Source organism: Musa acuminata, chromosome BXJ2-9 (assembly GCF_036884655.1).
Source record: "Musa acuminata AAA Group cultivar baxijiao chromosome BXJ2-9, Cavendish_Baxijiao_AAA, whole genome shotgun sequence".
Lineage (NCBI taxonomy): Eukaryota > Viridiplantae > Streptophyta > Magnoliopsida > Zingiberales > Musaceae > Musa > Musa acuminata.
In genome coordinates, this window is record NC_088346.1 from 10,759,702 (window position 1) to 10,901,146 (window position 141,445).

At 37.4% G+C, this 141,445-nt stretch overlaps 15 protein-coding genes across 26 annotated transcripts in view; 6 read left to right on the top strand and 9 right to left on the bottom strand.

Moving 5' to 3' along the window:
* Positions 1–1,116: 1,116 nt before the first annotated feature.
* LOC103998024 (homeobox-leucine zipper protein HOX11) lies at positions 1,117–3,222 on the bottom strand. The gene is made up of 4 exons (XM_009419388.3): positions 2,859–3,222; positions 2,173–2,486; positions 1,936–2,015; positions 1,117–1,682 (listed from the first exon to the last, which is right to left on the bottom strand). Exons 1-4 carry the CDS (start codon positions 3,169–3,171, stop codon positions 1,334–1,336), a joined length of 1,056 nt encoding a protein of 351 aa, XP_009417663.1. The 5' UTR covers positions 3,172–3,222; the 3' UTR covers positions 1,117–1,333.
* Positions 3,223–14,797: 11,575 nt separating this feature from the next.
* Positions 14,798–16,685, top strand: LOC135583722 (uncharacterized). 2 transcript variants are annotated; one of them, XM_065125650.1, is made up of 3 exons: positions 14,798–15,210; positions 15,360–15,442; positions 15,784–16,685. In XM_065125650.1, the coding sequence occupies exons 1-3, from the start codon at positions 14,827–14,829 to the stop codon at positions 16,523–16,525; spliced, it is 1,209 nt and encodes a 402-aa protein (XP_064981722.1). In that variant the 5' UTR covers positions 14,798–14,826; the 3' UTR covers positions 16,526–16,685. The 2 variants fall into 2 exon arrangements, with proteins under 2 accessions (XP_064981722.1, XP_064981723.1); XM_065125651.1 differs by having other exon boundaries at positions 14,800–15,210; positions 15,787–16,685.
* A 3,731-nt stretch (positions 16,686–20,416) lies between these two features.
* Positions 20,417–28,118, top strand: LOC135623103 (D-cysteine desulfhydrase 1, mitochondrial-like). The gene is made up of 10 exons (XM_065125653.1): positions 20,417–20,720; positions 20,811–20,876; positions 20,953–21,147; positions 21,233–21,343; positions 22,834–22,925; positions 23,980–24,072; positions 25,013–25,070; positions 25,162–25,275; positions 26,037–26,134; positions 27,594–28,118. The coding sequence occupies exons 1-10, from the start codon at positions 20,442–20,444 to the stop codon at positions 27,796–27,798; spliced, it is 1,311 nt and encodes a 436-aa protein (XP_064981725.1). The 5' UTR covers positions 20,417–20,441; the 3' UTR covers positions 27,799–28,118.
* Positions 28,119–29,706: 1,588 nt separating this feature from the next.
* Positions 29,707–31,234, top strand: LOC135621997 (transcription factor MYB54-like). Its single transcript, XM_065123621.1, has 3 exons — positions 29,707–29,900; positions 29,985–30,224; positions 31,068–31,234. The coding sequence occupies exons 1-3, from the start codon at positions 29,786–29,788 to the stop codon at positions 31,232–31,234; spliced, it is 522 nt and encodes a 173-aa protein (XP_064979693.1). The 5' UTR covers positions 29,707–29,785.
* A 9,455-nt stretch (positions 31,235–40,689) lies between these two features.
* LOC135621998 (protein XRI1-like) lies at positions 40,690–41,926 on the top strand. Its single transcript, XM_065123622.1, has 5 exons — positions 40,690–40,838; positions 40,921–41,069; positions 41,148–41,229; positions 41,377–41,553; positions 41,640–41,926. The coding sequence occupies exons 1-5, from the start codon at positions 40,727–40,729 to the stop codon at positions 41,924–41,926; spliced, it is 807 nt and encodes a 268-aa protein (XP_064979694.1). The 5' UTR covers positions 40,690–40,726.
* Positions 41,927–44,668: 2,742 nt separating this feature from the next.
* Positions 44,669–50,726, bottom strand: LOC103998028 (non-functional NADPH-dependent codeinone reductase 2). Its single transcript, XM_009419392.3, has 4 exons — positions 50,361–50,726; positions 49,983–50,226; positions 49,721–49,900; positions 44,669–44,972 (listed from the first exon to the last, which is right to left on the bottom strand). Exons 1-4 carry the CDS (start codon positions 50,675–50,677, stop codon positions 44,742–44,744), a joined length of 972 nt encoding a protein of 323 aa, XP_009417667.2. The 5' UTR covers positions 50,678–50,726; the 3' UTR covers positions 44,669–44,741.
* A 166-nt stretch (positions 50,727–50,892) lies between these two features.
* LOC135623104 (non-functional NADPH-dependent codeinone reductase 2-like) lies at positions 50,893–54,168 on the bottom strand. Its single transcript, XM_065125654.1, has 4 exons — positions 53,709–54,168; positions 51,544–51,787; positions 51,280–51,459; positions 50,893–51,195 (listed from the first exon to the last, which is right to left on the bottom strand). Exons 1-4 carry the CDS (start codon positions 54,047–54,049, stop codon positions 50,962–50,964), a joined length of 999 nt encoding a protein of 332 aa, XP_064981726.1. The 5' UTR covers positions 54,050–54,168; the 3' UTR covers positions 50,893–50,961.
* Positions 54,169–56,650: 2,482 nt separating this feature from the next.
* Positions 56,651–58,755, bottom strand: LOC135623105 (protein Barley B recombinant-like). 3 transcript variants are annotated; one of them, XM_065125657.1, is made up of 2 exons: positions 58,204–58,755; positions 56,651–57,871 (listed from the first exon to the last, which is right to left on the bottom strand). In XM_065125657.1, the coding sequence occupies exon 2, from the start codon at positions 57,770–57,772 to the stop codon at positions 56,921–56,923; it is 852 nt and encodes a 283-aa protein (XP_064981729.1). In that variant the 5' UTR covers positions 57,773–57,871; positions 58,204–58,755; the 3' UTR covers positions 56,651–56,920. The 3 variants fall into 3 exon arrangements, with proteins under 3 accessions (XP_064981729.1, XP_064981728.1, XP_064981727.1); XM_065125656.1 differs by having other exon boundaries at positions 56,651–57,874; XM_065125655.1 differs by having other exon boundaries at positions 56,651–57,985; positions 58,204–58,752.
* Positions 58,756–61,632: 2,877 nt separating this feature from the next.
* LOC135623359 (uncharacterized) lies at positions 61,633–64,152 on the top strand. Of its 4 annotated transcripts, XR_010491353.1 has the most exons (4): positions 61,633–61,782; positions 61,943–62,152; positions 63,569–63,638; positions 63,744–64,152. XR_010491353.1 is itself a non-coding variant. In XM_065126232.1 (3 exons), the coding sequence occupies exons 1-3, from the start codon at positions 61,708–61,710 to the stop codon at positions 63,757–63,759; spliced, it is 306 nt and encodes a 101-aa protein (XP_064982304.1). In that variant the 5' UTR covers positions 61,633–61,707; the 3' UTR covers positions 63,760–64,152. The 4 variants fall into 4 exon arrangements, 3 of the variants coding, with proteins under 3 accessions (XP_064982304.1, XP_064982303.1, XP_064982305.1); XM_065126232.1 differs by lacking the exon at positions 63,569–63,638 and having other exon boundaries at positions 61,943–62,157; XM_065126231.1 differs by lacking the exon at positions 63,569–63,638.
* Positions 64,153–65,251: 1,099 nt separating this feature from the next.
* LOC135583737 (uncharacterized) lies at positions 65,252–69,731 on the bottom strand. 3 transcript variants are annotated; one of them, XM_065125659.1, is made up of 8 exons: positions 69,519–69,731; positions 67,783–67,885; positions 67,267–67,346; positions 66,865–67,194; positions 66,521–66,597; positions 66,360–66,402; positions 66,209–66,277; positions 65,252–65,510 (listed from the first exon to the last, which is right to left on the bottom strand). In XM_065125659.1, exons 1-8 carry the CDS (start codon positions 69,570–69,572, stop codon positions 65,487–65,489), a joined length of 780 nt encoding a protein of 259 aa, XP_064981731.1. In that variant the 5' UTR covers positions 69,573–69,731; the 3' UTR covers positions 65,252–65,486. The 3 variants fall into 3 exon arrangements, 2 of the variants coding, with proteins under 2 accessions (XP_064981731.1, XP_064981730.1); XM_065125658.1 differs by having other exon boundaries at positions 66,184–66,277; XR_010491270.1 differs by lacking the exon at positions 65,252–65,510 and having other exon boundaries at positions 66,249–66,277; positions 66,521–66,695.
* Positions 69,732–72,297: 2,566 nt separating this feature from the next.
* Positions 72,298–76,924, bottom strand: LOC103998160 (type IV inositol polyphosphate 5-phosphatase 9-like). Its single transcript, XM_065123623.1, has 9 exons — positions 76,775–76,924; positions 74,143–74,277; positions 73,972–74,066; positions 73,782–73,889; positions 73,363–73,687; positions 73,070–73,254; positions 72,871–72,979; positions 72,621–72,772; positions 72,298–72,527 (listed from the first exon to the last, which is right to left on the bottom strand). Exons 1-9 carry the CDS (start codon positions 76,922–76,924, stop codon positions 72,398–72,400), a joined length of 1,389 nt encoding a protein of 462 aa, XP_064979695.1. The 3' UTR covers positions 72,298–72,397.
* Positions 76,925–81,134: 4,210 nt separating this feature from the next.
* LOC135621999 (inactive poly [ADP-ribose] polymerase RCD1-like) lies at positions 81,135–83,280 on the bottom strand. The gene is made up of 6 exons (XM_065123624.1): positions 82,403–83,280; positions 82,076–82,317; positions 81,921–82,003; positions 81,701–81,835; positions 81,513–81,608; positions 81,135–81,206 (listed from the first exon to the last, which is right to left on the bottom strand). The coding sequence occupies exons 1-6, from the start codon at positions 83,278–83,280 to the stop codon at positions 81,135–81,137; spliced, it is 1,506 nt and encodes a 501-aa protein (XP_064979696.1).
* An 18,876-nt stretch (positions 83,281–102,156) lies between these two features.
* LOC135623107 (probable xyloglucan endotransglucosylase/hydrolase protein 28) lies at positions 102,157–105,606 on the bottom strand. The gene is made up of 4 exons (XM_065125661.1): positions 104,387–105,606; positions 104,193–104,293; positions 103,408–103,616; positions 102,157–102,828 (listed from the first exon to the last, which is right to left on the bottom strand). The coding sequence occupies exons 1-4, from the start codon at positions 104,598–104,600 to the stop codon at positions 102,327–102,329; spliced, it is 1,026 nt and encodes a 341-aa protein (XP_064981733.1). The 5' UTR covers positions 104,601–105,606; the 3' UTR covers positions 102,157–102,326.
* Positions 105,607–107,531: 1,925 nt separating this feature from the next.
* LOC135583747 (potassium channel KOR1-like) lies at positions 107,532–119,087 on the bottom strand. Its single transcript, XM_065125660.1, has 13 exons — positions 118,656–119,087; positions 117,237–117,461; positions 117,072–117,135; positions 115,667–116,006; positions 114,243–114,538; positions 113,861–113,941; positions 111,244–111,342; positions 110,665–110,886; positions 110,357–110,545; positions 109,526–109,601; positions 109,140–109,434; positions 108,460–108,581; positions 107,532–107,979 (listed from the first exon to the last, which is right to left on the bottom strand). The coding sequence occupies exons 1-13, from the start codon at positions 118,919–118,921 to the stop codon at positions 107,717–107,719; spliced, it is 2,538 nt and encodes an 845-aa protein (XP_064981732.1). The 5' UTR covers positions 118,922–119,087; the 3' UTR covers positions 107,532–107,716.
* A 5,157-nt stretch (positions 119,088–124,244) lies between these two features.
* Positions 124,245–141,445, top strand: part of LOC103998035 (tRNA threonylcarbamoyladenosine dehydratase 2) — a 19,935-nt gene continuing 2,734 nt past the window's right edge. For all 4 annotated transcript variants that reach the window (XR_010491271.1, XR_010491272.1, XM_065125663.1 and 1 more), the window contains exons 1-9: positions 124,245–124,404; positions 124,555–124,619; positions 126,132–126,237; positions 130,002–130,149; positions 132,612–132,824; positions 134,975–135,109; positions 138,003–138,137; positions 138,444–138,659; positions 139,250–139,371. Coding sequence is in view for 2 of the 4 variants with exons in the window: in XM_065125663.1 (XP_064981735.1) it covers positions 124,313–124,404; positions 124,555–124,619; positions 126,132–126,237; positions 130,002–130,149; positions 132,612–132,824; positions 134,975–135,109; positions 138,003–138,137; positions 138,444–138,659; positions 139,250–139,371 (1,232 nt within the window). In the remaining 2 variants the exon portion in view is untranslated. The remainder of the gene's footprint in view (positions 124,405–124,554; positions 124,620–126,131; positions 126,238–130,001; positions 130,150–132,611; positions 132,825–134,974; positions 135,110–138,002; positions 138,138–138,443; positions 138,660–139,249; positions 139,372–141,445) is intronic.

The window sequence follows — 141,445 nt, forward strand, 5'->3', positions numbered from 1 at the left end:
TTAATTTTATAATTCAAATAAATATGTTCTAAATTTTTATATACAAGACAGCCAAAGTACGTTCTACAATTCAAATAAATATATTCTAAATATTGTATATATATCCTAATTTTAATAGATTATTTATTTATTTTTAAATTTTAATATTAAATTTATTTATATAATAATATAATTATAATGTTATGCTTGCAATATCATCAGATATGCAGAAATATTATATTTCACCACCATGAGAAAGAAAAGTAGCTGCAAAAAGTTTAGGTAGGATTCAACTAGGAAAAGAGATGAGGTGCGACCACCCACTCATCGTCCATCATGGTCGCCCCTTCGAAGGTCAAAAGGCCTTTCGGAAATGGCTTCTTTCTCGTTTTCCCTGTTCCCAATCATTGCCTCTTGCGTGAGGGGAATGGCACTGCCTTCTGCGAGAGAGGCACCACACCCTTCACTGCGCACGCTTCTCTTTTGTCCATGTCTTCTCTTTAATCAATACATAACATCACACACATCTCATTGCTCCTCGTCTTCTTCTTCATCCTTTTCTTGCCTAACCATGTCTCAATCGGCTGCCCATTGTGGTCGGCATTATTCTATACATGACTCAATGATTGGCACCAACACCGTCTCACTGTCAAGCATGCATGCTGCAATAAAAATGTCGCCACTGGATACACTCGACAATAAACATGTAAACCAAGATTATGTTCAGAGCTTGGTGATAAAGGAAGGACACCTACCACCACCTGAAACCAGCAGATCTGCCTCCCCTTCTCATATCTTTATTCATCCATGTCATGTTCTATACTTCCTGTGTGTTATGAGTACTAGTATACAGTGCTCCTTGATTTAGCATGATGAGTACTAGTATAAATTAAGCCATGGAAGCTCTGTATAAGTGTAAGAAACACAGGCAAATTTGATCTATTCAAAGCGTACCAGCTAGAAGTTAAGTGAGAGGAACTGGAAGCTGGAGGACTTGTCCTTACCGTGCAGGTTTACTTCATGAGATATTAACTTGGTTTGTATGCACTGTGTTGTTTTTACTGCAGTGGTCTGTATCTGTACCATCTGCATTGTCCCAAATCCGCGACGGAGCAAAGAAAACAGGAGACATCACAGTTATCAGAGGAAACAGGTAGCTCTATTAAACTACATCTGTGTCTGATTGGAAGTAGCAGAGTCTGTGGACACTAAGAACAGTCTTCTCCCTCTAAAAAATTGAATAAGAGAAGCCATCGAAACCCCTCCAAGCTCAGGAAAACGAAATTAAAATGACAAAAACACCCTTCAAAACAGGGATATTTACATCGATGGCCAGCCGCAGCTGACGGCGGACTCAGGAAACCGGCGACGGCTGGCGAGGCGCCGCAGGAGGGGCCTGTGAGCCCGGGGAAAAGGAGCGAGGCTTCGAGAAGAGGGCAGCGAAGGAGTTGGGCCGGTGGTCTGCTGCGGCAGGGGCAGTGTCAGTGGCGGCGGCGGAGTTGGAGTTGGTGGTGGTGGCGACGCGCTCGCAGGAAGGGCACATGGACAGGGTGGTGGCCGGGAGGTGCATGTAGAAAGGGTGGGAGGTCTTGAGGGCCCTCAGCTCCGCCACCTCCTTTTGGAGGCGGCGGTTTTCCTCCGTCAGCGTCTGGCAGCAACGCTTCAGGTACTCGCAGTCCACTTCTGTCTGCTTCAGCTTCGTCCTGCCAACAGTTGGAGCTGTAAGGATGAGCTTTCGGAGATGGCAAAAGGAATGAGGCATGGATAGCCATCACAAGGACGGGATTGCTTATTTGGTTCATGTGTATGGCGGAAGAGGAGTTTTGGATACCACAAGCTTAAGATTTGTCTGCCAAAAGCAGAGTCTTGAGCCAACATCTCAAGCATATGCGAAGACAGAACTCGATTCTGATGGGGAAACAAATGAATCGAGGAATGTGAGAAGGAAAAGAATACCTGGCTCTTCTGTTCTGAAACCAGACTTCCACTTGTCGAGGCCGCAGGTTGAGCTGCTTGGCCAGAGCGAGCTTCTGCTTCTGTAATGGAGAATCAAATATACGTGTAAAATGGGAGAACATTGCATCGTAAGTTTCAATTTTTATGCTAGATTTCGACGTTTTGAGGGATTTAACGAAGCTTGAAGTTGGAATTTGGGACAATAAAATTAGTATTTATGGGTGCGACATCTCTCACCGGGTTGAGGGTGTTGTGCTCCTTGAAGCTCTCCTCCAGAAAGGCGGACTGCTCCTTGGAGAGGCGGAGCTTCTTCCTGGCCAGCCCATTCTCCTCTTCGTCGCTCACCCTGGACGACGCCTTCTCCAGCGCCGCCGCTCCTCCTCCGCTTTCTTCCATTTCAACGCTGCATCGCAGGGCGGAGAAGCCCATCTGGAAGGACGAGACCGTGCTGTTCGGAGACGACGCCGCCGCTGCCGCCGTCCCTTCCTCCGCCTCCTCCGTGGATGGCGCCCGGTTCACATCGAACCCCCTCATCGAAGCATCCGAAGTTTCTACAAAAAATACAAATAGAAATTCAAACATAGAGCGAAATCCAACACATTTCCCTGGTATAAAAGCTCTATAAATTGGTTAAAGATGAGTTTTTTACGGCCTACTTTTATCCAGAACAACATATTTTCCTGAAGGGATACGCTTCACCTCCCTCGGAACAAAAACCAGTGGATAAGAATCTTGGACGGGTAAAGCTAATGAGAAACGGGGACAAAAAAGATTTCGCTGTTTTTATTCTTAGATTCAGTGTCTGAAATCTATATAAAGAACACAAGACTCCATTAAATACAGGTACATCGATCTCATCTCGGCTAAAAATATCGGGGGAAGAAGAGCAAACAGAAACCCCTACTTTATCACAGAGCCCTTACTGATTTCAGTCGCCCATGGGAACCGGAGCTGAGGAGAAGTCTGCGGGGGAACGGGCAGGAGAGGAAGAAGGTTAAGCTGCAGCGGTGGCTCAGAAGAACCTCTTTCCTCCCCCTCGTCTTTCCCCTCCTCTTCAGCCGCCGCCACCTCTTCCACCCTTCCATCCTCGTCCTGTTCCTCTTCGCCGCCACCAACCCTCAACCCCATCCCAAGCATCAGGCCCAACCCTCTGCCCCCCTTTGTCGTGACCGCCTTCTCCGCCGACCAGAACGGCCTCCCCGCCGGCGCCTCCCCCAACCTCAGTCCCAGCTCCATCTCACTCCACCACCGCTGCTCAACACTCACGAGGACGAAAAGAAGCAAGGGAGGAATGAGCAAAGGCTTTTCAGTTGAGTGGTTTTATAGATGCAGGGGGGCAGCGGCACCAGAAGCAGAAGCCCAACCTGGTTTGACCAGCATCGCTCCAGGGTTGACAAAACACACGTGACGCACATAAAGGAACGATGGCCCCATACAAATGCGGCAACATGAAAGAGAAAAAATGAAAACAAAAACAGATGCAGAAAACAATAATTACGTTAATCATCATTGGGCTCCATGTTTCTTTCCCTTTAGTATGTACAACCCACGATTGTATCAGAAAGCCAAATCCACATTTGCCACTGCTAATATATATACTTTTTCTCTTGCCTCTGACTGTTGCAGGGTAAGTCCACTGCTACATGGCTTCTATATATTAAACGACATTAATATATTAGACGTGAGATGAGATGGCTTCAGCAGGTTTTCGATGTTATTTTTAGCTGGCAATTTGGCTATTCGTTGTTTTACTTGTGCGCGATGATAGGCTATGATTGCCGCTGCTATTTGCCGTGGGTGATGGGGATGATGGCTGTTCCTGGCCAATGATGTTTCTGTTGCATGGCTTGCATGTAAGAAATGCCTTCCGGGGCTGGTTATAATCATTGGCTTCTGTACATAAATCTAATAAACAATTTTGGTCACAGTCATTTGGAGGATGTCAACATATAGTAAGTTTGAAGACTCATTTATCGTTTTCATGGAGAAGATAACATGGTTTGTCATACTAAAGGTTGTACACCTATGATGAGTCGATCTGCAACAACAACATGAATTGGCATGCACTAGCATGCATGACTCGTGGAATCGTGTCGACATCAAAACGACCCTATTTTATTATTGTTATTATTCAAGCAAATAATTACTCCACGTCACTTGTCATGGTACGAATCGCGTCGCACTTTAAATAATTAAAGAAAGTAAAAAAGAATATGTACACTACAAGGACTGACGTGGATCAATCGATTCCTAATTGTTAGCCGAACCGACCACGCAAGTGGTCCACGCACTACCGCAACCGCGTTTCACCGCATTGGTAGCTTACTGCAAGCAAAGCCAGTGTGACACCAGAGACCTCTCATGGCAACCTCGCTCGGCCATTATATGCTACACTCGCACCAGTTCGTGACGAGGTCACGTGCCATGCGACAGCACCATAAATGGGCGCCACCCATTTATGGAGCACCCGACGCGCCGTGTGCTGCATTTAATCCACCCTTCGATCATCCACCTGATCCCATCCTATCCCTACATTTATCGCCGGCTCGAGTAGGTACGCACATCGGTCGCCGTCGCCCCAGTCGAAAGGAACCACTCAATTATTGCCGCACCGAATTACACCAAATGAATTAGAGGTTTATTGCGGTCCGGTCGAGCGTCCGCATGAGTGAGTCACGTGGTTTGACCAGGCGGCCACCGACTGCAGCGGGTTAGGCGGAGATCACATCCGCCACGCTTCGATATCATTGCCATAATTGAAGACGTGCAACGGATCAAGACGACGCGGGTTCGTAAACGGGGACTTGACTTGGAGTCCCGTTACGAACGTAGCAGGAAACCGTTGCCTTCTGGTATCCGCCGGTGGCGTTATGAGGCGAGGAGCGGTCCCATCAGAGGTCTTTACTCGCCAAATCTTTGGGTGCGATCCTCACAGTAGCTTAAAGCTGTGATGGGATGGGAAACGATGGACACGGCGATCTCTATGAGCCATGCACGCCTACAGGCCGTCGGATGGAGATCACACGGTGATGTTGCGACGGCCTTTACTCGTTTTAAATGCCGGGGGAAAGGGGAAGTCAAGTCTCCAGGGAATTGAAGTGTTGTGGGTAATAATTAAGTGGTAGAGGAGAAGAGGTGTTTATCTGGCAAAATCCGAGGTACTCACGCGCGTTGTACTTGATGCGAAAATATCATTTTATTATATTAGACATCTCCAGGGGCAAAATCCAAGCTTGATTGATGTCCTCGTCATTAACTATTCAAGCTGTTTCTTGGTATTGGATCTTTCCGAGAATTAACCAGTTCTCTACGTGACGGTCTTCAGAAAATAAAAGAAAAACAAAAAGAGGTGGAGGGGGAGTGGGAGTGGGGGAAAAGAAACTGGTGTCAGTGGAGGCCTCATAAAGTTGGATTAGTGTGACAATATCTGAGGAGATTTCTCAGATCGTTTTTGCTGTCTCCACAGCAATAGCCCGTATCTCTGCGACGTCGGTTCCGTATCTCCACCACATTATTGCTGCACGTCAAACCGCTGTCTTCTGTGCGGAAGCTACGACGAAGACCAACGAATGCTGCGCCATATTGAATGGCGCGTTGCCATGTGAGCTCGCCCGTACATGTCGCCCGACAGTGCGTGTTATGGACACGTGGCCCGAAGATGTTGGACGACTGGCGTGTGCGGAGTGTAGGCCCGAGGAGGGTATCACCGTCTGACCCCGGGGAGCGCCTGCGGCGAGGAGGGCATAGCTGTCTGCCTCGGGGAGACAGCCACCGGGCCGCAATCATTGGTACGGTCCGACGCCTCTTGGCCCCACCCCCACCTCCGCACATCTCCTCCGTCCGCTCGATGGACCCCGCCGTGCCGCAATAATTGCACCCTGATTGATCCGCCCCGCCGGTCCCTGTTCCCGTCCTCTCACCTCGCCGTGACAGGACCGCGTGCCGGGGGGCGGTGGGGAACCGACGACCGATATGATCCCGATTCCCACCGGGCCCCACCCGCGGCAGGCCTTCATCGTACACTGGAGACGTCACCGTCGGCCAGCGGGCCCCAGGCAAATATTGATCCCGTTGCTTCCGCCCCACGACACGCGCGTGACTGTCATGTGCGGCCCCGGTCAAAAGATGACTTCCCCCGCGTCAGTGGCGTGCTTGGACGTGGGTTCCACGCCTCCCCGTTCCCTCGAAGTCTCGATCTCCGCCGTACATTCCCTGATGAACGGTTACGATTAACGAAGATCTCTCCGGCGTCCGATCCTCCGCTGATGACGTGCTTACTGGACACGTACCTGATACAGGAGTGCTCGTAACATGGAAACTGATCAGGAACAGTGGTAAGGTTTCCACGGTGTATTCGATGTCAGATGAAGCTGCCGTCTGGTCAAATCCGCCTCCCATATATGAGAGGAAGCAGAAGCAGCGTCAGTAGACCGGCGGGCTAAAGTCTAATTTGCAATGATTACGATCTCCTCCAAAAGTCTCCCCTGTCCCCACGAGTTTACCAAAGTGCCCTCCTGAGTAAACGGAGGGTCGAGATTGGAGAAGAGGATGAGATGAACGGTGGAGCAGAATCACTGGGCATTCGGTGATGGCTTGGGGAGTACTCCTTCTCAGACACACTTGTGATCTCTCGCCCTCGTCTGTCTCTCGTGTGGTCAATCATGGCACATGCTCCGAGCAATCATGCCCATTGCTGAGCTCAGGCAGCACTGCCACAGACATGACCCTTCTCTTCCTCTCTCTCTCTCTCTCTCTCTACTTATCTTCCCCTCTCTCCTACACTGTCAGACTCCATCATGATCATCCCCTTCTGTCGACGCGCGCGCTCTCTCTCTCTCTCTCTCTCTCTCTCTGCAGTGGGTGTTGATAGGCGACAGCTATGTTGGTATAGAGCAAGCAGCATTGATGGCTGGCCATCAAGTCTCGAGACCGCGATCAAGGTCACCGATGTATCTCATGATTCTGATGGGTAACATGAGACGAATTGGATCGATTGTAGCTAATCGTTCTACCTTTCGTTGCATTTCAAATCTCTTGAATGCGTAGAAATTTGTAACCAGACTGGTAACTGTGTCGCTACGTATACCAATAAAGTTTTTATGAATGTATTTTCAATTTATATTAATTAATATAGAATAAATTATTGACCACATCTTATTAATAATATACATTTAATTTATTAGAAAAAGTAAGTTGAACTACAAATTTAATTGTCAAATTTTCGAAGTAAGGTGAACTATCAAAGACGCAAAAGGAAATCCGAGGTGGAAATGTCGTGATGTGTTGGTGCCTTGTCATCACAGTAAACACAAAATAAGAAGTAACACAGCGGAATAAGAGACAAATGAGATATGGAATGGTGATGTTGAGGAGTGCCTGTGGGTGTTCACATCGAAATTTTATCCTGGGAGATTTTATTCGCTCAAGTATTTTTTTTTAAATAAGCTTATAAGATTTATTTTAAGTACATCCTCTTTGTCTTTATCTCTCATTCTCTTTCTCATCTTCTTAATATTAGAAGGTTGAAGTTAAAAATATTAAATTTAATTCTTAAATATGTATATTTTTATTTATATTAAAATTAATTAATATATATATTATATATTATGTAATAATATAAAAAATAACAAAAAATAAAATGAGGAATATTGTATCTGTCCGAGAGTAATAAAAATTGTCCCTCATTTTTAGTCATATGGTTGATACCAATAGTTTGCTCTAGCAATTTTGAATAGTTTAATTATCGTCGATTTCTAATTTTAATATAGTATAGTTTCAAAAGGCTTAAATTCAATATATATAATTATGTGGGGTTGATCGGAGAATGTAGCATCTGGGAACTACTGCTACTACTACTACACAACACCATCAAAAGGCTTAAAAAATGTGCTTTGAAAATGTTATTCGTCAATGAGTGTACACCTCTTTTTCTTCTTCTCTGTGGGCAACAACACACATCAAGATCAATGTGGAAAGTATCATTGCCGCATCCACACACACACACACAGCAGGAGAGCATGTTGAGGAGGCAAAAGAAGACAGCGGCAGAGCAGGTTGGCAGTGTCATGCCATGCCATGCCCTCCACACCACCAGCACCCAAATCATGCCCTTTTCCATGCAGCAATCATGCCTCGAATGATGCCACTCACCATGAGTTGGGGGAGGAGGACAACTCCCTGCACCAACAAAGTTTCTCACATACTACGACTACATAACTTTGAGGAGGGACAGCCTCCCCTGTGTAAGCTACATGATGCTTGGGGTAGGGCATGCATCTTGCGATCATGTGGATCCCATAAAAGAAAAAGGAATGGGGTCCCCGTGGATTGGTGGGACCCAACCCAACCCACCTCACCTCACCCCTTCTTTATCTGTTCTCTTATTTTTCTCATTTTATTTCCCACTCATTTCCCTTCTGTCATGAAGTCAATGCAACAGTAAGTATGTAATTGGAAATAAAGGTCTCTTAGATGATTTTTATTAATTAAATTAATTAGCAATTTCAAACTATCTTAAATTCGTTAAGCAAATCAAATTGAAAGAATAATGTTTATCGGAATGGATGACTCCATCTATGGGCCATTTCGGTGAATCAATGGACTCTGCAACTCGATTATCTGATATTTTTCACGCTAATGATCGAATTCGATTTTTGATGTTTTTCAATTCGATTGTAGATTTAATAACCATTCTCGCCCATCCGGTGATGCCGAGCACAAAATGGATGACACATCACGTACGTTTCGCTTAGTCTGTGTCAAGGTCACCATCATTTACCTCTCACTAAGAGAGGACGGCATGATTAGGGTTGCTCGTTGGGAGACAAAGATGATTTGATTTGGTCATAGTCCTCCAACCACAACAAATCATGATCACATCTCAAACTAGGCTTCAATGTTAAATTGGCACATCCACGATCCATGTATCACCGACACGATGATAACAACTTATTGGAACAATTGGAAGAATATGAATCGCATGCTCCATACATAATGATAGGTTGCATTATAGCTAGTCTTAGTCATAAAGATCTCACCAATAATAACAATAATAATAACATATAAAATGGATTAACATTCTTTGACTATTATGAAAAGGATTGTTCAAGCTAAACTCGAAAATCAAATAAAAAATGAACGAAGACTATAAATGATTTTATTTCGAGAGTACTTTATTTTGATTCGGTTAATTAGTTTAGATCAAATTAAATTAATTTTAATTTAAAAACGGATAGCCTCGTCAATTTTATTATCTTAAGCTTTTAATCAATTTAAATCGATTAATCACGTTGGCCCAAAGGCCCAATTTAGCTCAATTTTATAAATGTTATCTTTTCAACCTAATTGGATCAAGATTTTGGTTCAATTCAATCAAATGTAACTGATTTAAATTATTTAAATTTATAAATCGAATAATCAATCCAAATTAATCGATTTTTAATTAGGTCTGAATTGATTTTGGTTAAGATCATCTTATCTTAATTAAATTGAATCGATTCTTTTCGAACCAATTTGAACACCTTAATTACAAAGATTAGACCAATTTATGTATCCTATGTACATTACTGAAAAGACAGACACAAATCATGCCTACTTCTGTAGGAGTTGGGCGAATAATCCTAATGTGTACTCCATTAATTTCCATAAACTTCACGAATGATTGGGTCCGATGTCCTTATTGGTTGGGCTGCACAGGTACGTAAAATGGCCCAAGTGGGTGAGGCCCGAAATCGAGCCTTTCTCTTCGACACGTGAGTTGCAGGTGATTCGACGTTGAATTGAGTTGATATATAAAAATAAGAAATATGGAAGGAGAACAATAGAAAAATAAAACAAAGATTAGTTTCTTTTTTATTTCCCAAATCGTGCATTTAGTGATTTTTGTGACATACATGAAGAAGAAAATGCTACATCTAATGAATATGATTGTATTTGGGGAAGAGTTTGCCGGATGAACTTTATTTTTTTTGGTTTGCTGGGACGCGAACTAATCATTTTTAATTTTGCTTAGTAAAGCTTAGTTTTCTTCTTTAGCAGAAAAAGAAAATTGAAGTTTCTTTTTCCATCATTATCTTTCATTTCTTTCGATTTCATATTCGTTTCTTATCTGATTGTTTTCAAGCTTTCTTATATATGAAAATTTTTCAATCATATAATATCAAACTATTGAATGGGGTGTTATCATAATATCAACTAAGTTTATTGTTGATATAGTTAAACTGAATAGAATTTGATCAATCATTTTTTTATCATTAAGGTGAAGAACTGAATTGATAATCATGTTAATCTTATATTTATTGAGAATAAAAAAAATCAAGACTTTATAAGCGCTTATATCGGTCTTTATTTTTTTTGAACTCGTTCTAAAATAATAAAATCTTATTGAATTACATAAAACGAATAATTCCTCGTAAACCCTATCATAAATGATAACTTATCACAATCTCACAAAATAAATTGACTAATTTTTATTTAAAATATATCCCAAATCATCTTTAAAAAGAAATCCTAACTAGGTGGTGAAGACAACATTCGTTCTGAAGACTTCAATATCAATAGTAAGGTATTTTTGGTTCAATATGATTTAATCTTCGTCACGAAATAAACAAACAAATAAAATCTCAAGACCTTAATACTGTTATATATATCACAACAGTTTGACGCGGGAGATCAGATGGATGGTTAAAATCATGAAGATACATTTTTTTTGGATTTTCTTTAGGACGGGGTATAAATCATCTGCCCATCTGCTTGAAATGTGGGCGAAAGCAAAAGAAGAGATGTAATAAACCTTCCCTCTTCTTCAGTCTTATATGCTAAATTTAATATATATTATTAGAAAAAATTATCGTTGATATCTGAGTCGATCCGATGTGATCCAAACTTGAAGGCATAAGAATATCGAAAGTAGTGATCGAATTAACTCCGAGACGGAAGTGTTGAGCTCCCAAAGCACCATCTGTATTAAGGCTGATGACGAGAGAAAGTTTCTTAATTCGATCTCTCCGTCTTTTAAGTTAGTTATCAATGTTTTTGTGGGTATGAGTTTTTTTTAGAAAGATAACCCCTAGCATAGTATTAAGGATTATTTTTTATACATAGAGAGGACAATTTGTAACTGCTCCAATATTCCCCTTTTGACATTTTGTCCGGTGGATGACAAGAGGGAGATAGTTCCGAATGATATGTCTTAAACTTTTGTTCATACGAGCAAATTGACGAGGGTGACTTGGACATTTCTTCTTCCACGATAATTTTCACATTATGCTTATTTGTCAAATGATAATTAATCGTTAATATATCTTCTATTATGTATTATCTTCTTTTGATTCTTAAAAATCTAATAATATTTTTTTAATACTCTTCGAATCATTGTCTCTGTACAAAATTTTCACCAACTCTATCATTTTCGATTGATGGAGACTATTATGATGGAATATGTGGGCGTTATGTTGTCACTGATTGTTCTTGCAACATAAACTTGTTGCAATCAGGATGATAGAAATTCTTAGTATTATATGTGACATTATCCTTGCCATGACTGCCATTTCAAGGAAGCCATAAGTGAGCAAAAGAGCCAAATCTTGGAGCAAAATATCGTGGCATGTCGACTCTTCAAGTTTCCAATATCAAGAAAATAGTTTTAAGTGCTCGAAGAATTTTCTTTCATCGGATACTTTTTTTTTTAAAGGATTTATGTGAAATGGTATAAAAAAAAAGATATGAGATTAAGTTCCATTTAAATAAAAAAATATTCATCTAGACTCCACATCCGACGACACGATCATCTAATAAAAATGAATCTTCATCAATAATCCAACCACACGAATATTAGTTTATTATAAAATTTTAAAAAATATTTCACATATGCAACATAATATTTTTCTTTGTTAAGCTCATAAAAAAAAGTTTATTAGGCCATTGTAATCGAGATTAGTTGCTGCTTACTTAAAAATTTTGCTTTCTATATTAAAACTAATTTGAAGTTCGGAGGAATATCATCGAATCTCATGTAATCTTCGTATAGGTCGACTATCTTACTAATGCTTGAGCCTCTCGTTCAACCACATCAAACTTCCTATATGTGTGAACCGGATTAAAGCATTGACCTACGCAAATTTTATGTTTTTAGGACCTTGGCTTTGGCTTTGGCTTTGGCTTTTATTCTTTTGCTCCGTTCAGCCTAGCTTTAGAAGTTAGGGGAGCATACCAGCCTAGTCTAAGGTGAGCCGACGAGCTTTCTCTCTCTTTTGCCTACTCTGCCTACCAATACCAACTTCTCCCTTGCTCTATCCTATGTCACTTAAGCTGTGGCTACAGATTACACCGGAGCCGGATCAACTTCTTTCTTTATGTGGTGTATCTTTGCCTCCTCCTCCACCACCGACGCGATGTGGGCCAACTCGTGCCTCCACGGATGATGTGGGTAAAAGGAGACTCGTTACGGTGTGCTTAAAAGCGGATCCAATTTGGTGTACTTAATCTTACATTTCACAATTCGTGATCGTTCGTTGACTCCGTCGATGGTTGGGACTAATATCTTATCCCCACCATAGAAGTGGATTAAAAGAGATAAAAAATGTTAATCTAATTTGCTTCACATATATCATTTATGTTGTGTTTCAGGACTTGAAGAGCTTCTCGATGGAACGCGAAATAGTTGCCGTAACTATTGGTTTCGTCAGTTTATGTTCCTTCGAACATATTGCTTGTGTTAGTTCGTGTTCCATTTTCAATCGAAAGTGGCAACGACATCTATTGCTAGTCTCTACTGCTGCTGCTGTGTATTCGATGTCAAAAAAATGTTAGATTATGTGGCACTTTTATAATTGAATAAGATATATAATATAATAACTAATTAAGTTTCGTTCAGATATTTTAGCCAATAAATGGGAGGAACTCTCTGCTCTCACATATAAAAAGGACAGGATGTTGAGGGATTTCAGTTTCTCCCAAAATCCATCACTCACAGTGGGGTCTTGTGAAAGGATAGAAAGAGAGGAGAAATGATCTATTCCTTACACTCCTTGCTGTAGCAATCTTGGATTAAAGACGGTGCTTAGCAGATCAAACGAGATCTTTGAAGAGATGGCATCAAAAGGTATGTATCGTAATAATTTAGATCTATACACTTTGATTTCAATCCTAGTATATAAGTTATTTTCACATTTCAGATATAGCATAATTATAGACTTTATGCTTACAGAAAAGGCAGATATGGAACATATTTGTAAGTTGCACAAGGAAACAATATCTGCAGGACGAAATGAGATAGCAGATGCCGTTTGTCAGTGTTTCCATTCCATTAACGAGACTGAAACCGACAAAGTCGAGGTATCATCTTTAGCAAGAATTAAGTAGTTGGATAGTCGTTGATGGGTACATAATATTGTTGTAAACACTCGAGGTTATATTTTTCTAGAAAGAGACTAACAAAAGTAGTATAAAATTTGTTTGTATGATAATAAGATTTGTATTCACACTATTTTTAAGTTTATATCGTAATAAGGTATTAAAAAGTCGAGAAATTAGGATCGTAACCATAAAAAAAGAAAAGATTTGTCATGAATATATCTGATTTGATCAATTGCTAAAGTCACAAAATTTGTTCACCTAGAATTAATTCTATAAGAATACACCTAAGGATCTTTTTATAATGTGATGGACATCGATCGTTCAATGAAGGCTATAGTAAATATTAGGAATGATTACTGTATCATTAAAACAATGAATGGACTATGAAATATGTGTCATATTCAGATGATTATAAAATGACGATTTGATTTATTGAGTCAATATTCATATCAACACTATATCAACACTATGTAGCTTGTGGGGTGAGTCAAAATCCTTGTCGCTACAAACAATGTAGTAAATGGTGTAACAACATGAGCATAATGATCTAGCACTGACCGATAAGAGGTCTAACTAGTGTAATGGACGAGTATAATGGCTCAACATTAGTGAAAGATTATTATGATAATTTCTTATATTTATGTTACCATATTACTATATTAATATTGTTCATACACTCAACACATATAGAACAATTTAAATCTGACTTGTTTGATTAGGTTGCTGATTTAAATATCGAAAAGATATTTTTAAAAATACTCCGAATACAGTGGGGTTTAGATGTCTAACTCAATAAGTTCTACCTTGACTTAGACTTGAAAAAGGATTAAACAGGATTCGAATAGCCAAAATCTGATCAAACACAAGCTATAACATGTGTTACCATTGATAGGCATCTCAAAGATGTGGTCCGGTTGCATAATATTTTCTTTGGGAGTTAATTTTCTAATGATCTTACTAATGACACAAGAAACAATAAATGTTGATGAACTCCTTCATGTTCATAAGCTATTACTTGTGATGCTTCTCCTGAGTGAATAGTGGCAACGCGTATGGATATTAAGTCACGCGATCGACGGGATACTCGAGTCACAACTGAAGACACGAGTGAAGACACACATCACATATGGAGGAGAAGACATCCCGTCCCTCCACCTCAACACGATCGACGAACAGCCTTTAAATGAGACGTCTTCGTGTGGACGTGCAAACCGTACGCCCACGAGGGTCCCAGCTCTATCTCCGTCGGCCAAATTTCCCCTCTCCCCTGCAGTTCTTGCGCCGTACATACATCACCGCCGCCAGCCGGTTTCGCCGGTGGAAGATCCCCCACCCCCACCCCCGACCGCACGTGCCGCACGTTGAAGGGCGCACTTTGTTGTTTATTGCTGTGGTTATCTACTAATAAAAACTCTTCCACGCATCTAATCCAAGGAATAAATATGTTGACAGCTAAAAGGGACAGCACTCGGCCATTGGTGAAGGAAAAGGAATAGCCCCTCTTTAATATACATATATCGCCGCTTGAGAGGAGGAATGGGGGGTTTGCACTGTCCAAAATCCACTCCACCCTTCCCTTCTCTCTCTCTCTCTCCTCAGCCACCCATCTCTTTTCCTCTCCCAATCCCATCCACCATGAGGATCCGGAAGAGGCCAAATCCCTTCCCTCCTCCTCCTCTGTTTCCAGATCCATCAGTCCACTTCCATCCAGCAGATGGGGAAGATGGAAGGAAGGACAGTAACGGAGGAGATCGTGGGAGAGGTAGAGAGAGGTTGCACTCTGATGCGGATCTGGAAATAGACAACCTCGACAGGAGGCCTCCTCAGGTTCCTCCTACTTGTGAGCCCCGTCGCATGTCAAACGGAAGCAGCAGGAAAGCCACTGTTTCTGCGCATCGGACCAACCTTGGTCGTGTGCAGGTACTTGTTCACCTTCACAACCTTCCTCTTTCCCTACTCTTAAGTTTGTTCCTCGCTGCTGCTGGTGCTGCTTTTCTTAGATCCCCTTGTGTGTCCTGTGGCCCTGATGGGTGCAATGTGATGGATGCTTTGTTTGGGATTTGTTGCAGGGGTTGAGAAAGAAAGCCAAGGAGGAGGATGGGATGGTGGATACCAGCAACAGATGGGATGCCGAGGTCAATAGTAACTCGAGGTCGGTAAATATTTGCCCCCACAAAATGGAGGTTAAGCGCATCCCAAGTATTTTTGCTTCTACCATGCATGCCAGGTTGACCCATTATGACAACCCGACCACCATCTTCATCTAATCATGCACCCATCCACGCACCAACACTGTCTCTCTCACACTCACACACACAACATCTCCACCTCTTTCGGTTTTCAATGTGGTAGTATTCCGCTACTGACAAACTAGTGGTATCTCATTGCACAAGCATGAAGAGTTATTCAGAATGGCCTAATGGTGTGATGATGTCGGGGAAAGGAGGTGTTGTGATGCGCGATGTCTTTAATCTTTTTTCTGTGGATCACTAGCAGCTCAAGTGCACCGGTGTCGGCAGCGGAACAGGTTGGAGACACGGCATTCTTGGCGAAGAAAAAGAGAGGAGGAAATGACTATGGGTGTGGGAATGGAGGATCAGAAGATACGCTAGAGGAGAAAGAGAAGAAGCCCAAGGGGAGGGGGAGGGCGAAGATGCGCAACTCCTCAGTAGACAACAGTGCTTGCAGTAGAGTTAATGGGAGTGATCATGCGAGACGCGAAAGTGAGGTCAAGGAGGAGGAAGACGAACCGATGAACGGTAATGTGGCAAATGGGAAGAAGAGGAGGAGCCCCGCAGTGCTGATGGAGGGGTCGCGGTGCAGCCGGGTGAACGGGAGGGGGTGGCGGTGCTGCCAGCAGACGCTCGTCGGCTACTCTCTTTGCGAGCACCATCTGGGGAAGGGAAGGCTGAGGAGCATGACCAGCGTGCGAGGCCAATTGGGCACCAGCACTGCTAGGTCCAAGAGAAGCTCCGGGGGAACCACAACGATCCCGGAGGAGGAGGAGGAGGAGAAGGAGAAACTATGGCCGCAGCAATATAATGCCGGTGAGATCAAAATGGAAGAAGATAACGAGAAGGCATCAACTCTGAAGAGAAAGAAGATCGGCATGGTTAAGGCTCGAACGATCAGCAGCTTGCTCGACGAAACCAATCGTCCGATGCCATCTTTACTGTCTCAGCCTCCACAAGTTGCATTCATGCAGACGCTCGATGGTCGCGAGGCAATGGTGTGAGATCAAACAGGCATAAGCAAAGGAAGAAAGAAGCACTGATGCTTGGACGACTAATCTGCTGCAATTTTTTTGTTGTATTCTCTCGCTTCCTTTCCAACTTCTGGAAACAGACTTTGAACTTCGTCTCCACCAGGAACATCGTCGCATGTTTTGTGAAATACATCTTTTATCTGATTGCAAGTTCTAACACATGGGTTTATTAGGTCATGGCTGTTGATGGGTGCAACTCCTGGCAACTGGGCTGTCGCAGTGACATAGTACGATCTACATAGGGACAGCGTGGAATTATGAGAAGGCATAAGACCAAGGCATCTTTGGTAGCTGTAGGAGGGTTGTCTTGACGCAGAAACAAGTGGGCAGTTCCTCCGGTCTTTATTTCCACCGGGGGCAGCAGGTGTTTGATTTTTCTTTGTCAAGACACTAATTAACTTTGTGGGGGGAAGGATAGCGTGTGAGCCACAGCAACGCACACAGTGGCTATCTGTACTAAGCTCACTCTGCGGGCCTTATGTGCATTTCATTTAGTGGGTATTTGTGATGGACATCGCTCGTAGTCTGCGACCCCACACAGGGATCAATCTGTCCTTTTCGTTTTGGGGGTGGGGGGTGAGGTCTGTGTGTGTGTGTCTGGGAGCTGTGATTATTTCGAGGATTAAACTCCACCCACTCGTTCAGAGTTCAATTTTGTGTGGTGGAGTGCTCCTGTGGGCCCGGAGACCTAACCGATGCCCGCCTGTGCCCCTCTCGACCGGGCATCGCAGTCATAATTGGATGTTACCGGAGTCGAACGGGAAAGTGATCCGGTCAAACCTTCATTCACCGCTCGAACTGATGGGTCAACAAAATCGTATGCTTAATTGAAAATATTCTAAAATATATTAAACACTTTAAAATTATATAGTAAAAATATAAAAATATTTTAAATCAATTTTAAATAATATTTTAAAATATATTAGATAATTTAAAATTATATAGTAAAAAGAGGATGACTTTTCTTGAAAATATTCACATTTTGAGTATTTTTCAGTCAGTATCCTCATTTTATTTTGTTCTCGAATAGTATCTCTAATTTATAAAATACTCAGATTGTAACGTGAAATTTATTTCTCCTATTACAGTATTTGGCCATCACAATAAAAAAAAACTATAAAGCCTACTTTAAAACACTGTAAATGAGTCAAATAAAATCAAAATATACTAGAAATCATTTGATATATTTAAACAGGCATTTAAAATAGTTTAGGAATGACATCACCTAACTAAAAATAAAAAATTAGTTTGTTATAGTACTTTGGTCACCATGATAAATACACTATAAGACATACTCAAAGATAATGTAAACAATTTAAATGAACTCATAATCTCAATCAAATCGATTATAATTCTAAAAATATAGTACTATAATGATTTACAAACAATGATAACAAAAAAGACCTCAATAAATTAATATAAATACTATTAAAAATACTATAAATGAGTCCAATGAATACATTATAATTATTTAAAACCAGTAAAAATAGGCAAAAAAATGTTGATAGAAATTTTTTTTAGGGTTATTTTAGGTATTTTTTGAATTAGGAATACCTTTTGAAAAAAAAAACAAAAGAGGGATACATTTTGAAAAATAATAAAAAATATGAATATTTTCTAAGAAAAATATCCTAGTAAAAATTTAAAATATTAAAATTAATTAAAAAAAAATATAAATGATAATATCAATCAACATTATAAACATAAACATTAGTTATGATTATGCTAAACCAGATCGATTTTAATTTATTTCTCCATCAACCCTAATTTTATGATCGACATAAATATCCTATTAAATAAATAATAATTAAGATTTAAGTAAAGAATATTTAAATAATCTTTCATTATATTACAAAGCTAGATCAATTTTATATAAACTGAATTCAGATATATTTTAAGTTGGTTTTGTTAGGATTGGGCAGTAAGAGGGTGAATTAGTGCTAAAACAATTTTAATCAATTTTAAATTTCAATCGATAAATCCATATTAAAAACTTAATAGCAAATCAAGATAAGAGAAGAAGTACAAATCGATTTATAGTGGTTCGGTCATCCCGACTTATGTTCACTGATGCCTTTTTTTTGTCGAGGCTATCGATTTTCACTACCAATCTTCTTTCCAATGAGTGAAGATCAACTACCATTGTTACAACTCTTCTTCTTTTAATAGGCTTAGGAGAGAATCTTCATGGTCGTTCTTTTACAAGAGACATTACCTCCTACAACTTATAGTCACATCTAAACTCAAGGAGGAAGAGACTCAAACAATATTCAAAGAGAGTTTATAATATTTTTGTGTTCAAGAATTAGTGCTCCATAAAGCAAGCATGAGTAAAGTATTTATAGACTTTAAAAGGTTTCAAGAATAAAATAAAAAATTCAAATATCTAAATTTTGGGGTCCTAGCAATACTACTATCGGCACTCGGAGGTACCACCACGTGACATTACCGTAGAAACCATCGAAAAAGCATAAACAACGCTTTTCAACTAACTCAACTGGTACTATCACATGGGCTTGATGGTACCACGGTTTAAGCTTGCTTTAGATTACTAATTTAGCCTTTTACTAGGCCTAGTTTGACGTTGGTTCAAGCCCTATGGGTTACTTAACAAGTTGGCATAATTTCAATCTAATACCAACTCAATTTGACTTAAAAAGACTTTGACTTTACAAATTCAATCATATATCCGATATAATTATGAAGCTTTCAGATGTTATCTAGGCATATCGTTCGATCTTTCAGCACTTCATCCAAACCTTCGGTATACCGTCCTTTCCTTCAACATGTCACCCAATCTATCGGCATGTCGACTTCCCCATGACATCCTCTCTTTTGATGTAATATCTGATCCTTTCAACATGATACCCAAACTTATAGTATAGAGCCTAATCTTCGGCACGTTGATCAATCCTTGGGCCAACGTCCAATTTTTGACATGATTTTTTTCTGACCCAATGTCTGATTCTCCTACTTCGATAATTCGTCCTTTGATGATTCGAGTTTGATGATTCGAGTGCATGATCAAAGTATTTTTTATATTATTATCTAAAAAAAAACATACGAATCTCTCGTTCCCTCCGATGTCCACAGATGTATTACCGATTATTAAGATGGAAGATTGGAGTGGCCGACACAATTTAGCAGTCAATTTAATCCACATCACTCTGCTCGGCCCTCTTCTTATCCTACTTAGTTGTGACCTAATATCTAAATAACGTGTTGAAAGTTGAATCGAAAACTTAATTAGGTTCATGGAAAGATGAAAATTATCTCCATAATGCTATTTGCAGTCAAACGAAATTGTTTAACTTTGTTACTTTGGATTTGAAGTTTGCACGACAAAGATCCATTAAGAAACACACAATCAGAACATTTAGGTTATCTTAAAAATTAAGGCATGTACTAGTAAAATTAATCAACATAATGATCATGAAAATTTTGGAGATTTGCTATTAAAATTCTATAATCCAAATGTTCAATACTAATTGAGTCATGGCAATGAACGAAGGAGATTGCGCCTAAAAATCTGCCATTTTGGTTATTAATCCCATCTCTTCCATTGATTGTTCACCTCTAAGCAACATTCTCTTCCGTTAAACAACTAGAGATCATGGAAACTCGGTAATCAAGTGAGCCAAAAGTGAGTTTAAATATCTAATTGAGGTTAACTTTAAATCAACGTAACACAATATCCCATCAAAATCCTACCAAATGTCATCCCTACTAACTATGACTTCGAGTTCCGTGATGAACCGTAAGGCAAATCCCGGTTGACCATTGTATCGGTCCGCTATATGCCTATTATACCGGTTTAGAGTCTCTGAAGGATTGGTAGAAAAATCCCGATATAAAACGGCGCCGTCAGCCACGAGCGAGAGAGGAAATGAGCTCAGCCATCCTCCTGCGGCCGGCAACCTGTGCGTCGGCTACCACCACAACCGCCGCCACCATCGTCTCAGCCAAAACCACCTTCTCAGGACTCCTTGCCGCCCCAGGGTTCCACCGCAACAGGACGTGCGCCACCATCTGCTGCTCGATGGACGGGGGCGGCGCGATGCCCGCGGCCCACATCGGCGGGTTCCTCTCCAAGAAGCGATACGATCCCCCTTTGTGGGCATCCCACCTCCGCCCAGTTCCCTCTCACGCCTTCTCCCTCGGCCATGTACACCAATTCATCCTTCTATGTCTCCATAATCGCATTCTTCCTTTTACTGAGATGGGATTTCGACCGATATTGTCTGGTTATTTGTAGCTTCCAACTCCCATTCACAGATGGAATCTCCCTAACTTGCCGGAGGACACCGAATTATGGATAAAGGTTGGAATTTTGGTTTCAATTGACCTGCCGGATGCCATTTGCTCGGTAGAACTGACAGAAAGTCGGGACCTTGCAGCGCGACGACCTTTCGGGGATGCAGTTGAGCGGGAACAAGGTAAGGAAGTTGGAATTTTTGATGGCCGATGCTGTTGCGAGCGGTGCCGACTGTGTTATTACGGTGGGAGGGATCCAGAGCAACCACTGTCGCGCTACTGCTGTTGCCGCGAGATATTTGAATCTGGATTGCTATCTGATTTTGCGCACTTCCAAGGTGAAGCTGTTTGAGCATTCAGTCTTCTTTTCTTCAAGTTCAAGCAGGGGTACGGGGAGCTGAGTATTCAATTGAGTTTCTGTAGGTTCTAGCGGACAGGGACCCTGGTTTGATCGGCAATCTCCTTGTCGAGCGACTAGTTGGTGCTCATATCGACCTCGTGTCGAAAGAAGAATATGCAAAGATTGGAAGTGTGGTTAGTCCTTTTCTGATGTATTCTGATCATCGATGAACAATTTTAATAACTGAAATGACAATTGCATTATTATTCTTCAAAGATAAGAAAAATAGCACTCATTCTCAATGAAATGGATGGTTACCTATCCTGAGTTGTTTTCAGAAGCTATTATGAGTGGGTAACTTGGTCACTGTACTTGATGTTCTTATTGCAGAGTATTTGTGGTGACATCATCTGATAACCAATATAGCTTTCTATTGATATGATTTAATAGTTCCTTTTATTATCAAATCGATGTGGCATAATTCTTATTTCTGGAAGAATTTTGGCCAGTGTATAGGCTCTAAACCCTACTAAAGAAGGTTGATTGCCTGTGAGATATCCGGAAGCCCATTGTGGCACGCAAGTAGATCTTTTAGTTTCTTTTTATATAAATAATTTATTAAGGGTGAGCCTTGGTGCCTTGTGCTTTTATGACCTGGATGATCCGGTATAGAGTCGTGGACATAACCTGTCTATTCATATGGGTAGGGCTGGTACATATACTTTCCTCTGATCCTGCATTAACAGTAGAAATGAACCTGTAATTTTTACTATATCTTGTCCTCATGTCCTGTAATTTTTACTATATCTTTATGGACATTAACCTATGACTCATTTTATTTTTTGAATTTCACGATATGTGAACGTTTTATATTATTTGAAGCTTGCTATGTAAAGATAGAAAACTCAATTGTATCATTGATCAGAATTGAGTATCAATGTATTGATTAGTCTTGGTGATTATATATATATGAAGTACTTTTTAACAGGTGTACTGCCTATCATAGAAACCCCATCACATTAAGTTTGTCAAATTTGTCAGATTTTAGTGATTCTACCATCATAAGCCTTTCACCTTAAGATTGGTTGCTAGATGAAAAAAAAGAAAAAAAACAGATTGGTTGCTAGATACCAACACTGTAGTGAATACTCCACGTGCATTTAGAGCAGTGCCCAATAACCGAAACTTGTTTCCATTTTTTTTAAGTCTGCTAATCATGAAAACATCAACTAACTCTTGTTCCTTGTGAGCTTCGAAATAGTTTTGTCAGTATATAAACTCTCACGATATGTCTACTTACTCCAATGGTGACTCTTTTCCAAAATAACTATATCAACTTGCTTTATATTGAAGACTGCTCTTTTCTCAACTAGATCTCTGTAATGGTCACTTTGTTCTGAAATAATTATGTCGTTGAAGACTGCTCAGTTCTCTTCTAGATCTTTTTGATCCTTTTAACTGTGTTTTATGCAATATTTTTTGCTCACACAGGATATCATTTCACATTTCTAAGATCTTATAGCATAAATGACAAATTTATCATGGGGATATTATTGTTGAGATTTTCTACTACTTTTGTACTTATATTGCAGTCTTTTTATCAAAATCTTCCATTCGATTCTATTGATTTATTAATGTCTGATTTCTGATGTTATCACCCTAATACAATGTTGATTTCCCCTAGACTCTTGCTGACTTGCTAAAGAAGAAACTAATGGACCAAGGGAGAAAGCCATATGTTATTCCTGTTGGTGGATCAAACTCTCTTGGGACTTGGTGAGTTATGTCAATCATACATGTCGTGCAACTAGATGCCAACATGGAATGAACAGATGTAGCATATCAACCTTTTGATGGCTTCTTTTTATCATGATAATTATGATATATCAATCTTATGTAGCATAATGTAAGACATTTACATCATTCATGCAAGTATTTCGATGTCACAGTGGCAACCAAGGTTCTAAACACCAGGCATAGCACCTGGTGCTGCTTGGTATTTGCCGGTTGGACAGAGGACTGGCATGTGGAGCATACGATTTCCAGGCCAATTCAAAATGTGGGTGCTTTTAATTTTTTTTAAGTTTCTGAATCTGTATAGTTGAAAACGGCTGTTATTGACAGCTTTTCCTCTTGTTCCTTCTCTCAGCCTCAACCTCCAACATCACTGCTTTGACATCCACCTCCTCTTATCAGCACCATCGCCTCCTCTTTCTCCTTGCATTGCTGCTACTGCTGCTGCCACCTCCTGCAGTTCATATACGACACCACTTCCTTCTCCTACTTCTATTCCCTCTCTCCCTCGTTCTCTTTGATCTGAGTGTTGCCAACCCATATCGGGTATTGGAGCAAAACTTGTTCGGTCCGTTTTCTTTTGTCCCTTGATAAAGTCAGATCAACCTCAATCCAATCCTCTACAATGCTGTCATCCATGCCCTGATATTACCATACTGCACAGGAGGACAACACATTATACCCTCAATCTAAATATTATAGTGAACATCGGTGCAAGAATTATTGATTGATTTATATCATTGAGTCGTATTTACAGCAAAGCCTATTTTCTGCTGACATAAATATGAATGTAATTGATTCAGGTTCGTTCTTTTTCCTTAATCATCAATAGTAGTTTTATATGTTGTATACCTCAGCTGTTCTCTGTATATGAATTATTCAAGGTAAGTTAATTGCGATGCATTTTTTTGGAAATTTACCTAGTACGTATTCCATGTCTTTCTGATGTGTTCTAAGCACCATGCCGTATGATGAACTCAAACTATTGCTTGATTTCTTTTAAGAAGTGATCCCTAAGATTTTGCTGATCTTTTAGGGGATATATTGAAGCAATAAGGGAGGTTGAACAGCAAATTCATAACAGCTGTAGTGAATTCCAATTTGACGACATTGTTGTTGCATGTGGAAGGTTAAACAACACTCTCTTTTAATAGCTTACCAGTGAATTGTGCTCTTTTGCAAGGTTGTTCATATTGCTGATGTTCTGTTCATAACATACATGATTAGTGACTTGAGCTCTTTTCCAGTGGTATCCTTGTATCCACCTGACATTATATCCATAATATACGTGCCCACAAAAGCTAGTTTACAAAAATAGATGATGTATGCCAACATGAATCATGGAATGATATATATATCTGACCTTCTGTCACTTATGTTTCATGTAATTTTTATGTCAAATTTTGTCCTTAGCTATAATATATTTCCCAAACTTGAGTTTTGCCTTACTGGAAAGATATAGTAGAAACCCTCTCCTACACATTCTTGAATGATTCTGGAAGAGAGATGAGAGAGATTTAAGAGGGATTTAGAAGGGAATGAGAGTGAGAGAGGCTGTAAGAGAGGCATCATGAAAGGGAAAGGGAGAGGAGAGACTGGTTTAAAGGTGCCAAAGAGGCCCCAGCTTTAGCTGGGCTCATCATTGGGTGGGCTTATTGCCTAGCACAAGCCTGGTGACATGTGTACCAGTTGATAAGCCTAGTTTACAAGGATCATCAGGTGGTAACTCCTGTAGGGCTTGGCTAGCATTTCGACGGTCAGTCGGACCAGTAAATACCACCCATACTGTACTGGCCTGACCAATATTGCAATCCTTGGTTCAGAATTAGTTTCTTTTTATTCATCATCTGGTTGTCTAGAATCACATATTTAAATTGTGTGCTATTATGTTGTGGTCTGTAAATCACAATTCTATCTTATTTCCTCTTCAAAATTCAATTTTAACTTTATTAGTTTTCTCATCCATTTCGCTTCATGGATCGTATCCCTGAAATTCTTTTTTTTTAAATATATAATACATGTGTTCATTAAGCCTATGTTCATCCAGAAATTATCTTTCCAACTTGTAGTGGTGGAACAATTGCTGGCCTTTCTCTGGGATCTAGACTGAGTAGTTTGAAGGCAAAGGTATGTCACATTATCTTAATCTTAGTGGCTCATTGTTTTGATAGTGGTTCAATGTCTCTTTTGTTGCTGACGAACTTTGTTTCGGTACTAGGTTCACGCATTTTCTGTTTGTGATGATCCTACTTACTTTTACAACTTCGTTCAAGGCCTGATTGATGGACTAGAAGCCGGTTTTGATTCACATGATATAATCGATATTCAGGATGTGAGTTGAGAATTCCATATTTTCAAAATTTTCTTGTTTATGTGGTGTTGTGTTTATTGGATTTTTTTTATTTAAAAAAGACATCAATACTATAAAGTATATTTGCATATTCTGGACAGCTTGAGGCAAAAATGATTGTGGCAAGCACGAGTCTTTAGATGCTAGTTCAGTAGAGCTGCAATTATCATCCTTCATCGCTATATAGGTGCTGTAAGTCATACAATGCATCCAATTCCCAAAAGTATAATCAACTATTACCATAAAATTGTTGAATATGAGTCATATAATGCATCTAACCCCCAGAAGAATAATCAATTATCATCATTCATCACTTTATAGATGTTACTACCTCTCTTTGAATTTGTTGTAAAATTTTCTAAATGATTTAAAAATGTTCTTCATTTATCTGAAGTTCTCCAAATTTATCTTTTTCTTTTTGTTTATGATATTGGATGTGGAAAAGGCACAAGGTGATTGATGAAATGGTTGAACTATGACCATTAAAGTCTTGAGATCAGGCCAGGAGAGGAGACAGTTACAAATCTATTTATATTCATGTTATATGGTTGTTACTGTCATCTTTACTGACCGGGGTGATAAAATCATTTGTGCTTGACGTTATGGAATTATATCCTATAAGTAAAACAATTTCATCGTCTTATACACCTAGCTGGTGTAGTTGTTAACTATTTCTTCTTTTGGTTCATTTAAGTTCGACAGTGTTCTATATTCTAAAGCTAGTTTCTTCATTTTCATCCCAGGCCAAGGGCTTAGGATATGCCATGAACACAGCAGAAGAGCTTCAATTTGTTAAAGATGTTGCAGCAGCAACAGGAGTTGTTCTTGACCCAGTCTACAGGTGCTTTTGAGATCTTTTCTCATATCTTTTGGGCAAGTTGCATCCTCTCTTACAACTTATTGCTTCGTTGAAACATAGTTGAAGATGTTCCAAAATTTATGGAAGCCATATAAGTTTATTGAGTAAATCATTGTTGTGAGTTTCAATGCAACTAGGTTGGCATTCCATTGTTTTGTCAAACTTAATAACTGTTTAGTTACTAACCACATGACAATTGATGCTTAATGTACTATATAACTGTTGAATGTTTAATTACAAACATGATAACTGTTTAATTACTAACCATATGACAATTCCACATAACTGTTTAATATACTATGTTCCCAAACTCGAAACTCATCTTAAAATTTAGAATTATCATTCCACATTACATTCTTCACCAAAGCAAAGATGCTTTTACCGTTTGCTTCCAGTGGCAAGCTTGTAAGGGAGAACAAGTATCACTTCTATTTGCATTGGCATTGGCACTACTTGTTCATATAAAGTTAAATTGGCTACAGAGATAAATTTACATCTTGGTTTCATCTAATAATATCTGAGCATTTTGGTTAGAGTTGTACATGAGAAAACTTGTATCTGTCCTTGTACAGCAGAGCTTTGGCCTATAATTGATCTATTAAAAATCTGTCCATGTTAATTTATGTAATAGCCTGATAAAAACATGTATTCGGATGTGACAAAGAAAGTGGACAGTATTTTTTCTACACAATATCTGTTCGCAAACTATGTGCAACTACTTATTGATGTAAAGTTACAAAGGCTAGACACGGCAATTTACATCATGGTCACTTGTGTGCACTGTTTGTGTTTTAATTAGAAACTTGACATTGGAAAAGCTTAATTCTACTTTTCGTGACAATATATCTTCTTTCACCTAAACTAAATGTCATATGTCCAAGCTGACACTTTCACTACAATTCACAATCTAGTGCAAAAAAAAAGGGACATATTTTTCTATTTTTAATTCTCAGAGAGGCATGTTATGATAAATCTACATTAACTATGTTGGGTTTATTTGGAGAGAGTGATGAATGGTCATTCCATAAATGTATTACTGTTAACCAAAGACTGGGATACAAAGCACTCTTTTGGTTATTTCATGTGTATAATGTTCCTTTAGTCAAGATGATGTCCACACCATGATCCAGGGTTTTAATTGTGGAATCAGGTTAATGCAATATTTCATCGACAACAAAATATGATCATCTCTGTGAAGAAGCAGAAATCATCTGGCTTCTTTTCTCAGTTGCCCTGTCCATGACCCAATGATCATGAACCTTGATATGATGATTACCTCTTTTGCATAATGTGATACATTAATCTAGAGTGACAAAGTGAATCTTATAAACTCCGAATATACCAAAGTATTGCACAAGTGTATCTGACATGAGAATTGTTATTGCCAAGCAACATGATTCTACATATCTAACTTCTTTGTATCTTGTATTATTTTTTTCAGTGGAAAAGCTGCCTATGGTATGTTAAGAGATATGACTGCGAACCCAACAAAGTGGAAAAAACGGAAGGTTCTCTTCATACACACGGGTGGGCTTTTGGGTTTGTACGACAAGGTTGAGCAAATGACATCTCTGGTAGGTAACTGGCAGAAGCTGGAAATCGAAGAATCCATTCCTCGCAAGGACGGAACAGGGAAGATGTTCTAAGGTGACCGGGACACATTGATTCTGCAGAAGGAATGCAGATAACCCAGTGGAGCAGAATCAATGGGGGTTTCTTGTCATTGAACTTGAACTCAGCACTGTTACTTAGACCACTGCCTCTCCATGTAGACAGCCGGAGATACTGTGGCTGCTTCCTCGATCACTACATGTTTACAGATATAATAAATTGCTAAGCAAACACATACATTAGTAGCTCAATCATTCAGGTCCAATGTAGTGGTCATTTGATGGCACAGTAACTAGTGTTCATGTTATATATATTATCTGAATAATACTGGAATCAAGATGAAGTTGAACCTTTATTGAAGTATTTATTGGTCAATCTAGCATCACTGCCACCATATGCATCAAGCTCAACTATGATACCTTATTATTTGTTAAGCTATCATAGTTAATAGAACTGACCAGTTTGCCAACTTCAAAGGATGAGAACTTATCTAACTCCCAGTAAGGAAGTTAGGCCAACTGTTAAAACATATCAAACCCAGATGTCAGAAACATATATATTTTAGTAGACTAATTTAGTCTGCAATCTACCAAAGCAATACCTACCTTGAACTACTGACCCTCATTTCATGGCTTCTCCTCAAGCAGAAATCGTACGACTTTGTTGACCATATTACAATATAAAATAAGTTAATGAATATTTCAGTGCATCAAACTTTCACTGATCCGACATCCCAACCTATATACAATACTCGGACGCATGAAGCAGATAAGACAATATGTCGATAAATTAATTTATCGAAAATATGCTGTTACTTGTTCCTTGCTGGCTTTGCATTAAATAGTTTTCCTCAATTCTTTTGTGTTCTCATGAAGGTGGTTTATATTCTAAAGAACAAAAGTTCGATCATGCACGAGTCATACCAACCCAGTGCATGGCATGGCATCTTCTTGATTCCAACAGCAGAAAAATATATTTAAGTATATCCATATATAATTAAGCTTTCAGGTTGTTACAATACTGTAGACTTGAGAGGAGATTAGTTGGCTTACATCCATTAATGAATTCTGACCACCTTTCCTGCCTCTTCTTAGTGGCTTCTTCAGGAATGAGAAGACCATATTCTACTAATATTTGGTTAGGGAAAACGATAAGAAGGACACGTTCACAAATACCGCTACCGTACGTTAATGCATTTTTCATACGCCAGTATATAAAAAAGCCTGAATCAAACAAGCATATATTAAAGCTTTTCACACCCACCAATTTAGTTTGGTCAGGTTCTCACAATCCACCAATTTCCTGGAAGAATAAAATATACTCTCCACGTAATAAGGTTAATTATCACGTAAATGTTTATTGTGTTTGAAGTCGGTTGTTATCCACGGAAGGATTAATGCTAGATTTGGCCAGTACCTTAGAGGTCGCAGATATCTTAATCTATTCGAGAAGAATATTAGGCTTTCGTGACAAGGTTAGCTAGTTTCTGATGCTGGTTGGCGAGGGAGGTTGAGACTTTGGGGAACGATCGAGTTCCTGTGTTGGGAAGAGGGTTTCCATTTGAGGAACTGTCATGTCATGGTTTGTATAGATTCACCTGGAATACGTCTCCAACTGCAATATCTATGCATGTTATTATAGTTTGATTTGCTAAGAATCATATGGTTTTGTGTACTTTCTTTCTCGGTCGTTGGTGATGAAATGTGATGGTTGCATTGGCTCTGAAGTAAACGTTTTAGGTTAGGGAGGAGAGGTGTTGGCGGAGGAGGAACGGAATTCACCAACCCAAGCAACCTCTCTCTCTCTCTCTCCATTGCATTATACTTTGTAATACAGTGCTGACTGTGCGCAGGTCTCTCTAACTAGAATTTTCTCTTCCTAACTCAGTATATATCTCCTGATGGAAGTTTTCTCTTGAGAAACATAAAGTCTCAGAGAGAAGAGAAGTCATCAATATCCTACCACGTACAGCCTCTTGTTCTCCTTCCATCTTAGTTTCTACAGTGATAGTATTGCCAAAATATGAACACCAAGTGTCACTGGATGCCTGCAGAAGATGAGACTCTCAAGGCATTGGTGACCAAATATGGCCCTCACAACTGGAACGCCATCGCTGAAAAGCTCCAAGGAAGATCAGGTGCGCTGATTTCACAGGAAATATCGATCACCAGTTCTATGAAAGTCTTCGTCTAAGAATGTTTTGGTCAACTGTTTCAATCAGGAAAGAGTTGTCGGTTGAGATGGTTCAATCAGCTGGATCCAAGAATCAACAGGAAGCCTTTCACAAAGGACGAGGACCAACTGCTGCTTGCGGCTCATGAGATCTATGGAAACAGATGGGCGATCATTGCGCGCCTGTTCCCAGGGCGCACCGATAACGCTGTTAAGAATCACTGGCATGTGATCATGGTCCGACGGCACAAACAGCGGTCTCAGCTTCCTCGTAAGCGTGGTGATCAGAGTACCTTCGTCGAGGAAGAAGAGTCGAAAAGTTCCAAGAAGAGGAAGCTCGAACCAAGAAACACGCTTCTCATGGTAGAGGAGTACCATCGACGATCTGACACAGTTCATCAACAAGGCTTTTACCCTAACACGCAAGAAGGTAACAAAATTAAGAGTACTTTTCAGTACTGTTAAGTTAGTTTTTCATTATCAGAGTTGGATGTCCAATCGAGACATTCTTCTTTGTATCTCTCAATTCAATCTCGATCGATAGTTTGTTTATCCGACTCTTAGAGTTCTGAATCTTAAAAAACTATGTTGGAGTGTTTCCGACGAATGCTTCTCTAATGCTCAAGTTAATATGGGGTTTGGAGGATTAGACGAAGGTCGACAGCAATACTCAAATATCTCTAAGGAACATATATGCCGACTCCTTTTACATTGGGCTTTTAGGATGGTTACTTCCATTAACGACGTGGGTTATGGGAGCAATTATATATTTCTTTACAGCTTATGATGCATTTTGAGAGCTCTTTTATAGTGAGTTTTTAGGATTATTACTTCCATGATCGACATCAATTATAGAGGGTGATTACATATTTCTTTGGGGCTTGATCATGATTGTGCCATGTCGAATTCAACTAGGTCACACAATGTCAAGATATCTTTGACATGATACTAAGACATTGATCGTGTGTCAATCGTGTGGCAGTAAGGTATTGGACATATGTCGATCTAGTGTTAGATGTATGATGTTGATTACGTGGTAGTGCATGTCATATCTTTATTCCACATCAATTATAAATTAAATATTTTTTTCCAAGTTAAAACATTTTTAACTTGATCATGCATGTGGATGCAGGTAAAGATAATTCATTGAAGTTCTATGATTTTCTACAAGTGAACAGTGACTCTGATAGCACTCCAGAGGACGTGAGAAGAGAGGGAGAAGAACGATACGAGGATAAGGAGGAAGAGAATAAGAGCCATGCCAGGTTCATTGATTTCTTGGAAGTTGGAAGCTTCTAATTATGTTGGTTGTAAGGAAAAGTATTAACACTCTTAGAATCTCTGTTTATGTGCTGCTCACAAACTCTAACATTTACAGCTTCAAAGAGATGTGAAATAATCTTAGAAACATCTCATTTCCATCTCTTTGAATGGTAGCATTCCTCAAGTAAATGCTATGGCTTAGTGGCAAATGTAACAAGTTCCTTTCCTCAATTATAGTAAATGGTATTGGATCATTTAGTCTAATTAAAGGCATTAATCGAGTATTGAACATATTTCAGAATGCCAAATGGCTAATATTTTTTTATAACATTTACTACTATTTTATGCTGAGACTGAGAATTCCTTAAAGCAATGACCTTTGGTTTTTTCAATATCACAATTTCTTAATTTCTTCGCAAAGATACCGGTAAAACTATGCCATTATAATTTAAATTGACATATCTTGTAACTTACATATTTTGGCCCCAAGATACGTCAAATCAGAATCCATACTGAGGCACTGGTCGGTACGTCACGCCTCGAGAACCCCAAGACACGCCAAGTCAGAATCCATACTAAGGCACTGCTCGGCATGTCACACCTCGGAACCCCAAGACATGTCAAGTCAGAATCCGTACTAAGACACTGCTCGGCACATCCACCACGTTAACCCGCGTATGACCGACCCACGTACAGTAGTATAAAGACCTATGGCTGGCATCTTGCTCGTCGGAGGGACCTCGTCGGGTGATCCCGACGAGGGCCATTTTTGCAGGAAAACACTACCACCTCACGAAGGTGAGTTGCCAACCACCTGAGAATCGCCATCTAGTGCACAAAGGAGAGCAATCAATCGGTCCGAATCCTGACCAACGCCAACCAGCACTTCTTCCCGAGGACAAATACGATGCCCGGATCGGCACACTAAAGAATACTAATCAACACCCCGTCGTGAGGGCCCAATCGACCTTGGCATCCAACTCAACCGACAGAAGCTCCCGACATTGTCCCGTGGACCTAACCGTGCTGACTCATCAGCGGTAATTTTGTTCACCAACATCTTTATATCATAAGAACTAAGTAATCCGACCATTTACCTCTATAAATCTCAGATTAATTAAATTAATTGTTTCTTTTACACGTTTTCATATCTTCCATGTTTTTAGGGAAGGTACGTAATTATATTAAGAATTGGCTTGCTAATTTTGCTATAAAGCCTAAATCTTTTTATATTTTGAGAAATAATATTTCTATGGAACTTGATATTTTAATTCAGTGGTATGGGGATGATTGTACTTGATATTTATTAGTAAAGTGGTTTTTTTAAAATTTATTTAATAGATGGTATATGTAACTATCATCCTCGATAGTCTTAGAGCATATCGATACATAAGAAAGAATATTAGGAATATCTATTATTTGATAAAAATTATCATAAAATGACACAACCTAAAGGTAAATGGATATCATATGCCCTTAGACTCCTGCCACTTGGTTCATAAGGAAACTGTCTAAAATGATCAATGTAACATCGATCATTAACTATGTTTTGTAGAGGGAGTGACATAATAATTGCGGAAGCATGAGATAATAAATAATACAGGAGGGGGTGACGGAGGAATTGGTGATTGAGGTATATTCGACTTTATACTTAAAAAATAATAATTAGTTATATATAATTTTATAATGATTAATATAAATTATTAAGTTATGATATATATTATCTGCAATAGTCATATGCTATCTCACCTTCAAGTCAAAGAGATCTATGTAATGACACCATTCTATTTATATATAAAATTAAATATTATAAACGTGAAACATTATATTCAAAGCTAGAGGGAGAACATTTTGCAACATAAACTATTAGACAATAACTAGAACAAATGATTAATATAAAATTACATGTAAATCTCCCTTAAGGATCATTTTATCAACAAATCATATCAATAATTAATTTCAATCATTAAAGTACTTTTCAAACGTATGTACGTACGTGAATGTATATGCAAGTTATTGTCATCCCAAGATTGGCAAGAGGTTTTGGTACTATATAAAATAATAAAAAAAGGCTTTTTAGGAATTTGTTAAGATTTCTTATAGATGATTCTTTTTGTAACATTTAGTTAAAGCTTATCTTTATGCTTTGTGTTAGGAATAAGTCGGCACTAAGAGGGGGAATGAATTAGTGCAGCGGTAAATTATGTCGATTTTATAAAATTCTATTTCGATTAAATTCGTTTCCGACGAAAAATCATTTCGTAAAGATAATAACTTTGAAAGTGTACGTAACATAGTAGTAGATATAAAGAGCAAATAAGGAGATTTGTAGTTAAAGTAAATTGCTTAAAAAAATACAAACCAGATTTTAGAGTGGTTCGGTCATCGTGACCTACATCCACTTCGTCGATTCCTCTTCCGTCGAGGCCATCGGCATCCACTATCGATCTTCCTTTAATAAGCGAAGATCAACCTCCTTCTTACACCCCCTCTTCTCCTTTTACCCGGTTTAGGAGACAACCCTTACAAGCACTCACTCCTCTCTTATAGAATTCTAAACTTAGAGTGGAGGAGGGAATTTCTCAAGAGATTGCAGCAGCATTTTCTCACTTTTAAATTCTATGTGCTTGTGTGTGTTAACCAGGGATGAGAGGAGTACTTATAGGCTTCAAGTTGATTCAAACTTGGAGCCTAAAAAGGTCTCATCTCAGGTTTCTTGGGTACCGACGGTACCACTATCGTTCCTAGGTGGTACTACCACCGCAGGATCTAGTACTGGGTGGAACCACCGTCGAACAGGGGCGGTACCACCACTGGCAGCATTGCTACCGGTGGTACCACCGCCCAAGAATCCTGGGGTGCTATTCCCCAAGCGGTGCCATCGTTGGCCAAGGTTTCAACACCCTGGTTGGGCCTTGAATTCGGTCCAAACTAGTCCAACTTCGGGCCCAATTGGCTCCTAACAAAGTTGATGGGATTACTTCTCAATTCTAACTTTAATTATGTGCTAACTATGATTCCTAAGACATATTCTAAGCAAGATAAGTTTGATTTCTTCCGGCAAGCTTCCGACGATCTTTCCGATGAACTTCCGACAATCTCTTGACAATATTCCGGTGGACTCCCAACAAGCTCTTGGACTTCACGATGATCTTCTCGGTTGGTTCCGGCAGAACTTCCGATGAACGTCCGGACTTCCGACGAACTCTCGAACTCCCAACGAAATCGATTTCTTGACTCTTGGACTTTATTTTGTTTTATGTCTTACTATCGTAGTTAATCCTACACACACAAAAATATATTTCGATCTATACAATTATTACTAAGCATGAATTATATTGTCCGACATGTCATTGGTCCATCGATGCTTCGTCCGATTCTTCGGCGCATCATCCTCTCTTGTGACCTATTGTCCAATCGGCTAGTTGACCTCCGCAACTCTAATATTCTTGGCATAATATTCGCTCTTCTTGGCTCGATGCCCGAATTCATGGCCCGAAGCCTTTTATCGATACGTCGACTGATCCTCCAGCCCGATGTCTAATCTTCTAACATATTTTCCTCCGGCCCAACATGATTCTTTCTGCTTTAATTGTCTCTCGCTGATCGAAGCATTCTACGTCACTCAAAACGCCAAAACACTTATTAATTGGTTTCATCATCAAAATCCGAGATTCAACACGTTGTATAATGTAAAATACTTGTTTCAATACTATTCAAATTTCATCACGTCGTGGAGTATTTTTTACTTGATTCAGCAAAATATTGCATCATGCTATATCTATAAATCAACATCATTGAATTGAATAATATGATCGGTGTGTTACTATTAATAATTTGACCGGTGTGTTACTAGTAAAATGATTGAAACAATTAATGATATGATGCAAAATAGGAGCATAGTCATCTCAAATAACCCTATACAGTAATGATTGAAGAGGTTACCGAAGAGAATAGATAGTTATCGCAGAGGAATGGAAGGTAATGCTAGAGAAGAGTACAGGAGATGATATTACCGCTCGATGATGCTGACGACTCGATGCTCAGTGATGTCATTGTTGCGTTCAACACACTAGATAGGAGAGGATCGACTCGGTTCGATATGATGTGGTCAATAAAGAGGAGAGGAGTACTAATCGTCATCATCTTCACTAGGGTTACACTCAGTCAGTATAACCCTCATGTAACCCTTCTTATTATTTACCTCAAAATTGATTTGACCCGAAACCCGACTTGATGTGCTTCGTAAGATTTGATTTGAATGGATGAGACTTGGAGTGATATCCTAATTGAATTGAGTGAACTCTTGGATTAGTCTGATTTGAATTAGGCTGCTTGATTTAATAAAAAAGGGTTGACCTAAGTTTAAGGATATTTTTGATATTTTAAAAAAAATCTCTAGTAAAAATCAAATATAGAGGTATTGTTGAGTTAAAACCCTACTATTAGGGGCTTTTTTGAGTAAATACCCAAAAAATAAGATTATATTTTGTGAGAACTTATTTTTGAAAAAAAAATCAAACCACTTTTTTCTTAAGATTGATAGATTTTTTTGAAGATTGACGACTCTTATAAACATGATATATGTTAGGAGTAGGTAAATCGCTAATTAAGTGATCGGGTGATATGACTTCTCATAATCTTGATGCATTTGTATTGTTACATCATTAAAAATATCCTGAATTGTATTTCATTTTTGTATGACCTAATTCTCAATTTGTTTTTGTTTTGTTTGAAAGCACCTTCTATTTTTAGAATTACTTGACCACATCTTTTTTCCTCGATACCTATAATACCTTAGTCACTTAATCTCTTTAACTTTTTCATTTCATATGGATTAGTCCAGGAGAATTACAATGCTTTTACACGAAGTTCTAGTGTTTTTAATAATACCAAAAGAATACTATAATGTACTATAAAAATATTTTGCTATGGTATTTTTGTACTACGTTATAGTGTAGTGTAAAAACACTCCGAACATAGTGTTTTCTTGATATTGTTGAAAATACTATAATACGGTATAAAAATATAACTGGACCAGTTATTCCTATGAATTGGTCTATAGGAAAATAAATATAAGAAAAGATAGAGAAAAGAGATAACTTGCTCATTGTCAAATCATAAATATGAGATAAAAAGTGGAAATTTAGAAATGGAGGGAACTTCTCGACAAAAGCTCAAAGAGAGGGATTTTTTTTTCTTTCTAATAATTAGTTTCTTTATTTGGTTAATCGGAATAAGTTTTATAATTTTCTAAGATAGGATTGATGGTAATATAATTTTTGAAAAAATAAACACAAAGGTAATATAATATGATGATTGATTGATTGATGATTGCTATCTATTTTTATATATATTCTTTTTAGGAATATTTTTTAGGTTAATTCCGAGCACGTCTTAAACTAGATTTCTGAATTATATTCATATTATACGATAGAGACATAGATAAGAGATTATTTGTTGAATATTTCACCAACAAAGACCATTATAAATCAAACTCCTTTTGAGGCTTGGTGTGATAAGAAACCAAGTGTTAGACATTTAAGAATTTTTTGTTGTATTGTTTATGCATTGGTGAATTCACAAAATCATCACAAGCTTGTTGAAAAATCTAAAAATACATCTTAATTGGTTATTCCTTATAATTGAAAGTATATCGATTATATAATCCTATTAGAGGCAAAGTTATTATTAACTGTTATGTTTGATGAAAGGATAAGTTAAAATTGGAAGATCAATAAAGATGAGACACAAATACAAATTTTAGTAGAACTAGACATTCCGCGTAATCAAATGAACAGATCCTCCTGCTCCAACAGGTATTACACAATAATTTAAAGGCTTAAGCTTTTATACATGCAGCAAGCATTATTTCACACTCAATCATTTGGTCTAATTATGTGTTTTCGGGTTCGAATCAACACACTACGATGCCTTCCTTCGTGATGATATACCATTCATATTTAGGGTACGAGGTTGAAATAGAGATTGAGAGGTAGACTAATAAAATCTTTCAATTAATTATCTCTTTCCTCTCCATAAATTGTTAAATGGATGAGAATACGATGACCCATAAAATGATGATATGTTTTCTTATGCTTCTCCGTATGGATCTTTATTGTTGCAGAAAGGTGGGTTGGATTGTGTTATATTATGGGGTGAAAAGGAACGGTATTGCATGGCCAGACATATATAAGTACGTATAAAACATTTGTCTTGCAGCATCATGCTTTGACAAGAGAAGCACTATTAAAAACTCTTGCAGATTTCTGTGATGCTCAAGAAATATAATTATACTTCTTTTCTTTTGTGATGATAACGTCTCTCAATAGAATTTTTCTTTGCAGTGAAAACAAGAAAAAGTAGAGAAAGAGAGAGCCGAGTGGAGGGGAGGAACCACAACTCGCTTTGTTTGTCCTGTAAGCGGAAGCGGAGGAATAGGATAAAGGCACCGGTCTGTCGGCCTCGTTGCTCGTGCCGGGCACGAAACGCTTTACCCACGTGATCTCGCCGTACAAACCCCACTATGGTGGTGATCGGACGATTGCCGAAGGCAAAGAAGTGCCTCCCACCACCTACGCCAACGCCAACGCCACCGCTACCGTCACCGTCTCGTGGGGCGACCGCTGGTCCCACGCCCACGCTTCTTCGCCGGACAGTGGCAGGGCACGCGGGTACGCTGGGAGCCTGGTCACGTCCGTTCGGTGTGCCCACCACGTCAAATCCGACGGTCAGATCATACCGGTGCGCTCCTCGAGATTCGCGCAGTACATGGAGGACAAAAGCGAAGGATGGCTCCGAGGACCACCGGAGACCGGCGATCTCCTTTTGGTGGCCATCCCTCGTGGTCTGCTTCGGGTGTACTTGATGGGGACCGTCGCAGCCGTCTGATGGCGACGGGGCGCCTCGGATTTCCGACGCCTTTTGCTTTCTGGCTTCGCGAAACAGGCAGCCCGACAAGGATCTTCCCATTGGACGGACCGGATCATCTGACAGCCAAAGGGGCCCGCACGGGACCTTGGCTCGCCGCCCGGTCGGCGACCGATTCACGTCTGTGCCCGTTCGGTGATTGGACGCAACTAGTGGCCCCCATGAACCGCATGCATGCCTCAAGGTTAAGGCGTAGCGTAGGAAAAAGCGAGCGTGGGTCCTTTCTGGTTTCGGCCCTCCTGTTATGTCCTGTCACCCGCACCACGCATGCACGCCACCACTAGATAGATGCAATGCGGATGTCATGCATATATCAGCCCGACGACGTCTGTGGGACCCGGCTTATGTGGCGGGCTACGATTGGTTGGACCGTCGATGGCAAGAAAAAAGCGTCGATAGATGTAAAAAAAAAATATTTTGATATTCTGAATCTGCACAATTGTAGTAAATATTTTACTCTTTAGCTCGAGAATGTGAAAATTGAGTTGGTCGAGCTGTAACAATTTCCATAGAGCTGAGCAGAGCTGTAGTAGCTAACCTAACCTAACCTAACCTAGTGATCTTTGGGTTAAGCTAAGCTGAGAGATGATGGTATTTGCCAAGCTGACTTGGTGATATGATGACTGAGCTGACTAAGTTACATCAATGTCCGTTGGACTGGCATTTTGCATGAAATTTTGTTTTATTGTGATAGTTTTAATTGGTGGTAGCGTTGTTTATTAGAATAATGATTAATAATTGGAATGATTCAAGTTAAATCAAGTCGTTTTTCTAAACTTCATTATATTTTGACTAAAAATATCCACCTATTTGTAACCTAATTTATTCACGTCCACATTTATGTGTCGAGGCAAGAATATCGATAATAAATATAGCACTGATCATATTCTTAGAAGAATAATCTCCGAATTCTATATTTTTCATGTATATTTATCATATCTTTCAAAAAAATAATCTTCAAATATCTAGATTTTTGTTATTTGATTGTGTGTCGATCATGTTTCATTTTTGTCTCAATTTGATATTGGGATGTGTCAAACTTATTTGACAAAAATATCTTTAATTCTTAAGTTAGTGTTAGGTTATGATAAATCGATTGAAAGCGTTAAAATGAATTGAGTTAGGGAACATAGTAAAGTGACAGTTTATGATAGGGTTTTGTGATTATTGTGCTTGAGGACGTTATTTAATACTAGGGACAGTTACACACGTTCCTCCTCTTCGATACCAAGCATGATTGTATCATATTGAATTTGTAAAAGTATAATGAAGTCGTGAATACGATTAAGATTACACCATGTAAGTCATGTGGTGTTGAAATTTCAAGCATGATGTTGTGATGTCTATCACAAGATGTTAGTCACATAGCATCGAGGTATTAATCACTTGATGATAAGGTATCGATAATTTTATATATATTATTATTATTTCCATGTCGCTTAGCTCCTATTATGCCTCAACAAATGCAATGAAGTCGAGGCATGATAAGAGTTCACCATCAACACCGAAAAGAATAGTTCAACAATGTTATCATCAAAGAGAGAGAATATTCATGTTATTATCAAATGAAACGCTTGTTACATTATCATTGAAATGAACATTTTGAATTGTTTTAGTCGTATTATCAATATGAATGGAATACTTTGGACTATTTCTGTGTTATCATCGACATTTTATATGGTATGTATGTGATTTTTACATCGTATTATTTTTATACCAAGCAAACGTCTTTGTTGCAATGCTAAACTTAAACTGAAAGAAAGCCTACAGGTGAGTTGAGTTACAGAGATCTTAATGCTGAACTCACACATCTTGTAAAAAAAGCCAGACTTACAAAAGTAAGTAAGCTGGCCGATCAGATCAACAATTTTTCTCAAAATGTTATGATCCACTTTAAAATGTCAATGTGCATGCACTACTCATACTAACTTCTTTGCATCTCACTGGATGATTTATCGTTGTAAATTTTTTTCGTTTCTTCGTAATCTAATTTGTACTACAAAAATATGTTGGAAGTATACGCGACGAATATCGAGAATAATTATATGATTCATCCATTTATAATCGTGTCATATGATTAAGTATCGAGTCGACATCCTCATCACCACCACATCACCAACCTCTTGGAGCGTGTCATTAATTACCTACGTATCATGTTCTCATATCTATCATTAGAGTAACATTGATTGATTTCTTATGATGAGAGATTAATCAAACATACCTACTCATCGACACTCATGGCCTGCTTGCATGCATGTCGTAGACTGGTTTGAAAGATCAATGGAGTTTGGCATTGGGATCCGAAACGCATGATATAAAACCAGCAACAGCTTGATCCACAACATGATATAAACATTAGGAAGAAAGAAAGAAAGAAACCCACAACTTTTCTTTTTGGTTGGCCGCTTTAAATAATAATCTTCGACTTTTCTCACCTTCCCTCTTACATTGACTCAGTGCTTCTACTCATCCAAGTTGACAGTCCGCTTTTGCAAAAGCGTCTTCTTCTTTATAAGAAGACCACACCCCCCTCCTTGGAGACAGCAGTTGGGGCTGAAACTGTGAAGGCGATCGAGCAGCTGCAGCGGCTATCGGACAATGATGTCCTTGGACAACTCTTTTCTATTCCCCTACCAACCCTCGTTGGATTGGGATCCACACACCTTCCAACTTGGAGACCTCCATCAACAACAACACTTCATGCCTTTGGGTAGGTGGAAACTTCCTATACTTTCTTCTTTGGTCTGTTTGAGCATTGACTCTCCCACGTCTTTGGGTGATGGAATTAGCAGCTACGGAGTCTCCGGTATCATCGCAGGCCTCGACCGGTTACTTGCAAGACGCAGTGGCGGAGTGGGGCGACCAGTGCAAGCGGAGACGCGTGACTTCGTCCCCAGCGGATGACTCGACGACGACACAAGAGCTCCAAGATCTTCTCCATGTAATACTTGAATTATGGTGTTTAGTAATGCAGTGTGCTCTGCTCTCTGCTCGCTTTGCTTATCTCCTTCTCTTGTAGGAGTTTTGGAGTTCCAACTGTAATGGAGATCCCTTGCATGATTTGAACTACTGCATGCTACAAGATGATGTTGTCATCCCAGGTAGTAAAAGTTCATGAATCTTTCACCCAGCCTCTGTTTTTAAGCTGCACTCTGCTCCTCCAACTTCACATTATCTTAGCAATCATCAAATATTAGCTGAAGACAATAAGCACAGCTTCTTAATTAACATGGGCAACATTCACACAGATGAGACACCGAACATGATTCTGAAGACCAAAGCACAAGTATCAGCATTACAACTCCCACAAGAGCCACTCTCCTCTTCCTCCTCCCATCAAGAGTCACATGGAAAGGATCTCCGTCAGTCGAGCGACGCAAAACCTTCTCTTCCTACCGCTAAAGTAACAGCGCCCGATTCGAAAGGTTGGTGTGTCATCACGCGCGACCATGAACATGCACTCTGTTTCTTCTTTTCCGGAGACAAGTTCTGACTCTTGTGCTCGTGTTAGAGCGTGAGAGGAGGCAATGTAGGAAGAGCAAAGCCAAGACGAGCGTGGCGTACCCCTTTGCGGTGGTGAAGCCCGGAGGAGCAGAGGGCCACGTAACGCTCGACGACATTAACGCAAGGCTTCTCAGGCGTCCGAGGCGGCCTGTCCGCCACCCGGTGGGGGAGTACGCTTATGGTCCCTGTGTGTCGCCGGACGGCCTTGGCCTTTCCGGCAAAGCAGTCGCCAGCCTCACACGGATCCAAACACGAGGGAGGGGCACGATAACAATCATAAGAACGAAAGGATGAGGTGCTTGTCGCCGCTGCATGCTCTATCATTGTAATTGTATATGTGACGGTTAACTGTTCTTGGAAAGACTGTAGCTCCTCTTTTCCAGTGCAAGGCTATTGTATCAGCTCACTGTATGCTTTTGGCTCTCCTCTACTGTTTCGTATGAGATGAACAGAAGTAGATAAATAGATGCCCAGTAATTAAGATCTGGAGTTGCTTAGGGTTCTGTACCCTATCCATGGAAGATGAAATGAGCTGGGTGGACTGTACTTGGCATATTTCCTGCTCGAGTTCGAAGACAATTTTGCTGTTTACCTTCGCCTTTGACAAGAAGATGGAATGAAGTTTCATGCAGGTGACCTTCCAGTGGCTATAAATGTACGAAAGCAATAGCCCTTTTCTTGAGTTGAATTCTGTAAGAAGAAGAAGAAGAAGAATAACCACACGAGAGAGAGAGAGAGAGAGAGAGAGAGAACAAAAGCAGAAATGGATGAAATAGGAATGCAACTAGGCGTATGCAATTCTAAGTTTCTAATGCAAGGTTAGAAGGGCAACATATGAACTCCATTAAAGTGCTTTTAATAATGGACTGCACTCATTAGCCTGGTGAGGACGTACAGATAAAACATCACAGAGCAAATGGAAAGGACAAAGGAGGCATGCATGTGTTGGGGTCCTCCAAAAGAGAAGTCAGGCAAGGCTAGGAGTGATCCATAGGGAGTCGACACTAAAAGTTGCAACCTGTCGTCCTCCCCAAAGTCCAAGCTGACTTGAAGAAAGTGTTTGCAGGGTGGCATGAACTGCCATCGAGAGAGTCTCATGAACTTGTCCACCATTATAGCTCTGCCAACTTCTGATCCGTGTTGTAGAAGGTGATGATCACTTTGATTTTTATTCGGTCGATGTACCAATTAATTCTCTTCCAAGGTAGGATGACATCCCTAAAGATTTTGTGGGTTTGCTGTGATCCCCCCCTTAGACGGTTCGTCATCAATCATCGACTATGTTTTGAGATCATAAATGGGCCACTATCCGTTTGCAGATAACATACATTAGCTAATTATTATTATTTTTTAACTTTGTTTTTCGCATAAATATTTATTTCTTATGTTCATCTTTCATGTTTTTCTCCAACTTAGGAGGTCAAGAAATAGCAACTATAAAATCCGGTATTCTTAGGTTCAGCTAACTTTCTTTTGGGAAATGATTCTCAACAACTCTTCATTCATCATCAACCTACAATTATTATTGTAGTTGTTATTATCATTACTATCAAATATTATTACCATTGTCATCACTATCATCAATGTTAGTCACCATTATCACCATCAACTGATAATTCATTGTCACCGCTTCCACTATTGTCATCACCATCAAAATGATACTCCAACTAATTATCAATAATACCAACAAATAGTACTTGTTAACAGTACCATAATTATTTATTTATTTTATTATTATCATCATTATCACATATCAACAACAGCAATCATCACCATGATCAATGTCACTATTGTCATCATAATTATTATCATTGTTGTCACTATTCTATCATCATCATCTCTATTGTAAGCAATACTACCATGATCTCTGATCAATATTATCTCTTCATTTTATGTATAGTTGCTATCCAAGTCTCAAAGTCTCTTTTCTCCATTATTGTCATTATTATTTTATTTTTAAAAAAAAATTATTACATTAAATGATGTACATATGAGGTTTAAATATGGATATATAACATGAGACATATCACTTGAGCAATATTTAATATACTAATCAATTTGAATTGATTATCTCATTAGAGACTATTGCCAACATTATCACCCAGATTTTTCAATAAGTTATTTTATCATATGTCCACATATATATATATATGTTTGCTGTTGACGAATTAGTAGAACCTTGTAAGGTAACATGCGCGATGGCTCTTCGATCCATGCCACTGGATTCTAAAGAACACACTCGCACAGGTTCCACTCACACCAAAAGATCATGGAGAAAGCCACGGAGTAGAAGTTAAAACACAAAGGACACATACGACCTCTGCCTCCTCTTTTCTTCTGATGAACATACGTGAGGAAGAAGCAGATCAGCACCAGCACAGGAACCTCTCCTGCTTCATGTCTGCCAACACCTGCGGCCGCATGAGCTCGACGAAGTACTGCAGGAAACATTTCCCAGCTTGCACGCATTACCGCGGGCAGTACTGTGCCCGCAGTCCAATCATTCGCACCATTGACGCCCTTGCATGCATGGAGTCGAGACAGTGGAGGCCTGAGCGGATCCCTGCAACCGTGTCTTGCCGTGGCCTTGCTGTAGCTTTTGGGCGTCACCGGGGATGAAGACAGCGGATAGCTTTACTCCTTTACCTGCCCACCATGTCATGTCAAATCTTTAGAAAATCCACAAAAGCGTAAGAGATTGTCCCACGAAATAGGACGGTGGATTGGTCTGTGCATGGCCTGTGAAGCAAAGCACTCACCGCAGTTAAACTTCAATTATTGGAGCTTCGAGTGAGTTGTGCTGAAAATTTTCAAATCTTTTATGATGGGAGATTAATATTTATTCCATCTCAGGATTCATCACATAAGTGCATACTTTTTCAATCTCTCTTTCTTTTCGTCAGTGGATTGATTGTTTTCCTCTTGTTCATGAGGATTCATACCGAGCTTTTGAACCTGTCGTTGATTTCACTTGATACGTATGTGATTTGCTGCACACACAGCACCACAATCTGAGACTCGAACAATGATAGGATGTGAATCAACTGCCTGTTGGCATTCGATGTTCTTTTAAGAGGTTGCTGGTTCAAATTTCCCTGTGATGCAAAATTCAATCTTCAACGATGTCAACATCAAGAAGGTCAATCGAGTTGCGCGACTCTTGTGGTGAGAGCAGTGAATATGTGGAGATCCTCTTGCATTGTGGAATTTGACTGATCTTTAGGTGGTCTTCCTCACTTAACTCCCAGTCAAAGATTCCCATGTTCTCCTTCATCCTCTCCTTGTTTAGGCTCTTTACAACCATGCTCGCTCCTTGCTCATATATCCATCTCAAGGATACCTGCAATGAGAAGTGAACACGGATTAGAAGAATTTGTTCATGCACGATGGAAGAACTACCTAGTGAGTTTTCAATTCGTACATAGACGTGACAGCAATTGCTTCAAATTTTTAAGATCGAATACAGGAAGTGATGCTTTTAGCACATGGTATGTGGCATAATTTCACATTGCTAGTTAGGGTTCTACTTTGAGCAAAAAGTAGAATTGCGCTACAAAGCATTTCATAGAACCAATCAAGAAGAAGCAAATTGAGATAGCAAACACAGTGAAGCATAAAATCTACAAGGAAAAGTGGAACAATTTAAATCTAAATTAGTAGCTAATGTGCATTAGCCAGTTTTAGTTAACAGGTTAAGCTAAGAAGCACTTCATATCTAGTTGAATAGGTTGGTTTGAGTTTGAGGGGATAATGTCATAGTGTAATTTGAGATTTCAGTTGATTGTGTATAATATTGTAGTCATTGCCTTTGAATTCCTGAGACATGAAAGAAGGTACGAGGGACTTGCCTATCAACGTGAGACAGAAAGCCAGTTAAGGGTGTATGAGGAAGAGGAACTCTAAATGTAGAAACAGGAAGTAAAAGCAACATTAAAGATGTTTACACATTAGACAGATTTCATCACATGACTCCATAGAAAGCTTTTTACCTAGTTATTTATGATTGTTGAAGAACATTTTATCTAATGCTACAGTGACCAATTCCAAAGAATGAAAACAGCTACACGGCTATTGAAGTCAATTTTGTAATGAGTCCAATCTTAGGCATGCAGAACATATTAATAGGGTCTGAGCTGATGACAAATGCATCCACGCCTACCAGAGATTCATTAACAATCAGATCTATAAGTCATGTATTATAAATGCATGAGAAGGTAAGTGGTTATGATCATCATAATCGACATCACAAAGCATGAAAGCAGACAAGTACAAGAAATGGACATTCCTTTCTTAAAAAGAAACAGTAAAAATGGATAATATTAGTTAAGACTTCAAACTGCAATGAATGCTATGGATTTGCGTATACCATTCCTTTTAGAAATGAATTTCAAAACCACTAATTAGCTGGAAACTAGCCCAAGATATTCCAATTTGCTCCACAAGAGATTAAGAAATTATTAACTAGTAAAATTTGAGACCCACACAGTTTGTGGTGATCATCAAGTTACTAGAAGTTTCCTCAAAATATTTTTGACATATTGTCTACATACAAAATAAGGTTCATGCTTTCCCATGAGCACATAAAAACTAACCTCCCATGAGATCAATTGCATAAGCACTTGGAATCCATAGAATAAGACACTGTAATATATAATAAATTTCTAGCATAGACATTTAATCTAGGCATTATCTTACTAGGAACTAATTCTACTAGGCATTCAAGTTCATGTGATGCCTTTCTTTGGGCAAAGAACAGAACTTTTAAGCTCTAAATTTCCTTTTTTTTCTTCTCTTAAATGTGTTTAATGAATTTTTTAACTTTTTCTAAAGAAACATTTTGAATCAGAGTTGGAGAACCCTCCTCAAAACTTTAGCGCATGATAGCGCAGTATGGCTTCCATATTCCACTCATTATTATACAGTACAGAAATAATAGCTAAACTAGGAAATTTCGAATCTATTGTTAAGAATAGGATTCGTCGTACTGACCTGTACCACTTGGTACGGGTGGTACATACCGGTCCGATAGGGGATTGGTACACAAACTGCCCTCTATTGGGTGGTTCTACAACCTGACACGTGTCAATCAATACAAGGTTTGTACCGGGCGATAATGATTGATAATTCAAATAATTTCTTTGTAGATAATTCAATATTAACAAAAGGACGATCCAGAATGTACTATAAAGCTACTTCTCAAAGCCCAAAAAGATATGTACCATTATTCTTTCCAAATTTAGATTATTTTCGCTAAAATTATACTAAATTTATATTTATTTTCAATTTAAAAACCCTATTTTAACTTTTTTTCTATTTTAAAGTATTTTTGGGGTTATTTTCTATATTTTTTAGGCGTACCATCGATACGTCCTAGAATACCGTTGGTACGCCTCAATACATACCATACCATACCGACTATTGGTTGGTACACCGGTACGGATTGAAATTATGAACCTTGGTTAAGACCAATATGATTTTTTTTTTCTTTTTGCAAAAGATAAGTGATGAAGGTGGGATTCAAACGCAGGACCTCGTGATATTCTGTCAGTCTTTACTAGCCAAGCTAGCCAACACCATTCTATCACTAAGATAAATTATCCTCTCAAACTCGACAAATCAATGGTGAATGACTCTTGATTAGCCAACATCATTCTTGCAATCCCCTCAAGCTAGCCAACACCATTGGTGAATGACTCTACACTGTTGTCAATCCATTCTGCTTATATCCTGTATCATTTGTTTTTTTTCAATACCTAATAGGATTGGACTCTCAACATAGGTCAGAAATAGGGATGACTCAGAAAGAGGAATTCATGACCGGCTGTTTTCCTCACCCTCAACATCTTCTATCCAAACTGAGTGCTTGCAGGAAAAGCCTGGGCAAGACGAGGTCAAGACAATGCCTCTTGGGTAACCCTAATCTTAAATCTGAAAGAAACCAGTTCTCGGAAAGCAAATGAGAGATTGGAAGCCAAACACCCAAGGATTCAGAAATAATAATGCTTGCCATGGAGCTTGACCTTGTGGAGGTTCAAATTACAAGAGACAAGTGGAATTTAGCCTATTTGGTTTATTGTTTGGGTTAACTGGCTTAAAAGGAAGGTTGTAGAGAGCTTGTTTTGTTCTAGATTTCACTTTGAGGAGAACATGATCCATGTCCTCATTATAGGACCTAGTTTTTTCAGAAGGAAAGCTCTCAGTATCATTTTTTGGAAGGAGAATTTTTCGACTTCTTTTCGGAAAGGTTACTGTGGCACCAAGTTTAGTTTCTAGGTAATTTAGTTAAGTTCCTCAAACCAAACCATAGCAGTTCTACTTAGAAAAGCCCTCAACAATGACCATATTTTTCCTTCTGAGTTGAGTGAATTTTGATAGGTTTATATCCCAGTGGCTCCAAAGCTCTTCCTCAAGGGGTCTGGATTATAGTTGGTTGCAAAAGAAAATTTCAACATAGGATTTTTAAAATTATGATATTGTAGGACATAAATGAATCTTCTTTAAAAGTTCCTGAAACCCAAAGTAAGATCATTTTCTTTTAGTTAAACCTACAAGGAAAATGATGATATGTTATATGACCTTTGGGTTTGGTAAAAAAAAATCACATTGATGGGGGTATGACCCAATCTAGTGTTCATTCAGCAGATACTAATTTGGGCTATAATTCATTTGGTGTGAATAATGATCAGGTTGAGACCCAACCTAATAAATCTGATGTAAGGATTCGTTACGGTAAGCTAACCCCTCAACTAACAAGGATTAAAGCTATGATTTGGTCTTCAAGAAAAGCTAGTAAACCACCATATCACAACATTAATTTGGGTTTTTTGGCTCATTGCAAAAACTGTTTCTAATGATGCATCTAGCATGTCTCTTTTGACAGTTATGCCTTTAACTCATCATAAATTCCCAAACAAACAGCAAAAACTGATACAAAGGCCATCATGCCACTGAGAAGGCACGTCAGGCTTCTCTCACAAAAGTATCTCTAGTTTAAAGACTAGGTCATTACAATCTATCTTGTCCAATAAGAAAGACTCTTCTTCTCAATCTCCCTTTCCTTCCTTGACTTCTCACTCTTCCATGTTACTTACTGAAGTCACCAATCAAATCGAGACTACTCTACTGATGATTTTATGTACATGAATCCTAAGCGATATTCATTCCATTCTCCCTCCAAAACCAATAAAATGATGCTTTTGAATCAAATTCTTTATGGCTTTTCTTTAAGAATAGAAATGACTCTCTTCCACAGCTGCCAAGCTCGTAAGATTCCATAATCACCAACAGATTCTGAGGAATCTGAGGGGTGTTTTGTTGTACAGAACAATCTTACAGATTTCCCCCTTCTTGAAGGTTACATTATTTTAAATTATAATGGTTCTTTTGACTCAAATACTAAGTATGCTGGAGTAGGATCTTTAGAAATCTTCTTTAGTTCTTCGGTGTTCTCATCGAAAAATTCATTTTTTCTTGTTGATAAGTGCTGGTTCAACTTTGAAGGTCTTCACAGTGCTTAGGTGAAAGGTTTCAGTAAAATATAGGTCAGATCTGATTAATTGCAAGTGATCCAAATCTTTAACAGTTCCAGATATACCATGGTGAACTATGAATATGGTGAAAGATTGTTCTGAGATGGATAAAATTGTAGATATAGAAAACTAGAGTCATATAACAAGGAATATCAACAAGGATGCTCATTTACTAGCTAAATTTTGAAGTATATATGAAAAATGTCAAGATATAGGTTTCAGGTATCAATCAGACTGTTACATACTGTAATATTTAGTGACTCAACCAAAGATTGATATCAGAACATAAAGGTTAGTACAATTTGAAATTTAGTCTTATTGTTCTTTTTTTACGATCATACTGGAATGTACAGGTCGGTACATCTCGTGATATATTTGCATCATAAGATATGATTGGTTGCTGAACAGTCTCGGACCGATACTTTAAATCTTCGTCAATATTACTATGTAGATGCACCCTAGAACCTTCTAGATGATGAAATTGGCTTTTCTTCTTAGTGAAAAATTCAGTAAAAGATGTAAAAAAAATAGATATACACAAAGAGATTAAAAGAACAACCTGGGCCACAGTCTTTCCTTTCGCCTTGCTTATGTCATTGAGCACCTCGGATTCCAAGACTAGGTTCTTGCTCCCTGGCCACGCCTGACCTCCTAGAGGAGAATATGCGATGACATGAATACCCTTTTCCTTGCAGAACTCTCTCAGATTCTTTTGCTGCCACACTGGATTCAATTCCACCTACAAATGCTTTTCTCATCACTATGTTTGATACCAAACATTCAACAATTTTATCGGAAGTACTGAAAGAACGCCAATTTACCTGGTTGACAGCCGGCGGTATCTTAGCAGTTTGAAGTAGCTCCGCAATTTTCTTCCGGGTGAAGTTGCTGACCCCAATCGACTTAGCCAACCCGAGCCTTTGGCACTCCTCCATGGCTCCCCAGACTGATTTCAAGTCCAATGGGACAATGTCCTCGCTCTTTATAGGAAAAGAGCATGCTCCAGGCTTTAAGCTCATCGGCCAATGTATGAGGTAGAGATCAAGGTAATCCAACTTGAGATTCCTAAGAACAAGATCAAGAACGCTAAGAAGCTCAATCGAATTACAGAACGTAGACGATTTTCAGAGAAGAATCGATCAGAAACTTAGATCTGGCAAAGATTTAAGATGCTGAAAGGTATTTATGAGTCATTCCACCTGAGAGTCTCGCGGATGGCGGGGAGGACCAGATCGGGGTGAGCGTCCGTGCACCATAGCTTGGAGGTGATGAAGAGGTCGGAGCGGGAGTTGATGAGGCCGAGGTGCAGGGCCTCGGCGATGGCTTCCCCGAGGGCCGGCTCGAATTGGTAAAGGGAGGCCGTGTCGAAGTGGCGGTAGCCGAGCTCGATGGCGTGGCGGATGGCGAGCTTCTTCTTTGCGTCCACCGTGAAGGGGTAGCCCCCGGTGCCCATGCCCAGCACCGGCATCGCCCGGGTGGTGGAGGAGGAGCTCAGGGCCACTTCCGTAATGCTCATCTGCTCCGGGTTCGATTCGGTGACCAGCGCGAGCACTCTCCCACCAACTCCTTTAAATAATATCCCAATTGCCACCCAGTTGGCAACACCTATTATTCTTATAATATCCAATCTCGATCTTATCACCAAATAATAATAATAATACAAATAATTAATAAATAATAATAATCGCATAAGAACAATCTTATCACTTTTAAGTGGAAACATCATCATCATGCGAGAGAAATATATGAAATCAATTCAACACATTGTCTGTCTACAGCATTCTTATATCATCAACTTGGTTAATCTTCATCCATGTCATCAATACTAGGAAGGTCAAGTCTCTTGGACGACTCTTCCGCTGATAACAGCGATCGGACGGAGACTCTCTTGTATTGTGGCATTTGACTTATTTTGTGACGATCTTCGTCGCTCAATTCCCAATCAAAAATTTTGGTGTTCTCCTCGATTCTCTCCTTGTTCAACGTCTTCACAACCATACTTACTCCTTGCTCATATAACCATCTCAAGGAAACCTGCGAAGAGAACCAAATGGAGCTAAAGTTCATCTACTCGTATGGAGTGTTTTGATGATGGGAACAGCAATTTGCAAGAACTACCTGAGCCACAGTCTTTCCTTTTGCTTCGGCTATATCTTTGAGCACTTGGGATTCCAACACCAAGTTTCTGCCCAGTGACAAGCTTTGGCCTCCTAAAGGAGAATAGGCAGTGACATGAATACCCTTTTGCTCGCAGAACTCCCTCAGCTTATTCTGCTGCCACACTGGATTCAACTCCACCTACAAAACATCTTTCTTCTTCTTCACCATGTTCGTCACAAGAAAATTAAAGGTTGTCATGGAGAGCAGAGGAAATTAGACAACCTGATTGACAGCGGGAGGTATTCTAGCAATGTCAAGTAGCTCCACAATCTTCTTCCGCGTGAAGTTGCTGACACCAATAGACTTGGTCAACCCCAGCCTCTGACACTCCTCCATTGCTTCCCAAACTGATCTCAAATCTAATGGAAGGATGTCGTCGCTCTTTAAAGGGAAATGGCATCTTCCGGGCTTCAAGCTCATTGGCCAATGTATGAGGTAGAGATCAAGATAGTCCAACTTGAGATTCCTAACACGGAAGCAACACCACCAAAAAAAAAAAAAAAAAAATCTGATTAATCTTAGAACATAAATCAATAATATTTGTAATAAATAAGATAAAGTTAAAAGAAAAAAGAATTTAAAATCATGTTTGACATTGTGCTATAACAAATCTTATCCAAGAAGATGTCCCAAATAGGATTGGTAAGCCCTTTGTGCTAGAGTACCAAAAGGATGATAAAAATGTTTTCGGTTCAAACTGGAAAAGAAAAAATAGGAAGAAATATAAAAAAGACCTTTTAGAAGAAGAATAGATCTATGATAAAATCAAAAGAGATCTTGCTAATTGGAATTCTCAAGTAGTGAATATTTTGAGTCATTGGTGACCCTTGTTAAAACATACAATGGCATGTTGAAAATAACACAAAAGAAATAAAAAAAAGGAAAGGAAGGGAAAAAAAAAGAGTAAATAATTTTTTTGATTTTTTCATTACTCAATTCTAACAATTCCCCACAAAAATTTAATTTTTTTAAATATTATTAAATAAATAAGAAGTACAGTTCGAACTTATACTATGCAATCAGTGAAATAATAAGGCTTAAACCTTAGTGTAAATAGTGAAGGAAATAGAATGTGCTAGGTCTTGAATTACTTTTTTTCACACACACACATGCATAGACCAAATATCCTCACAAGATTATGCATTTATGGTTATTCATATGTATCTTGATTTATTCTTAAGAGTTTGTAGATATTGTCGAAATCCCTAGTCATAATTTGTAATGATACTCTCTCTATCATGAACATATGTAGAGTTACATCTTACAAAAAAAATACCTCATTAGATCTCTTTTAGAGTTAAACTCTTATTTTACCTCTACATAGGAGCAATAAACATTCATGGATATAGAGTTAGAGTTTTATTCCATATATACGTGCGCATACATATATACACACACATATATATAATTTTTCAATATGTTTCTTGATCGACTAAACAGCTTATTATTATCACATTAAATGTTCTTCAAGAGATCTCCTAGAGGTTGGATTTCATCACTAAAATACCTATTGTAAGTCAATGCCAACATATCCCCTCGATGATATTAGGACAATAGTTCTTTTATTTATATCTTTATAAATACTATCGTGATATATTATATAGTCATCTCAAAATTTTCTCTCTCAATGCGCACAAATGACCTCTCAGTAATATTTATCAATAAAATTAAATCCAAAAAGTTAATGGATATTGATCTCCGATCTAAAACACATGGACTAGAAATGATTAATATCATAAATGAATGTTAATCACCACGACATCTAATGGAGAAATAAGTCATTCGATAACTTTAGCTTGATTAAAAAAATAATGAGATTAAATAAAACCATGATCAAGAACATAAAGTACAAGGAAGATGAGGAAATGATAAATACTATCATTTATCAAAGTAGATGTACGCACACTGTATGATTTTTGTAAATTTTTAATAATCAACTAATAAAACAAAACCAAGAGCAATCATAAGAGGAATAATGATAAATAATCAAATGATTCTTTAATCAAAATCCATGAAGATTTCGTCCTCAATTATTTTGTTTATAGCGTCCATTGGAAAAAAAAATTGTCACAGGACAAGTTTTCCTCTTTTAACTTAACCAGAAATAAATAATTCTATTCATTTATTATCATTATTTAATCTGTTTATACCAAATGTAAAAACTGAAAAGATTCAGATGAAACTGCAGAAGTTAGTTTTAATAATCAAGATGAGATGTAAAAGAAAAACACAAATTAAATTGGAATCATGATTGGTAGGGTAAAAACTCGACAATTAATCCATAAATTCATTAGCCTTTAGGTATAATCTCTTCTCTCGCAGATAATTTTGGTAGAAATGGCACATAATTATAATTATAGACTGTGAGAGAGAAGGAGCCTCTTCACCTGAGGCTCTGGCGAATGGCGGGAAGGACCAGGTCGTGGTGAGCGTCGCTGCACCAGAGCTTGGAGGTGATGAAGAGCTCGGCGCGAGAGCTGATGAGGCCGGCCTGCAAGGCCTCGGCGACAGCTTCCCCGAGAGTTTCCTCGGATAGGTAGAGCGTGGCGGTGTCGAAGTGGCGGTACCCGAGCTCGATGGCTTGGAGGATGGCGAGCTTCATCTTCGCGCGTTGGTCGGGAGTGAATGGTAAGACCCCCGTGCCCATGCCCAGCACGGGGATCGACCGGCGGTCACTGCCGGACGAGGCCGGAGAGGAGCAGCTCAGCCCGACTTCCGGAATACTCATCAGCAACCTGTTCGAAGAAATATCGCACTGTAGATGTCGTATGCTGCCACGGTATAAACGGGTAAGTTGGATCTTTCCAGCGTCGGGACTCTTATCCTCCTCTGTTGGGTGGTGTAGGATTTGAAGTAAATAATATTTAAATTAAATTACAAAATAGAAGAATATATATATATATATATATATATATATATATATATATATATATATATATATATATATATATATGTGGCAATCACATCATTTTGTGTGGATTATTATCAATAACCCAACCTCCAGTATTCGATACTCCTCTATTAGAAATAAATCTTAAAAACCGGCGCTTTAGATTTTGATGACAAAATCCAAATCATTTTATTTTGATTTTAAATATTATTATTTTGGGATACTGCCTATGACTATTTATCTGATAGGTTGTATCACTAAGTCCAGTCATGAATTTAGCATCTCGCTTGAAGAATATATTTTCTGCTTGTAAAGATAAGGCAACATTGGAATCTATCCTTTTTCTAGAAACAAAAAAGTATTGGAACATGATTCTTTGTGCGATTTCTATACATTAATTATGTCGTTCATATAATATAATTCAATTTATGCAATTAACAGGAATAAAAGGATGAAACTCACTCACCTGCCTGCTGAGCCTACCTAAATTCTTTGCTTGAAAGCTGAAAACTTGTTGTAAAAAATTCAAATAAGAATTGTTGTTAATTATTAATAAATAACACAATGTTACTGAAAAGTTCATTGATCTCTCAGCAGTCGTGAAGTTACGTAAGTGCATTGATCCCACAAGTATAATTTTTTGGAGTTGGCAATACAGTCCACATCAAACAACATACACCTACGACTCAGAAACTACCTGTAGTAGATTCATGCTTTTGACTGTCATGGGTATGATTAAAAAGACACAAGCATATGTTCAAATTTCAAGTATACAATAACAAGAATGAGAGCCACTATTTGAAGTGTCTTTAATTTTATTTCCATCTCTCTATACCTAAACCACAAATCACTAACACATGTAACAGCACCCTGTATCCTTGGTCTCTAAAAGCTTTTACTGTAATCGTTCTATATATTTTGTTTTTTGGTTGAAGAAAAAGAGTTTCTACATTCATTTCTAACCAATAGATGAACCCTATCCAGAGCATAGACCGAATAGACTAGTCACCAAAAATAGGATATAAGTAAATAAGCTGCTGTTTGATTGATCTATCAATAGAAACTACGAGAACATAAAAGGATGAAGAAGAAAAAGCAAAGGGCCTGCTAGCCAGAGATTAATAGCTCCCCACTAATAACTAATGTTGAGCAACTTGTAATTAGCATCGTCACGGAGAAAAACTAATTCGATAACCACAAGTTTAATAAGACTCTAGCAGTTAGGATTTAGGATGAGGAAAATCACTGCAGAAACAAAACAAAGAAACTAAGGGGTGTAGGCAGCTACTTGAATCCCTGCTTGATGTCGAATAATAATAATAAGCAAATAAAGACATTATTTAGCCCTTACTATATAATCATCTTTTGAACCCAAATCATACTTTAATAAACTCAACCTAACTGCATCTTCTATGCTCCGTCGAGTATGGTGTTAAAAATCATTAAATGGCCATGAATTGTTGTATCCATGGTTTCTACAATTTGTTTGATGACAGTTTGACCTTTCTTCATTCCACCAACTCCAAATCATACCTTACAACCTCCTAGTAACTTTAGCAATCAGTCTTTGCCTTTCTATCTGCAAGTGTTAGCTCTACATTGTGAAAGAAAAATATATATATACTGATTTTCCAGCTAGCCCTGGTGAAAATAATGCACATGGATAACTACAACTATTATTAACTGACACAACTATAAAGACAAACCATTCAACTGGACCTCATACTGATGACATGTATAAACGAAAAACAAAGATTGTAGAAAGAAATTAGCAATGAGATGAAAGTTATGCCATAACTTGATTATGAGTATGAGCCAATATGGACTCCTAAATCTGATGAATCTAAATGCCAAGGTAAAACGTTAGACAATTTATGCAGTTAACAATTAAAGACCAAATTACATAACAAATACAATAGCCATTACAATCCTCATGATTAGGCTACACAGAACATGCATCCTACGGGCGTATAGCAAACATCCTATAACAACATGCCATAACATCCAAACAATAACTATATGGATATTTTTTTCCATTTAACTCCAAATTTATTGACTTTCTACTAGATTGTCAGTAAGCATCTAGCACACAGCAATTAATAGATTGTTCAAAACAACAAGAAACTGGATATGTACACAAAGAGACTTCAAATAAAAATTACAGAAATTATTTATTAGAAGGTCAGCAAGTCCTTCCATGGCGATTATGCTCAGATTAACAAAAGAACAGTTGCGCTCGACAAGGAAAGCGATTTTCTAGAAAGGAACACACAAAGATGGACAAAGAAACAGAGTTGCAATTGCAGTACTCATGCAGGATATGCAATAAGAACATTTTTGGAATTTTCCTTCAATAACTATAGCGACAACCTAAAACCATTAATGAAAAACTCAAGAAATTTGTTAAAATTTTAGACAGTCAAATAGAGAAAGGGCAAATTTCAAAAAACGGATTGATGATCCATCTAAATTAGAGTATTTTCACAAAGAGGAGTACAACTTATGAATGGAAAATGAGAAAACATGTAAAAGTATCCACTAAACCTGGATGTCTCAGTATCGAGAACCACGTAAAAAGCTAAGAAAGACACACCAGAGCTATGAAGTTATCTGGAGAACTTCTGCAGCAGGTAATATAATCATATACAGGAAAAACAGAGCAAGTGCATAGCCTCAGTCCCTATATAAGTTGACAAACATTGTACATTTCTACCTGATTGTCACAAACTTGTTGGTGCCATGCTTGGCCCAGTAAGGCTTCAAGTCAATTGGGTCAGAAAGGTTATAACCTTTTGCAGCAAGGTTCGCCAATACCTTCTTGAAAGCACCCTGGCTCATCTTCCGCCCGGCAATTCGTGCCCCACGTCTCTTTGTGCTCATCGGAAGCGGGTGCATTGAAACGCCAGTCGTGCAGCAAGCAGACTGCCAGCCTCCAGCTCCCCACCGATAGCACTGATGGGGCATGCCCGTGCATGAGCATAATGGTGTAGGAATATTAGAAACGTCCAAGTCAATCCCATTGATGTTTAAAGCAGTGCTTTGCCTCAGATTCCTCCCTTGATGACCCATCCGACTACTACTCTCATCTTTCGAAACAGCAACCTTCTTCAATCTCTTAGGCTTTGAGGCCTTATGGGGGCGCGTCTGAGCCCGAGGCTGGGACCTTTTTTGCGGCACATCCTTTCTTAGCTCATCGTCCACTGCTGTGATCTTATCACCCTTGGGTGGTGGCAGTGGCGTTGATTGCATCATCGAGAACGAATGTGCACCGTGGGAGACACCAGCATCGCCCATGGCCGAGGAACAGTTGTTCAACGGCAGCATGTGCAACATATTGTTTTCTCTAAGGTTGATCCACTCATTGCGCGTGATGTCCATTCGATCGGGCTGTTCAGGAATGAAACATTCACGGCGGTGGAACGCTCCGTTGGAAAGGAAAGGCGGCTTTGGGGCGCCACACTCTGCAGCCATTGACGACATGAGATGCCGTCCCGAATCGCCCTTCAAGGTCTGATCAAAGTAAGCCCAATTTCGCATCCCCATCCCGCCATCATCATCCATAAAGCCGAATCTACGTTGAAACTATCAAAAATATCGGGCAAACGCTACCAATAAAATCTCTCTTCCCGTATCCGTTCAACCCATCGACCACATTGCCATCTTCTGACCAAACCAATCACATCAAATCACGACAGGAGAACAGAAGCAAGGGAACAAAATATACCAAAAAAAGCAGAGTCTTGAAGAAAACCCTGACTGCAACGCTGTAAAAACCTGAATAAATTGAGCTTCAATCAAAAGCACACCAAATCAAACCCAAAAATTTCGGATTTCTCCTTGTTAAACAAAAGATCGCAACTTGTAGGGATCTTTGAAGCGGATGGATAAACAGTGACAACAAGAAACCAGTAAAAGCCGAAACAAAAACGATCAGGAACAATAACAACAACGCTGGTGAGAAGGTGAGAGGTGGGAGGAAACGGATACTTTACCTTGGAGAGAACTCTCACTTTTTAGGGTTCATTGCTGAGCCCGTGGGATGATGGAGAGAGAGGAAAGAATCTACGGAGGAAGATGATGCCAACGTAGTACAATTCTAATAGAACATTTTGATGGTGCACCGATTCTATTTGGATTTTAGTAGGTAAAAGGTGACGCATTGAATGAGAAAAGAACAGAACAAGAACAACTACTACTCTGCCAACAGCTCTTCTATGCTTATCCATTTAATTTTTTTTATATTTTTATTTCGGTGAGTCGATTTATTTTTGGATAATTTATTTTTTTTTTTAAAGCACCCACCTCGTGTGTATTTTTTTAATAGGGGTGCCTTATTTTTTCAAGGCCAAAATACCCTCAATAAATTTTGGCTTTGGTTGACTTTTTTTTTTTTTTTTTGGGTTTGAACCGATGTGATGGATTGAACTAAACTAGATTTATTGAATTAGACCGATTCAATATAATATCAAGTATTTAATTTTTTTTATCTAAATCATTTGTTATCCCATTCTACTAATGCACCAGCAATATCGAGGAAGATCGTTGTTGCAAGTCTTCTTATCCATGGTGGTCGATAAGATTATCGTCATTATCTCTATTATCACCACCAACATGAGGTAGGGCTAACGCAAGCCTTAGACATCAGGCTAGGGTTCTTGGCAACAAGGCATTGACAGTGGTGGTGGACAAAAGTATACCGACCTTCCTATTGTTCGTTATCGCTATGATCGTCGATTAAGTATTAAGATTTATGCAACCTCATTTATCAATGGTTTATTATCGTATCGTTGTATAGCTTTTTATAACCTTATTGAATCGTTAGAATTGACTAAATAAATCAATATAAAAGGTTAAATTGATTAGAAAGATATTTTTATAATAAAAAAAAGAGACGATTGATAAAACCTCATTATTAATTTTTTAAGATAAATTATCATTTATTTTTTCTTTAATAAATCATAACCAACTTCTTGTTACTGACACTTCGTATTCAAAGAAAATTAAAATTTTCAATGCATGAAAAATTAAATTATTTAGTTGTTATGAAATCTCAAATAGAGGAAGCGTGAACGAACCATTTGGTCTTAGATCCCAATTTGATACTAAACAAGTCTGAACTGATTAAATACTTGTGCTAGAAATTTCTTGAATTGATTTGTTATTTTGATATAATTCACAACTCTAAGTTGGACATTATCATAAGAGATATTGAGAAAAAAAATACTATTAAATTTATATTTTCAACTATTTCATATGTGATTACGGATTGAACCAAAACAAAATATTTTTTAGTTAATCCAAACTTAACTTTGAAATTTCTTATATACTCTCACGTATAGATAGATATAGAAGAACTCTTCTCGTAAACTTGTAAACCTAGAAACCCTCTCTAGATATACTAGATGAAAAAATCCAAATCGTCTTCCTCTATTTCTTCCCTTCTTATCGAAACCATGAAATAAATACACCATAATTCACTAAATGAGGCATCATTCTACTTAATCTTTAATATAAATTTTAATCCTAATTCAAAATAAATTATAATATAATTAGAATTCTTTCAAATAACTTGAATCTAATTATAATTCTTAAGTACTTACCGACTCTAAAAAGAACCAAGATGAAGGATAAAATGTTAGGTTAGTCATCAGATAGGTAATTATTGACTATGATTGGCTTTGTAATATTTTTACTAGGGAATTTAGTGGGTTTTTTATTTGTCATGCGAGGTGTCGGTGAACCTTTACGTCATGAACGAGGTGTTAGTACAGCTCGGTCCGTTGTCCACACGGATGCTCGAGTCACGTCGATGTCGGGTCGGGTTAAATCCAAGCGTCGTCTCCCGAGCATGGTTCTTCCTCGACAGGTTGTTGTTGCTTTGTTGTCAGTTCTTACACAAAGGTCGAGGTCGGGAGGGAAATTTTTCGACTCCCCCTCCAAAGTTCAAGTCAATGTTGTGAAGTTAAGGGGAGTTGAGTGTCCTCTCTTCCTGATCAAGAGGATTAGCTTTTATACATGTGAGGATGAGTTTGTTGTACAGGGTTAATTAACTGCTGTCGGCTTCTCGAACGACCGACTTAAGCTTTTGTGAGAGCGTCGATCGACCTGCACGGGTCGATATCGTGCGATGCCACCCCCGAGCTTTCTGAGACGATTGTATCATGATGATGTTGTTCGTACGGAGGGGTGACGAGTGGCTGCCCGTCATGTATGTGCTACGCACCACATCGTTGTGTATGCTTTTCTGGATTCACGTGGACGATACCAAAATGTGCTATGTCAGGAGTAAACCACCTTACATTTTTGTATTGGTAAGAACAATGACCGGGCTGTATTCAATTTAATTTAAGCTCATTCCTTTGGCAAAAAAAATGTTACGTGAAAGGATTAGATCATTTTTGTAATGTAAGTCTTACGGTTTAAGTTTGTGGTGAATAAGTGTTGACTAGTAATATTACAAATTATTTTCTCTTACAAGACTTTAATCCTGTGGATATTATGTCTTCATAGGTACGAGAATATAGATTTAGAATGATTCGTTTCGGATGAGAACGGTGAACCCAAAAGATAATTTCTGATTCTCATTTTTTTTTAATTGATATGATCAATTTTCAACCAAATAATATTATTATAAAATTTGATTCAGTATATTTGTCGAAAAGACGTGATGAACCGACTATGGAGTTCAATAATCTAAAACAAATCGACCTTCAATTGGCGGGTCCCGCATGAAGCTTAATTTTCTGTGGACCCCGCATGTGTCGTGCATGCGATTGGCCGGCATGTCGTTCTTTTCCAACTATTTTTAATTTCCTCCATTAAAAATAATAAAAATAAGATTTAAAATGAGCAAAGATCTCGTTGACAATATGTATATGTATATATATATATATATGTATATATATATATATATATATATATATATATATATATATATAATTGATTTGTCAGATGAAAGTGAAGAGACAATTGTGTAACGATTAAAATGATTCTTTTTCTTTAATATGACTCGGTATTATTTTTTTGATATATATTTTTTTACGAGCAAAAAATAAAACGAGATTGAAGTTGAGAATCTTTCATATGCCAACTAAGCATCGGAATCATATCATCGTTATCTTATTATTTGATTCCACACGCAAAATGTCCCCTGTGAGGAACTTGAGACTCTCGCTCGGGTGCTTTAGTTGTCGTGCGAGGGCCCACGTGGGGTCGTACCCTCGGCGAGATAGATATAAGGAGACGTCAAGGGGTGAGTCGTTTGTGGGGAACGGAACGGCCCCAAATAAAAGAAAAAGGGGCCCCACAAGAAAGTTGGGTGGGACCCGTCGACCTACCGAAAAGTAGCCGTTACGGGGCGAAATCAAAGCGTAAATACGCGTGCTCGATGGTAGAGACAGCGACTTCGTGCGTCACCAAAAGCAATTAGCCTCCCCCACACCGAAGCAAAGGAGAGGAGAAAAAGGAGAAAGCGAAGGGCACAAGGAAGGGAAGACATGGTTGGCATCTTCTCACGCTTCTCCGGTGGCTACATGGCCAAACCCAGTCATCATCCTTCCCTCCTCCAACTGGTAAACTTATCATTGCTTTCCCTTCTCCCTGTGTTGTTCCTTTCTTTTCTGTCTTTTGACTACATGATCGATCGATAAGGAAACAGCTCTTCGGATATGTAACTTTATCGGTTGATTGAATCTGGTGCCAAATGAAGTGTTAAATTGTTTGGAGCTGTAGGATAAGAAGTTGGCAGAGGCTAGTGAGGGTGAGGAGGAAGAAGGGAACGATGGAGCTTATGATACTCATGGTGAGATTGAGAGGAAGGGTGATGATGACGATGCGGAGGTGGAGGTTGACGGCGAGTTCAAACCGATAGAGCATCCGCTGGAGCCACCGGATGATGACCGGCCGGCGAAGTACCCCTTGCCTTTTGCTTCTGTGGTAAATGTAAGGCACGTTCTTGCATTTGCGATGCTCGTATACTTCCTACCTTAGCTTGTTACTATCATCCGTTTTCTGAAGCAACTTTGATGTCTACAAATTATTTCTTTTCTTGCCTATATAAGCTGGATCAGGGAAGTTGATAACATGCTGATAAGTAGGCAATCGAAGATCCAACGGGAATTGGGTTTTTTTTCTGGAAAAGAATTGATTTGGATTAGGTAAAGATCTTGATCGAGGATTTTGGATCATCATTTGTGTTGGTCAACGACATGTGAATACTGATACCAAATCATCAACTCAGGAAAATATTAAGCAAGAAAAGTATTGCTATTGATATGATTGCGATTATGTGGATTCGATGGGACCTAAGTGAATTCTTTTGGATTTCCTTTTCAATCGCTTGTAAGTTTTGTGGATTCAACCTTCTTCGATAGGATAGTAGATTGTTCCTTCAATAAGTTAGAGGGCTTTTTCCGATGGAAGGATGCTTAATGGATCATTCTCTTTAGGGAATGATCAACGCATTTGTGAATGCACACAGAAGGAAAGAACAAGAAGCAATAACAGAGGGAGAAGAATGGAGATATAAACTGTACTTTGGCACTCCTCTCCCCTTAATCATTGACATGGGTTAAATTAGTCCTATTTCGGATTCTCTTTGATCTCGCTTTCTTTCACAGATTTTGCCAACAAGATTTGATGTCTTGATCCAACAGTGTGATCAGAAAAGCGCACCAAGAATCACAAATGCAAGCGAAAGTGATCCTTGTCCTTCACAATTATGCTTGGTGTACATATAATATTTCAAAGATGGCTTTTTCATGACATAATAATCTAGATCAGATTCTGCAACAGCTCCAGAAATAATGATGTTGTAGAGGTTTTTCTGTTCACTACAGCAAAAACATTGTTGATGCTCTTTGAAACAAGAAGCAAGGACTTTTTCCTTGAATGTATATTAGAGCTTCCGGTTTCAATTAGCTAAAAGTTCTCTTAGGTTTTATAAAGCTAGAAAAGACCCAATTTAGTTTCAGATCACTTTTTTGGTTCTTTTCCTGAATTCAATCTTGTTTAAATGCTCAGGCAGTGGCTACAATAGACATTAATAAAGTAGTATGTCTGCTTTTCTCAGTAGTAGTTGCTCATAAGTTCTGTCAATATCATAATCATGATCATGTATTGCTCATTCTAACTTCACCATTTTTGTTTGTCTTAGTAAATTCATTACCTCTTTTAATTATTTCAAGGTTTCGTTCATCTCATTCAAATCCTCAAACTGTTACATTTGTACCTAAAATTTTCCTTAATTCATTGCATGCTGTGATTTTTCCTGCTGAATTTGATTGTCTGGCACCCTTCATGTTGCAAATGTGGGTTACAACAAATGCTTAGCTCAACTATAAATCCACTTCCTTGCAGCAATCTTGATGTTTGCAGAATGTTTAAAGTAGATGTGAATCACATTGATGATGAAAATTGACATTTAGAGGTAGAAGACTCTGCTACAATGGAAGCAGACACAAATAGCATCTCTAGTTCTTGACATTTTGCTTGGTTTTCCTCTTAACATTTGGACAACTTGTGGTATGTCAAGGATGAAGGTGAACTGAAGGAGTCATTCTCGGCAAGTTTACAGACGATAGCAGAGTCGTCGTCGTCGATAGGGAATGAAGAAAGAGTTGCTGAGCAAACTCGATCGCGAACTGATCGAAAGCGAAATCCCGTTCGAAATCATCCCCCCCCTCCCTCACCAAACTACAGCATATTTCAAGTCTTTCATCAGTGCAAACAGTTCGAAGCTTAACAAATAGCTTCCCTCACCACTGATCCGTTCAACATTATTTGAGTATCTCATGTACAGGCAAAACTATTACTTGGAATGTCTTGTTTTTGTAAAAAGCTGCCTATATTCACAATCATTTGAAACCTAAAAAGAATGTATATTTTTCATCTCTTTTTTTGGAGAAAGAAGAATCAAAGATTGTTTGTTTGTTTGCCTTTAATGTGGTGGCATAATACATACATAAATCAAAGAATTTATGTATCTGTTCTGTCATTTCAATGTTTAGAAATATATCCCTTCAAATATTAAAATCTTTGGCATTTATCCCTTCCATTAAAATTTATTCGCAATGCTTGAATTATTTAGTTTTAACTTTTATTAGCATTATTTAGTTTGTGTTTAGATAAATTTAAATTTGAATTCATATTTGAATCCGAACCATGGAGAGATGTTGACTCTAGTTTTGCCACTCTCAGATCTCTTTTCTTCTTCTTCTTTTTTCTCTCAAGAGACTATTATAAAATTAATTTATGCTTGAATTTATGTATGAAATTAAGATGATACATCCTATCAATTAGTATAAATATATAAAAAAAATCCAATTATCACATAAATAAGATAAATAAGTACAGAAATAGGATACATAAATATGAAGTATAAGAATATTTGAAAGGATATTGTTTGAAAAAACAATAAACTTTTATAACAACTAAAATCCAGATAATATAAAAGATACTATATGGATAATAAATCCATACAAATATAAGAGTTTAAAATTAATATTTAAAATATATGGTTGATTACCAAAAAAATAGCCGATGTTTCTAAATTTTTCGGATCAAACAACTTATTTTCATATTGCTCATGGGGATCCTGAACATATTGTCCAAAAATTGCTTTAGCTTTTAACTACTAAATCAAAACATATAGTTAAAAAACATTATAATTGGATAATATTACTTATTTTTTAATTATCATTCTTCCAAATAAATGAATATAGATATAAAAAGGTTTCCAAAATATATCTAATATATAGACCTTCTTCATCAAATCCACAGAACTAGTTGAAGTGTAAAACCTTGTCCTAAACTTGTAGAGGAAATCAAGTTATAAATATATCCAAAGCTTTTACTAGGAGATAACAATTGCTGGGTTTTACATAAATATAGGCTTCAGTAAGACCTATTTGTCGACCAACCGAGAAGGTGCAAGTTCATCAAGAAATTTGGTTGTTTTTAATCCTGAAGCCCATGAAACTACAGCACTACAAAATGCATAAAAGAATCTGAACAGCATCAGTTACTTTCACCATTTCCATATATAAATAATTTGGTAGAAAACATTGCATTATAACATCAAGTAAATGTACACAAGTTCTGTGCTACTTGGGGAAATATATGTGAAGTTTCTATTACATTAATGGGCTATGGAGTGTGGGACAAAATTTAGCCCAAGTGATAAGGAAATTCAACATCCAATTGAATTGGAAATGCATGTCTTTCATTCTTTTGGCAACAAATCTCATCCGGCACTAGTTCTATAATAAGGCACCATTCATCCATCATCCTGCTGCTTTTCCTGCACAGATTTGCGAGGGTCCATCAGCTACATGTTCAGATACATTCAAATAGGCAACCAGCTGAGAGATCAAATCTTTGACACCATATTCTTGGTTAATCACATTTTCAGAAAATGTGGGAATAACCTCATTCTGAACAAAATATCTTGAAAATCCTAAGCAGATAAAAAGATCATCTTTGACAATCAGAAATGTTGCTATGTTGGAAGAGGAAAGAGTCTCACTGAACTTGAAGGCTGCTAACTAGGTTTCCAACACATTGAATACCTAATGTCTTCATTAGGGTACCACAAAACCCAGAATTCCATGTGGAAGGAGCTTCAGATGAGCTCCCATCAAGTTGCTGCTCATGCCTTTGATGGTTTATCACCTTGCACAACAAAGGATATCCATGTCTTGGATGCCAACCTAGTGCAGTTTAACTGACACCATACTATGACAGCAGCATAATACTTGTATAGCCCAAAAATGCTTAAACCTACTTACCTATGTTATTTATTGTAAAACACCAAATTCAATTTAAAAGTTCAATTTTTTTGCAGTGAGATTTACAATGTACAAATATAGGAATATCGTTGGAATATATTGTTGCACAAGAAGATTTGTATAAGTAGATGTAAACTTAAATGAAATTAATAATACTACTTGCAAGAAATTTGGGACTAGAGATACCATCTATTATGAGAGTAGAGCACACCTCCAATTTCGCTTTGGCTTCAGAATCAAATGTCTTGCATAGAATCTCATAGCTTTTCTCAGCTCCAATCTGTTATGTGAGGTTACAAGTAACTTTCATTGAATAAGAATTTAAAAGTACAAATAGTTTGTAGATTAAAAAATCATTATACCAGTGGATCCACTCGTGATGGTGAAATGGTTGAGATTGTATATCTGAAAAAGACATATTAATTAGCTTTCAGTCCATACCAATGGTGAAGAATAATAATATTTGATACTTATGTTCTTACATCATATACACCTTATTACCAATGTCTAAACAGTAACTTACCTCAGCTTAGTTGTGTAGAAATTCATGGCTAGAACATTAGCTTTTTGTACTGTCAGCATCACAGCTCCCATGTGATTCTATAGATTTCATGGAATGCTACATTTAGGGCCAAGCAAATCAAGTAGCCATCTACCTTAAGATGGTAGGCATGCTCAAAATTAACTTTGATCGTGAACTATATGAAAAGAAGTAGGAGTATCATCATAATGAAGCATGAGATGATTATGAGAATAATCTTTTACAAATAAGTAATCTAAAAAAGATAACAATCAGTCTGAATCATCAGCATGAATAACAACCTATCATGCACATGTGTATCATTTTCACCAAACATACATTGTTACCTTATGAGCAATAAGTTCAATTAATTGCATCAGGAACTTTCCTAGTCCCTTCCTTTGTGCACAAGCCTCCAGCTGTAGCTCATATACATAAACAACAGGAATATCTTCCTCGACAATAAACCGGTAATGCACAAAACCAACCAGATGATTCTGATCACCTGTCTGACCAGTATAGAGTCTTTCCTCATTTTTGGCCAGGGGATTTTCATCAGACGCTGCATTTGTTGATTGTCGTACAAATATATATCGTGCTTCAGGTGAAACCATTTCCCTTCGTTTCACTTTCTCTTCCATTTGCCACTCTGAACCATATGGACCTTCCATATTGGCCTAGATAATTTCATTTATTACATGATACAGGTAACTGATACATTTTAAAATAGAAGTGGCAACAGTTCTTACCTTAAGAAGATTTTGAATGTATTTCTTAATAGGAGAGGGAAGTTGGTCTCCAATTCCTGATTCCAAGTAAACTGAAAGTCCTGATCATCAGTTAAAATGATCAGGATCGTGTCACTAAGTGAAATATAGACATTCCAGAAATGGGATTATATCAACAAATAAAGAATCATATAGAACAGAAAGATGATATTAACAGAGGAAGAATCCCAAAGAAAATTAACAAAATCATGGATACACGAATCCAACTGTCAATGTAATTTAACAGATTGAAAAGATGGGTCTTTGGCCTTAGTAGTATAAAACAATGTCCAAATTGCAAATATCAAGGTGCTTAAAAGCTAAAACAGTATGAAAGAAAGTGTACCACTGTTGTCTTGACATGAAAATTCTAAACCCTCCTAACATTCTGGCTCCTATAAGCATACTATTATGTATATACATGTTTCTTTTTTCAAACTTTAGAAGTTCTCACTCCTGTTACCATTTCAAGCTTTAGAAGTTCTGACACCCATTTACCATTTCTTTCATAATGACAGAAGGGTGGAAAGGAAAGTAGATGGTCCTTGACAGATGATGCCTTCTTTATAATTTCATCGATTGCTTTTTTCTTCTCAAGTACCTGCAGAAACATGCTGTTGTCAGTTACCAACATTTAGATGTCTACATAAATTCCTCAAGCATATTATTTAAATGTCTCAGTTGACCAGAAAACATTAATCATATTGGTAAAAGTAATCAGCACACATAGATCTGATGAAATTTTAAATGTCCACTAAATGATTATACACATATGCATCGAGAGCATTATTCATTTCATGTTTCAAATCAAATGTTAAGGAACTTTACCGAGTGATGTTGTAACCCACGTCTCTTCTAATCCATGGTTTTGTACACATTTGCTTACAATTTCAGAAACTAAATCATCAATTTATCATAAGCTTAATCAATCAAGAAACCTATCTCCTTGCATGTGTTAGTGAAGTCAAAACAATAAAACTCGTTAATCTAGGTGCAATTTCCCAATTGAAGGGATTTTACTAAAATATGCCTTCACCTGAGCAACGATTATCAAGATTGCAACTCGTTGTAGTAAGTGACCATGACTATGTCCTGTTTTCAGATACAGATTGATCAGCATATTCAAATAATTCAAATTTTCTGTGCATCCATCCAGATGCCAATGAAACAGAGGTCCAGACTAAAATAAATTTATCGACCTCGTTAATTTCTAGTGCAACTAAACAGAGAGATCCTCTACCAATTTGGACTTTTCAATTTTACAATATACATAAACCACCAATAATTGACTACTCCTGAGCATTTACTATAACCTTAACTAAAATGATCTCCACCCCACCCTTCATAAGCCAGATTGATTAGTTTTTGCAAATAACCCATACCATGGCACCGTGGCTAATTTTTGAATGAGAGAATAGTCTCTTACCATACTAAATCTGTTTTGCATTTACAAGAATTATTAAATCGGTTTTTCTTCTCTCCACACAGTTCACTTGCTAGTCATAATTTCCATTCTATTTGGAACCAACAGATCCTCCAACACATTGAACAACTTTTATTATTAATTTTTTTTACACGAACACTTCAATTTGAATCCAAGGAACTGATGACATGTACCAAAAGAACTTAATAGTTGCATTTGTTTAGATTAGGTTGGTCTCTTGCGAAAATCTTCAGCTAGTGAGAGCATAAAAAATTGTCTAAGATCACTACCTAATTGTTGCCATCTCCAGTTGCGTGCAGTCCACCGCAACAGTGAGAATATCGAGAATGACTAAGGTCGTTAAACTCTAAGAATGACCAGCCACCACCATCAAGACAAAAAACTCGAGACTTTGAGGTTGTTGTTTGCTGTAAGCAACAAGTCCAAACCCTTAGAGCCGGTGATACCAAGAACAACTCAAATCTATCATTTCCATAGAATCATTGTTTTCTTTTAACCAAAAAAAAAAAAGAATCTAAAATCAAACCTTTTGGGAGAAGAAAAGGATCAAAGCCAACACGAGCAACTACAAGCAAAAATAAAGGGAGGGAAAAACCTAAACAAGCAGAATAAGAAAAAGGAGCACATTTTCCTGTTCATTTGATCAAGGGCAATTAAGAGCCATGGAACCAAAAAGCTGCATAAAGATCCAATCATCCAAACACAAAGTCGCATGTAAGCCAAGACGACAAAGAGATCTTCCAACAAACATGACGAAGAAAAATAAGATGACCAAAGGAAAGAAAGGCACCTCCTTTCTTCTGATCCTCTTCTCTTTACTTGTGGAAAATCTCTTCGTCTCCATGGATTCCAGTCACCGGAGAAGGAGCACCACCACATCCGATCCTAGCTTCCCATTACTTCTTCAGGAAGAACCCTCTCCCCCTGCATGCGTCTGTCGCTGTCCCCGCCACTTTCTTCCTTTCGGCGGTTCCCGAGAGGAATCCAGCGTAGGCGAGCGAATGGGAGAAGAGGGCAAGAACGGGGCGGCCGTGGAGGATACAAAGGAGACGGGTCCCACCGCCCCAACGGCGAATAGTCGCCGAGTATGAGAGGGATACTTGGAAAAGGCAAGAGGAACACCTGTGGGCCACTCTTCGGAGATTCCCATTTAGCCCAATCTCAGTCTAATCTGACCTAATCGGAACGAATGGTTCGGGATTGGGTTGGGTTAGCCGAGTGGTGTAAATGGGCCAGACTTATAGGCCATAACTTGTGGGCTTCTGTAAAGCCCATAAGGCCCATCATTAAATGCTCATGATCCTCGAAGGTCATATGTTATACTGCAACATCAGATTAAGAATTACAAATCCAAGAAAAAAAAGTACTGTCACATCCTAAATGTTGATTTAAAAGCCATAACATCTAAACTGATCAGATAAAATCATGGTCTTAACATACTTTATTCAGATTTGATAAAGGATCCATGGCAATTATTTGAGTGTATATTCTTCTTCTTAATTAGTTTATCTTCATAGTGTCTCTCACATTTGAGATTATCGTTCGTAGATTCTCAACCTTGATATTATTATGCATCATCTTACGCTAGATTTATATAATGACTAATGAAATTTTTTTTTTACCTTCTAGATGCTCTTACACTTAGAACCCTTAATGTGCCGCTAACACAATAATTTGTGAGAGGATCTTCAGATAACTCTTTATTACTATTCAATTGTGTCGTTTTAAGTTAGTGTAATCTTCACCTTCTCTTCCCTAGTTTAGAATGCCTTTTTTTTTTTTCTTGAAGAACCTTCTCGTCATTGTAGAAGAATGATCATTGGATATTGAGGACTTTCCTTTTGAAATATGTCTCATGATAATAATTTTTCTCTTCGTATCCTTTTCTAGGTAAGTTTTGAATACTATTTCAATAGTCTTATCTATATACATTACGGAGTAAGGCTTTTTCACCATTGCAATTTCACTTATTAGATAAGGTAGCCTCTATTTTGGCACTAAGCCTAGCACAAGTGTTAGAGGATTTAGATAACTTTGTTTACATCATTATATCTTAAATCTTCTTCTCACTACCTCTATATGACACTTTTTGTATAACTTAAGATCCGAATGAGGTTTTCATTTAGATACTTCAAGTAGTATATCTTTCTTTGTAATCAACCACTTCAAGACGAAATAATTTTCTTATAACAAGCCTCATATAATTATGTTTTTTTTTCTCTTCACATACTATATATACTCTGAATATCTATATTTTTAAGTATTAAGGGACACATTCTAAAGGTGACAATCTAAAAGCTATGAACAAATTCAAGGATTTATATATGTCTTTTCATGGTGATCATAATCAATACAATCTTTAATTTTTGTATACATGTTTCACTCAAGAGCTGAATTCGTTGCTCAGATTCAACCATAAATTTGAGAGTGGACTTTCAAGTATTAGAAGACAATATGGATAATAATATTTTGTGTGCAACCGTTCAACCTTGACTACTTGTTTGATGCAAGCAATTAGGTTTTACCATTGATAATGCATGGACTACGTGGAGAAAGAGATGCCACAGTCATGAACAACTATGAGCGCCACCTTTGGGATTAGTAGATTGGGCATGCAACTTGCAACTCCTTTTCTCCACTACACACTGAAAGCATGGACAGAGATGGGCTAAAGTGATTTCCTCCTTTTATAATCCGTGCGGTCAGGCAAAGTAGTTTCCACCGCAGTGTCATCTTCTTCCCTGGATTCCTTCGTGCTTCTGGTAGCCTATTGAGGTGGAGAAAGCTGACTAGTTGTAGATAAGCCAAGCCACACCTTGTGTCCCTGGATTCACTTTTGATTTCTTTGGCTTGTTTAGTTAGGTAGAACCACCACCAATAAATTCTGGTGCTTATCCTTGATCGAAAATTCTGTATCAGTACCTGGTTTTGATCTGTAGAGTGGTGGTATTCAAAAGGTTAGAATCCAACTAGAGAAGTTTAGAGAGTGATTCTACTGTTTATGATGTCGAAGGATCAGAAACCATGTAGTAGTTCGAAGAATTACACAGCTTTTGAAGAAGATGACCCCAACAATGGTTGTTTCGCTTGCTGTTCTTTGCTCAACTGTGCATCCATTCTCTCAATAACAGGGAGTGAAGTGAGCCTTCGTGCCAATATTATTGGAAGATGATCACAGCCACTACTTTTACGGTGCAAGATGGGCGGCGATACCGATGGCACAAAGCTCGCAATAAAAGAAGGTCGACCATGATTGGTTTGATGTATTCCTCCGGTGCCATTCATGTCAAGATAATACAATGATAAGTTATTGGCAATAAGTGCACCAAGAGACAACTTGCACCTTCAGCAAATGCACGGCCTGAAATCATGCAAGAGCAATGTTCCCCACCTACCATTGTCTCTTATGGTGAAGGTCGCCACCAATCAGAAGCAATCGGTTGACTTCTGTGCTGCAATCCATCAGTTAATGTCGGTTGACATCGAAACAATGGGAGATCTTTAGATTGCATGCGTTCAAAGATCACTAGATGAACAAAGAGCATCGTCTCTTAGCAATGGTACAGAAATCTAAGCTTTTCAATCATGGATTTGAGATCAGATAAGCAAACTTGGTGTTCCATTTCCTACGCCATTTTGCTATAGCAAATCAGTGGCAAGAAGAAGCCATCAAATTTGCAGGGCGTCGACTTCGGTAGTGAAGATTGATCGCACCGGTCGGTGGTCCGAAAACTTCACCTCGCATCGGTCGTACCGCTTTTGCTTCAATCCTTCACCAAGCCATAGTATTCGATCGCACCTGCAAAACCAGTAGATTTCATGTCTTCTGCATCAGTGGAGAAAATTCTCTTCTTCCTCTCTCCTGTAGAGGTGGATTCAGGATTCAACTAACCATGCAGGAGCACGTCTTCGTTCTCCATTTCTACCATGAACGTGCCAGCAATACTCATCGGAGTTTGGAAGATACTTGTACGTGGGAGAGAACGTGATCACGCCCTCGTTCCAACCTTCCAATGCTCGGCCCTCGGATAACTCAAACCTTAGCTACAGATGAAACGAGGAAGATGAGAACAGCTTGAATTCATACAGTAAAAGCGACGGGTATATATGTTAGCTGTGAAAAATATACAGAATTATAGTACCTGATCTTTATCTAACAACACATTCCACTGCTTCTGCTCCACGAGCGTCTTGGTCTCCGCATACGGCATTGAGATCCTATAGTTCAAATCCCCAAACAACACTATACGACTGCATGTAATGCAGGATCATATCAAGTGAATCTTTACAATCGAGTATAAGCAACCAAAAATATTTATAATATGCTGGTGGCAGACTCACTCATGTTTGAGGATCTTCTTTGGCAGATCATTAGAAGCGTCACTAGAAAAGCACGTCCTTGACAATATGTCCATCACATTTGAATTCCTACGCATCTCATCTGCTTCTTTTCCTCCCGAAGCCAAATGGCAGCAGACAAAACAGAAACTTGCTTCATGTAAGCAAAATCTAACAGATACTGAACCCTGCAATGCATGCAGCAAAAGGTGTAAAAGTACTGCTGATTCTGGTCCAACAAGCTCCACATGAACGAGGAGACAGAGAGAGAGAGAGAGAGAGAGAGAGAGGGTTACCTTATTCCTTAAGCAGCCCATGATGCCACAACCAATGCATGAGACTCTTGGATTACTGATGTAGTTCCGGAGATCTTTCCTGACCCATACCGAGACTAAAATTCCAACCATTTGCTTGCTCACAACGCATCTGAACTCTTGGGCATTGCTCTCTCTTTGGTGGCCATCCTTATGATGCTCCAATGGCTCACACTTCTGGATCCCCTTTCGATCGTGGAGGGACTTGTTTAGTGTTTCGCCTATCAGTGATTTCCACTTCATGGAGATCTGATTCTTTTCAGGACCAAGAACGTTCCTGGTGCTAAGCGGTACGATCTCCTGGAACCTACAACCAGCGATTCAAGCCATTGTTACATTGGAGAACTCCTACAACACTTGGAGCTCGTAAAAGACTTTGGGGAAGAGAAATGTGGATCTACCCAAGAACATAGATGTCATACGAGCTCTTTCCGGTGTCCAACCAATCCTCCAAATCCAGATCATCAGTGGGCGGTATCCCTCCAACATTCCATGTACTAACAAACATTCTGAAACAAAGAACAAGTGAAGCATGTTCCCATGTCAGGATCAGCTCATATACCCAAGGCAAAGTTCAGATTTCAAGCTCACTTGTATCTAACGGAGCCCATTTGACCATAGGTTACTCCATCAAGCAATGCCATGAGAACTTGCAGCTTCCAGTTCCGTGGACGTAAGCGACTTAGCTATCACTGCCACCATGGAGTTTAAACACCAGTGAGGAATATAATCCGATGATATGTAGCAAATTGGTTACTGTACCTTGATTTGTTGAAGCTGCACGAACTGAGACATGATCCTTGGAGGAGAATGGATGAAACGGGAGAGGCTATTTCTGAGGTAGGAAGCCAATGGAACAAAGTGGTGGAGATGAAGAACAATAATATAATCTGAACACTAGAAGTAGTGGAATTTGCAAGTTGGGAGGAAAGAGAGCAAATTGGTGTGACGTTTAAAATGATGGAAGTCAAGCTTTCTTGGCCATTAGTAGGTACTTCTCATTTGAGATATGATTCAGATGGAAAAAAGAAGTAATTTATTTGGACTATGCGTCGAAAATATAGAATCTTCTTGTTCTATTTCTTGTTAAAAGACAAAAAGAAGAGATTAAGTTATGGAGTGAGTTCATATCAACTGAATGAACAGAGTTTCAAGTGAGACTAGCATAAGAATAGAAGTCAAGGCATGTAGGCAAAGCATGCATCCAAGTCATAAGATGATGATGAAGTGTAACTATTATAACTATGCAAGAGAAATAATGCATGGATTTCAAAGCTCTCTTCTCCTTGACAAGTCTATGGTTCTGAAGTTCCTGAATCCTTCTTTTGGGATTCCTCTGCTCCAAACTAAGTCAGGTCAATCTTCTATGCATTTTAAATGTTATCATTTAGGTTTCCTATCCGCCTTCTTTTCTGATTGATAAGCTGGCTGCCGCAGTTGGTTGATGTACTAAAGTTGTGTACTATGACCACATACCATTGATTATATTCTCTACTATCTTTGTCTGTTCTTTTGGTGTAAAAACATGTTAGCACTTCTCAGAGAAGCCATACAGGAAGACAGATGCAAGATTAACCAACATCCTTCTAAGGAGGTTTGCAACACCTACTCCAGCTGAAACATTTGTGGAGAAAAGAACAGATTTGCAAGCTTGTCCTAATAATGGATGGGGATTTTATAGGACTGCAGAACAAGCAATTTAAAGAGGTCCAGAACCTCTCACAAGTCAACAAATTAAACAGTCTTATTGCTTATCTTGATGGTCTAAGGAGAATCAGTCAAGCAAGTGAAGCTATTTATGTTTTGCAATTCTGGTTTCTGATTGCTTTGAAGAACATTATCTAATAATATTGTCTTGAGATTTTCTATAACATATGTTTGATTTTTTGCTTGGTTGATCTGATTTGACAGTAAATAGTTAGGACTTACGATTTTATTATTATTGATTAATATGAAATGACATAAAGTATTAAAAATTAAAACATAAAGAAGTCAATTAGTGTTATATATTTTGAAACAAATTATCTGAATTTTTCAACCTTACGATAGGAGGATGGGAAAACTCACAAGTAACATTCTACTTACAATATTAGCATTTGGGTCCCCAAAGTTGGATAAATTATCAAATTATATATACAAATGTAGTGGTCATAAGAGTTTTCAAGCTACATTTTTATCATTAATCCGAGAGGATAAGAACCCACTAAAGTAGTGAATCATGATTAAATTTTCTTATTACTTAATTACGACAATTTCATGAAGCATTGTATCAATCTTTTTTATCTCAAGCATAAAAAATCTACTAGGATAGAGTGTGTCACATTAACTCGATTGTGAACTTATACTCCATTCTTTCTATGTAAGCTTCTTAAGTAAACTCTTTTTAGAATGCACAATCACCTAAATCGCTATTAATATCTCGAAGAATCTCATAGGCTCACCTATACCCTTCCACTATTTCATTTCTCTAGATAAGTCTCCTAAGCAAATCCTTTTTGAGACACATAACAACCTAAATCGTCATCAACATCTTCAAGAATTAGCATGTCTAACGTATTTGATTGTGCACTTTTACTCCACTCTTCCTCAAGGTAAAGTGTATCTCTAGGAATCTTATTTTTTCTAGAAAGAAAATGGTTCTAAGCAATTGAGACATGCTTTAAGAGCTAATCGAAGGCTTCACTCTCTCGGCTCGAACTCAAAACAATTGTGTAAAGGCAACCTCTAGCAACTCAAATTCTAATAATTATAATATTATGATCATTACGATATACTTTTTTTAATTGCATTATCAATAGTTCTTACGGGCCATCACCACTCCTCTAGTGATAGGGATCACACATAGTTCATCAACGCCTATGAGATATAAGTAGAAATCGGTGAATGACATCTATATTATCTTGATCTCATGCATGAACGATTACTTGAAAATCATCTAATGACACCACTATCATATTGGTATTTTTACTCCACATCCCTATCTTGATGGGACCAACTTAAGATCCTCTTGGCCTCCAATACTTCCATTTAGATTGGACTTTTCTCTAAGTTTAACTCTAACGTCTTTGTTTCACAATCAATAATGTAATTATGAATAGTGCTCATATCCATTATTGCATGAATCGTTCGACAATTAAATTTTATGTGCACATATATTAGATAATTGCTTCCTATTTTAAGTTGCTTTTGTTTTATCGACTTAACCTTTGATCTTCACTTTTGGATTTAGAATTACTCGAACTAAAAACAATAATTTTATCTTTGCAATGTATTATTTCTTATTTTAAGCAGTCAACCTTGGTAGAGCTCTTTCATGCTTGCTTGAACGAGATCGAGACACGCTTCAACCTTTTGTAAGTTTCTGATGTCAACACTTCCATGCTTGGTGGAGCACTTCTCGTGCCTTTGGTCCAGTCAACGCTTCCTCAGTTTGAGGAGAGTCATCTACTTCGAGATCACCATCTTGACTGTCATACTCATCGTGAGCAACTCCTATTGTTTGCTCATGTGTTTGCACACAAATTTTCTCTATTCGTTTGTCCATCACCCTAAAGAAAATTTTCTAGTTTATTAACTAAACCCATGATAATGATGATCAAATTTGACTTGGTTGTAAGAAAGCCTTTAACCGAGATTTGGTATATCCTCTATGTTCGTTGGCTACAAAATTCCAGCTTCAAATCATACTTCATCTGTGATAACACTTCACTGGCTCGAAAACATCTTGTACACAGACCTTACCTCATCATCATTCCCAGCAATTGATTCATTTCATGTGATGAAAATTAACAGGAACTTTACGAAAGCTTTTAGTCGACTGTCTTTCTTGATTCTCTTCCACCATTTTTTTGCGTAAAATAAAATCCTTAGTTGCTGTTCCTTGTATCAAACACCACATGACAATGCAAACGCTGCAAATGAATGTGAGATACATGCCAACAAAAATGTAATAAAGTATGGATTTTTATATAATTCTACTTTTAGATACTTGGTAGGGTGTGCAAGTCATACAAAGCCGTATGCCAAGCAAGAAAAAGATCGTGCTTTGCATGAACATATTGTGGCTCTTATCAACCATATGGATTATACAACATTTAAAGTTAGACCATAGGAGAAATTTACATCTCGTTTTTCCAAATAAAAACAAAACTAGACAAAAGGCGTTGCATTGCAAACTTTGTGGAATACAAGGATGCATGTTAAATTTATATAAGATACCGATGTCGAAACCCTCAATACAACCAGCTGAAATAATGAAATAGCAAAGCTGCTCAGAAGCTCTGGTATTATCTATTCATATGTATCCAGGAAGAGCTCGGTTGTAGAGGTGGCTGTAAAGATGAAAGAGCACTCAGTAAAAACAAATGATATAGCATATTAGCATTAATGATTTTAGACTGTGTCTATATATAAGTTATGAGCAAATAGAAGTTTGTGAAAAGGAAAAAAAAAGGAGATAAATATACTTGTTAAGAAGGGTATGTTCTAACAGTGTAAATCAGCATAGTCTTTGATGTGGAAATCTAGATGAAGATAATGATTGAAGAGGAGACATAAACTAGGTTTTAATGCACTTTGTTTGTCTTTCTTTTTCTTCGTCTTACCAATTAGGTTTCTGTGAAAGTGATAATAACATCAAACATCGGAGTACAAGTAGAAAAAAAAAGGTTTTTAGTATGTGCAAGACAGATTTCTGCAAGCCAGATACTTATATATTGACAATTATTGCAAAGATCTCATGATCCTAGCAAATTCATGATGCAGAATTGTTGCGATGAACATCTACGACTAACTGCAGTCATGCCCTGCACCAGTGAGCTGGCTAGCTTACAAGTCACAAGATGAGATGATAGAGGGAAACATGGACGTCATAGCTTTGCAGGGGAGGAAGTGGGCGAAGAGATCATCTTCTTGAAGAAGTGGAGGAGGGAGAGAGCTATGCGGACGGTGGGGTCGATGCTGGCGACCTGCCTGAACTTTGCATGGACGAGCATCGCCGCCTCGACGCCCACCCCCAGCCTGGCCTGCTCGTCCTTGATCGCCTCCGTGCACAGCCCGCACACCCACACGCCGCCGAACTGCTCCTTCACCCACCCTATGTACTCCACCGTGCACTCCTCCCACATGCCGCAGCACCCGCACTCAGCCACCTTCACCACTTCACCGTTCCCCGCTGCCATTTCCTCCCTCTTCCACACCCTCTTCTTGTTATCCTGTCTTCAGCTCCTAGTATGACATCTGTAACTTCACTTATATGGAATCCATGGCTCAGTTTCGAGCTCGTAATAAAGCTCATAGTACTTTTTGGTGTTATATGTAGATCACAACTTCTTGTCGCCTTGTAATCAATGTCATATTACTTTAGGTAGATAACAACTTCTTGGCGCTTTGTGCGGAGCTCGTCATCTTCTCTGTGTAGGTGAATAGCGCTACTTTAAAGAGAAAGTAGCAGAGCATCTTTCTGTATGCTTTCTCACAGGCTTGCTTTTCTTCTTTATCCATATGAAAACCATGAACTTAATTATTTCCAACAAAATGGCATTCACAGAAGGCATGCACATGTTATTTGTGATAGCCAATGGTTATGACCAAGTAATGCGTTAATATTTTGCTTTTGCTATGCCATCTTACACTTGAGAGGTCATACATGGCGGTAACACGAAGAGATGAATATATACTTGGAAAGAGATGCTTTTGTGACAGATCTTTGGGAGGGTTCTCAACTCCTGTGAGATATCATATGATGCAGATACGTCAGGAAACCCAAAAGATCAGCAAATTTGATAGATTGATTGAAAGTCTTGTCCTCTAGTGAAAGCATCCATGGTTTGCTGAAACCACACCTCGTGCTAGAGAGAGAAGAAGAGAGGAGTGAGAATTCTGCAGGTAGACTTGCATGGAAGACTGGGAAGCTTTCATTCATATATATGTTTCAGCAACAGTGGTGGGAGAGAGACCATCGTTTCTGCATAAATAGATAGGGTATCTTTTATAGGTTGGAACTATAGATCTCATCACAGTACCTTTGAGCAGTAGGTGCAGTAACACTTGTCTCGTTGTCAACATTACGAGATCCCCATAGCTTTCTAGATGGAGCAATCCATTGACAACTTGCTTTGCCATTGTTCAGCCTTTCTGAGGAATACAACATCGTTTTAGTGTCTGCCATTTTCTCCTTTAAATGAAGCCTTTTATGTCGGATTCTTTACAACAGTGTAGCCATATACGATATTATTAGTGAGCAGAAACCCATCTATTGCTCGGAGTACTCTGAGACGAGATTTATTGGCTTTGGCGTAGGAAATGGACTGCAGACATTCACATGGAGACATTAATCAACCACCAAATTCTAAGGTACACGTATATTATATGTACATAGAGAAAGAGATAGAACGGGGCTCTATGCACCATTTGGAGCGGCACCTAACTCAACTTTTCGCTACCTTTTGTTGATCCCAGAGGCTTAGTTGTACTGTACTCCCTTGTTTTGTACTCCCTTATATAATAATAATAATAATAATAATAATAAATCTCTTTCTATTATGAGTAACCAAAAAGTCAAAAATGAAAAGTTCTGTAATGAACTATATAATAATAATAATAATAATAATAATAACCACAGAACTCAAAGGAAGTCATTGTAATGAGCTAAATGATAACCACATAACAAATGTGTACCAAAGGAGTAAACATAGGTGGAAAATACTGAATAATGTTATTTGGCTTAAATGTTCAAAAAAATTTAAAATAGATATTTTTTCTCACTTTTTAGATAATTTTATTTGCTGGGCTTGGTTTGATTCGGTTCAATAAAATTTTAAACCTTTTAGAAGTCAAAACATCTTCAAACTTTTTAATTAGATATCCAAAAATATATTTGAGAAATAAAATTTTATATTTTAATATAAGAATACTAAAATTTTATATGAAATCTAAAATACCTATCAACAAAAAATTTAGATTTTATAATACAATATATAAACATAGAATATTTTCAAATATCAAAAGAGCCATAAAATAAACATACATTTTAAAAAATTGACACTATTTATGAAGTTTAAAAAATATTTAGAATATAAATACATTGTTATATTTAAAATATTTAACTAAAACTATTTCAATATTTATACATTTATATATTTTCTAAAAATAACAATATGGCACAAGCAAATTTATGTCTTTCAAAATATTTTCAATCCTTTTATAAATTTTGAAAGATTTTTTTATTTTCATATATTTATAATTTTATCCTTTTTTTTTTGTTAATTTGGTTAGGTTTAATTCATTGCACTGATTCTTAATACATTGGCCTTAAAATATTTCTAAAATATCTTTATTTTTTGTTAATTCATTTTGACTTATTTTTAAAATATTTCCTATATGTAACGAAAGTAATTTATCATTCCATGATTTTTTATTTATTTGTGACATGCACTTTGAACAATAAGTACAAAATTGACATGAACATCTCTTATACCTATTCTTGGTCAGTGGTGATGATTCTCCAACAGTCGGTCTGCAAGTCTGTTCATGAAAGCGATTAAAAGACTACTCAAAGGAAGTCATTGTCATGAGCTAAATGATAACCACAGAACAGATGTAGACGAAAGGAATTAACACTGCAGGTTTAGTAAACATAGGTCGAAAAGAGCCAATAACAAAGCCAAAGGGCTCAGAAATCTTTTGTGCAGCAATGAACCGATAGTTAAGCTCCCTTAGCGGCCGCTTGAGTCATTAGCCTTCTTTGAAGGAATTCACTTTGGCTTCATCCTCGACGTGGCAGTGTCTTTGATGTCATCAGCATTTGGTGCCGCCTCCAATATACCCTATATTAAGATGGAAACATCGATTGCCTTACAGTAAATATGTGTAACACAACTTAGTTCTTGACGTGAGACTGTAAAAACGTTCATATTCCGTCATGTCACTATTTGATGTTTGCTTTTACAGAGATAAAGATAGTATGCAAGCAAGTATAGTTATAGTTAGTATTAACATTTAGGAAAGATTCTTGAACCCTACAAGTATAGAGTGATATATACATACGAGTCAAAATTGACTTGTAGTGTACGACCTTGTCATCCATAAATTTAACGTGAATGCAACAAAAAATAAAGAGAAAGCCAACTTACACGATCTGTGAATCTCTTTAAGGTAGAAACAAGAAGATGATCCCCTAAAACCACACTTATCTTCCCAAGTAACTTTTCACCGGTTAGCGCACCCTTCTGCTAGACATTCATCAAACCAGAAAAATCAATTGCTCGACGAATGATCCAAAGAAGGAACATCAAACACAAGTGTTCTGTCACGTAGGAACCTGGAAATCAACATGATGGCGGAACAGCAACTCCTTCTCTATTGGAGAAATGTGGTGTTGCACCTTATAGTACAAGAAAGTATATGGCATATGCTGATTTATCGCATGTCCTGGAAGTGATACGAACGTTTGTTTCTGCAAGAGACGATCAATGATATGATAATTAGGACAGCTTCACCTCTGTGACCGACGCTTTCAAAGAAAAGGTGGGTGTGCTCACAGGACCGGAGAGCCGATTGAAAGGTGGAATATTTCTTATCGGATTCTTGTCAAAGCGGACATCGCTTAGATCAAAGAAGTACTCTGCCACATGCAAGAATAAAGATATCATTAAAAGAAGATGATCTAATGTCTTGAGTTATGATCATGGCATACCTTGGAGATTTGGGGGCAACTTGAAAATGACGACAGATCTTGGATGAACACGAGTATTTGCGTGGGTGGCCCATACCACGAAACACCTGGGATCCTTACGGTCGTCCACCCCAGAATCATAGTCATCGCTGCTGGGTGAATTTTGCCGAGAACCAGGCCGGACTTGTTCCAAGTTTCCCAAGATGACTTGGCATAGGAGCATGCACTGCACTCCGTTTCCGTCAACACTGCAAAGATTGACGCTGCAGAAATTTTCGGAAGAGCCAAATCAACTCACACAGTTGCATCGAAGCAAGAATCAGCGGTCGCTATAACCTAACACAGAACCTGGAGAAGGAACGGTGATATGGCGTAAGGTAGATGCCGCTGCCGAAAGCTGCTCCTACGGTCGGTGCGACCGCGGATCCAAATCCATAGGTCAGAATTCTGAGGATTTCCTGCGTCGTTGAACCAAACCATGCGTACTTGACATTTGCATTGCCACGCTTCTCTCTCGTGGATCTCAGCTGACTCTCAAATGCTTGGTATTGCACTTGAGCGTCAGTATCTTTTGGAACATACTCGTATATGCACAGTACGTTCTCGGGATTGACAAAGGATGGCATCCCCGAAAGGAAAAGCTTCTCCATGAAGGCGAAGCTTTTGCTGTTCCTTTGTAGATTGAGTATTTTAGCCTCTGGGGCGGGAGGCCCATTTCCGTCGCCGACGATAACTTCTGTCACCATTTGAGGGGCCGGAACCGAATATGCCTGTGGCCTGACCACACCAGAAACCAGCTCACTGGGTTCGTCGGCTCCCCCGTCGAATGATAGGCAAGGGAAGAAGCATCGATAGGCCTCGTCCATCCATGCCACGTAGGCATGTTTCTTTGCGTTCGAGTTCGACATGACCATGCATAATAAGTCGACAAGCATTAGCTCGCAACCAAAGAAGACGACCATACAGGACATCTGGTGGCGGAATCCGTCGATGATCGCCTCCCTCGCCGACTCGGGAAAATCGGTCCACTCGCCACGCTCGTAGTACAGGATGCGGCGGGGCAACCCGCTGTTTAAATAGTTCCTGTAAGTCCCCTGATCGGGCTTCCGATGCCAGCAAGTGAGATTCCTGACAGATGTACGTCTTGTTCCGACCAGAGGTAACTCAGAGGAACTTTGAGCAGTGCCGTCTTCCTCAACCGTGCGCTTCGAGCCTCTCGGATCCATTGCAAACGGGCTTCAAGAAACAAAAACACAAGTTATACTCTGCATGTATTCAAGGATTATGTGGATTCAAGAATCAAATCAGTATGGAGCCAAGACAACACCCCTGTGCTGCCTGAATTCAAGAATTCAATTAGTATCATTAAAGCACTCATACTAATCGAATCACCTAATGAAACCCCGAAGGCCGACAAACCTCATCGATCATGAAAAGACTAGGAATCCAATTCAGGAAGAAAAGAAGAAAAGGTGAAAAGCTTTTGTCACCTTGGTAATCACCGAAGGAACAGCAAGCAATGTTGGTGGCCTCAGACAACTCAAGAAAGAACACCCTTCTCTTTGATCCTCTTAGCCTTCCGATGCTTGCGTTGGCCGTAGAGAGGAGACTAAGGGTAGGATTTGGAAAATTGTGACACTCAAATGGAAAGGAAATGCACTTCGCAATAATGTCCAATACTTTTTATAAATGTACATTATTGTTCTCCAATCGACTTGATTGCCATAAAACAAGAATAATATTTCTTATGGACTATAAAATATCGATGCTTGAAATTATGAAAAAGTTACTGCAAGTCTTTGGATTTATTTCATCGAGTGAAACCATCTTAGTTTTATATTCTACTTAACATTATATTCTATAGTCAATTGAGGTATAGATTAATCAAGGACAAGTCAGTATGAACATATGTGGATTACATACAAAAATGTCAAGCCACTTCAATAATGGTAACAGAAATTTAATGTGCATAAGAATCCTCAATTTTGGTCCTACTGAATTTTCTACCATGCAGTGATGATATCAGGAAAGTAAAAAAGGGGCGCATTAATGTATATTTTCTTGATGTTTATGAGATGGAAACATGATTCATCTATGATTATATAAAATTCTTGAATGTTTATTTTTCAAATTAGCTATAATAGAATTTCTTGTATATTTATTTTTTTATTTTAATTCTTAAACATGCTGTTAAGAATAGACGACAAGATGCATAGCTTATGATTTTCATAAGAAAATTATTATATAAATCGATAATAAAAAGAACATTTTAAATGTTCACAAGTTTTAAAAAGAGTTTTTTTTTCATACCTTTTATATTATTTTATTTTTCAAGATTGGTTTGATTTGGTTCAATAAAATTTTATACCGGTTCTAAGTCAAATCATCTTCAAACTTTTTGACTAGATAACCTAAAAGTCATTATAAAGATATATTTGAGATTATTTTTTTATTGAAATTTTATTGAACAATCTAAAATACATATCAACATAAAATTCAGATTATTTTTTAAAAATTAATTCAATATTATTTGTATAATATATAAACATAGAACATTTTCAAATATCAAAAGGATAAAAAAAATAAACAAAAATTTTGACACTTTTTATAATATAATATTTAAATATATTTTTAATAATATAATTTTAATATAACTAAAACTATTTTAATATATATTATTTTTAGAAATAATAATATGGTTAATGCATTTTTATTTCTTTCATTTTATATTTCAAATTTTATATAAATTTTAAACGATTTTTTTTATTGTTATATTTTAATTTATTTGTTTAATTTGTTTAGGTTTAATTTAGCGCACCAATTCTTAATACATTAACCAAGTACTGATTATAAAGAAAAGAAAAGAAAAGAAAAGAAAAGAAAAATTAAAGGATTACGATATTTGACAAAGAGACAAAACTAATAATTTTTTAATAAATTCATCCTATTTTTAAATAAAAATATAAATCAAAATTAATAAAATGATAATTAATAATTAAGATGAAAAACTAAAGCGGGATAAACAAATTTTAGAATATTCTTTATCACTTTACTTTAGGTAAACCAAAACTATTTTTAGGATGTATGACAACCTAAATCGCTTTCGACGTCTAACCTACAAATTTCTTAGGAAGGAGTACATCTTGTAAACTCATATATAATCTTTTACTCTATTCTTTCTTTATGCAAGCATCTTAAACAAATCCTATATAGTATGCAAAGCAACCTAAATTATTATTAGCATCTTGAAGAATCTCTAAAGATAGAATGTATCGTGTAAGTTCAATTTTATCTTTTTACTTTATCCTTTATCTATGTAAGCTTTCTAAATAAATCATTTTCAAAACACAATGTAAGTTAAATCCTTATCGGCATCTCAAAGATTCTTTCAAGATGAAGTGCATCTCTTAGACTCTAATATACCTTACATTGTATTATTCCTCCTAAATAAATCCTTTCAAGATATGAATAATCTCTTAGAATTGAGTGTTTCTCGTTGGCTCAACTATGTTATTCTCAAGTCTTCTTCTAGATAAGTTTCTTAAGCAAATCCTTCATAGGATACAAAGCAGCCTAAATCATTATCAACATCTCACAAACTCAATTATGTTATTCCATTCAATTCTTCCTCTAAGTAAACTTCATATATAAATCATTATTGAAGAATTTCTTAAAATAAAGTGTCTCGTAGACTCAACTATACTCTTTTTAAGACAAAGAACTCTATTTTTCCTTGAGGTAAGCTTTCTAAGCAAACCCTTTTTAAGACATAAAACAATATAAATCTCTACCAACATCTTGAAGAATCTCTTAAAATAGAATGCATCTCTTAAACTCAATTATGCCCTTCCACTCTATTCTTCCTCTTGCTTCCTAAGCAAGCCTTTTTAGGACACAAAATAATATAAATTGCTATCAATATCTTGAAGAATCTCTTAACAAACTCTTTTAGGACACAAAGTAGCCTAAATTATCATCAATATCTTGAAGAATTTCTTAGGATGGAGTACATCTCACAAGCTTTATATATAAATTATTATTAGCATCATGAAGAATTTCTTAAAATGGAATGTGTTTCACAAACTCAACTATACCCTTTCCCTCCATTCTTTCTTTAGAGAAGCTCTCTAAGCAAACCTTGTACGAGACACAAAGCAATCTAAATCTTATTAGTATATTGTAGACTCAAATATACCCTTTCACTCTATTTTTCCTCAAGGTAAGCTTGTTAAGCAAACCCTTTTTGAGACATAGAGCAGCTTAAATCCCCATTAAAATTTTAAAAAATCTCTTAAAATTGAGTGCATCACTTAAACTCAATTGTACTCTTCCACTCTATTCTTCCTCTAGGTATACTTCCTAAGCAAACCCTTTCATGACACAAAGCAATCTAAATTGCATTAATATCTTGAAGAATCTCTTAGGATGGAGCATTTCGCTAATTCAACTATAACCTTCTACTCCATTCTTATTTAAGTAAGCTCTCTAAATAAACATTTTTCAAGATGTAAAGCAGCTTAAAATGTTATCAATATCTTCAAGAATATCTCAAGATATTGTAGACTCAATTATGTTTTTTCATTTAATTCTTTCTCCGGATAGACTTCCAAAGAAAACCCTTTTCAAGATATATAATAACATAAATTATTATCGACATCTCTAAAAATCCACGAAGTGCATATATTAAACTCAACTAAACCCTTCTACACCATTCTTCCTCTAGGTAAGCCTTCTCCTAAGCTAACTCTTTGTAGAATGTATAGCAACCTAGATACAATTAACACCAACCTAAATCACCATTAGCATCTCGAAGAATCTATAAGAAGTGCAAATTACACTTGAACTCTATTCTTCTTTCATTCTTCCTTATAAGCTTTCTAAGCAAATCTTTTTTAAATATAAAACAACCTAAATCATCATCAATATTTTTAATAATCACTCGGATGGAGTGTGTCACATTGACTCAACTATGACCTTCTACTCTATTCTTTTGAGGCAAGCTCCCTAGGCAAACCTATTCTAAGAAGCATAACAACCTAAATTATGATTAATATATCAAAGATAGAGTGTGTCACATGGACTCAACTATGTCCTTCCACTCTATCCTTTGTCTAGGTAAGCCTCATAAGTAAATCCTTTTAAAGTAAATCCTTTTAAGAGCGCATAAAAATCTAAATCATCATTAACATCTTGAAGAATCTCTCTAGAGTGTGTCGAATAGACTTAATTATACTTGTTTACTTCATTCTTCCTCAAAGTAGATTGCATTTTTAATAATCTTATTTTTTCTAGAAGAAAAGTGAGGTGTTAAAATGTGAGCAAGAAAGACATGCTATAAAGTCTCATTAGACGCTTCGACTCAAATTCCAAGCAATTGTGTAGAAAATAACCTGAATATTGATGATTATAACACTATGATCTTTATGCTGACTTCTTTTTTAATTACATCATCAATAGGTCTTAAGGGTCCATTGTCACTCCTCAATGATAGGGACCACATAAGGGTCATCATCACTCATGGGAATACATGAAGGAATTAATGAATGACATCTACATTATTTGATCATGTGCATGGGATTCATATCAAGAATTACTTTAAAATCATCTAATATCACTATTACTACTATCACTTTAAAATCATCCAAGATCTCTTTTGCCTCCAACACTTTCATTTAGCTTGGACTTTTTTATAGCTTTATAATCAATAATGAAATTACGAATCACTCTCATGTCCACCATTGCATGAATCGTTCAACTATTGAGCTTAATATCTACATCCATTAGCCAATTACTTCCTATTTTAAGTTGCTCTCATCTAGAATTCTTGCTATGCCTCATCTTCAGTACTAGATTCAAAATTGTGATTAATTAGATTCTGTTTTAGAGATTAACTAAAAATATTATGTTGTAAATAGATGAGACATTACTAGTTATTATTGTATTAATTAAATAGACTTAGAAAGGAGATTAGATGGTGATGGAAAGGGATTTGATGATTTAGAAAGAGGAAGAGTTTCACTAGATATGATGATTTAGAAAAAGGAAGAGAAAGGGATGTGTATACATAAGGGTTACAAAATTGACATAAACATCTCTGACACCATTCTCGGTCAGTGTCGATGATTCTGCAACAATCGATCTGCAAGTCTTTACATGAAGTCGATCAAAAGACTACTCAAAGGAAGTCATTGTAATGAGCTAAATGATAACCACAGAACAGATGTAGATGACAGGAATTATCACTACAGGTTTAGTAAACATAGGTCGAAAGGAGCCAATAATGCTATTTGGCTCCCTTAGCGGCCGCTTGAGTCATAAACCTTCTTTGCAGCAATGCTATTTGGCTTTATCTTCGACGTGGCAGTGTCGCCCATACTATGATATTTGGCTTCATCCTCGACGTGGCAGTGTCGTTCATGATATAAAAAAAATTCTTGAATGTTTAATTTTCAAATTAGCTACAATAGAATTTCTTGTATATTTATTATTTTTTTATTTTGATTCTCAAACATGGTGTTAAGAATAGTAACATGAGATGACAAGAGAGAGTCTAAATGAAGAGCTTATTATTTTCATAAGATAATAATTATACAAAATCCATGATAGAAACAACATTTTAAATGTTCACAAATTTTTAAAATAGATATTTTTCCTCACTTTTTAGATGATGTTATTTGCTGGGCTTGGTTTGATTTGTTCAGTAAAATTTTAAACCGGTTCGAAGTCAAACCATCTTCTAACTTTTTGATTAGATAACCAAAAATATATTTGAGAAATAAAATTTTATATTTTAATATAAGAATACTAAAATTTTATATGAAATCCAAAATACATATCACAAAAAAATTATATTTCTTTAAAAAATTAATACAATATTATTTTGTGCATATAAACATAGAATATTTTCAAATATCAAAAGAACCATAAAATAAACATACATTTTAAAAAATTGACACTATTTATATAGTTTAAAATAATCTTTAGAATATAAATACATTGTTATATTTTTTATTATATATTTTAATATACCGAAAACTATTTTAATATTTAGAAACTATTTTGTGACATGCACATTGAAGAATAAGTACAAAATTGACATGAACATCTCTTATACCCTTTCTTGGTCGGTGTCGATGATTCTCCAACAGTCGATCTGCAAGTCTGTTCATGAAAGCGATTAAAAGACTACTCAAAGGAGGTCATTGTACTGAGCTAAATGATAACAACAGCACAGATGTAGATGAAAGGAATTATCACTACAGGTTTAGTAAACATAGGTCGAAAAGAACCAATAACAAAGCCAAAGGGCTCAGAAATCTTTTGTGCAGCAATGAACTGATAGTTAAGCTCCCTTAGCGGCCGGTTGAGTCATTAGCCTTCTTTGAAGGAATGCTATTTGGCTTCATCCTCGACGAGGCAGTGTCTTTCATGTCATCAGCATTTGGTGCCGCCTCCAATATACCCTATATTAAGATGGAAACATCGATTGCCTTACAGTAAATATGTGTAACACAACTTAGTTCTTGACGTGAGATTGTAAAAACGTTCACATTCCGTCATGTCACTATTTGATGTTTGCTTTTACAGAGATAAAGATAGTATGCAAGCAAGTATAGTTATAGTTAGTATTAACATTTAGGAAAGATTCTTGAACCCTACAAGTATAGAGTGATATATACATACAAGTCAAAATTGACTTGTAGTGTACGACCTTGTCATCCATAAATTTAACGTGAATGCAACAAAAAATAAAGAGAAAGCCAACTTACACGATCTGTGGATCTCTTTAAGGTAGATACAAGAAGATGATACCCTAAAACCACACTTATCTTCCCAAGTAACTTTTCACTGGTTAGCGCACCCATCTGCAAGACATTCATCAAACCAGAAAAATCAATCGCTCGACGAATGATCCAAAGAAGGTACATCAAACACAAGTGTTCTGTCACGTAGGAACCTGGAAATCAACATGATGGCGGAACAGCAACTCCTTCTCTATTGGAGAAATGTGGTGTTGAACCTTCGTGTACAAGACAGTATATGGCATATGCTGATTTATCGCATGTCCTGCAAGTGATACGAACGTTTGTTTCTGCAAGAGACGGTCAATGATATGATAATTAGGACAGCTTCACCTCTGTGACCGACGCATTCCAAGAAAAGGTGGGTGTGCCCACAGGACCGGAGAGCTGATTGAAACGTGGAATATTTCTTATCGGATTCTTGTCAAAGCGGACATCGCTTAGATCAAAGAAGTACTCTGCCACATGCAAGAATAAAGATATCATTAAAAGAAGATGATCTAATGTCTTGAGTTATGATCATGGCATACCTTGGAGATTTGGGGGCAACTTGAAAATGACGACAGATCTTGGATGAACACGAGTATTTGCGTGGGTGGCCCATACCACGAAACACCTGGGATCCTTACGGTCGTCCACCCCAGAATCATAGTCATCGCTGCTGGGTGAATTTTGCAGAGAACCAGGCCGGACTTGTTCCAAGTTTCCCAAGATGACTTGGCATAGGAGCATGCACTGCACTCCGTTTCCGTCAACACTGCAAAGATTGACGCTGCAGAAATTTTCGGAAGAGCCAAATCAACACTCACACAGTTGCATCGAAGCAAGAATCAGCGGTAGCTATAACCTAACACAAAGAACCTGGAGAAGGAACGGTGATATGGCGTAAGGTAGATGCCGCTGCCGAAAGCTGCTCCTACGGTGGGTGCGACCGCGGATCCAAATCCATAGGTCAGAATTCTGAGGATTTCCTGCGTCGTTGATCCAAACCATGCGTACTTGGCATTTGCATTGCCACGCTTCTCTCTCGTGGATCTCAGCTGACTCTCAAATGCTTGGTATTGCACTTGAGCGTCAGTATCTTTTGGAACATACTCGTATATGCACAGTACGTTCTCGGGATTGACAAAGGATGGCATCCCCGAAAGGAAAAGCTTCTCCATGAAGGCGAAGCTTTTGCTGTTCCTTTGTAGATTGAGTATTTTAGCCTCTGGGGCGGGAGGCCCATTTCCGTCGCCGACGATAACTTCTGTCACCATTTGAGGGGCCGGAACCGAATATGCCTGTGGCCTGACCACACCAGAAACCAGCTCACTGGGTTCGTCGGCTCCCCCGTCGAATGATAGGCAAGGGAAGAAGCATCGATAGGCCTCGTCCATCCATGCCACGTAGGCATGTTTCTTTGCGTTCGAGTTCGACATGACCATGCATAATAAGTCGACAAGCATTAGCTCGCAACCAAAGAAGACGACCATACAGGGCATCTGGTGGCGGAATCCGTCGATGATCGCCTCCCTCGCCGACTCGGGAAAATCGGTCCACTCGCCACGCTCGTAGTACAGGATGCGGCGGGGCAACCCGCTGTTTAAATAGTTCCTGTAAGTCCCCTGATCGGGCTTCCGATGCCAGCAAGTGAGATTCCTGACAGATGTACGTCTTGTTCCGACCAGAGGTAACTCAGAGGAACTTTGAGCAGTGCCGTCTTCCTCAACCGTGCGCTTCGAGCCTCTCGGATCCATTGCAAACGGGCTTCAAGAAACAAAAACACAAGTTATACTCTGCATGTATTCAAGGATTATGTGGATTCAAGAATCAAATCAGTATGGAGCCAAGACAACACCCCTGTGCTGCCTGAATTCAAGAATTCAATTAGTATCATTAAAGCACTCATACTAATCGAATCACCTAATGAAACCCCGAAGGCCGACAAACCTCATCGATCATGAAAAGACTAGGAATCCAATTCAGAAAGAAAAGAAGGAAAGGAGAAAAGCTTTTGTCACCTTGGTAATCACCAAAGGAACAGCAAGCAATGTTGGTGCCCTCAGATAACTCAAGAAAGAACACCCTTCGCTTTGATCCTCTTAGCCTTCCGATGCTTGCGTTGGCCGTAGAGAGGAGACCGAGGGTAGGATTTGGAAAATTGTGACACCCAAATGGAAAGGAAATGCACTTCGCAATAATGTCCAATACTTTTTATAAATGTACATTATTGTTCTCCAATCGACTTGATTGCCATAAAAGAAGAATAATATTTCTTACGGACTATAAATTATCGATGCTTGAAATTATGAAAAGGTTACTGCAAGTCTTTGGATTTATTTCATCGAGTGGAACCATCTTAGTTTTATATTCTACTTAATATTATATTCTATAGTCAATTAAGGCATAGATTAATCAAGGATATGAACATATGTGGATTACATGCAAAATTATCAAGCCACTTCAATAATGGTAACAGAAATTTAATATGCATAATAGTCCTCAATTTAGGTCCTAATGAATTTTCTACCATGCAGTGATGATATCAGGAAAGTAAAAAAGGGACGCATTAATGTATGTATATTTTCTTGATGTTTATGAGATGGAAACATGATTCATCTATGATTATGTAAAATTCTTGAATGTTTAGTTTTCAAATTAGCTAGAATAGAATTTCTTGTATATTTATTTTTTTATTTTAATTCTTAAACATGGTGTTAAGAATAGACGACAAGATGCATAGCTTATGATTTTCATAAGAAAATTATTATATAAATCTAGAATAAAAACAACATTTTAAATGTTCACAAGCGTTAAAAAGAGATCTTTTTTTCATACCTTTTAGATTATTTTATTTTTCAAGGTTGGTTTGATTTGGTTCAATAAAATTTTAAACCGGTTCGAAGTCAAACCATCTTCAAACTTTTTAACTAGATAACCTAAAAGTCATTATAAATATATATTTGAGATTATTTTTTATTGAAATTTTATTGAACAATCTAAAATACATATCAACATAAAATTCAGATTATTTTTTAAAAATTAATACAATATTATTTGTATAATATATAAACATAGACATTTTCAAATATCAAAAGGATCATAAAATAAACAAAAATTTTGACACTTTTTATAAAATGATATTTAAATATATTTCTAATAATATTTTTTTAATATGACTAAAACTAATTTAATATATATTATTTTTAGAAATAATAATATGGTTAATGTATTTTTATTTCTTTCATTTTATATTTCAAATTTTATATAAATTTTAAACGATTTTTATTTTTATATTATTATATTTTTAATTTATTTTTTTATTTGTTTAGGTTTAATTCAGTGCACCAATTATTAATACATTAACCAAGTACTGATTATAAAGAAAAGAAAAGAAAAATTAAAGGATTATGATATTTGACAAAGAGCCGAAACTAATGATTTTTTAAATAAATTCATCCTATTTTTAAATAAAAATATAAATCAAAATTAATAATTAATAATTAAGATGAAAAACTAAAGTGGGATAAACAAATTTTAGAATGTTCTTTATCACTTTACTTTAGGTAAGCCAAAACTATTTTCAGGATGCATGACAACCTAAATCGTCTTCGACGTCTAACTTACAAATTTCTTAGGATGGAGTACATATTATAAACTCATCTTATACTCTTTTACTCTATTCTTCCTTAAGCATCTTAAACAAAACCTATAGAGGATGCAAAACAACCTAAATCATTATTAGCATCTTGAAGAATCTCTAAAGATAGAATGTATCGCTTAAGTTTAATTTTATCTTTTCACTTTATCCTTTATATACGTAAGCTTTCTAAATAAATCATTTTCAAAACACAATGTAAGTTAAATTCTCATCGGCATCTCAAAGATTCTTTCAAGATGAAGTGCATCTCTTAGAATACCTTATATTGTATTATTCCTCCTAAATAAATCATTTCAGGATACGAAGCAACATATATTACCATCAACATCTTGAATAATCTCTTAGAATTGAGTGTTTCTCGTTGGCTCAATTATGTTATTCTCAAGTCTTCTTCTAGGTAAGTTTCTTAATCAAATCCTTCATAAGATACAAAGCAGCCTAAATTGTTATCAACATCTCACAAACTCAATTATGTCATTCCATTCAATTCTTCCTCTAAGTAAGCTTCATATATAAATCATTATCATCATCTTGAAAATTTTCTTAAAATAAAGTGTCTCGTAGACTCAACTATACTCTTCCACTCAATTCTTTTTTCAGATAAACTCCTTAAGCAAATCTCATGCATAACACAAAGAACTCTATTTTTCCTTGAGGTAAGCTTTCTAAGCAAACCCTTTTCAAGACATAAAATAATATAAATCTCTACCAACATCTTGAAGAATATCTTAAAATAGAATGCATCTCTTAAACTCAATTATGCCCTTCCACTCTATTCTTCCTCTAGGTATGCTTCCTAAGCAAGCCTTTTTAGGACACAAAATAATCTAAATTACCATCAATATCTTGAAGAATCTCTTAACAAACTCTTTTAGGACACAAAGTAGCCTAAATTGTTATTAATATCTTGAAGAATTTCTTAGGATGGAGTACATCTCACAAACTCAATTGTATCATTCTATTTAATTCTTCCTAAGTTTCATATATAAATCATTATTAGCAACATGAAGAATTTCTTAAAATGGAGTATATTTCATAAACTCAATTATACCCTTCCACTTTGTGTAAGACATAAAGCAATCTAAATCTTATCAGTGTCTTAAATAAACCTTATGCAAAACACAAAGCAATCTAAATCTTATCTTGTAGACTCAAATATGCCCTTTCACTTCATTTTCCCTCGAGATAAGCTTTCTAAGTAAACCCTTTTTGAGACATAGAGCAACTTAAATCCCCATTAACATTTTAAAAAATCTCTTAAAATTGAGTGCATCACTTAAACTCAATTGTGCCCTTCCACTCTATTCTTCCTCTAGGTATACTTCATAAGCAAACTCTTTCATGACACAAAGCAACCTAAATTGCATTAATATCTTGAAGAATTTCTTATGATAGAGCATTTTGCTAACTCATCTATAACCTTATACTCTATTCTTATTTAGGTAAGTTCTCTAAATAAATACTTTTCAAGATGTAAAGCAACCTAAAATGTTATCAACATCTTCAAGAATGTCTCAAGATATTGTTGACTCAATTGTTCTTTTTCAATCAATTCTTCCTCCGGAAAGACTTCCTAAGAAAACACTTTTCAAAATATAGAATAACATAAATTATTATCGACATCTCTAAGAATCCACGAGGATGGAGTGCATATATTAAACTTAACTATACCCTTCTACACCATTCTTTATCTAGGTAGGCCTTCTCCTAAACTAACTCTTTGTAGAATATAGAACAACTTAGATGCAATTAACACCAATCTAAATTACCATTAGCATCTCCAAGAATCTATAAGAAGTGCATATTACAAACTCAGCTATACACTTCAACTATATTCTTCCTTCATTCTTCCTTATAAGCTTTCTAAGCAAACCTTTTAGAATATAAAACAACCTAAATCATCATTAATATTTTTAATAATCACTCAAGACGGAGTGTGTCAAGTTGACTTAAATGTGACCTTTTACTTCATTCTTCTAAGGCAAACTCCTTAGGTAAACCTATTCTAAGAAGCACAACAACCTAAATTATTATCAATATATCAAATATAGAGTGTGTCACATGGACTCAAGTATGTCCTTCCACTCTATCCTTCAACTATGTAAGTCTAATAAGCAAATCCTTTTAAGAATGCATAACATCCTAAATCATCATTAACATCTTGAAGAATCTCTAAGGATAGAGTGTGTTGAGTAGACTTAATTATACTCATTTACTTCATTCTTCCTCAAAGTAGAGTGCATTTTTAAGAATCTTATTTTTTCTCGAAGAAAAGTGAGGTATTAAAATGTGAGCAATTAAGACATGATATAAAGTATCATTAGAGGCTTCGCTTCGGCTCAAACTCGAAATAATTGTGTAGATACAACCTCTAGTAACTTGAATATTGATTATTATAATATTATAATCTTTATATTGACTTTTTTTTTTAATTACGTCGTCAATAATTCTTAAGGATCTATTTTCACTCCTCGAGACCACATAAGGGTCATCATCGCCCATGCGAATACATGAAGGAATTGACGAATGGCATCTTGCATATGAGATTCATATCAAGAATTACTTTAAAATCATCTAATATCACTATTATCATATTGGTACTTCTCCATATCTCTATCTTGATTAGACTTGAAGATCTCTTTTGCCTCCAACACTTTCATTTAGTATGAACTTTTCTCTAGCTTTATGATCAACGATGAAATTATGAATCGCACTCATGTCCACCTTTGCATAAATCGTTCAACCATTAAGTGTAATATTTATATCCATTAGCCAATTACTTCCTATTTTAAGTTGCTTTTATTTAACCCTACAATGAATTCAATAAGTGCATTGCTCTCATCTAGAAATCTAGAATTCTTCAGTACTGAGAACAATAATCTTATACTTGGAATGCATTACTTCTCATTTTGAGTGGCCAACCTTGGTAGTGCTCTTTCATGTTTGTTTAAATGAGATCGAAGCACACTTCAACATTTGTAAGCCTCTCACGTCAACACTTCCATGCTTGGCAGAGCATTTCTTATAACTTTAGCCCAATCGACACTCCTCCTCCATTTAAGGAGAGTTGCCTACTTCAAGATAACCCTCTTCACTATTATGCTTATCTTGAGCATCTCCTCCAACGAGTTTACATAAAAATTCTCTTTATTCATTTTCCCATCATCTTAAAGAAAATTTTCTAGTTTATTAACTAGAACGAAGATCAAATTTGACTTGATTGAAAGAATATCTCTAACAGATTCTGATCTTAATCTTGAATTCCCTAAAAACATGTCTTTCGAGTATTCATTAATTTTTTCTTGTTTTCTAGAACTCACTGCAGTGAGATTTGGTACATCCTTTAAATATTTTGAGTACAAGTGCTTGAAAAATTTTAAATGGAGTCTTGGGAATAACATAAATCATGCCACAATTTGTAACCCTTTCTCTAAGTCATTTTCTCTTGTGTAGCTATTCCATTGGGGGGTTTGGGTTTGGGATTTCACCGGCTAGAAAAATTCTAGCTTCGGATTATACTTCAACCAAGTATAAACTATAACCACTCTTAACTAGCTCAAAAATATCTTATTCACGTACCTCGCACTATCATTATTCCCTATAATTGATTCACTTCACTTCACTTCATAAGAATTAACAGGAATGTTACGAGAGCTTGTCATCTTCATTCTCTTCCACCATTTTTTTTATTTTGAATGAAATAAAATCCTTGGTCTCTATTTTATGTGACAATGCAAACCAAGAAAACCAAAACACAAATGTTAAATACACGGAAACCAAGAGAAGAAAAAAACAATGAATGTTAGATACATGCCAACATGGTGGCTCTTTTCAACCATATGGATTATATACAACATAGAACACAAGAAAATTTGCATCTCATTTTCCTATATAAAAACAAAACTAGACAAAAGAGTAACTTTACATATAACATAAATCTTGTAGAATTGTATGATTAATAAAAGTAATATTTATCTAAGAAAGTTATACCAGAAACTTGCACAAAGGAAAAGGAAGGGATAAATTTGTTGGAATAAAATGATGTTGTTTAACTTTATAAGATGACAACGCAATCAATGTAGCAAGATGAAACAATGAAATAGCAAAGATAAACGATATTATCTACTCGTATGACGTGACTAAAAAGATGAACGAGCATTCAGTAAAAAGATAATGATATACCGTATTAACATTAACGATTTTAGACTGTGTGACAATCAATAGTCTTTGGTCAGTGTTGATGATTCTGCAGCAATTAGTCTGCAAATCTGTACATGAAAGCAACTAAATGCTGCTCAAAGGAAGTCAATGTCAAAGCAAGCATGAGGTAAGCAACCAATGCCCTTAAGAAATCTGAGATTCCAGATTGCATGCTTATATGATTCAAATGATAGCCACGGAACATACATCGGTGAAAGGAATTATTACTATAGGTTTAGTAAACATAGATCGAAAGAGCCAATGGGCTCAGAAATCTTATGTGCAGCAATGAACTGATAGCTAAGCTCCCTCGGTTGCCGCATCAGCCATTAGCCTTCTTTGCAGCAATGCTGTTTGGCTTCCTCCTCGACATGGCATCATCCACGCTGGACTCCGCCCGTCTGCAAGATAACTTATATTGAGGTGGAAACTTTGCTTGCCTTAATAGTAAATATGTGTAACACAACTCTCTCATCAGATCTGTTCTTTACGTGAGATTGTAAAACCATTAACATTTCCCAAGGAGTGTCATGACATGCATATAATGTGACTGCAGCATAAACAAAGAGAAAGCCAACTTACATGATCTCTGGTTCTGTTTAGTTCAGATACAGGAAGCCGATCCCCTAAAATCACCGTTATCTTCCTAAAGAACTCATCATCAGTTGACGCAAAGGCCTGTGAAACAGCCATGGAACCAGAAAAATCAATGGAACAAGCTCAATGGATGATCCAAATAAGCTACATCAAACACAAATGTTCTGCTACGGACGTACCTGGAACTCAAGATGATGGCGGTAGAGCAACTCCTTGTCTACTGGAGAAATGTGGTTTTGCACCATAGCGTACACCACAGTATACAGCAACGGGTGTGCCACATCTGGAAGTGCCACGTACATTTCTCTCTGAAATAGACGGTCAATGATGTAATAATTAGGGCGGCTTAAACCTCACCGACCGAAGCATTCATATCGACAGTACCAGCAGAGGAGAGAAGGTCGGTACGCTCACAGGACCAGTGAGCCGATTGAAATCTGGAATGTTTCTTATCGGATACTTGTCAAAGCGGACATCCCTTAGATCAAAGAAGTACGCTGCCACAAGCAAGAACGAAGATCTCATTCAAAGAAGATGATCTAATGTCTTGGGTTCTGATCATCACATACCTTGGAGATTCGGTGGCAACTTGAAAGCGACAACATATTTAGGAAGAATAAGAGTACGACTATTTGCATGTCGAGCCCATACCACGTAACACCTGGGTTCAGCATGGTTGTCCACCCCAGAATCATACTTATCGCTGCTGGGTGAGTTTTGCTTGGAACCAGGCCAGACTAGTTCCTCCTTTCCCAAGATGACTTGGCATAGCAGCATGCACTGTACTCCGTTCTGGTCAGCACCACAAAGATTGACGCTGCAGAAGTTTTCGAAAGAGCCAAATCACACAGTTGTATCGAAGCAAGAAGCAGCAGTAGTTACTATCACCCAAAACAAAGAACCTGGAGAAGGAACGCCCGCATGGCGTAAGGTAGATGCCGCTGCCGAAAGCTGCTCCTGCGGTGGGTGCGACCGCCGACCCAAATCCATGGGCCAGAATTCTGAAGATTTCCTGCGTCGTTGATCCAAACCATGCGTCCCTGACATTTGCATCCCCACGCTTCTCTATCCTGGATCTCAGCTGACTCTCAAATGCATGGTATTGCACTAGAGCGGAAGTATCTTTTGGAACATACTCGAGTATGCACACTACATTCTCGGGTTTAACAAAGGATGGCATCCCCGAAAGGAAAATTTTCCGTATGAGGACGAAGGTTGAACTGTCCCTCTGCAGATTGTGTACGTTAGCCTCCGGGGCAGGAGGGGGCGGAACAGAAGACGTCTGTGGCCTGACCGCACCAGAAACCTGCTCGCTGGGTTCATCGGCTCCCTCGTCGAATGATTGGCTAGGGAAGAAGCATCGATCGGCCTCGTCGATCCATGCCACGGAGTTACGTTTCTTTGTCGTCGAGTTCGACATGACCATGCATAATAGGTCAACAAGCACTAGCTCGCAACCAAACAAGGCGTACATACAGGGCATCTGGTGGCGGCATCCGTTGATGATCACCTTCCTCTCCGACTCGGGAAAATCCGTCCACTCGCCACGCTTGTAGTACAGGATGCGGCGGGGCAACCCGCTCTTTAAATAGTTGACGCAACTCTGCTCGTCGGGCTTCCCATGCCAACAGGTGAGGTTGCTGACAGATGCACGTCTTGGATCCATCGCAAACACAAGCTAGAGAACGAGAAAGGAAAGCAAATCCCTGCATTGTGAAACCCCGAAGGCCGAACAAAACCTCATTGACCATGAAAAGACTAAATACAATTCAGAAAGAAAACAATAAAAGTTTTTATCACCCAAGGAACAACAATGGTGACCTTAGACAAATCAAGGAAGAACACCTTCTCTTTGATCCTCTCGAGCTTCCGATGCTTGCGTTGGCCTTGGAGAGGAGACTAAGGAGGGTATATAAAGGAGTTGGAGAGGGGGGGGGAAATGGAAGGGAAATGCACTTAGTAATAATGTACTCAGTTATCTGCCAATTTAAGAGGATAACTTTTCTTATGGACCATAAAATCTCTATGCTTGAAATCATGAAGAAGATACCACAATTTTTTGGATTTAATTCAAATATAAAATGACAAAAATAGTCAATCTTTTTATGTAAGTTGAGTGGATCTATCTATTTTAGTTATGTATTCTATTTAAGATTATATTCTATAATCAATTATGGTATAGATTAGGCAACTACAAGAAAGAAAGAATGTATGCATAGTACTTCAATAATGATAATAGAAATTTGATGTGCATAAATAAAAGTCCTCAATTATTTGTTTTAATTTTCTAGCACGTAGCGGTGATATCAATAAAGCAAATGGACGCATTTTAATGTATATTTTCTTGATGTTTATGAGGTGTAAACACGATTCGTCTATCATCATACAAGAATTCTTGAATGTTATGTTTTCAAATTAGCTAGAATAGATTTTTTTTGTGTAATTATTATTTTTTATTTTGATTTTTCAAACATAGTGTTAAAACAAGAGAAAGTCTAAATGCATAGCTTATGATTTCCATAAGATAATCACTATAAAAAATCCATAATAGAAACAACATTTTGAATGTTTTTTACAAGTTCTAAAATATACTTTTTAGATTATTTTATTTGTTAGGCTTGGTTTGATTTGGTTCGATCAAATTTTAACCGGTTTGAATTCAATCCATCTTCAAACTTTTCAGTTGGATAACTTAAAAGTCTGAGTTATATTTTAATATAAGAATATTATAATTTTATAAAAATCCAAAATACATATCAACATAAAATTCATATATTTTTAGTTTTAAAAAATCAATTACAATATTATTTGTGCAATATATAAACATAGAATATTTTAAAATATCAAACGGACCATAAAATAAATTATTTTTATAATTTAAAATAATTTTTAGACTATAAATACATAGTTATATTTTATTATATATTTTAATATAACCAAACCTATTCAAATATTTATACATTTATATTTTTTTTTTAATATGATACATGCATTTTTATGCCTTCCAAAATATATTTCAATTTTTTATAAATCTTAAAAGATTTTTTTCATTTCATATAATTATAGTTTTAATTTTTTTTGTTAATTTGGTTAGGTTTAATTCATTGCACCAATTCTTAATACATTGATCCTTTTTTTTGTTTGAGAAATCCATCCTGCCTTGAATAAAAAATATATACAATAAAATTAATAAAATAACAAACAATAATTAAGATGAAAAGCCAAAGTGAGATAACAAAATTTGGAAAGGTCTTTATCAGTTTCCTACTCAAGATGTCTTCTTTCATGTGTTCTTCTTTCCTATGCAAGTGGAAGGCATATTCTACACAGGATGGATAACCTGCATGCATGGTAAAATTACAAAGGAGTCTCTCCAACACTATCCATCCACTCCACTTCTATTTTTGTCTCAACCACCTACTTATTTTGCATATGATAAACTTCAAGTGATTCAAATGAGTAGATGGGTTAAGATGAAGGTTCCAAGAATAACCAAGGTTTCTGATAGGTACCTTATCACTTTCATATTTGTAGGGTGTCCTCTTTCCAATACAAAAATCTATGGAGCATTACTTGGAGAGAAGGTAGGGTTCTGATAGATAGGTGCCTTATCACTCACATATTTGTAAGGTTTCCTCTTTCCAATACAAAAATCTGTAGAGCATTACTCACATATTTTAAATCATAGCAATGTTGTATCAGAGACATTGCCAAAGTTCACAAAATGATACCTACACTAATTTTGCCTTTCCTGACTAGCAGATAAAAATTTGCTAACCTTTCTGATTTTGTGAATTGTGTTCTTCCTGTTATTTCGGGTGAACGGATCATTAGCAATCAAGTATGATAATATACATATAAAATGAAGACAGTGGCATCAAAACAGTATTGGCCAGCAACAACTGAAACCTAGCATCGAAATACCAATGGATATAACTGATCTAAACATCTCTACATGATAAACAAACCTCAATTGATCCTCGCACTATACAGCGCGAATTCGGTCTACTCCAACGAGAAGTAATTAGACTTAAAATGCAGCATCAGCTTGGGTCACTCTGCTGTGCTTGTTTTGGCCTCTCCTGCGGCGACCCCTGTGGTCTCCAAGTTTCACACCATCCCGTCCGTAGAATAATCTTGCTTCGATCTGATCGGCATTGCACTCGGGTGGAGGGATCGGGTACCGGTCACGGTCATAGCAATAATAATAGGTCATATGTCTCCTACGAAATCGATCCATAAGAGCTTGTTGCTCCAGTGACATTGTCAATGAATCGGAGATGGCAGTGTCAGGCTTCTCACAATCTGAAGAATGATCCATGGGGTTCACTGCACAACCACCGATGATAAGATCTTCGAATTCAGCAACATACGGTGCATACTTATAATTGACTTTGTAGCGCCCGCCCGAAGTAGCCCAGGTAGAACCATCCCAAATGGTGGCATAGAGGGTCATTGGCTTGGATGGGAAGCACCCACCAATGGCCCCAGTCCTCACTATTTCCCTGATTGGAATGTTATCAATGGAGAATCTGCACAATAAGATGAAGTTAAGTAAAATGATACATAAGCCTGGCAGCACTAAATCTAGCAAACCATGTATGCATCATTTGTTATGTGGCTTTTGTTTCGTTATAGTGCTTTGCGATAGTTGAACTTTATCAAAAGAGAGCCAAAGGAAATGAACGCTGGTCGATGCTTTCGGAACTTCAAGCACTATTCATGTCAAGGAAGAATAAGATTATAAAATGAGCAAGAAACCTAACACAAAAATGATAGGGAGAATATCAAATTCAAGGAATAGTAGCAAAATGGTCATTGGAACTTCCTTTAAAATTTAATACCTTTCTACTAAACATTTAGTCCAAAGAAAAATGAAAAGACTACACTTAAGCATATAAAATGATAAATATTACCAAGTGGACAATTTCACCAACATTTTCAACATCAAAACTTTCAAAAACAATGTTTTCTTTGAATATCAGGAAACAAACAATACACTGAATCACCAAGGAGAAAAGAGATTAATCATATTCGAAATGACCAAACAATTTATAGTTTTTCTTTCTCTTCTTGTATAAACTTGTAATCTTCCAACTATCAGGACTTACATGATCCTTTCGTGGTTCCATATGATGGAGTACTGATGGAAATCCTCAGTTGGGTCGAACCAGAGATCATATCTCTCTTCCCTTCCGACAGCTGTGCTACCATTTCCATAGACATTGGTCTGAACTCTCCACTCCCTCCCTCTTATGTTTCCCAAGAACTCAAAGTCCAATTCATCATGGGTCTTCGCATATACATCCCCATTCGACATCTGCAGCTCAAGAAAATAAAATGGGAAATGCTAACCAAATTTTGTATCATCAAGACCATTCGTAGAGATTAAACCAAGAAGACAGAAGAAACAGTCCAAATAATCGTAGAAGCCTTAGCCTCCAGCACCTAAGACAAAGGCTAAATGCAAATTATCACGTCAGAAGGTAAATAAGTCGTTTGTATGTTTATTATAATATATGGCAGAATCAAACGTCTACTGCAAGGTTCTGAAATAAAAACAATTTATGAATACTCGTTGAAATAAGAACCCCAAATGAGGGGTTAAGAGCAAAAGATAGCAGAATTTGTAGTGCAACATAATAGTCTAATTGGAAGTCCAATGCAAAAACGTATGCCTATGACCAATTGAAGATTACCGAAAGCTGACCAAAACCAAGGGAAGAAAAATCACATAGGCTATTCAGATTAGTGTGATGGATCAAACAAAAAACATTTGCATCTTTGGTGACAAATACATATCGTGGCATAACACAGGATATCATAGAAGACTACATATGCACAAATGAGCCAAACAAAGATTATACTGATGAGAAGCCTATGTGGAGAAGCATACATAGAAGGCGACAACGACGCCGGCGGCGTAATCGGAAGGAAGCTTGATGGAGGCGCTGAAGAAGCCATGGAGATATAGGTCCTGGGACGCGAATCCAGCACCTGAGGCGTTCACAAAGCGGCCACATTTCCATCATGTAACATGAGGAAAAGATCAAAAGGTGCGATTTTGAAGAAACGGAGAGGTAGGAAGACCTGTTCGCTCGTCGAGGGAGATGTGAACCCGCTTCCCGTCGCGGAGCAACATCAGATTGCCATCGCCGAAGAGTTGGGTGTACCCCTGTTCGAACGACAGAGTCGGAAGGCTATGCGTAACACCAGCAGACGCATCGGACAAGAACAAGGACAGGGGAGAGCAGGCAAAGAAGCAGAGGAAGAAGAAAGCTGAAGTAAACAAAGAGCTCAACATCTCTCTGCTTACTCCCCTGTGGGTTAGTTCAAATAAAAAGAGGAAAAGAGCCTCCTTTCTTTGCCCTCTCTGTTCTCTAAAGAGAAGAAGAGAGGAAGAAAGGGATGGGAGTGGAAAGGGGAAGCAAAGATTGGCTTTTAATAGCGCAGGGAGCAACCCGTTCACGACTTCTCAGTGCTGCTCTTCGGATGCTTGCAAGAAGGTTTCGGAGAATCAATAATCATAACAAATAAATGAAATATTTGGTGAAAAACATGATCTTTATTTAGTGGAACCATTGAGATTCACTCCTTGTTTGACAAACAAACACACACCCTCTCAGTTTGTCCTTTTTCATTTCTTTGATGTTCTTCTACCTTGATGTCACCGAACAGCAAACACAGCAATGTGGATATCTGATTCCAGTTCTGCATAGCTCATTCCATCCCCACATGGGATATCATGCAACTCCCAAGAATATATGGGGCCCTGTCTCCCTCACAGATGAGCTGTGATAAGTGGCTGCAGCTGAAGCAATCATTTCCTGCAAGTTTTCTCTTTTACTTTCTTGGCAGTAGCATGGTAAGATTAGATCAACCTAATTAAGCTCATGTGTTTTACTATCCAAGCCAAAGGCTCGTACCTCCTTACCCTCATAGACATCTTTTGAAGCTCTGTGATTTCAAAAGGATAAAATAATACGGGTTCGATCGCACTCACCCAAAGCGGATAATCCTTTGCGCCCCCGAGGTGCATCGAGATAGACCAAGTGATCCCCTATCAGATTGGCGCCTACCGCAAGGCCCGAGCGGCCCAAACCCCCCTTGAGCCCTTGGCTCCCAACGAGGGAAGGTCATCTGATATGATCAATTTAGTCCCACATCGATTAAGGAGTAGGAGAGCCAAGGGCTCATAAGGCAATCGTGCCTCCCTTATCCTTAGAAGTGTTTTTTGGAGCTCTGTGACTCCGAAAGGGCAAAATAAATGGACAATCCCTCGTACTCTCAAGGTGCATCGAGATAGACCAAGTGGTCCCTGTCAATGAAGATCCGTGAAAATGATGAATAGACGTTGAGAATGTGTAAAAGAACAAAAGAGAAGAGAATAAGTCTGTTCTAATTTAGCTATTTATATCACTTGCTAAAATGTTAACGATAACATTTAATGGCCTAATGATACAACATCTAACATCTACATTTGACCAAGTCTGTTCTCTCTCTCTCTCTCTCTCTCTCAATCTTTTCTGCTAGCAAATGCTAAAACCTAATGCACCTAAGTAGATGCAACAAATTGAAGCGCAAGCAATTTTTGAACCGATGCATCTGAGGAGAAAAAGCAACAGAGAAGAACAGAAAGACAAAAGGAACAGGTAGTGAGTGGTCAGGTTGAACAAATGAGGTATGAAAGCTGAGATGCCCCTCTCAAGTCGTGAGAACTGTACAATGCCATGGAACACATGGCCATGATGCAGCAAAAGTAAAGGTGCTTTGGTCCAATTTTTTCAGTGACCGAGCGCAGAAAACAAACAAAAGAAAAAGAGACAAGGCTGGCATCATGTCCTGTGAATTATTAGGGAGGGTCAAACAATCGAGCCAAAGCGGGACAGATCCCTTTGTCACCGAGAGGGTGATGAGCTTGCAAGCACTTCGCCGGTTCCTAGGTCATCGGTTTGGCTTGAACGAAATGATAGCTCACGTCCAAGGGGCGAGAACGATGTAAAGATACACAGTTGGAAGAGAAAGGAAAAGAAGGAAATATAGCGAAGCCAAGCTCATGATGTCTATTAAATGGGTTGGTAGTATGTCCTTTGAGGCATCAAATGAGTGAGTATGATGATGAAGAAGATACAACCAGTTTCTTATTAGGGGCATCAATTGAGTAGAGAGAAATATATATATATAACCTTTCTTTCATTGTGTGTGATACTGGTACTTTAGATCACATAAATAATGACAAGGATTTCCCTCCAGTACAAACTATATGAGCATGCACATACATGCACTTGAGAAGAAGCCTGTTGATAAAAAGTTTGCATTTTGTATGGTTATCATTATTATTAGTCTTCAGATATTAAAGATCCTCTGCACATGACATTTCTCATGTACATATGAACAAAAGTACCCCCTTATCTACGTGCCTGTGCATCTCTCATGTATTTAAATCTTGTACAGTTCGATTAATATGATCCATCTCTAACCCTAAACCCTATATGTATGTGAGATTGATGCAACTCGGATCACGTTGGAAGCATCCTTGGCTGAGATAAGGCCGAATTGGGGATGAATCAAGATAGCAAACTACTTATGCAAGCCCATCCAATTCAATCAAGTATCCACCTCAAAAGCAAACTACTGTTTTGAGATGAGAATATATATAGAATCAAACAATTTATGTGGTGAATACGGGATCTATCAACAACTAAGGTCTATCTTATTACATCAGATGACATCTTCGCTACTTATCCATTAGTGTTCCTAGACAACGGATGATGTTTTTTTAATATCAATATGTATCCAATCCGCTTAAGCCGGAATAAGATATTTATTAAGTATGGATTGATACAAGTGAAAATAAATAAATATCTGAGTTAGAATTTCAACTTCGTCAAGTATTTTGATAAATAGTTAATTCCAAGAAAAAAAAACATAAAGACAAAATTCAACAGTATCATTATTAATAAGAAGGAAAAATGTAAGATCATCTGCAGTAAAAAAAAATTGGTAAAATATTTATGGAGGCCGGCAATTTGTTGATCTCGAGTCCAATCCTTTGCTTCTTTTTTGTTAGGCGTTGGGGACCTCAACATATCAAAAATTGGTAAAATATTCCATGATGCATCCCTTTGATTGGGAAAAACATCTATTTTACATCATATTAAAATTAATGCCTTATTTATTTTACATCACCTAATTATTTTACATCCCTTTGTGGGAGTAAATGTAACTTGATTCATGCCTGTAATACATTGCATACTTACAAAGCTGTAAGATTGCAACAACAAAAATGTATTCGGTGATATGCTTGGATTTGGAGTGTTGGTTTTGACAAAAGAATACTAGGAAATGAATTATATGAATTATTATACAGATAAATATAACTGATATCTGAGGTGAGCGAATATTGGATGCCTACCCGATCTAGGAATTGTTCATGTCGGTAGTATTGTGATCTGCAACCAGGTACAACTTCTGGTTGTCGGAGATCATGGCTGCATCAGATATGCTGCCTCCATCTTCTGATAGTATGCGTGAGCCTGAGCAATTCAATAGCTCATTTGAGGATTTGATGAGCTCTTCTACGGTGTGAGGGATCCACAGCACTACGCCCTCTCTTCTCTTTTCTTCAGGGTCCCATGGGTGAAAAGGAAACACTGTGCATCTCCTCCGAGGCTGTGTTTTGTCTGAGGGGGAAAGAAAAGAATGTCAAACGGTTATTCACAGATTATAAATAGTAGAAATGTAACATTATACTTCGGTCAGGACGACAGTGGTTGAGCATGGTTTTAATCGTCAGCCCGACATCAATATTGACATACCAAAATATTGACCAATATATTGATTTGTACATGATGAAAATAAACTATTCAGCAAGTGGTACTGAGCAATATGATCCGCTATTAATGCTTATTTAAACTGATAAACAACCGATAAACACATATTGGTTCAACAGGTTTAAAATGATAGGTTTATGGGGTATGAGCAATTAAGATGCTGTTGCAAGATGAACAAACAGTAATAAAAAGCATAATTTTGGCGTTAATTATGTATTTTGCCTCGAACAAAAAGTTTGTGACAGAGTAATTTATCCTTAAAAACATTCCTAACTTTGAGAATAAGATCTATGGGAAGTCTTTGGAATATAAAAGCTAGGATGCATATACCTTTAATTTCTTGAGCACACTCAGGAACCGTGGATAGCTCATCAGATTTTGCGTTTTCCAGCAGCACCATCATGGATCTGTTTCCACTCTTTACTGCTTCATCTAATGGAGTAGTTCCCCACCTGTAATTTAGCAATTCTTTTAAGGAATATTAGCATGTATAACAATTACTGCCATTAGATTTTTAAAAGAGGAAAAAAAAAGACTGAAGAAAGTTCCGGAATGAATGTGCAATGTCTCATGACCTGTGTGTATAACTTTGTGTCAAGGTTCGAAATACTGTACCGTACCGGTATTTCGACCTGGGCTCGGTACCGGTATGGTACGGTATACCGAGCGGTACACCCAAGTTCGCCGAGTACTGTAGTACTGCTACAGTACTACAGTACTCTCGGACCGATACGTACCGCCCGTACCTGGCAGTACGGTTCGGTATGGCAGACCCTGCTTTGTGTTTTATCATGACAAATAATACAAATTTCAAACATTCTTCATCCTTGAAGCATAAATATGATAATTATCCTGGGAATGAATCAGCAATATCATGGCATACTAAGAGAGTTCCACAAAACATGATAATCCGTTGAATGTTAAGAAGTCTAAGTTCCTAGTTGAACATCAACTATAAAAATGGGCACAGATCAAACAGATTCAGAATAAGTAGAATATCAAGCCAGTACCTGTCAATAGCAAAGACACTTGCCCCAGCCTCTATGAGCATTTTTGCAATTGAATACAATCCCTCGGCAGCAGCTATATGGAGAGGTGTACGTTGATCATAATCTTTTGAGTTTGGATCTATTCCGTACTTTAATACCCTTCTTATAAAATCTGAGTCCCCCCTTGCAACAGCTGTACAAAGATGGCAACCAGGTTCCCCAATATTTAGCCTGGCCCCTTTGCTGAAGAGTAAAGAAGCCACACGATCATGTCCCTGCTTAACGGCTTCTAACAATGGTGTGTTTCCAAATTTATCTGATTGACATGAACGTGATATAAGTTATAGAAACATGAAGATATTATAGCATGAAGCAAATTGACTTGTACAAAAGCTCAAAAAAGGTACCTGAAAGATTGACATCTACGCCTTCTTGAAGGAGGAACAAAGTGATATCCTCGTGCCCTCTTGAAGCCGCAAGATGCTGACAGGAAATAGTTTGAGTTAGGTCGTTCATCTTGAAAGCTGAATAAAAATAGGAAGCAATGAATTTGGTACTTTTGACATCTTAGAAGCAGCCAATCATAAGGAATAATTAGTAAGTGTTATGTGTAAAAGGAGTCATATGTCTGATAGTTGAAACATATGATAGATGCTTCTGTTTCTCTAAAAGGTTCCTGATTATAACGCTAGTGATGCATGTTCCAGTTGGTAAAGGCATGCACTTATTTTATAGACCATGATACAAACCTAATGTATATCATGAAAGCAACCTACTTTCAACTTGCATGAGCAAGTTTAGCACAATCGAAGAAGAATTATCTAAAGAATATTTGTATGTGTATATGTGTATTTCAAGGTGATCAAACATAGAGCATAGAAGTAATTAATGACATGAAGCATCATGAATGCAGCCAAGCATTATGGATTTATAATTTATAACTCAGCTGAAAGAGCACTTCTAAATTATTATAAACTAATCAAAGAACTAGAAGATTATACTTTGGCAGAATTTTAAGTTTATGATGTCCTTTTTCCAATGTAACTAACATTTTATACAATCAAACCTTCTTATTAAGGACCATGGTAAACCGAACATCTAGAGAATCATGCCAGATCTTTTGACCAACAATGAAAGAGAACATGAATGTAGAACTTGATCAGAATCCAAAAGAGAATATTCTGTATGTAATACAAAAGTAAGAATCAGATTTCAAATATTGTCCGCTAATTCCATACCAAAGGTGAACGCCCATCATAATCTGTCTTCTTGGGATCAGCTCCCGCACTGATTAGACCTTTTAGGTAATTCAGATCTCCACCATAAGCAGCATTATTAACCCTTAAAGCATGCTCAGCTTCTTGTTTTCCAATATGAAATGTGATATCAGATTCCAGTTGCTTGATATGGCTATTTGACTCATTGCCCTTCCACAATGAAAATTACCATGTTAATGAACAGTTAGATAACATATGAAGGTTCTCAAAAACAATTGTGTTGTCAGCATAACAAAGAGATTCTAGCACAATGATGAATGAAAATTTACCTCAAGAAGGTTATTCAAGATTGTCCTAGCATCCACAAAATATATTTCCAGAATATTTGTGAAAAGTTGTTTATCAATACGCAAGACTGTACAAAATTCACGGACACGAACTGTGTAAGGCTGAGGAATGTTGCAAAGAGTGGCAAGTTCTCCAAATGAGCTGTCAGACTCCAATTGTAGAATCGCCTCTTCTAATCCATTTTCAACAAGCTTAATTCCATCCTGGAGTTTGAAAAGTGTGAGAAATAGATGGAGCAATGTCAGCCATTATGCTATCATCTCATTTGGACTTCAGTACCTAACTAAAATATAATAGGTCACGGTAAGAGACCATAGTATACCAGACATCCGAGGTGGAAAATGCATATATGCAAAACATCTATGTGTCAGATTATCCTGGGTGTCATATCATCCAAGTTATGAACACAGGCTAGAACAACAAAGTGCTCATTTTAGCAAATGCTGGTTATGCCACTATTATATCATTTGAGATTCATAGTCCCTTATTACGTCCATAGATTGGATTCTGACAGCTAAAATCATAAAAGAGATGCATGCTAACTAGATTATGATCATTACCAGAACACCATGCAAGACAAAATACAGTTGATCTACTGTGTTGCCCTGTTCCAATATCACTTCACCTGGAAGGAATGACTCCTCCTGTAGCCTGATTACCTGCCACATCATATCACATTATAAGCTGTTTTTATATTTCAGTGAACTATAGAAATCATCATCTTGGACAAGATAAGAACTAGGCTCAACAAGCTCCATGGTGTAAAAATCACAAGCCCATAACATTATAGGCAAAAAAGGCATTTCAGCTCAGAAGAAGATTTCTCAGAACAAGAAGCAAAATCTCCTTAAATTTTTGGCAATAAGATGCACGAAATATTAGTTCAGATGTGCATGCATAGGCACAAGAAAATACAGAGGATAATTGAGAAAACTCCAGAATGTTTCATAACACTAATTTAATTTATGGTTCACCTTCAATATGAATGGAATCTTTGCTGATAGCTGACCATGCACAGGCATGACAAAATACAGGAGATAATTAAGAAAGCTTCAAAATGTTCATGACACTCCTATAAAGATCTATGGTCCAGCTTCATTATAAGTATAACTATGGTATATATTAAGCTAATAGTAATTTAAGCCCATATCGAGTAATACAACCTGATGCCTACAAGAACAGATAATGAAATTTGGGACAAATTCAACGAGAGATTTAGGTTTTTGTTTATATCTTGGAGGAGTTTAAAACAAAAAACTGGAAACAAAAGGCTCTTTACATCCAGGCCTAAAATGTATGAATCTATATAGATAAAAAATGACTAGAGCTTAAGTTTGTTATGCATGTGATGCAGGAGTTCAACAAGAAAAAAAAAGCTCTTTATATCCAAATTTCTTGATGAGCAAAGGTGATTGGCAAATTTGATTTAAGCAATAATTTATAGGACACCTTATAAAGTTATCAGATTTCATCAATTTGCTTCAGTTTAAACATTTGCTTTAATTCAATGATTTTTCGATGTTGCATGGCCATTTATCTATTTTCATGAGTATGAAAGCACAAGAAATACGCATGCCTAGGTGAGGTGGTCCAGCTGTTAACTGTTGTTGCAAGCATAAAACCAGAATACCACCTGATAACAAATACAGCAAACATATAACTTGAAGCACCAAGAAAATTATCATAATTTCGAATGCAGCTATATCACAGGATATTAACATAACAGACAAAGTAACATAGTAATGCAAATACATATGTGTGTGTGTGTGTATATATATATATATATATATATATATATAAGCATTAATTAGTTTAAAATCTGTCAATCAATCTAGTGCAGCTGTCTGTCGGACATTAGTTTAGAACTACTTCAACCATGATAGTGCCTAGAAATTTTGAATGCTAATGCAAGTAATTGAAAGAAACTAGAAAATAAAACTAAAACTGCAAAGGCTAAGTTGAAACAAGTAATGGCGAACTTAACAAATAACATAGTCTTCCTCAATTTTATCACAAAATGAATGTACTAGATAACAAAAATCATCCAACTGTAATAATGGAGCCATGTTAATATAATGATAACAAAGAAAAAAAGGAAGCTCAGATGTCAGATGTACTAATAAGTTACAAATACACATGAGAATTTTACTTGAGTTGTAGCACTAGCTCTGTAAGGTAGTAAAGATGTAATAAAATGACAAACTATCATGAAAACAATAAATCAAGTTTATTATGAATCTCATTTGGCAAGGGATCTATCATAACACTGGTTACCTTATCCTTGATCTAGTAGAGAGTATTAATCATTTCATAAGGAAATTTGAGCCTTCATAAATCTTCAGAAAGTGATATAAAATGAGCTTCTAAGCATCTTCTTCCTTCACAAAATACTATTTCACAATCTATCAGCTAGAGCATGCTTAGATTTTTGAGATGGTGCACCCTTGTTAAGCCTGTGATGGTACAGTAGGTTTATAGAAGCTCTTTTCACAAACATCATACAAGCTAAATTAATAACATAACTGTCAACATGGTTTCAAGTAAGATACAGCTGCATGATTGAGGTTGCTGTAGAGGAGTTCCCAAAATGTCAAGGCTTTTAAGAATGTATCTGCCTTGACGGAAATCGTTAAGATCACTTTATTGCTCTATTTTTATTTCTCTATGTTGGCCACCTTGAATAGCAGCTAAATGCACTGAGGTTCTCATTGAAGCTGGTTTTGGAAGGGTGAGTTTTAAGTCTTACCCCTGCACATGAGGAGATGAATTTCAAGATTTAGATCCATAATGCCTAGTTTACAGTGGGAAAACCCTGTATTGTGGCCCACCCTGTACATGTAAGCAGCCTTACAGGTAATTTCTTAATACCATGTTATTCTCCAACAGTTCATGAAATCATAAATAAATCAACCTATAAATCAATCATAAATTATAATCTAACTTTAAGTTTCGTTTATAACTAATTTTTCAGAAAGGCCGAACTAAAATATCCTGGGATCATGAAGGCAACATGAACATTTTGGATGATAAGAGAGCACTCGGTATTTGCATGAATGAAGCATTCAAAGAGTAGAATTTCATCTCTTGAAAGCCTTGCTTAACATAAAGTCCAACATAATGTAGATAAACTTAGCTTATTTATATAAATTATTTAACAAATAAGTAGGGGAGGCTTACAATCTGATTTTTGAACTCGGCTGAGCATCCCTTGAACAGCGGAAGTTTTTCGATATAAGGTTTATATAAAGCTTGAAAAATCTGCAAAATAAAGTCCAAAGTTGTTACCAAAGATCAGATTATAGAAAACATTGTCAACAATGCACATGATAATATGAACACAGTACTGTGACCATGCAACTCAACAAAAGTTAGTATGCTAGAAACTTTTCCTACACTCAATAGCTCTGTGCATCATCTGTAGAACTGAAAGTCTGAAACTACAAGTAGCACTCAATAAAGTAAAAAACTGAAACAAGACAAAATGGAAACCATATGAAGTGTCTTGCATAACTGTTCTATTTAGTATCCAGTATGGTCCTGGGACCCTTGTTATACACACCTTAGCACGAATTGAGGCTGGAATATCTTGGAGAACTGAAGCTTCATTGTAGATGTTCTCATACTGCAATCGTACATGTCTTTTAATCTGGTCACGTATGTCCTTTCCTAATCTGTTTTTATTCATGTATTTAATCAGATCTTTCATTTTGTCTCTGTATCTTTCTGTCTTTGATCCTTTCACAATCAGCGCAGTCATATTACCAAGAAGGTATGCTCCCAGAATCATATCGAAGGAGACATAGATCATGATAAATACCATTTCTCTGGGATTGACTGCATGTACATCTCCATAACCTGTTGCCACCAAAATACCGAAATGACTGATTCACAAAAGAAAGAAGAAAAATAATAATAAAACATGAAAACGATGAAGAGTTTGTGAGATAGATCACTATGTAATAATGACATTAAATGTAGATGATCCTTCAAGAAAGTTGGAAATTGTACCGGGAAAACATATATGGTTAAAACTTAAAAGAAATATGATGGTCAACACAACTATCACATATATTTGAATGTCTTATATGTAACACTTATCTGACATTTCTCATGCAGATTCCAAATGGCATTAAAACTTTGCTTTTTTTCTTCTCAAGTAAAAATATCCAGAATGGCAGAGTACGTTTAGAAATTAGCCTAGAACAATGTAAGGATAATCTGATATTCTTTTTTTTTTAATCCAGACAGGTTTGCCTACTAAAGTCCAGTGTAGTCATAGCAGAATAAATTTGCTATCCTAGTCATTTGAAGTTTTCACTAACTTCTCTTTCAAAAACATGTCCTGAATGTCCTTAGTAGCATCAACCTAACAAGTTTCCATCTTTTTTTTTATTAAAGATTTATTACCTTCTTGACTAATCAGTTTGTCCTTTTTTATTTGGGCTCGTGGATCTTTCCAGTTACTAGATTCCAGTTTTTAGAACAATGCCAATTATTTGAAGCAACCATCACTAAGCCTTTTCTAACTTACTCATTTCAGTTTCAAAAGAATGATTTTTTGCTGTCTGGCTCTCTATATTTTTGTCATATGCATAAACTGAACTGAATCATCTTTTGATATGTGTTCAGCTGTAAAGAACATGTTAGGCTTTGAAGTCTAAAGTAAGTTCTGCAACCATCTACTGAATGAATTGTAAAAACTTGTGTTTTATGTGAAGCTCAAGAATCAGCCTGCAATGAAGTCCTTTCTTATTTTGTCATAAGTTGTATAAATTGCAACCAACAATTTTCTAAGTTCAATTAGATTTAACATCTAAATTCAAATAAGCGAGAAAAGCCTGATGTCTGTTCAACACTTGCTGCTCTATATTTTAACGTGAAAGGCATAATAGAAAGGACTAAGACCATAGAAGAGTGCCACTTTTAGTATTAGTGGAACACTTACTTTCCTAATTATATTTCAAAATCTCAAAGAAAATTTACCAACAGTTGCCATAGTTACAATGGCAAAATATAATGATGTTACGTAGCGCCTCCAAAGATCAATCTCTCTGAAATGTGAGTAGTTGAAATCACCCAGTTGTAAGCTTCCTATCCATGTATACCCTTCCATCGACTCAGGCAGAGTTGTTGCCAAGTAATAGAAAATACAGGCAGCTGTATGCGTACAATAGAGCTCAACAACTAGAAGTTTGACAATTCTTGTGAACAAGTAATTGATGCGAATGTCCTTCTCCATCTTCTGAAAAAAATCCGTGACTCTGCATGCCCGGGTTAATCGGATCCACAGTAGATATCTTATTATTTCTTTATTTCCAGAAGCCTGTATGAGAAAATAAAAAATATGTCAAAAAATTGAGTGACCTTTTTCAGTATATATGCTAGATAACAAATAAAAAATAGGAGTTAAAACAAATAAAAGTAGAGTTAATACAATTAGGAATTGTTTCATGTGAAATCTTCTTTCATTGGGTCAATGTCTTGTACAGTAATGAAATTTGTTCACTTTTTATTTTGTTCTTGATGACACTCATATTTAGTAGCTTGATGATTGGGATCTGGACAATTAGATCCATTGACTTTATCTAAATAATTTTAATCTGATCCAACTCAAGCTAACCAGATTTTATTCACTATAATTTGATAAAAAAAATAATTTAAATAATTCATAAAATTAATGATTAAATCCTAAATCATTCAAAATGAATTTTAAAAAATGACACTGTATTTATTTGTTTAGTGGCTGTTTTGTTTTCAATGGTCGAAACCTTAGTATGCAGTACCGAATGGTACCGCTCGATACCGCTACAGTGCTATAGTATTACACTGTAGCATGCTACAGTTCTATAGTACACGGTAGCGGTGCTACAGTGATATAGTAATAGAAAAAAAATATAAAATTATTCGGTACACCGGTACGATACGGTTTTGCATACCTGGTCCAAACCTCATTCTCCATATGAAAATGTGTGAAATTATGGAACTTTGAAGTTCCTAACTCCTATAATTGAATTTATGTATATACACGTAAATTAATTCTTTGTTCATCTTTGCCGAATGTCAAAGCTCTTCCTGAAATTATAAGTTTCACGTGGCTGAAATATTCCTGAATGATGATCATGTGATTGTGTTCCATATCGAGAATAAAACAACTAGAAACTCCAAAACTGATGGACACCTGTAGGGGTCCAAAGATACTCTTATTAAAGCTACAACAAAAATTAATTATCCGGACGCATATTTTCTTAAGGAAATTCCTCAAATATCTTCATACAAGAATATAACCTAACACATCCTCATACAAGAGATTGTGTTGGAAATTTTGATTTAAAATCATCCAGTATTTTCTTAGACCAAAAATACAGGCATGAGTAAATTAGGAGCATACCTTATGGATATAATCCCACGGGAAGCAACCGAGCAAGTCAAAAACAAATCTCGACTTCACGTACCTGAAGCATATATTGAGTGAAAATGGAATCTCAGATGAAAAGCATTGCCAAAGTAAACTATAATTGTAAGGCGTAAGGGCAAGAACGGATTATAGGCGAACCGGAAGGCGATGTCGGTTGGAGATTGAACGATGCGGTACGTGTGGGAATCGCGGTAGGCGACGCGGAACTGCACGAAGATATCGATGAAGAAGGCAAACTGTCCCGCGATGTCGAGGAGAAAGAGTTTCTTCGGGAGCCCCCTGAAGAAGGCGAACTCCATGGGCGTGAAGAAGGACGAGTACACCGCCCAGAGCAGTATGAACTGGGTCCATAACTGGTACCACCTGCATCACATCGTCCGTCAGTCCCTCACCGCGAGTTACCGTAACACCATCACGGGCTTAACGGCTTAAGCACGTGTCGGTGTCTTAAGTCGTAACACGGACATGAAGCGTTTGTGTCGGTGGTGAGCACTGGACGCGCGGTAGAGACCCGACCATGATGCTGTTCGCTGCACCCTGTCGCGGCCAAGTCAGGTGAAAGCCGTAATTGCCTCACCCAAGAAACTTATGGCACCCGGCACGGATTTGGCGTCAACAGCTTTGGGCTGGTCGCGTAGGCGGCGGGCAGGAGCTGTACACGTACTGCAGGTAGATAATATTGTTTGTGATCGGCAGGGAACAAACAGTAAGGTGCAGATGGGCAAAGATGAGGAGACGTGCCACTGAGCCCTTCACATCTGGTCCCATGGAAGGTGGTGTAGAGCAACAAATTATTCCCAACTTTTGTCCGTTTGAATTTTGCCATCCCGATTGAAGAGACTAATTGACGTCTACCCTTTTGCTCTCTTTCTCGCATGACACTTCCTGGCAGGAAAGCCGTTCATTTGTACGTTCTGGGCCCTCTTGGTTTTGCCACTTGAAAGTGATAGCTTTCTTTTTTTGCTTTTTTTTCCGTGTGTACATGTGGGGGGAAAGACAACTAATCCTGAAAGCAAATACACCCGTGATTTGCTAGAAAGTGCCCCCTTCGAGTTGGAGAGTCTCAAAAGCTCTACGAGGGTGTAAATTTCACACATCGATAAGAGTTAAGTAGAAAAAGAGTTTTACTTCAAGATCGAACTCTTGGTGAAGAAATTTAGAATCAGAAAAAATAGTTTTAGTCATCCGACTGCTTTTAAATCTACAATGAACATTAGACTCGATCACGACAATTTACTGAGTTAGTTGGTGCAGTCAAGAAATATCGCAATCAGAAAATGGGATAGATTAAACCTTGTATCCATCTCTTCCGTATTTGTCATATCGATAAGGGGGGATACATGTATATCAGGGTTCAGGAGAAAAAAGAGCATCACTTGAAGATCGTGCGAGTTTGACTTGCTCAGTAAACTCACCGACTTCGAATATTATGACCATTATCTTGTGGTTGTTACGTAGTTAATAACGGCCCGATTAACATTTTAATCGAAAAAAAAGAAAATAAGGAAATTTAGAGAAAAGGGAAGAAAAAACAAACGGAGAGGGGTGATTGGTTACCGGTTATCGGGGTGGATGAGGAAACCCTTGAGAAGCGTCTCGCCGCTGCTGGCGCTCCGGCCGAGCCCGAGGCCGAGGAGCCAGAGCCCGAGGCCGGACCGCAAGAGCGGAAAGCGGCTAGTCGCGTGCGACGACCCCATCCGCTCCTCCAACTCCATCTCGTACTCGATCTCGTCGTCGGTCGCCGCTGCATCATCCGCCTCCCGGGGCGCGATCGCCAACGTCATCGCCCGCCTCCAGCGGACGCGGGCGGTATCCGCCGCCATGGTCGGGTCTGCCACGAGAGGAGCACCAGAGTATTCACGGGAAGGAGTCCGCCGTAATGCTTTGGAAGAGGGAGCGAGGGAGGGAGGGGGGATATAGAAGTCGGAGTAAGAAGATGGGGGTAAATTTATAGGCGCGAGATCGCGAAAAGAGAGGAGGCTGTTCGACCAGCGGAGAAAGGTGTTCGTACGGCTGACGAGGTTAAGATTTGTGATGTACCGGCGACTCAGCTGACTCGCCTGTAGGGATCCCTATTCATAGTTCTTAGTTGGTAAGAGTCCAATTCACTGGTTAGTTGTGACTATCTAATTATATTTCTTTAATTTTGTTGGATCATCTTAATCAAGTCCATCTAAAATAGATTACATGCATACCAGAAACTAATCTTATATTAAAATCGATCATATTAATATAAGATGTAAGGCAAATTAAAATTTAGTCACATTCTCTGATCTCTAATTTTTATTATATTTTTTGAAAATGAAATATTTACATATAATCTGATTTTTGAAATCTCGTGAGATATTTATTATACATCAATTATTGCATGTCGATAAAACCTCTTTTGCTTTTTCTGTGAATCTAAAAACATCTTTTAAATTTTGTTTCACTGTGAGGAGCTCCTGTGGCCATGGTGGGGTTGAGAGCTCAACGTCGATTCGACTTTGGTGCAGGGAGGAATGAAGAAGAAGACGAAGAAGTATTGTTTCCACGTCAGGAATTGATGCCTCGTTCGATTCCCCAAGAATTTGTCCGTCTTTAGCTGCAAGTGCATCAGTTCTTGGGAGGATTCCGCCGCTGTTTTCGTTGGGATGTGCATCGATTCTACGAGTCTATTCGATCATGGGCTGTCAATTCGGTTTGTCTCCCCCCGATCATGCTTTACTTCTAATCAGAATTAAAATTAAATCATGTCAACGGGTTAAGGATTCCGAATTAAATTAAAAAAATGTCATATATTTTGATTTCGATTCTTAGAAATTGGAATCGAAACCGATGATTCCATACAGCTAAATAGAAAAATAAAATAAATATATTATATGATATAATTAATAATATTTTAGACTTCAAATTTAATGACCTGGGTTTGAATTGAGCACTCTAAATTTAATGATTGTGGGTTTGAACTTGTGGATCCAAATTTAGTAAAATTAGAATCAATGATTTTAAAATTTTGATCATCTAAAAGTGAAACAAATAACTCTATTTATCCTAATGTCATTAGTTGTATGGATAAAAAACACAACATGTGACATCATGTGCTATGCTGGATCGACGCAAAAGTAATAAAAAAATAATTTAATATTTCTTCTATTTTGAACACGTGGGATATTAAAATTATCTTTTAATTGATAAAATCGATATAAATTGGATGGATGTTGAAATTACTTTTCTGCTTATCATTTTCAACGTGCAATCCAACACACACGATGTCACATATTGTATTTTCTATAAGATTATTTATTTTATTTTTAAAATTATAAGAATTTCAATATAAATCTTTTAAACGTAAGGACTGTGATACTGATAAGATTAAAATAAGAGGGTAATATGTAATTACCCCCTGTCTTTCTCGCTTAGTAGGAAGTAGAAAATGAGAAATTATAAATTAGATGATATTTTTAGAAAAAAATCATTTTTTTTTCTTATGTCTCATTTGGATGGTACACGAGTCTCCGAACGTTTTCATATTAGAAAATATAATTAATTTTTTTTTATCAAAAACCAAATTAGATTATACCATTTTTTGTTGAAACATTTGGGCTCAACTAAATAATTCTTTTGAGTTGTCTTCTATTAGTGTTTGTGAATCCTTATATTAATATAAATGTTCTATATATCTTATGATTTTATGATATGAAAGGATAAAAAGAATCATATTAAGTGTTTCTAGAATATTCTTTAGTAGGTCTAAAAAGAATGAGTAAAATATTTAAAATGATTCATATTGAAACATAGTTACCCAGTTATAATCTAAATATTGTTCCTAATAGTGGATTTGAATTTGAATTTGAGTAAAATTAGTGGATACCTACTCATTTATCATCCATATTCAAACTACTAAAAACAACAAAAACAAATCTAGTGATATATTGGAGTAGTCAACCCAACCCAACCCGATTTGATATGATCCTTCAATTCGAATTAGTATCCTTACATAATATAGGTTATGAATGTTGATGATCTGTATATGAAGAAATTGAATTACTCATTCCTTGGCATATCAGAAATCTATCTCGGGAGATTTGGAAACTCCGTATTGTATTGATTTGTTTTCCTCAAAATACAGATCTCGTTCAAAAAACTCTAAATAAATTAAATACATACATTAAAAGATACATATGATTATTATTCCACAATAATAAAATCACATTTTCATTCATTCTTTCGTGTAGTATGAGATTTCACTTCAAATAGAAATGTGCATCATACAATAATGCATCTCAAACTATTATTATTTTCCAAACATCTCATGTTAATGTACTCGAGTAAGCACACACACACACACACTCTCTCTCTCTCTCTCTCTCTCTCTCTCTCTCTCTCTATACAATAATCTAATAATGCCACCTCACGCTGTCATCATCTCATGCATTCAAGAAACTATTTATCCGATGCCCCGTATCAATTTCAATTTTGATGAGGTAAGCTGAAACTTACATTCATATTAGTATATATTTGATAATGATATCTAGTTTCATATTAATTAAAAAATAAAAAATCAATAACTCATAAGTTTGTGGATCACATTTACTCTTACATGTGTCTTTTGAAGTAAATAAACTTTGAAGGATAAAATTACGTGCATACATTTATTGTTCAAAACGAATTATATTGACTTATCAACATTCATTACTAATATTATCAGCTTACTTTATTGATCCTAATTGAGATGTAAACATTTTGATTAATATATATATATATATATATATATATATATATATAAGCCCTGTTGAGAGCAAGACTTAAATATATGAAAGTAACTTTGAGCTATGAACTGTTGAATTTTAACCCGAAGAAAACAAAAATGAAATGCATTATCATTTTATGGAAGATCATCTAAATTTGCAAGATTTGGGATGATAATTGCAATTTTAATTTTGCATTCAAGATTATCTTGTGATAATGAGGATAATTTTGATTGAGTATCAATATTTGATTTAAGGATAGATCAGATTCGGATTTGACATTCCTTAGATCCAATACCACATCTCAAATGAAAATTTTGATAAAAGGAGAATTGAAGATAAGTGTAAAAATTGAATTGCTTGTCAAGCTAAAGTGCCAACCATATAACTTATGAAAATGAAATTAAAAAGGTATAAAAAGACTAATAAATACGTAAAGCATAGATTATCTTTAAATACTATATGGGTACTCTCAACAAATTATATATCGAAGTCAATTTCGATCTTCTCATTCTCTCTCATTATTGGAATCTTCTTTTAAAATTTAGATAATATATAATATCCGGTGGATGGAGCTTGACGTGGAGTTTTGACTATTGAAACTTAAGAAAGAAGGTTACACTTGGAAGGACCGACTATGCCTCATAGAGTTCCTTCTCTCTTTTTTTTTTCTCTTTCTTATTATTTGACTAGTTAGGATCGACTAAGCCCTTTGTTACTGGTAATGAAATTATAGATATCTTCGTACGAGGGTATATCCATTTTTTGTGAATACCTTTATTTGAGTGAAATTATTCTAATCCTAATATGGGAATGGAATTGTGTGGGCTATTATAATATAAACTTTGTTTGATTTGATTAAATCGACCCTTATACCATGTCCACTAAACTAATTGACTGAAATTGTGTGAGCTATTATAATATAATTTTTATTTAATTTGATTAAATCGACCCTTATACCTTTGACAGATGTTCACTAAACTAATTGAATAATAAAGATATCCTCAAGCTGACTTTATTTCTGCAATAGAGTGGTAATCAAAAGTTTTTTTTTTTTATATTTTTGACAATCTACATTTGTCATTAAAAATCAAACAAACCATGGTTTAGAAAAGGACCGTAGTACATGTTCATGCATGGATGACTTCAAGAAATCAATTGGACTGATTTTAAGTAGAGACAAGCTAAGCAGGGCAGTAGATTTTTGAACATATTATTCTGGCTATTATATTTGCTCTGTCTGTTCATGCATGCTATTATGGTTGCATGTTTAAAGTATGCAACTTGAACATATATTTCTATATTATCAAATGAAGCGAATATATCATGAGAGAGATTAAAATTTTATGAGAGGCTTTTGGACATTACGGTGGTCTTACTACTATGTTAATATGTGGTTAGGCAAAATATTTACTTAGCACATTCTAATTGTTCAATTAAGATATTAATTCCAAGTCATCTAAGATCCTATTTTATAACTGTCTCAGCATATAGTGATGTTGGATCATAAGATTCTAAGATCTTTCAATTTAGAATCATATGATCCTATAAACCTAAAACTATATTAGGGCAAGGCCAACAAAAACTTAAATTAGCTCTCAAATCAATAATTTTAACTAGATATTAAATCTACGAGCGTAAAATGCATAAAACTAAAATAAAAAAAACTTAAAAGAACATACATGAGAGATTTTTATAATAAGGTTTAGGATTATTATGCTGAAAGTTGTGGTTGAATATCGAAAACTATTACGTTATGTTCTATGATGTTGGATGTAATTGTGTTGTATCAAATTCAAACGATAAAACACATATGTGTCAATCACTCGGTGAAGAGGTATAGGCTATGTGGTAGTGAGATATTAGCTACACGAGGTATCATCCAACTAATGATAAAATATCAAACACATGATTACGAGGTATTGATCACAGATGATTATATATCAATTACATAATAAAAATATATTATTCATATGATAATAAGGTATTTATAATATTTAATCTTTACGTTCCAACTCATATCCCTCTAAAAAAAATTTAAGAAGCTTTGATTATACAATTAATCATGGAGGTGTTCATGGACCCTTTAGATCCTTAACTAACCTCGCTCTTTTTTTAGTTTATCGACCCCTCACCGTTACCTAATATAATTCAACTCTTGCTACATGAAACTATATATATATATATATATTAGTGGAGTACATGGGCTGGGCCATAACGAAATGTTTGATAACCTCATGCATGAGTCCAACATAGAAAATTTTGTATAATAATAACACTTTCCTCTTTAATTTTGTTCTAAATAATAATAATAATTAGAGACCAGTTGGCCATACACGTTTGGGATCCACTATTGACGTGGCAGAGGCAGTCCACTTCAGCACTTGAAAGAAGCCGCGGGCCCGACATCTGACCCCTAATCCTTTCCTAGGGTTTCTCTGGCGCCCGAAACCCCGACCGCGTCCGACGACGGAGTGGGGGGATATGGCGGGGAGATCGAAGCAGTGGCTCTTGATCGGGGCGGGCGCTATCTTCGGTTCCCTCTCGACTGCCGCTCTCCTCAAGATCCTTTCCAGGTTTCTTGGGCTTTTCTTTCTTCGATTGATCTCGATTTGCACCAATTTGATCGTGTCCTCTGTCCATGTGAAACGCGTTACGATATCGTCTTTTCACCTCACTGCCCACCTCAGTTTTTTCCCTAATGATTTGGTGCTTGTGTATTATAGAAAGGTTGGGAAGCAGCAAATCGAAAGACACTCCACTGACTTTTTGATGCATAATGGCATGAACGGTGCGTTTCTTTCGGTTTGTGGTTTACGGATTCATATGCTCGTTTGCTATTTGGATTCATATCATCATTGAAATTATTCAAATGTTTTACCATATATGGTGGATCATCTAAGTAGCACATCTCATAATTAAAAACTGTCGTATGGGATGTTCGACAACGTGTTTGGCAAGATTCAATACCGGGCCTCAAGACTGTGCCAATGGATATTTATAGGCGGAACCCCTTATTGATCCTTATACACTGACCAATCCATATCTTACTGCTTAGTTTGCTATTGACTTTGACTATACTTTGTTTCATTTTTCTTATTGTTTGTCTTGTTGCTGCTACTAGAGCTACCTTTTCTTTTTTTCGTTATTGCTTCTTCCTCTTTATTGCTTCCTACCTTCTTTATTATTCATGATTATAATAGTTCACTTTTTTTTTTGCACGTGTGCTTTCACCTAAACAGGGCGCATGCTTGGTTGTTATTGTTCATCAGCTATGCTGCTTGTCAAATTGAATTCATCTTTTTGAGTAGCAAAAGCTTTCAAGTCCTCCAGGAAGATTTTAATGGTTTTGACGATTTCTAAGCTATGTCTTTGTTTTTACCCCACTCATATGGCTATTCCTTCCATGCCAAATTGCCCAAAGGGAATTTATAAGCTTCTTCTCCAGGTTATCAAGATGATCAAGCAATCATTTCTGCCAGTTCTTAGTTTAACTTCTTCCTTGATCAATACTGCTAGCTTTAATGCTCCAAGAAACCATAGTTTCTTGATGTTCCTCTGGCCATAAAGCCTTTTGTCTCCTTTTGTCAAGCAACATTGTGGGAGTTGACTAGCCTTATTGATAATATGAAGCATGCATGTCCACCCAAATTCTTGCCCTTTTCTATTTGCTTGGTTAAAATGGACCGCAAAATATCCCAACTTCATTCCCCTCTCTTTAGTTGTTTGCTCTTATATTTATTACTCAGCATTAGTGTTGATCAGACTCAAATTTGCCATAGTTTATTCGTGTTAACACTGAAACTCAAGGATGCTGGTACGAGATATATGGCTCTAACTGTGCCAAACTGAACCAAAAACACTCCTAGTTTTGGTAGAGATCCATGTTCACATGAGATTTGATAATAACGTAGTGTGTTTGTTGCCAACCTGATGCAAACCCCCTTCAGCAGACTTTGACACTGACTGAGTACAAGATTTAACAGTATGCATGTGCTGGTTGAGTTAGTATTCGGAAAGAGAGAACCTAAAATTAGTTCTTCAAGAAATTTCCAACAACTAACACCCGACTATTCAATCTATATTAGTTTGTGTATTTTTTCAGTAGTCTTCAATCATTCTTTATTCTGTGTAGTTTAATAGGACTGCTTAAACAGTATGGTTCTTATGGATTTTTTTACAGAGAAGCCATTTCTCATTTGTGTTCCCTATTGTATGTTGTTTTAATTATCGTAGACACTCGATCATATGTGCAATTTGAATTGTCTGGTAACCCATATTTTTTTTGCGTAACGTTGTATAGGGAAAGAAAATCCAGCTGGAGAAGGCAGAACTGGTTGCCAGGATATTCATAATGGTTTATTGGGTTTTGATTTAGAAGATGAGGTGGTATGTGAGCAACTCACAAGGTGGGACTTGAGTACATTTTCTTATTTCAAAGCTAAAGTAATAGGATTTATATTTGTTGCTGCAATAGAGTTGCACTTACCCATATACTACCAGATGTATGAGTAGCTGTATCAGTGATTGCAAAAGGCGCTCGGGCGCTCGCCTAGGCGCTCGGGCGAGGCGAGGCGAGGCCCGAGCGCCTCGCTAATGTCCCAGGCGACGCGCTTCAAACAGGCGCCGCCTGGGCGCTCGCCCGAGCCCAGGCGCTGGGCGCTTCGGGCGAGCGCCTGGGTAAACCAAGGCGACCGAACCAGAATTTTAGGTCTGGTTTGGTCCTGGTTCGGTTGTTAGTTGGTTCAATCGAACCAACTAAACCGATATAACCCCAACCCTAACCCTAACCCAACACTAACCTGCTGCCGCTGCCGCTCTCGATCCCGATCCCGATCCCGATCGCGATCTTGTCGCTCACTGCCGCTGCTCCCGCTGCCGCTGCTCGCCGCTGTCGCTGCTCGCGCCTCCCGCGAGCCCTCTCGCTGCTCGCGCCTCCTGCGAGCCCTCCCGCTGCTCGCGCCTCCCGCGAGCCCTCTCACTGCTCGCGTCTCCTGCGAGCCCTCCCGCGAGCCTTCCCGCTGCTCACGCCTCCCTCGAGCCCTCCCGCTGCTCGCGCCTCCCGCGAGCCCTCCCGCTGCTCGCGCCTCCCTCGAGCCCTCTCGCTGCTCGCGCCTCCCGCGAGCCCTCTCGCCTCCTGCGAGCCCTCCCGTGAGCCTTCCCGCTGCTCGCGCCTTCCGCTCCCTTTCCCTTTCCCGCTGCCGCTGCCGCCGCTCGCCGCTGCTGCTGCTGTCGCTGCCGCCGCTGCTGCTGTCGCTGCCGCCGCTCGCCGTTGCTTCCTCGTTTCTCCATCAGGCTCAGTATACTCTTAATATTAAGTTTATTTGAATTTTGAAATGATTAATTTTCTGTTAATAGATTAATAATATATTATTTTGATTTTAATGTTAATTTTTATTTATTTGAAATTATTATTATAATTATATTATATATTTTTATAATTTAGATAATTTTAAATAATTATATTATATATTTTTATAATTATATTATATATTTTTATAATTTAGCGCCTCGCTTCGCTCGGGCGTTTGTGGACCTTGGCGCCTTTTGGCGCCTAGCGCTTTTTAAATCACTGAGCTGTATTTCCTAACATATATGTTAATTCTAGTTGTTCTAAACAATTGGTAGAGAATGAACAACTTGTATTAAAAATGTTGGTTCGGAAATAAACTGATTAGTGGGTCATGCTTTCTTATGTTAAATATATCTAAGTTCTTTGAAAATTTCAGCAGTCCAGTGTGGTTTATATACATGAAATACTTGGTATGCCACCCAGTAGAAATATTTTCATCATTTAGGATCCAGCAAGTATTGGATACTATAGAGTGCCTATTGTACATAAATGTTGTGTTGCTTGCCATTTTATCATTTTCAGTCTGGAGTCTGTTATTCTTGAGTTTGTTGCATAACTGATTATTGATTATTTACAAGGTGATCATTCCTTCATAAGGCTAAAATGCAAGAATATTACTAGAATCTTATGAGTGATTTTAATAGGCACTCGGGCGCTCGGGCGAGGTGAGGTGAGGCTTGAGCGCCTCGCTTCATTTCTAGGCGGCGCGCTTCAAAGAGGCGCCACCCGGGCGCTCGCCCGAGCCCAGGCGCCGGGCGTTTCGGGCGAGCTCCCGGGTTAAACCAGGCAACCGAACCATCGTTTTAGGTCTGGTTCGGTCTCCGGTGCTTTAGTTGGTTCAATTGAACTAACTAAACAATCAATATCAGCCTTTTGCTCGCGACTTCTCAACCCTAACCCTGCTCGTTGCTCTCGCTCTCGCTACCGCTGCCACTGTCGTCGCTCGTTGCTCCCGCTCCCACTCTCGCTCCCGCTGCCACTATCGCCGCTCGCTGCTCCTGTTGCCGCTGCCGTTGCTCACTGTTATCACTACCATTGCCGCTGCCAATATCGTCGCTCGCCGCTCTCGTTCCTGCTCCTGCTGCTACTGCTTGCTGCTACCGCTGTCGCTGCTACTGTTGTCGCTCGCCGCTCCTGCTGTTGCTACTCGCTGCTACCCCTGCCGCTGCCATTGTCGTCGCTCGCTGCTCCCACTCCCGCTGCTCGCTGCTACAGTTGTCGCTACCACTGTCGTCGCTCACCGTTGCCACTGTTGTCGCTCGTCGCTCACACTCATGCTGCTCACTACTACCGCTGTCGCTATCGCTGCTCTCAGTTAGCAACCTCGATCTTCCTCTTACTCACTTTTCTCACTTCGTATACTGTTAATAGCAGTGTCTGCCATACCGAATCGTACCGCCCGGTATGGGCGGTATGTACCGGTTCGACAGGCTAGCGGTATGCGGACCGCCCGGTACTGGTCCGCACTGTAGCAGTGCTACAATGCTCGGTACACCGTACCGTACCGGTACCGAGCCCAGGACGAAATACTGGTACGGTACGGTATTGCAAACCTTGGTTAATAGTATATTAACAGTATACTACTAACTGTATACTAGTAACAATATTTTTATTTATTAGATTAATAATATATTATTTTAATTTTAATACTGTTAATTTTTATTTATTTGAAATTATTGTTATTGTTTTGAATTTTTAGATTTTTTTGTTAATGTGATATTGTAATTTTACAAGATTTTCTTAATTTAATATTATATTTTTATTTAAATAATTATATTTATTAATTATATTTATATATTTTTATATTTTATCTCCTCGCTTCGCTCGGGCGAGTGCCTAGGCGAGCGCTTAGCGCCTCAGGCGTTTTTGCACTTTGGCGCCTAGCGTTTTTAAAATCATTGATCTTATCACATGTTTGCTGCTGGCACTGAAAGTTTAATACTAGCGGATAGCATTTTCTGCTTATCTTTCTCCAGCGTCATATAAATAAGCACACCTCTCTTCAAATAGTTTTTTATTTGAAAATATTAGATAATTTTCTTCCTGTCCATCATCTGTGTATTTTAGTGTTCCACTTAAAATTTCTATAATATGAATATCTACACTCTTTTCAAACCCTTAAAGATTACAACATTTATTCACTGCTTGGATGGTTTTAAGTGGTGACAAAAAGAGTAGAATTGTCTGTATGCTGATGTTCTCTTTTTTTATAGAATGTTTTTTCCAGCTTTTCTCATTTCTCTGTTTACCTTGCAAGTGCCACTTGAAGTCTCATAGCCTTTTAAGATATTGAATAATCGAACCAACATTCTCAAAACCGCCAAGATTTGTCCTTACCGGGCCATATTTACTGGTCTGACGCTGAACTGGCATGTGGACCAGTCCTTTTCAGACAACCTGGTTTGATCCGGGCTCTTTATTTTTTCTTATTTAGGGTTTATCCCCCCCGCCTTCTCTCTTGATATCTTTTGCGTCATCTCCATCATAGTGGCTTCTGCCAGTCGCTAGCTTGCTTGACTGCTGTGAATGCTGCCGCCAGACCAACCACCTGGTGCTCCTCCTCCTGCCCCTCTTGGTACCATGGCATGTGCATACCACGTGTTGGTACGCTACCTGACCTCATCACTTAACCGTGATGAATAAATTAGGAATAAGATCAGCATCTTTTTCAATAATTTTTTAGGATACATGACTAAATTACGTTTTGTTTATATTGACATCCTTTCTCTTCATCTTGAACAGTCCATTTTATTCCATTAATTGATTACTTTTGTAAAATTTAATGAGGCCAGTTTCATTATTTCGTTTCTCAATTTTCAGGAATATCCAATTCTTTGGCATTGAATTCCAACAAAAAGTATCGCAGTCATATGTTGTGGTTATTGGCCTTGGTGGAGTTGGTAGTCATGCTGCTGGTATGCTTTTAAGATCTGGTGTTGGTAGGCTCCTACTTGTGGATTTTGATCAGGTACCGTAAGTTATCTGAAAGTTCAAGCAAGGTTTCAAATAAGGATTTAAATTTTTGTTTGGTATGGTTTCTGTGATCGGTTGGACTGGCATGGTACCATTATGTCAGTCAGTATACGAATTTGTTACCATCCGGTGTCATCAGAAAAAAAAAAAAAAGTTAAACACCAATAGGTACCAGCCTACATTGTTTGGTATCGATCCTTGGTTGAACTGCTAACTATTCGTCAGTATATCTGAGGTTTCAAAAACCATTCTAATACCAATTTTGGTTACATATCAAACTTGTATGACACCAAGACACCAAGTGGCATATTGCCTATTCCGTGGTCTCAAATGCCGGTGAGATTTGTATGTACGGAGTGGAATACTGGATTTGGTGACCCATTAAAGCAGTATAATAAGATACCAAGTGGTTTATTGCCTGTACCATGGTTTCAAACACCTGTTAATTTTATATATACCATTCAGTATTTAATAGTCCGACCAAGGGCCGATATGAATCACTTAGTATAGGTCGATATTCATTATATTATTATTTTTCAATGAGATTAGGCAATATGGATCCATATTCTGCCTGACATACCATTAGAACAGCAATCTGACAACCTGGATTATATAGCTCGATATCGGTTGGTATACACTTTATTGTTATTATTTTTCACTGACACTGAGCAACAATACAAATTGGTATATTTGTCCTATACGTTGTCAAATTATACAAATAACTTTTAAAATCTTGGTCCATAATCCTGATACCACTAGAATAATAGTAGAAAAGAAAAACGACAGGATATGAGATTTACAAGTTAGAAACCTTTCCGTTCTTTGCTTAAGGTTGGATGGAGATGGGGCCTCAATGTTGCTCAAAGCCTCACATGAAAGGATACTATTATTTAGCTTGATCTTTTCATGTCCTAAGCAATGTTTGATCTACCACACGAAACGGTACGAAACGGGTGATATGTATTGGTCTCCCCAGATGATTGGTACACGGACCAACTTGTTTTGGACGGTACGTAGGACAAGCTGGTACAAGTGATATATCAGTTGATATGGCCGATATGGTCAAAACTCATGCTGTGATACACGTCGGAACTGGTTGGAATTTGATTGATGCCGACTCAAATCGGGTCAAGTTTGACCCCAATGATCAAATTGACCATTGGGGGCCTCTTTTGGAGGTTTATCCTCTCCCTTCTCCCTTTTTCATTCACTCTCACTCTCATTGACTCCCTCACTTGCACTATCTCACACTCTTGTTTGTGAGAGTTTTTAATTGGCGATTAGTGATAATCAAGCTATTGATTTGGATAAAGTGGGATTTGAACTTGGGATCTAGTGAAAGTTCTCTCCAATTTGAAGTTATTTAACTTCTTTCCATGTTTCATATATCATTTCATATAATTAGAAGTGTATTAAACTATTAATGCATATTTACAAGGATTAAACATGATTAACATCATTTTCTTGTGCTAGTCCTGGTTAGGTCTATTGTCTTCCATTTAGGTCCAAGTTGGGGGTATGTAGGATTAATCATAGCCTTATGCATTTACTTAAGCCTCATATACACTCGATTCTTAATTAAATACAATAAAATTACCAGTGAATTAGGATAAAAAACTTTTAAAAAGATTTTTTTTGTGAATTTTCGACCATTTTCCAGCCTTTTTTCAGAAGACTGTTATGCACTGGCGTACCAATATATATGGTACCGGTATGTACCGGGCCACCCATGGACTGATACCATCTGTCGGCACGGTATGACGGTCCTCGGTCCTAAATCTCTAAATTGAATGCCTTCTAACTGGTCTGGTCCCTTTTAGGATGGTCTAAGCGACACAACTTAAATTGTCCAATCTCCATATGAGTTTTCAGTAAGCAGCTGTTGGTTACTGCTTCTGGTTCTTGACTGGGCTGTAAAAAACCCAGTTAGGCTGGTGCAGTGCAACCAGTATTTAAAAATTGTTCTCATGTACTTTTTCATTCTAAACTATTTCCTTGTATTTTTAGTTTCGGCCTCTCCTTTTGCATGAATTATTGATTTGGTTTTGTGGGATTCTGAATAATAGGGTAGTTGCTGACGTCTCTTGTTCTTCATGTATCTATTTAATATTTCTTACAAGCAAATAAGGGGAAACATAAAGGAAAATGATAATGGTTTAGAAGAAAATGATAGAAGCATTCTTCCGATTGACATATCAAGAGATTGTTTTGTCAAATCAGATCTATGAAAACCAAGGTTGCATGGAGGAAAAGTTACCACTTTGCCAAGGCTGATTCTCTCCCTTTTGTAATTGTCTCTTAAACCAATTTACTTCCACTTTGATACTGATGATGTAACTGCCTTACTTTTATAGCATAGCAACGATTACTTGAATGTTTTGTTTCTTTCAATCTAGATAAGATGACCTTTCTCTGTGTATCTGGAAAATAAAAGAAATCTCGTCTTCATGTCAAAAGGTATCACTGTCATCATTAAATCGCCATGCTGTGGCCAATAGAGATGATGTTGGAACCCCAAAAGCCATTTGCTTGCAAAAGCATTTTGCAGCAATATTTCCAGAGTGCATTGTGGAAGCAAGAGTTCAGCTATATGATCCATCATCTGAGGAGGAAATTCTCTCTGGCCACCCTGATTTTGTTCTTGATTGCATTGACAATATTGACACCAAGGTAATCTTTTGTAAGAAGTGGCAATTTTTGGGCCAATACATGGATTCTATAATTGCATTTTGGTCCCACTTTTCTCATAATATATGCGTTATCAGATGATGTATGCTATCATCATCCATTGATGGGCTTCTTTAAGAAAACCTCCACAGTATGTACTATGGATGCTTTGTTTCTTCTGTAGGTAATACACTTAAACATGCAGACAATGCTTTTCAATTTTTCTTTGGTTTGATCATTTATTTGCACATAATTTTTGTTTCGACATGCCATGTGCGATAAATTTATCTAAGAACAGATTTTATATTTCCTTGTGGAGTTTTTATTTTACTGGCATGAAGGGTGTATAGATATACTTATCTACAGTCATCTTATATTACGGCTCATGATGCTTGAATAATGCCATTTTGTCTTGCATCTCTTGTTATCGTTTGATTTTGTGAACTTTTTCTGGTATTTTTGTTTTTGATGTTATATTTTTTCTTTGTGTGCTATGAGTGGTTTCTATAATTTTTGAATTAATTTTATGATTGTTTTTTGGTTTAACATGCAAATTGCCTTTTGGAAGCTCATTTTCACATAAATTTGAAGCATGGTTACATTCTTCATGTTATTTATACATTTCCAATGTGCAAAAGTTGGTTTAGTGCATCAGTTTCATATTCTTTGGTAGTGAAACTAGATAATTTGCAATATATTCCTAGCTAATGATCATCCTAGAGAGAGAGTAAATTATCTGCAAGTTCTAAAATGGTAACTAAATTGAAACTTAAGGTGGGATACATAGACTTTACTTTATCAGGGCTGTTTGCCAACACACATCTTTTCTTCTGAAGTCTGTCAAGGTGATATTTGAATAAGTCTTACATAACAAAAGTGGCTTATAGAAAAATTTGGTTTTAGAATGGGAGGAGAAAGGAAGACGATCCTTTGCTAACAGCCTAACACATTGTTCTTTGTTGTCCATGCACCAAGAGAGGAGTTCTGAAAGTTTGATAGGGAAAATAATCAAGGAAGGCACTGGATTCTCTACCAATGCCACCACTCTATGGTTCATGCAGATACTTCTGAAATGAACTTGGGAAGTTTTTGGAAAAGTTGCCACTTGTTCATTTTATTTTCAAGATCAAACGATGGAGAATACTTGACAAGGGAAGAGATTAAGCAACCATGGATTCTATGCTTGGTTAACTTCCATGCCTTAAGTCTGCAGTTAATCTAGATTGGTTCTTGTACATCAGAGCCGTTCTGGAATCTGTATATACACCTGAAGATGTTTTTCACCTAATGCTGTAACTTAAGTTTGTTATGAATGTGCACAAGTCAACTACATTGCTATTAACATCTGAGAAGTATATCTCTCCTTATTAAGAGGTCATGAATGAGAAGAGAGAATAAAATACTTGATAATGGCATTCTCTGGTACTGCTGTGCCCACATGCTAATATTTTCTCTAGTCAGTTGCAATTACCAAAGTATACATAGTCATATTAATTTTTGAATTAATGATTGTACTTCAAAGATGGTCAAAAATATGTTGAGCTCATTCATGTCTATATTGTTGGCATATGAGTTGGTATTTCAAGTCATAGTCTATGAAATGTTGTAACTTTGTATTTTTTGGTTTCTTTGCAAACAATTAAGTTAGCAGATTACATGTTAATTCTTTTAGCTCCTTGAGTCACCTTTTATTACGGGCTTCATTTTGGGTTCGTCTTTAGTATTTTGTTTCTAATAAGTTGATCATAAATTTTCATATATGCACTTCATTTGGTTCACCTTATCTGATTATATTATATTGCTCCATAAAATCAAATGTCAAAATTCTCTCGTTGTTGGAACTTGACATATGATTCTATCTTGGTTAAGGGAAAAAATTGAAATGCTAGTTTGAGATGCTACTATTACATATTCAGTTTTCAGATCTACAGAGCTGAACTGATTAGTTCCTGATTAGATTCATTATCCACATACAATAGTCTTTAGAAAACAATTAAAATGAGAAACTGCTATTGAATTTGGAAGATGATGATAAAATTTCAGTCACAAAGTATTGATCTAATGGGCATACTACTTGGGTGACAGTCACTGTAATATAAGGTTATAAATTGGAAATTCTTTTTTCCTCTGGGCTGATTACTTTTATCTAACAGGTTGCTCTTCTTGCTGCTTGTGTACGTAGAGGTCTGAAGGTTCTTTCTGCAATGGGTGCCGGTGCTAGAGCTGATCCAACACGAATTCGTGTTGCAGATTTAAGGCAGTCAACCAATGACCCACTGTCTCGAGCGGTAATAGTCTTCTGTGTTCTCTTTAATTTTCTCTGTTGAATTTTTTTCTCTTTTCTTTGTCTACCAGTTCAACTGGCGTTATATAAAATTATAAATGCAAGTTGGATGGCGAAGCACATTGTATCTTGTTGAGTTGTTTTTTGGAGTTCTTTGTGTTTCATGAACCTTTGTTAGGCAGTACTCAGATATTTTTTCCAAAATTTCACATTATTCACATCCTAGTGTTTGGCTGGTGAACGAGATTTTAAATCCGAATAATTTCCCACCTCGGAATACTTTAGGTAGCATTTGGTTGTGCTTGGGATTGGACTCAGATTCAGCTGGACTTGGAATGGGAGTGACCAAATCTGGCAACATTCATAAACACAAGGGCTGGTATTTGAATCCTTTCATCATGTTTGGTTTATATATTATGAGTTTATATTGTTAAGTATATAAAAATCAATATATAATATATATTATTATGTTATATTTTAATATAATTTTTATTATTTTTTTGGATTTTGTATGTTTTGTATCATGTTATATTTATTGGTCTCTAATATGATTCACAGAATGGTCCTGCTTGTTAGCAATGTATGCTTAGTTTTAATACACAATGGTATAAGTCAAACTGCACTAAAAGAGATCCGTATTTTGGAAGATCATGTTAGTGGGGCTCTCCTTGGTTGATGAACTTTTACTCCTTTCCCTTTTTTCATAATATTCTTTTTACAATTACATTGTACTCTTTTTCTTGTTATATTATATTGTAGTTTATTTATATTTTGATAATATTTTTATTTTGGTACAACTTTTTTATTTTACTACTGTTGATGTTATATAACTTGAAAATTATTAATTTATTCTTATATATTTATCTAATACATGTTGACATTTATCTCATTGTACATTTATTTTATTTTAGTTTTATATCAGACTTATGTTGGTCCTCGACCAGACTGGCATATCTCTAGTAAAAGAACTGAGATAGTATGCTGACACATGCTGTGGCATGTCTGAAACCCTAGAAAACCTCAAATTTGAAGGTGTTTCCTGCCTTATTAGAGATTAATACGGATGATTCATATAATTCAAGTGGTTGAAGTCTCAAAATCAAGGTTTGCGATTTCGAATCGTACTGCTTGTACTGGGCGGTCCACTCGATAGAGCGGCTTAGCTGCGGTGAGGTTGAGGGAGAAGCATCGAAGAAGGAAGAAGAAGGAGAGGGCGTTTAAAGAAGAGGGAGAATCGGGAGAACCTCGGCGCGAACTTGTTTCCACGCCTGTTCTTGATCCCGACCCGGCGCCGTCCTCCCTTGATGATCCCGATCCAGGAGGTAACGACGAGGAGAGTAGTAAAGAGGAGGATCTGGAGGCATAGGGATCAGTGGAGGCGGCGGCTAGAGCAGCGGAAGAGGCGGTCTTCATCGCCTCGTCTACAACTCTACGACCTTCTTCTTCGCTGCGCTCTTCGCTGAAGGCCGGAGACCTCTACGGCCTTCGATGTCTTCTTCTCCGAATGCCGCAAATGACGTGACGAGGAGAAGAGGAGGAGGCGACATCGTCGAGGCTGCATACGCCGTTTTTCTATATATATATATATGTAGTTGTACTGCTCGGTACAACGTACTGTACCGAGCAAAGCTCAATACACCGGTACGGTACAAAATTTCAAACCTTGCTCAAAACAACATATATTAAATTGAAGCATGTAACAAAAAAGAAATATAGGTAGGGGAAGTAAAGAGCACAATCATATATTGTAATACACAAATAAGTTATAATAATATCATGTACCTCTTCCTTTTCACCTAAACTATCGGCATGATTCTATGGTGGGTGGGTTGGGATTATTGAGCTAAATGTGAGGTTCAGATTTTCCTAATTTTGAGGAAAGATTCTATCAGAAGATTCAGAACTTCAATTCCAACGTTCTCCTTAAGATGAGTTTCTCCTTCAACTAAATCTTGAATTTGGAAGAGATTTGGGAAGCTTGGAGAGAAACTAGATGAGGGAAGGGAATGAAGGAGCGAGGGAGGGAGGGAGGGAGGGGGCAGTCACAGTTGACCCCTAGTGCTGATCTATGTTTTTCCTCTTTTTTCAGAAACTATGAAGTAATGGAAGTTATTCTTTTCCTTGTGTTTGAGACCATTTCCTGGTATGGAACAATATATATGATTTGTGCTTTATATGACATGCATCAATTAAGTGCTTTTCACATTGATGTATGTCTAAACTAGCTTGGTTCCATTCTGGTAACATTGCTTGTAACAAGGGAATCTATTTTAGATGAACTGCGATGTTTCTAGCATTAGGACGGCATCAACAAGTATATTGGAATATTCTAACCAATGTTTGTTTTTGTGAAATGCAAATTTTAACTATCTCCACTAATGTTTGCTACTAGGATAATGATTTTGACGCATTAACCTAAGAGATCTTAAGTACTTATTCCTTGTTTTGACCATATTTTATATTTTGTTTATGATAGACAGCTTATATTATCCACAACTAGTTTGACAATAGAAGTTTTTATCAAGGTTCGCCGTACCGTACCGTACCGGCGTTTCGACCCGGGCTCGATACCGGTACGGTACGGTATACCGCTCGGTACACCCAGGTGTACCGAGCGGTACACTCACGTGTACCGAGCACTGTACACTGCTACAGTGTTACTGTATACTGCTACAGTGTCGGTACGGTACGGAGCGGTCCGCGTACCGCTGGCCCGTCGGACCGGTATGTACCGCCCGTACCGGGCGGTACAGTCCGGTACGGCAAACCTTGGTTTTTATCATACTTTTGTAGTTAACCAGTTCTCCCCATTCTTTTTTCTATATTTCTTGAGACAGGCAGAAAATCCTGCCAGGATTTGACCATTCTGAAATAATTTTATCCATTGTTGTTTAAAGGTGAGATACCGTTTGAGAAAAGACCATGGGATAGAGGGTGGAATACCTGTAGTATTTTCTTTGGAGAAGCCAAAAGTGAAGCTGCTTCCTTTTAAAAGTGTAAGTGGAGAAGAAGAAAACCCATCAGATTATCAGGTTAGGAAATTCATATATGTCTTTATTTCTTTTTTTGATTGTATATTTGATTCTGATAGTGCATGATACATGTTGTTATGTTTACCAAGAACTACAAAGGAAATCATTTATTTGGAACTTAGAAGTTGGAAGATGTGATAATGTATAATATCACACTATTCAGCTCATAGCCAACAATAGATGCTCACTTTTATCAGTTATAATGATTTGAATATTTCTCCTAGGCAGTTACGGTAGCTGCAGTTTATTGTTGTAGGCAAAGTTTACACTCTTGATTCTCTAACTTCAATTGAACTTTGATGCCAGATAGTTCCAGGTTTCAGGGTCCGTATCATTCCTGTTCTGGGTACAATTCCTGCAATTTTTGGGCAAGTGATGGCGTCGTATGTTGTGACTCAGCTCTCAGGATTGTATGTTCAAACTGAACCAGTGGTTAATATGGATATAGATCATTATCGGATTCTTCATAACCGCCTTCTTGAGCATGAGGAGATAATTTATGGCTCAGCCACTCAAGTTATGGTATGATAGCCATGAGGAAATGTTTTTATATTTTATCTGTTCTGTAGTTAGTAATCCAATTTTCATAAATGTGGTAATATATGGTAGATTATTCAAAATCTAGGATTTGGTGCAATCTCTGCTTGCTATTTGGAACAATCCAGAAACTTTTGATTCGTATCAATGAAGTATATAAAGAATTAAATATGAATATATTAGAGAGGAAAACATGGAAGAGGGGACACAAAGAGGTGTCGATCACGTTGGAATGGTGATGAAAAAGGACACAGTGATATTCCCTTGTGTACTCGTCCCTTCTTTACAATTCATTATTCTCTGCTAAATTTAGTATGAGTGGCCATCTCTCTAGACAGTCTTTATGAACTCGTTCCTTAAATACTTGGGTTTTATGAGTAAGGCCTACAATGATCACTCGTTCCCTAAATACTTGGGTTTTCTTTTGTTTAAACATGGCTGCAAACTATAGAAAGCTCCAGTCTTTCTTCTTTCTCTTAGGATGTAAGGTTTAATATCCCATCTTTTCTCTAAATAGTCTATGAATTATCCTGAGTCCTTCTAGCATACCTCAATTTTTATTAATGAAATTTAAGGTTGATGTTGAAGAAGTAATGTATGTCGTCAAAGAGTTGTGGCATGGAAGAAGTGCAAGAGATCAATCTAAAGATGTTGGTCGCAAAATGTGGCGGTCTGTTAATGAGTTAATGCTTGTAAGGTATGTATGATTGCTTGATATCTTTTTACTTGAGTTCTAAGTATTTGAGATTCTACTTGTGTTTCTTTGCTTTGTCTTTGATCTCCAAATATTTGAGTAAGCTAGAATCTGTCATATTAATTTATTTTACATGAGTTATTTTTCTTTTACCAATTGATTTTTCAATGTTATGAATAATGCTTTAATTAAGAAACTTTATGATAAATTTATCACTATTTTTGTTAAAGATCAAAAGTTGTTTCATATGTCAGTCAAAGATACTGTTTGTTGTGCTGTTGTCACCACTCATTGTAAAAAATATATGCCAACTTTGCGGAAATCAAACTTTTTAGTTATTTTGATGGATATGTTGCTGGAGTTACTCATACAATTTCTTCAATCAATTGGATCATTAAAATTATTTCAAACAAATTATATTGTGTATGACGTAGATATTAACGTCTTTTAGTTTGAAACTGATTCTTGGAGATTCTCCTAGTACAAGATCCAACCCACATAGGTAATTTTTCATTTCTGGAAATGTGGATTGTGAGCTAATCCTTCAAATATGTGTGCAACTTGCATCATCGGAACATAGTTTATCTGAAATGCACAAGTGTTGGGAGCAGTCCATATATTTTTCTCTCAAGAGCACCAAATTGTGTGGATGGAGGCGTAATATAGTTAAGGAGCATTTATCAAGTCTTCATTATTGCTTAAGAAAGAAGTGGAAGAACTAAAACACACTTAAGCTGTTCTTTACATAATGTTTGTACTTTGTACTTATAAATTTATAATCACCAAGTATAGCCAACTGGAAGTGATGCTTGAAATACCATTGAGTATTTCCTTAACCACAAAGCTCGACCATTGTTCTTTTAGCACATGTGATATATGACATGTAATCTCCGTGGACATAATTATAATCCCACTTGATGAAAAAAGGCTTTACCTTTTTTTGTTGACAGTACACCTCACTGCACAGTTTTGGTAACCAATTCATGAAAGAAAAGGGTTGAATGGGACATATAGAAAATTTTGGTTTGGAGTGATTCATTTTCTCAATTTGTTGGATTCATCCTTATGTAGAGTGTCTGGAGCATCTCTAGATATATGACATTTCATAGGAAGGCCTTGTGTAGGGAGGGAGGTAGAGGGAGCATATCTAGCTTGTTGGCATTATTCGTGTATTATCCACATTGCTGCTATTGGAGCAAATTGTACAACCACCTACCAAGGAAGTTGAATAATTATGGAGTTGTGGCTACTGGGTCCAGCAGCGGTCAGAGAGATTTGCAAGTGGTGGCCACTGAAAGATAAAGACTTCGAGGTCGGGAGACCATGACATAATCAAGTTGTAATTTCTAGGTATTAGGATAACAGGTGCATACAAAGTTGTAGGATCCCATTGATCCATTGGTAAAATCTTCCTCCTAAGGCAATTGACACCTGTTACTTAAGTTATATGACATAGTTTGTCCAATTCAATTTGGTTTGGTTGTCTTCTGTTTCTACTGTATGTAGACTGAAGTCAAACAAAAACTTAACTGACTTTTTGAAGAAACTGTATTTACTATTTAGCAACTTGATCTGTAAACTCCACTCATTTAGTTTCTCAATTTGTTTTCTCCACCTGACTGCTGTATTTGTGTTACTAAGTTGGAAATTTATCAAATGTTTAAGGTATGTGACTTTTAGTGTTACATTTTGGACTTTTATAACTCTTAGAATCAGGTTCTTGGCCAGGCATAAAGGCTTTGTTGAAAAGCATAGTTCACATTATTGTCTGGTTTTAATATGATATTCCCTGCCTTTATGGTATTATCTAGGACTGATATGATATTGGGTCATTTTTTGGTTTTATAGGAATAAGTTTGATCAGAATTGACCAGAATCCATTAAAATTGACCAGAGTTGGCTGATTGTTTAACAATTTTGACACCCTCAAAATAATAATACAATAGAAGAAAAGTAAAGCGTATAAGAGCTGAAGTGGAAGAAAGGCAAAAAAGAAACCTATGACTTTGTCTGTGAGATGAAGCTGACACTGCTATTGTATTATTTGATATTTGCCACAATAATTTCTGGAACCATT

Bases quoted from the DNA above. Each gene is read 5' to 3' on its own strand.
- LOC103998024 (XM_009419388.3), bottom strand. From the start codon at position 3,171: ATGGAGCTGGGACTGAGGTTGGGGGAGGCGCCGGCGGGGAGGCCGTTC. The intron at 2,487-2,858 runs GTAAGGGCTCTG...TATTTTTTGTAG, and splicing joins CCCATGGGCGACTGAAATCA to AAACTTCGGATGCTTCGATG. The intron at 2,016-2,172 runs GTGAGAGATGTC...TCTCCATTACAG, and splicing joins AGCACAACACCCTCAACCCG to AAGCAGAAGCTCGCTCTGGC.
- LOC135583722 (XM_065125650.1), top strand. From the start codon at position 14,827: ATGGGGGGTTTGCACTGTCCAAAATCCACTCCACCCTTCCCTTCTCTC. The intron at 15,211-15,359 runs GTACTTGTTCAC...GATTTGTTGCAG, and splicing joins CCAACCTTGGTCGTGTGCAG to GGGTTGAGAAAGAAAGCCAA. The intron at 15,443-15,783 runs GTCGGTAAATAT...GTGGATCACTAG, and splicing joins GAGGTCAATAGTAACTCGAG to CAGCTCAAGTGCACCGGTGT.
- LOC135623103 (XM_065125653.1), top strand. From the start codon at position 20,442: ATGAGCTCAGCCATCCTCCTGCGGCCGGCAACCTGTGCGTCGGCTACC. The intron at 20,721-20,810 runs GTACACCAATTC...GGTTATTTGTAG, and splicing joins ACGCCTTCTCCCTCGGCCAT to CTTCCAACTCCCATTCACAG. The intron at 26,135-27,593 runs GTGCTTTTGAGA...TATTTTTTTCAG, and splicing joins GTTCTTGACCCAGTCTACAG to TGGAAAAGCTGCCTATGGTA.
- LOC135621997 (XM_065123621.1), top strand. From the start codon at position 29,786: ATGAACACCAAGTGTCACTGGATGCCTGCAGAAGATGAGACTCTCAAG. The intron at 29,901-29,984 runs GTGCGCTGATTT...TGTTTCAATCAG, and splicing joins AAAGCTCCAAGGAAGATCAG to GAAAGAGTTGTCGGTTGAGA. The intron at 30,225-31,067 runs GTACCTTCGTCG...ATGTGGATGCAG, and splicing joins TCGTAAGCGTGGTGATCAGA to GTAAAGATAATTCATTGAAG.
- LOC135621998 (XM_065123622.1), top strand. From the start codon at position 40,727: ATGATGTCCTTGGACAACTCTTTTCTATTCCCCTACCAACCCTCGTTG. The intron at 41,070-41,147 runs GTAATACTTGAA...CTTCTCTTGTAG, and splicing joins AGCTCCAAGATCTTCTCCAT to GAGTTTTGGAGTTCCAACTG. The intron at 41,230-41,376 runs GTAGTAAAAGTT...ACATTCACACAG, and splicing joins AGATGATGTTGTCATCCCAG to ATGAGACACCGAACATGATT.
- LOC103998028 (XM_009419392.3), bottom strand. From the start codon at position 50,677: ATGAGCATTACGGAAGTGGCCCTGAGCTCCTCCTCCACCACCCGGGCG. The intron at 49,901-49,982 runs GTAAATTGGCGT...AAGCATTTGTAG, and splicing joins TACCGCCGGCTGTCAACCAG to GTGGAATTGAATCCAGTGTG. The intron at 44,973-49,720 runs GTTGTTCTTTTA...TTCTCATTGCAG, and splicing joins AAGGAAAGACTGTGGCCCAG to GTATCCTTGAGATGGATATA.
- LOC135623104 (XM_065125654.1), bottom strand. From the start codon at position 54,049: ATGAGTATTCCGGAAGTCGGGCTGAGCTGCTCCTCTCCGGCCTCGTCC. The intron at 51,788-53,708 runs GTGAAGAGGCTC...CTTCCGTGTTAG, and splicing joins GCCATTCGCCAGAGCCTCAG to GAATCTCAAGTTGGACTATC. The intron at 51,196-51,279 runs GTAGTTCTTGCA...TTCTCTTCGCAG, and splicing joins AAGGAAAGACTGTGGCTCAG to GTTTCCTTGAGATGGTTATA.
- LOC135623105 (XM_065125657.1), bottom strand. From the start codon at position 57,772: ATGGATGATGATGGCGGGATGGGGATGCGAAATTGGGCTTACTTTGAT.
- LOC135623359 (XM_065126231.1), top strand. From the start codon at position 61,708: ATGGTTGGCATCTTCTCACGCTTCTCCGGTGGCTACATGGCCAAACCC. The intron at 61,783-61,942 runs GTAAACTTATCA...TTGGAGCTGTAG, and splicing joins ATCCTTCCCTCCTCCAACTG to GATAAGAAGTTGGCAGAGGC. The intron at 62,153-63,743 runs GTAAGGCACGTT...TGGTATGTCAAG, and splicing joins CTTTTGCTTCTGTGGTAAAT to GATGAAGGTGAACTGAAGGA.
- LOC135583737 (XM_065125658.1), bottom strand. From the start codon at position 69,572: ATGGAGACGAAGAGATTTTCCACAAGTAAAGAGAAGAGGATCAGAAGA. The intron at 67,195-67,266 runs GTAAGAACTGTT...GAAATTATCTAG, and splicing joins ACATTCAAAATCTTCTTAAG to GCCAATATGGAAGGTCCATA. The intron at 66,278-66,359 runs GTATAATGATTT...CTCACATAACAG, and splicing joins CATCACGAGTGGATCCACTG to ATTGGAGCTGAGAAAAGCTA.
- LOC103998160 (XM_065123623.1), bottom strand. From the start codon at position 76,924: ATGGACAAACGAATAGAGAAAATTTGTGTGCAAACACATGAGCAAACA. The intron at 74,067-74,142 runs GTACAGTAACCA...TGGCAGTGATAG, and splicing joins TGCAGCTTCAACAAATCAAG to CTAAGTCGCTTACGTCCACG. The intron at 73,890-73,971 runs GTGAGCTTGAAA...TCTTTGTTTCAG, and splicing joins ATGGGCTCCGTTAGATACAA to AATGTTTGTTAGTACATGGA.
- LOC135621999 (XM_065123624.1), bottom strand. From the start codon at position 83,280: ATGGATCCGAGAGGCTCGAAGCGCACGGTTGAGGAAGACGGCACTGCT. The intron at 82,318-82,402 runs GTTCTGTGTTAG...AAATTTCTGCAG, and splicing joins TATCACCGTTCCTTCTCCAG to CGTCAATCTTTGCAGTGTTG. The intron at 82,004-82,075 runs GTATGCCATGAT...TGCATGTGGCAG, and splicing joins GTTGCCCCCAAATCTCCAAG to AGTACTTCTTTGATCTAAGC.
- LOC135623107 (XM_065125661.1), bottom strand. From the start codon at position 104,600: ATGTTGAGCTCTTTGTTTACTTCAGCTTTCTTCTTCCTCTGCTTCTTT. The intron at 103,617-104,192 runs GTATGCTTCTCC...CTTGAGCTGCAG, and splicing joins GCGTCGTTGTCGCCTTCTAT to ATGTCGAATGGGGATGTATA. The intron at 102,829-103,407 runs GTAAGTCCTGAT...CTTATTGTGCAG, and splicing joins TGGAACCACGAAAGGATCAT to ATTCTCCATTGATAACATTC.
- LOC135583747 (XM_065125660.1), bottom strand. From the start codon at position 118,921: ATGGCGGCGGATACCGCCCGCGTCCGCTGGAGGCGGGCGATGACGTTG. The intron at 117,136-117,236 runs GTTCGCCTATAA...TATATGCTTCAG, and splicing joins CCAACCGACATCGCCTTCCG to GTACGTGAAGTCGAGATTTG. The intron at 111,343-113,860 runs GTAAGCCTCCCC...ATGATGTGGCAG, and splicing joins CCGAGTTCAAAAATCAGATT to GTAATCAGGCTACAGGAGGA.